Below are 123,223 nucleotides of genomic sequence, written 5' to 3' on the forward strand. Positions count from 1 at the left end.
CTTGAATTAATTACAAATATTTTATTTGTTAACGAACATAAGATGGCAACAGTTAAAAATTTTATATCATTTTTCCGATCATTTCCATACAATTAAATCACGAGAAATACACAGACGACAGTTGATTACTATTCATCTTTCTTATTGTTGCATTAATAAAGCTATTTTTATTCGCCAAAAAAAAAAAAATCTGCACCTCTTGGAGCGGTTGAAAATTGAACCAACGCCTGTTTATATATGGATTCACATTTATTCCAAACTTCATCCAGAACGTAGCATTACTTCTTGAGATATGGCACTCACAATGGAAAAAAAGAACGTTCGATTGCGCCACCCCCTTTTCAGCTGTTGACTAAAATAAAATCAGCTCTTACACCCTCTAAGGACTACTTGTCGATAAATTTTTGTTTGGTTCCGTTCGTTATTTCTTGAGATATAACAGTCACAATTGACGACAAAAAAAGTTCTATAGCTCAACCCCCGTTTGAGCTATTGGCATCAAAATTGAATCAGCACTTGTTCCTGTTTGGGACAACATTCGAACCAAATTTTGTTTGATTCCGCCAGTTACTTCTTGAGTAATAGCAAGCACGCATAACTCGAGACATTCCATTGCTCCACCCCCCTTCGAGGAATTCGCGCCAAAAAATGATGGAACCTTGCATTGTAATCCAAGACAAGTGTTAAAAAAAATAGCACCCTTGGACATCTGGAAGATGGTTTATTCAAAGTTGCAAGATTTGAAAAAATCCGGTCATACAGACAAACAAACAAACATTTTTTTTTTCAGTATATACATGCATGTAAACATGTTTCCAGCATTCCAAACTGAAGGAAAAGGCGAAATTAAAAAGTTACGTACGACGAATGAAGTTAAAGAAAAGCATGTAAAAAGACATCCGACAAAAGTTTTTGGCGGTAATGTGATCACTAATACCGTCGAAAATTTTTGCCTACATTTGCAAATTACTGTAAAAACGCTAATACAATCTGCTAAAAACGTCGAAGTGAAATATTTCACCAAAATAAATTCAGTATTTCACTGGGCAGTGAAGTAGCAATTCCTTCTGCTGCTTTGGAGCCAAAATTAAAACTATTTTCTTTTTATAGCTGTTATACATTCAGTAAAATAAAGGTAATTATACTGCTGAAAAATTCGGAATATGCAGTATTTTTGTATTTGGCAATCAAGAAGTTTGAAGGTATCTACGATTTCACATGATTCGCTACCTCATCATTTATAACAGAAATTTAGTTTTCTATCCATTAAAAAACGAAAAAAAAAAGTTTTCTTCAAAGACCAATCGTTTCAGGGACATTTGTGGTTTTTCAATACGCTAATCAACTTGCGCAAGAAAAAATGGGTGTTATTATTCAAAATTTTTGAAATTCTTATAATGTACAGTGGTGGTAAAAAAAAAATTTCATCACCCTCGAAATCCAAATATTTTTAGCATTTATAAGTAATTATGAAATATTTAACTGTTCTTGCATCATATAACACGAATTGGCATCGGTACATGACGTAAACTATTGCGTAAGATTGCACCATCTTTCTAACTGTATAAAAAAAAAACAGTTGAACGTTAGACGCATTCATTTACGATCTGGACTTAAGAGTTGCAGTATGTCGGAATACGTTCAACTGACACCACAAAAGAAGAGTGTAGTGACGTTCCATAGCAAAAAGAATAAACGCAATCGACTGTTGTTCGACTACTGATTAAGCTAAAGAGCACCGGAAGCACATTAAGAAAGAGTGGCAGTGGTCGTGCACGAATATCCAATGCAGCGCAGGACAGGTATTTGATACGACTCAGTCTTCGGAACAGACAATCATCTTCCACAGACCTTAGAACAGTATAGGAAAACGAATCGAGTGTTCACGCATCCACGTCTACTGTACGAAAACGACTGTGTGGTGCGGATTTGGTGGCACGCCGACCACGAAAGAAGCAATTGTTGACTAAAAAATGAGGAAACAGCGTCTAGACTGGGTAAAACTAACCAAGGGTGGATTGTCGATCAATGGAAATCAGTTGTGTTTTCAGACGAGTCTAGATTTAATCTGCATGGGTCCGACGGACATCACACAGTTAGACACCGCAAAAGAAAGGAATATCATCCCGACTGCATTCAACACACAGTCAAGCATTCCGTATCCCAGATGATTTGGGGATGTATTTCTGATCAAGGAGTTGATGGGCTTCATTTTGTGCAAAGAACATTAAACGTTCAGGTGTATATTGACATTTTGGAGGAAAAATTGCTTCCTATACTATCCGAGATCACTTTACTTCAGTTCCAAACGTCATTTTCCAGGATGAATCTGTTCCGTGCCATAGGGCAAAACTGGTAAGTAACAATTTTTACAACCTTTATCCTGCAGTTTAACAACCTTTATCCTGCCATTACACTTAAATTGGCAAGGGGTTAAGTAATTTTTCTCCCCTAAACTCACATGCAGATTGAGAAATGGAAAAATGAACATGGGGTCAGCAGTTTGCCTTGGCCTGGAAACAGCCCCGATCTAAATCCGATCGAAAATTGTTGAACCTACATATACATGTTCCACTGAGTACTTACAGTCTTCAAATTTTTCTGTCACAAAAAATATTAATAGCGAAGGGGGAAAATTTTTCCAAGGAATCAACATGGTATCAAAAAGTAGTATGGTTTTGTAGAATGCTGCAGATTTATTTTTAAGAATGAGAATGACACAGAAAAAATCTTTACACATGATGTAAAGTGCACTTAAGAAATTATCTTTTTTATGTGTGAAATAAAGTGTTGAATAAAAGTCGCCGTTTTATTTTACAGAGTATATATTTTATTTTATTTATTTATTTATTTATACTAGTGGTACCCGCATGCCTTTGCCTGTAATAGAAAATTAAAAGGTCTTTTGGTTCGCCTGTATATTTACAAACAAATAATATATGGTGAATTTCTCGCCAATTAGCTTGCCCATGTTACGGTTCCACGTCATAATAATTTCGTAATTTACTCCATCTTATGATAATTTTGCTCGGGAAAATGTTCTTAAAATTGGAATTGAAAATGAACAAAATCGAATTTTCGAAAAATCGCTTCGAGGTCCACACCCCCATGCTACAAACTAACTTTGTGCCAAATTTCGTGAAAATCGGCTGAACGGTCTAGGCGCGTCACAGAGATCCAGACAGAGAAACTTTCAGCTTTATTATTAGTAAAGATTTATATATTTTTTTGCAAATCAGTTTTAGTTTTTATCATTCTACGTTACTTATTTCAAAACTGACTTTATGTCCCGCTTATGTGAAGTCGTAGCAGAAAGCAATCGTTACAATTTAAAGCAAATGCAAAGCGGAAAAACCCTAAAAGTAGATATCACATTGTTTAAGTTTCACTTTTAAAAAAAGCCAGTAGCTTTAATGGGTCCATTTGACAGAATGTGAAGAGTTATGTCGTGAAAAAAATAAGGTGAGTGCGCCAAATAATGTCATATAGACACGAAAATAGCCAACTCAACGAAATGGTCGTTTTTTCTGAGTAAGACAGCAAAAATTCGCAAGATCGCGGTTTTATCATCATCACAAAGCATAACTGATGATAAAAGCGTTATCACCAAGCAGTTTGCAATCAACAGACAAACGTGTGACTAAAGTGATTATAAAAGGGCCTTGTCAAAATTGCTTGATCTTATTTCGGAGTAAATTTTGTTTCTTCATGTTTCACTGTTTTTTTTTTTTTTTTTTTTTTTTTTTAAGATGTTATATGTTCTTCCAAATAATTTATGCAGTTGACGAGTTAAAAAAAAAAAAAATGTCGTTGTGTAACATGATATTTTCTTATGATTAAATCCCAGTCTTTATCAATGCCACGAATATGGCGATTGATCTCTCTCCTTTCCATTGAAGTAAAATAGAATTTCAAAAGTGTTTTTGAGTTCATATAATGTGGTTTAATATGTTTTTACATATACGGAGAAAAAAGAATGTTTCAACTTTTTTTAGTTTGATAACACTTTATGGCGTTCTCTCCGAGTTGGCTTAGAGTTCTGAATGAGGTCCAATTCTCTTTCTTTGTTGAAACTGATGAAAAATATAACTGAAACTTAAATTTTCACATGGAATCGCTATTTTCTTAATTTTTATGAGTCATGTGATAAATGTGCAAATTTTGGAGCGAATCTATACTAATAATATAAAGCTGAAGAGTGTTTGTTTGTTTAAACGCGCTAATCTTAAGAACTACTGGTTCAAATTGAAAAATTATTTTTGTGTTGAATAGTCCATTTATTGAGGAGGGCTATAGGCTTTTTTTTTTTTTTTTTTTTTAATCAGCTTGACCGAAATATTTGTAATTGTAAGTTAAATATTTAATTGTTTAGTTCTATGAATTCCAAATAGATGGCGGAATAAGTTAACTCATTCACAGGGTGCTGGTCGACAGTGTCGATAGTTGCGAGGAACCATGCCGCGCGGCTAAGACGCGTGGTCGACTACGCTACTGTGAGACTATTATAGTCAGCAAACTGATTTTTGAATGTGTTTTTTTCCCCGATGTTTAGGTACATGATTTGATTTTGCAAGATTTTTCTGTTGGGTTTGGTTTTTCTTATTTCTTCAACGCTTGTTTTTGTTCCTATAGTTGAAGATATAGTTACTTATCTAAGTGTAAATAATTTGATTTGTCGTATTATTCAATTGTGATTGTTCTTTATAACGTTTTTATTACAGTATTGTTTATTTCGCTAAACATTTTGAATTCCAGAAAAAATACCGATTCACTCGCTAAAGGGCAGGGTTACGGTAGCGTGGTTGCTTGGCCCGTTAAGCGATGAACTATAGCGTTAAAGGATTATTTTGAGTTTTAAAGCTGTTATATGTTTTGGCGAATAGTTTTTAAGGCCAAAGAGACTTTAATAGGTTTTTTGAAAAGGTGTGTACGCATTTTAGTTGAAGAAAAATGATCATTTCACATGAGGGGGGCGCGGCTTTTTTAATTCAACGGACTTCTTTTAAATTCTTACCACTGACATCGCCGTGAAGGTACTGCTAGTGGAATCATAAATGAGCTCGGTACGTGGCCATGAACTTTAGGAAACAACATGCGAAATGCATTTACCTTATTTGGGGTATTTATTTTATAAAAGGGACAATGAAAATTTTCAAAAGGAAGAAAAATGTGGCAGAAGGGAATCATTACTTCAAATGATGAACAGATTGAAAGAAATAAGTTATCTCTCCTTTTTCTGAACTGTTCTTTGAGCTTGAAATTCAAGGTATTGTTCGAAAAATGATTGAGATCTCGTTTCGTATAAAGCAACCGTGCTATGAATAATTTCCATGGATTTTAATGATACAATCTTAGATTAAATAGATAATTGGAAGGAACAATGTCGAACTTAAAATAACTGCAAAGAAATTGATTAATCACGCAACGGACATTGAAGATGTCTGGGTGCATAATACAAGAAAAATCTTTAGATTGAAATTATACCTGTAGAATAACAATGGTCAATTATGAGCTATTTTTCCTCTTTTATGTTATCAAGTTACGGCAACATGTAAATTTTTTAATAAGGAGTAAGAAGCAAATTTAGGCTGTTTCGTTTTATTTTCAGTTTTTCTCTTCAAAAGAACTATCAACCATTTGAAAGCATTATTTTCCATTTTGGATTTCATGATGGCTCTAGCAAGGTATAAGAGATTATTTGGCTTTATAACTCACGTTATGATAACTGGACTAATATTAGAAATAGTAAAATATCGCTCATCAGTTTCAGTGACAAGTATTTTCTCGCAAGCTGTGAATATCTTTATTTTGTTCATCGTCTCGTATTTTACGTACAACTTGGTAGAAAGTTTATATTTTTATGAAACATTGTGTACAAAGAATAAAGCAGTTCTGATCACAGGTGAGTCTTTTTTTAAGTATCATCGCTTTTATTTTTGCATTTGCTGATGCCTTTAAGCACTTATGTTTGTTGTAATATTCATGTGCAATAATTTATTGTTTTATTTTTCTTCTAAACATTATGCCATATATTTGCTTATTTTTTATCACACATGCCTATGCTCCAAAATGAATGAAGGAACACAACGGAAGCAAAGTACGGCGCCACCTACAATACATTCGCTGCGTTAATCGATGTGCATTACTTCAGTGATTTGCGATTGTATGAATTCGGAAATTGTGCGATATGAACAAAAAAACAGCTTTCAGACTTCAAATAGCCTTTTTTTATATCAACCTTTTATAGATTCTATCTCTCTCTCTCCTTTTTTTAAAATGAAATTGAATTTTTTTTTTAAATTGAATTTTTGATAGAGACATGATTAGATATCATACATTTTTTCTAACAGAAAAATGCAATAAAGTAACAGAAATTCTTCTTAAAAGTTAAAATATTTAGCGATTTATGGTTTTTCCTACATCGAGGTACATTTTTAACTAAAACATGTCTAAAAGAACGTGTTGAATAAAATTTTAAAATGCTGCATGTTTTTATTTTGTTCCAATGTTTGTAATGTACATATTATTTTTTGATACTAAGTTATGTCCAAAATTTTGTCTATTTTTTCGTCGCTAGCTAAATGATTTCCTGAATCACTTTTAAAAAGAAATTTTTTGCTACCGTTATTTGTGGAAGTTACTGTCTGACCATCGATTATATGGAAAGGCTAAGGTCCGGTTTATAGGCGGAAATGGACGCATCTATTACCTTTCAGGCGTAGTAGTTTTTCTGATACGGATGTGCGCGTTTGCCTATAAATTATTTCGACTCAGTTTTTTTAAAAATCACAATTTATTCATTGCAAGAATTTTTTTAATCAAAACTATGCTCGATCGATATCTTAACTCAAAAATTAATTGATTTATTTTGTTTACAACATAATTTTAAACTCAAGATTTTGCTTTCAAATTTCCGAACGAAATGAAAATATTTTATTTTCTTTTTGTTGTTCCATAGAAATTCATTTTGTTTCCACTCATTTTCACTTCAATAGAGACAATAAATAAATAAGGCCATAGTGAAATTATGAAACGCATGCATCAAAAACCCATCGCATTTTTCCTTCTCTGCTAGATTCACTCAGATGGAGTCTTCTTAACTTGGCCGATTGTCAAATTACGTACAATCCGTGGTTAGAACCCTTATAACTGGAGAAGCCGACGCATCCGCCATTTTGGAGCAAGCGTACAACAGGGAAAGCTACCTTTATTGGCAATCATTCGCCAAACAGGGAACGAGAGAGTGAAGAGCGAAGGTGAACATTGGCGAAATTTTGGGCAGTTGGCGTCGTTTCCAGGCTGCCAGTCACTTCGCGGGCTATTATTTATCCATTTCTTTTTTCTTTCTGCATCTGCTGGAAATCTGAAGATCTGAAATCCTTTTTTTGGAGCTGTTTACACAATTAACAGCCAAACAACCAACCATTTGACTCAATTAGCACATGCTAAAGAAATGTAAACATCAGCAGCAATGCTATCGCTGCGAAGCAATGGATCAAGTTTGCTCCAAAATGGCGGATGCGTCGGCAACTCCACTACGCAGCCTTTATCCGTGGCCAAACAGTAATTAGGAGATTTTCTAAGCCTATTCAGTGTGTGTCTTTTTTTTCTAATTTGTTTATTTTCATTTAGGATGTGACACTGGATTTGGCCATGCCGCCGCAAAGCGCCTGGATTCCAAAGGGTTTCATGTGTTTGCTAGCTGTCTTTTTCCTGATGGCAAAGGAGCTTGCGACTTGAAGAACAACTGCTCCGAACGATTAAAAATCCTTGAACTGGATGTCAGAAAAGATGATAGTGTGAAAAATGCTCTAGACTTCGTGAAGGAAAACTTGGGAACTTTAGGTACTTGTATTGATTGTATCTCCAGTTCATTATTACGATACACTAATACAACACTACGTCCAGTAAGAAGGCCGTGAGACGGAGGGACACATGATGTCCTGCGCCCCAAACTTCTTTATCAATACCGTAAGCATGGGAGTAACGACGTGAGAACTTTGCGGATTATATAGGTAGTTTTATGACATTGAAAAAGACATCTCTAAGTTAATTACTACCTATTTTTAATAATCAACAACACATGCTTTTCTCGAAGCAGATAAGTTGAAATTTGAATTTTTCAAATTACATTTTCATGGTGATTTGCAATATAATTCTTTAAATAAGTAATAAATGAATATTTTGAGTAAATGAAACACTTTTAATGATATCTTGTCTTGTTAGATTAAAAATTAAGTTAAGTTCTCTCAAATTATGTATAGAATTCCACATTTTTAAAAATGAGAATAGATTATTTTTATTGAATCATCCGCTTATATGAATCAAATCTGTTTAATATAAACATGATTCGAATAATTGATGGTCACTGCACATTTTTTCTCGTTTTAGAATTTTGGGCTATTGTGAATAATGCTGGTATACAAAAGGGGTTTGACGTTGATTTGACAAGCATGGATGATTTCAAAGACACACTGGAAGTAAATACTTTCGGACCAATTCGAGTTACTAAAGCATTCTTGCCTCTTCTGAAGAAAGCGAAGGGAAGAATAGTTAACATTGTGAGCATTTCAGGTAATTATGGGCTTCTTTTCTCGTTTTTCTCTCAGTCATTTGCAATTTTCTTCTTTAGTTTTTCTTCTGCAGAGTACATTCCGGTTTAAAAGTTTTTTGTAGGGGTTTAAACAGGCAAGACATCAAGAGCTCTGACAGGTGTGCAGATTCTCTGTCTGCTGATCTTCTAAGGTTTTTTTTTTTTTTTGTTTTTAAAGGTCGAAAGGGTGTAAATCACTTGGTGCGAGGTCGAGACTGCAAGGAGGGTGGTCCAATACCTTCCACAGCGAAATCCTTGTCACACTTCTTGTTTCGTTAGTGGGACAGGTTTCCTCTTACACAGCCATCTTCCGACTGACATTTTGTCCTGTTAGTAGTAGCCCAGTCAATGAAGGTAAAAAAATTGGCTTTGTCGCAACTAATTTAGGGAAAGCTGAATTTTTGCAGGATGTTAGCAAATAAAGTATACACTAAAAAAATACAAAGTCCCGACCCCCACCCCTCTTGCTTTCTCCCCCACCCCCCTCCGAAACATTGCAAGAGCAGTACTATGATTATACGTTTTTCGTGTCGCAATTTATTAGAGGAAAGCTGAATTTTGGCAGGATGTTAGTACATAAAGTATACACTAAAAAGGCACAAAGTCCCGACCCCTACCCCTTTTGCTCCCCCCCCCTCTGAAACACTTAGACCGTCAAGAGCATTACTATGATTATTCGCTTTTCGCAGCTAATTAAGAGAAAGCTGGATTTTTGCACGGTGTTAGTACATAAAATGCACACTAAAACCTACACAGTCCCGACTTCAACCCCTCTTACTGCTCCCCCCCCCCCTTCCATCCGAAACATTGCACACTGATCAGTTCAGTACTGTGATATACGAGTATAGCTTGAAAATTTATGATGTTACCGGGGTGTTCCTTTTTTTATTTCACTCCTAAAAATATTATAAACTAGTGGTGCCGAACCTAAGGCCCAGGTGCCGTATCTGGCCCGCGAAGCTGATCCGTGTTGCCCGTTGTTTTGTGAAATGTTACAACTCGAAAAGCACGATTAATGACAATGTTACAAATTGTTAGCCAAATCATTAGAAATTGGTTTCTGAAAACATTGTTGGGGACCACTGTTATACACAAATTATGAAACATACACTTTTTATGTAGATAGCTCAGTTTCACCATTTTACCAACTTAATCATATGCGGAAATCTGACAACAAAAATCAAAAAGTAACTTCAACATATTAACTTTTTATCATTACGTCTTGGAAAGGAATGTTTGAACAAAATTTATAGATAATAATATGATAATAGTCATTTTCTTGAAATGGATCAACAATGTAATAAGGGGCCATCTTCTAATATTTCATTGGTTTGGTCTGAAATATTGTTACAGTGCTTTCCACTACAGTGTCCACACACAGGCGTGCAATCGAACGTAGCTTTACGACAGATGCAGTTTGAAACACATAATCTTTTCAATTGCAAGATACTAATTGGAGAAGTTCACTTGAAGCAGAGGTAATCTTCATGAACTTAGGAATCAGTCTGTTGCATGAAGTATAATGCCAACCCCACTCTTCTGGGGGAAGTTTAAAACCTAACCGAGTTTGAGTCTGGTGTTGACCCTAAATACTCTGGTGGAAACCTTAAAAAGATGTTGACGAGTGACGTCTGAAGTTGGTGGAAGTTTTGATAAATCAAAAGTGAACTTTAAGAGCATTTTTGTGATTACTTGCTTTTCACAAACTTTTATTCAAACCTGGTTAGGTTTTAAACTTCCAGCAGAAGAATGGGTTTGGAAATATATTTCAAGCAACAGACTGATTCCTAAGATTATGACAATTACCTCTCTGCTCCAAGTGAAATTCTCCTACTATCTTGCAAACTGTAAAACATTGTGTTGCAAACTGTAGCTGTCGTAAAACTGGGTTCGATTGTGCGTCTGTGTGTGGACACTGTATTGCAATGCATTGTAACAATATTTCAGACCATGTCAACAAACAGTTAAATGACCCCTTACAAAAGAAAAATTGTAGTTATAATAAATTGATGCCTTTTTTTTTCTTTGTGAAAGCAACCTGTTTTTCAGAAACCAGTTGCTACGTAGTCCTTGAGTTGTAACATTTCGCAAAACAACGGCTCACACTGATCAGTTTCATGGGCCGGATGTGACCCCGTGGGAAGTAGGTTGGGCACCACTGGTTTATAATATTTTAAGAAGTAAAATAAAAAAAGGAATACTCCGGTATCATCATTAGTTTTCGAGCTGTAAGCGTATAATCATAATACTGCTATTGCAATGTTTCGGACGGGGCGGGGGAGTGGAAGCAATAGCGGTACTGTCCAACCACGGATTGTATGGAATTTTCAAACGTCCAGATAAGATGAATCTATCTGAATGAGGGGGAAAATTAAAAATTTGATGCTGTTATTCCGCTCATTTGAATGAGACTGCTTCTACAAAAGCTGGCTTCGTTAAAAAATAATAGATTCATTATTTCCGGCTGTAAAACGGATGTTTGTCTAACCATACAATCCGTGGTCAGACAGTAGGGACTGTTTTTTTAGTGTATAAGTATATCAACATCTTGAAGAAAAAATCAGCTTTCCCCTATTTAGTTGGGACAGGAAAAGCGTATAATCATAGTACTGCTCTTGCAATGTTTCTGGGGGGGAGAGGGGTGTGGGTCGGGACTTTGTCTTATTTTAGTGTATACTTTTTGTACTAACATCTTGAAAAACATCCGCTTTCCCCAATTAGTTGCGATACGGAAAGCGCATAATCATAGTACTGCTCTTGCTGTATTTCGGAGAGGGTGCGGGGGAGAAAGAGTGGTGGGGGTCAGGACTTTGTACTTTTAGAAAAAAGAATCCCACCAAAAACATTCTGTAAAAAACTAGCCAAGTCTCGATGGAGCTGCTTCTTTATCTCTAAAAAGTAGTGAAATCTAGACAAAGTCATGACAAGTCTAAGGTTCCTTACTGCGATTTCTTTATTATTATAGTTAATGTTGTGTGACTTGGCCGTTAAACATTCTTTATACGTTAGTGGGTACAAGTCAATTTTGTTTACACGTTTTCCAAGTGGCAATTTCCCATCGTCAAGGAGTAGCGGTTCTGGCGAAAGATTGGTGCAATGGTGTCATGGAGCACCTGGTTTTGTAACCTTGTGTACCCTTTAACGGCCAAGTCACACAACATTAACTATAATAATAAAGAAATCGCAGTAAGGAACCTTAGACTTGTCATGACTTTGTCTAGATTTCACTACTTTTTAGAGATAAAGAAGCAGCTCCATCGAGACTTGGCTAGTTTTTTACAGAATGTTTTTGGTGGGATTTCACTTTTTTTTCTTTTTTTTTTTTTTTTTGTCGAAACATTTAATTTGTGTAATGTTCGAGTAGACTAAAGTTAGGCTAGATTAAATTAGAAGATGTGTCCCACTACGCTGGACTTTAGAAATGACAGTCGATTTTTTTATGTACCAATAGTAGAAGGGGGCATTACCATATCTCTAATACACCTGAGGGTTCTTCATTAGATACTTCAGCTTTCGATTTTTGACATCAAATGAAGCGGCCCGCCAAGTTGAATATTTTTTATAAAGGCGTTATGTCGATCTCTAATAGTTTGGTTGGGCTCTTGTGTTTTCTAATCAGGGTCACTCCAGATCTTCAATTAGCCTAGTTTTTGTACTTTTCCCTTTATGTGGCCATCAAACCCTAACTCTGTACCAAATTTCACCTCTGAGTTTATGGAAAGTACTAGTTCTATTTTGATGATCATGAGTGAGTGAGTGTCATAAATGCGAAACTTTGCTTTCGCTTAACTTCGGAACTAAATGACCTACAGACTTGAAATTTCGGATTTTAAGTATGTGATTATAGCTTACTGGATGACGAAAATTTCTGCGTTCTAGTCTCACCAGAAGGTTCTCAAATAGGGGCCTGAAAATGCGGCGAAATGGTTCCAGTAAAGGATGGTACGGCAGTGTTTGCTTCGCGCTCGACTTGGCGGGGGCACTGCCGTGCCCCCGCCAAGTTTACGTACGTACTAACGATTACGTACTAACATCCTGCCAAAATTCAGCTTTCTCTTAATTAGTTGCGATACGAAAAGCGTACAATCATAGTACTGTTCTTGCAGTGTTTCAGAGGGGGTGAGGGAGGGGGAAGAAAAAGTGGTGGGGGTCGGGACTTTGTACTTTTTTAAAGAATACCTTACATACTAACATCCATCCAAAATTCAGCTTTCCCCTAATTAGTTGCGACACAAAAAGCGTATAATCACAATACCGCTATTGCAATGTTTCGGAGGGGGGTGGGGGGAAAGCAAGAGGGGTTGGGTTCGGGACTTTGTATTTTTTTAGTGCATACTTTATGTACTAACAATCTGCAAAAATTTAGCTTTCCTTAAATTAGTTGCGACACGAAACCTTTATTGACTGGGCTATAGTTAACCAGCTCTATCTACCGGTCCATGCACTGTTTGAAATCTCTGATCATCTTCATTATCACCAGCGTGATTTTCATTCATACCTAGGGTGCCCATATAGGGCGGCAAGTGGGGGCTCAAATCCCCCCCCCCATTAAAAATTGGTACTTCCTTGCTTTTAGTACTTTTTTCTTTGCAAAAATGTAAAAACATTTCTTTTCCAGCCATTAATGAATGGTTATTACAAATGTCAAACTTTAAAAACTCTAATCTGTACTGAAATCAGTTTCTATGGGGAAAATATCCTGTTGAACCATAGAGGAAATATCTGAGCCCCCCCCCCCTCAAAATTTTGCATGTGGGCGCCCATGATTCATACAGAAGATTAACACACCCGTCAGAGCTGTTATTGCCTTAGTTTTTGATGAAACACACTAGTAAATATTTATATGAATAAACATATCAAATCCAACTCCTTTTATTTTCAAGATCTAAAACTATTAGGATTGGTACTTTCAAACTTCCACTTGACTCATTTAAAGTTGCCACCAGGCATCTGACGTTGTCACTAGTCATCTTATTGTTCACATCTAGAGAGATCGAACAAAAACCGCTTACAAATATTGTATGGATGGCTTATTTACATGAAATGAAATATTCAAAGTGCCACCTTTTCGCCATTCAATCGAAGGAGGACTTCTTGACGTGAATTCTATTACGATCGTTAGGGATTGCAATACTGGACCAAAAATTCAATACCGGTATTCGGTATTTTTAAAACGTAACACCTGTCCCCTTCACCCGTCTTCTTCCTAATTTTTTTAAAAAATTCTGTTTTGACCCCCCCCCCCCCTTTTCCCCTTTTCGTCGCCAATTGAAATCGATTCAGGGATGATTAAAATAAAACATTTAGATTTACATTTGAGTGAGAAATTTTTCGGGGAAATAATACTTTGTGCAAGGAAGTTAAAACATCCATATACGATCAACATTTCAAAACTAGAGAGACATTATCAAGAAGCAATCTGCTTCGCTCAAGTTCATTTGAGGCAATGAGAAGCAAAGGGATGCAAGTGCCAAAATTAAAATTTGGAGATAATCAGTACAAATGGTAGGTGAACCCTCCATCTTGGGGCAAGATATAGTTCTAATAGCCCTGGTAGGTACCAGGGTCCGGTACACAGCTTAATTTACAAAAAAAATTCAATGTAAGCCTTCCTAAGATCTGGTCTTTAAACGCGTTTTACTCAAAACTTCAAAATGTCCACTTACATACCTTTGCTTCTCACTGCCTCATTTGTCCTTCATCATTGTCTTTCACGCATATCTAGGTTTGAAAAGGATAAGTGTCTTGTGCAAAGAGGTCGCGGCAGTTAAATTAGATGTAATTGAGGTGTATCGAGAGAAACAACGGATGAAGTACAAGTTCAAGAGAAAAATTAGTGGCAACAGCAACAGCGTTTATTGTTCATCACTTGCTAAAACTTTTTGGCGGGTGCTGTATAATATGAATGATTCTGTGCATCCACATACATAAAGAGTATGGAGCAAAAGACATGTGCATATAACTTTTTCCGAAAGCGGTTCAGTAATGCGCATTTCAAATGTTCCAACGTATTCTACTAACATTATTAGATTTGTTTGCGACTTGTGCAATGAAATTTCTTCAAGAAGACAATCACTGAATATGCTGTTATGTGTTTTCTCTCTTGGTAGTAAATTAATTGTTTAAAGAAAAAGGTCGGAAATCCAACTAAAAGAAATTTTGTTCATTTTTGATGCGAAATGATTTCTTACCTCCATTATTTACTTTTCAGGACGCTTCTCCACTCCTTACTGCACTCCGTATATCATGAGCAAATTTGCAACTTCAGCTTTCACCGAATGCCTGAAACAAGAAATGGAAGTTTGGGGTGTTGAAGTTATTTCTGTGGAGCCAGAAATGTTTTAGTAAGCTGCTAAAGTTGTTTCTAAGCTAGAAAAATTTCTGCAAAAATATTTTACCATATTTTTACCTATACATGTACCTTTTGAACCAGAAGGTAAAAATTACAAAAGTGGTGAAAAATCATAACATTTGCCGACGTAGTTTGAACTAATTTCAAGTTTATGGCTTAAAACTGAGTTAACACATGACCAAACTTGTCCTCCGATTCGTGAGTTCCTTTTTTTCAGCGGTAAATCACTGGGTTACCATGACAAAGGATTGTAGATCAAAACCCGCCTCGAACATGCATCCCTAACCCTGTTTTGTACATTCGTATGCCACAACAGGGTATTGAAGAATAAAATTGCTCAATATCAAGTAGAAAGTTGAAAATTGAAAGAAAGTAATAAAGCAGAAAAACAAAAAGATGAAGACATAACGTCCCTATTTTTAACAGACTTCAAAAAGAAACGGTTATCAGTTCAAACCTTATGTTTTTTTTTTTTTTTTGAACAATTACATTGCTTATTGTTCTCACTTTGTGTTTTGATGTTCCTATGATTTTACTTTCCCCCGCCTCCCTCTGCAGCACCACCGCGCACCGTCGACGGGCCCCTTCCGATGCTGCACCTCTAGCGAAAACAGTCTCCAGGTTGCGTCTATGTCCTACACGCACACGCACCCCCCCCCCCCATGCCTGCACACAGACACAATCACACATGCATACACACACACACATATATCCACATACTCATGCCTGGACAAACACACACACACACTCGTAACGCCGAAAAACATAATTTGAATTCAAAATGTCAAAATTCTTTTTTTTTTGAGCAATCAGGAATTGCTTACTGTTCTCACTGGACCTTTGAATGACGTTCCTATGATTTTATCCCTCCTCCACCGCCTTCCTCTGCAGCACCGCCATCGACCCGCCCCTCCCGATGCTGCTATTCTAGCGAGCAAGGTCACAAGCTAGCGTCTATATCCTACATGCACGCGTACATATACACGCACCTACATACAAACACACATGCGCCTGCACACATGAACGCCTGCACAAACGCACGCCTACACACATGAACGCCTACACACACACGCCTGCATACATATACACACATGCGCGCGTACATACTAGGGGTTTGACATCGATGTCAATGTTTTGGAAACATCGATGTTTTTAACATCGATGTTTTTGGAACATCGATGTTTTGGGTTCGATGTTGATGTTTTTGTATTTTAATTGAAAATTGTAATAAAATTTTTTACAGAGAAGTGACATCGATTGAAAAGCAATGATTTAAAACATCGATCTTCAAAATAAGAAAAAAAAAACCGATGGTATCTGTAAATTGACCCAAAAGCATTGAACTCTCGGAAACATCTACATCACCTAAATTTGAAAAATGTAGGAGCTGAGCTCCTGTCAGTTACCATGCAAAAGAAGCTCAAACAGGGGTGCCAACTGCTCCGCAAAAATTGCGGAACTCCTGAGCTATGCAAATAAGTTATTTTGCTCCGCATTTCCCGGCCGAGCGTTTTCAAGCATGACATAGTGTTTAAAACTGTTTTTTTATGTTTATGCTAGTGCTTAAAATGATTATCAAAGCTCAAAAACAATTTAAGACGAGTGGTTTTCGTTTTTTTAATTGAATTTTATGCAAAATACGGAGCTGCTCCGCCAAATTTTAAAATGCTTCTTAAAACCACCACATATAATAGGCTCCTCAAATTGTTTCTCCAAATTTGGCTCAGAATCCTCATTGCTTGGAAAATAGCATAGAAAAATTCAAAGAAAGTAAATTCGCTGCAGCCGGGGTTAAGATTATCTGAAATGTCCCAAAACTATTTAAGTTTCAACGGAGTATAAAATGAATGCATTCAAAATAAACATGGCATTTTTTTCAATGTTTCATAAGCATAAACGGCAACAGAAAAGCTTCCTCTGATCTGATTTGTTTATTTTTCTGTTGACATGCGAAATGTGGTGTTGTACGTAATTGGTTAGAGAATATATGTAGTACATAATTTACTATTGGCTTTGCTTAGAAATTTATGAAAAGATAGCCATAATTAAATGAATTGACGCAATGCCAAAAAAAGAATTTACCGATCCATTAAGAAATATTTGTTAGAGATTATCATATATTTAAGTCTGTAGTGTTGTACACTCAAAAATGTATGTTATATATTGATAAAAAGATCGATGTTTCGAAACATCGATGTTTGAAAACATCGATGTTTTTTAGTCGATGTAACAATACCATCGATGTTTTTTAGTCGATGTAACAATACCATTGATGTTTTAATTTCGAACATCGATGTTTTGCCATCGATGTCGCACCTCTAGTACATACACACACACAGACGCCTACATACACACATACGTGCGCACGTACATACAGACACTAACGCACGTACATGCACACACACACGTGCGTGCGCACGTACATACACACACACACAGGCCTACACAAACACATACACACTCGTGATTTCAAAAAACATAATTTGAATTCAAGATACCAAAAATTCAATTTTTTTTGTCCACTCACAGTGTTTCACCTAGTGAACCAATTTTGACCAATTTCGATGACTCTTTTTTTTAATGAATAGGGGATTGCTCAAATTAGGTCCCATTACTTTGTTTGACTTTATTTGTTCTATAGAAAAAGAAATTATGGGCGAAAAACAGCACATTTTGTGCACTTTCTCTATTAAATGATTGAATATAAAACCTATTGTTACAAAAGTTTGATGCCATACAACAGTGCTATTAATCTATACATAGTATAAAATGAAGTGTCCAAAAAGCGTCTGTTTGTTTGAACTCGCAAAACTCGAGAACTACCCGGCAGATTTCGCTGAAATTTTCACAATTTGTTCCTTTAAGTCCTGAGAAGGTCTGCAGACCAGTTCGAAAACAATTCGATGGATAGTTCATTTTTTATTCCAATTTAGGCCCAATTTTCACATAAATTCCCGAATATAGGGATGAAAAATTACTCGCAATTAGTAATATTATATATCGTTGGAAAGGGAAGAATTTTCCGCGTTCTACGCAATTGGTTCCAATGCTCTAACTTAATTGCGGCGGGAGTTATTTACGTTTTTAGCTCGAATTTGTTTAGGCTTAGCTGAAATTTAGGCACTTCTTTCTTCATTAAATTTCTCAATAAAAAGTGAAGGAATTGTCCTACAGTTTTCTTTTTGACACCATTTAAAAGAGCTACCTTTTTTACTCCAGATCCAACTCGACCTATGGTCGGAAGTTTAACCCTCTATCTCCATTAGAAAAAAGTTACAAGCGAATTAAATGAAGTTCAAAAATCTGTTCTCTATTCAAGTTTTCAACCATTTTATTTTGCGTTTCCACGGTAACGCTTTTTGAATCCATTATTTCCATCTTTCTCATTTTCAATTCTGAAACTTATTTTATTTTGTGTTTCCATGGTTACGCTTTTTAAATTCATCTTTCTCATTTTATTTAAATTTCTTAAAAGTATTTTAAATATCTGTCGTCATTGTTTGGAGGGGAAATTTTGCATGATGATTTTTTTTTTCTTTTATTTATGCCTGATTGTTGAATATACGTCGCTTGACACAATTTTTGTTTTCAAAATAGACCGGGCAAAGCAGCTAGTAGTAATTATAATGATAATTTTGAATGGAGGCTTCTTTGAAGCAAGTATCACGTTTCTTCAGTGTCACTGCTCCGTAGTGGGGGTTAACCTAACCTGGAAGTGAGGTAAGGCAGTGATTAGGATCTGCTCAGCTTTCTCAATGCTACCAGGATAGGTTTGCCTCAACTACACACACACACACAGTAGTATTTTTATCGTTATCATTCATGCCAATAACAGGTGATCGAGATTAAGTAAGAAGATACAGTTGTATGCTATGAAATGTAAATTAGTTTGGGAAAACATAATTCGCTTAAATTTTAAGGCGTGTTTATAATTTTTTTTTTTTTTTTTAATTTTAGTATGGAGCATCTTTATGGAAAAAATAAGGTGAAGTTTCGCGTTGGTAACTTCTTACTATTTCTGAAATACATTTACACTAAAAAGAATGAAATAAAAAAATTTTGAATAAAAAATAAAACCGACTTCATACAAAATTGCTCTAAAAAGGGAAAAATATTTTTTTTTTTTTTTTTTTGTTAAAAACCAAATTATAATTTTTGAAATTGGCGCAAAAACGATAGATGAAATTATTCTCAGCCATAACTGAACTACAACTATAAATTTAACCAGGTCCAGCTTCTTCACTACCACATACATTACGCATTGGTTACAGCATATTTCAGCGACGATATAAATGTTTCGTTCCTAACCTTGGATGATTTTCTGAAAAAAACTTGAACGAACCATGATTACATTGAATTTTACTTTTTGTTTTTAAGCTAACTTCAAAAATTATGTTTAAAAGTATTATCTATGGTGCTTAAAAAAATAAAAAAAAAATTTCACTTTTTAGAGCAATTTTGTGAAGTCGGTTCTATTTTTTATTCAAATTTTTTTATAAGGAATGAATTTGATATCGCTTTTATATAAACCTATAGTTTCCTTATAAAAGAAATGTTTTGCTTTCATAATGTTATTTTAATTGTTAAAAAGAAATAAATATTTCACAATTTATAGACTAAAAAGCCAATTGAGCATTTTCAGCTTGGAGCATTGCAATGATTTTACTGATGTTACCAAATTGAAACTTTTTGTTTACCTTGAGAGATATTTAATTTGTGGGATTTTATTTGAAGACCAGAAAATCTCCCGTCAAGATATGAGGGGTAAAAACTGCTTCTACATTTAAACGAAGCTATTAATTGCCTGTTTGGTGATATTTTGATACTTGAAATTTTAACCCTAACTCCAGTGGATTAACCCTAAACTCCAGTAGATAGACTTCATTGTTGACCACTTTTTCGTTTCTTCATTTCACTGATATGACACTCTTTTACCAGTAAAACAGTAAAGTTACCGGGTCCAGTTCAGCCAAGTCAAAATAAGGCACTTCCCTGCATGGTCAAACATTACCAAAAAAAATCAAATTATCATGCTATGGCGCGAGTTTCATTGTCGATGACGTCAGGAGCGTTACTCGATCAGTGAATGACTGTTATACATATGAGGCTGAGTTTCCAGGATCCAAATGTTTATTCTATTTTTTTTTCCTGTGTGATGTAAAAAGCCAAAAATTCCTAACTAAGTCCCCATCTTTTATTTATTGCATCAATTTTACTAAAAAGGAATTAAGAGTTTTTTTTTTTTTTTCTTGTAGCACTCAACTGACAGACAGAGATGCTTTCGTCAAGCGAATGGAGGAGTCCCTTAGTTCTTTGGACGCCGACAAGAGACTGGAATATGGCGAAAATTATCTCAATAGCTTCAAAACCTTTGCCGAATTCATCATCAACTTTGCATCCCGGAAAACCTACATCGTCACCGATTGCATAGAAGAAGCTGTCATTACAAGACACCCAAAGACTGTGTACAGACCCTTCAGAAACATTCTTTTTAAAGTAGTGGTTCACATATTAATAAGCACACCAAAACCGGTTCAAGATTTGGTGTCCCGTTTGTATTTAATGATTAATTTCTTCCCAAAACCAAACGCAGCAAGACTACGCTTATGTTGTGAAAACAATATAAATGGGTTTAACAAAGTTAAATAACACAGAAACATTTATCGATAGTTTGAGATTAGATCTTTGAGCATCAATCAGAATGATAGTTTATGCGAGCTTTTTAAAACTAAGATACATGAAATAACATTTGTTCTCAAGATGTAAACAGAAACGAGTGACATTTTGAAGTCATTTAACACATTGTTAATGCATTGAAAAAATATTGCACTTTGAGATAAATTTTTGCTGACCCATCTATGCTGGTGTTCAATACATAAGATAATGTTCACACACGAAAATGAAGAATTCCAATCATTTTCGTGGTAGTTTGCATTTAAACTGTTATGAGACGCTTTGAATTAATCCAAATGCTCCTTTCACTTCTTAATCATGCGTAAAATTGCAATATTTGCTCCAAAGCAGCCTCCGGAGCTTTTATAAATGTGTTTCATATGGCTTTATTCTAAATTTATATGACAGTCCACATCAAGTATCCACATCCAAAGGTACAAAATTCAAAACAGACCAAGCAAATTTTAAAACCAAAAGAACAATAAAATTAATTTATAACACGAGAAAAGGATGTTTTATAACAAGAAGTCCATGATTGTCCTAGCAACCCATGGATGTAAGGGTCTTCCTACCTCCATGCAGCAACCCAATACAATTTGCTAATGTTTGTTTATCTGGGAGCTTTTGGAATATGTTTCGCCTTCGCTGCACTGTGAACTGACGAAGACAAAAATTGCTAGTCATTTAGCATCACACAGGAGGGACGAGTGAGTTAGGATATCAGAGACACTAGATAGCCATGCCTCCCGCTTTTGTATATACAGTGAAACCCCGTTTTTACGTTTCTCGAATCTACGTTTACAAAATATCGTTACAATTCATTGTTACACAGAAATTACTTTTGCTAAGAATTGTTTTCTCATAGCAAAATTAGGACTTACTTATGGAACAGCAATCGTACTTACCTACTTTCTCTCTCGCTCTTCAAATTGCTCCATTTTGTGTTGTTGTTACATATCCCTTTCGCTATAAAGAGCACGAGAAGATTAGTAGTAGTATTCATGGTCAATTGAGCGTCTTCCATCATTTAAAGCGATTAAGGGTGAAAGTCAGACTTCCTCGTAGGCAAGATATGGCAAATGGAAGCACCATCTATCTGAATTTCGATGACTTTGATACAGATCGGAGTCTAGACAAGTCCTGATACAGTACTACCCTCAGAAGTATTGATTTGTGATTAAGAGATTGGAGGGCTTCGAAACCACGGTAGATATGTCTTGCAATAGTTACCACTAGCATATGCAGAGCGCCTTCGGTCTCGAGCTCAGTCCTTAACCTATCATGTTACCTCGGTGAATCCAGTAAACTCACTGAATTACTACTCCTTTAGTATGTTTTCGTCATTTAATTTCATAAAGTTCAAACGCATTTTTCTATTCAGTACTTAATTTCGTGTTTATTTTGTCTACAATATATACAAATTCCGTGTGTGGTATTGTTAGGTTTGTATTATAATTCAAAATACATGTAAATAAACATGTCCAAATTTGACTTGGAATTTTCAATTTTTATCCACTTTTGGAAATTAAGTATATATAATTCATAACTTTAAAATGATACGTGTTACAAGAACTTAATTTGTATATTTGTGCTTAGCAAACCAAACTTGATATGAATCGACCATTTAACTCCATGTTATAAAACAAAAATTAAATTTTGTTACACAGAGTTAATAATAATCGTCCAATGTCCCACCACTTCAAGTTCTTCATGCATGAAAATTGCATGTTTTAATTCTGTATAGTATTTTTGGAATAAATACGTAATATGAAGTATCCAATCAAAGTTCAACTTATGCGCTATGCCAAACTTTTTATTTCTTTTTCACAACCGAACATCCGAAGTTATTAAAAAACGATTCAGCTGTGGTTGATGTCATTGTAATTATCTAATTTCGTTAGCCTAGCTCATATATTCGTTAGCACAGCCATAGCAGTTCAGGGGTGCCCAACTCTCAAAGGGTGATGACTCACCCCTTCTAATGCTACGGAGTACCCCAAAGAACGAGACTCCACTTTCCCCAAATTGGACCAAAAACTCTCTAATATCAACCCCCTCTAAAATCTTCAATGGCCCAGTTTGAGCCAACTAACCACCCTTCGTGAGTGCCACTCCATAGTTAACAAGGACGTTGCGATCGGATTTTGTCTTTAACGTTCAAAAAAAAAAGTATACTTATTCAAAAACTATTACAATCGATTACTTAGTAAGAAGATGTCACGTTTCAATAAAAAATCATTGAAAAAAAAAACTTCTGTGAAATGCGGAATGACACTACACTATCAATTTGTAGTTCAAATACAAATTTCGAAAAGGGTGTTGAAAGAAAGTGAGAAAAAAAGAAAGAGGGAAAAAACTGAATTCTTTACTTTCATTATTTATGGGGTCATAACATTTTTTTTAGAATTTTTTAGGTATAAAATCACGCATTATTTACATTCATATTATACTAACCTTTAACACATTTCCATGTAGTACATACTTAGCATGCTAACACCAAAGCGTATTTGTTGACTTGATGCATCTCTTAATAACGAACCGTAAACCAAATGGATGATTTAAAAAAAAAAACTTGAAATTCCGTTTGAAAAGTACTATACTGTAAACATGTCTCAAAAGCTACAAATTTGCAAAAACTATCGTTGATTTCGGGGAGCGGGGGAGTTACATCTTGGGTCATCGCGAAGTAAAAAACGGGGCGGGGGGGGTTGGAGTCCCCCTTTTCACACGTATATATATATATATATATATATATATATATATATATATATATATATATATATATATATATATATATATATATATATATATATATATATATATATATATATATATATATATTATATATATATATATATATATATATATTAGGGTGGTCCTTATTTATATGGGAAATTTTTTTTCTCGGAACTCAGCAAGTGACGCCCCCTAGTTTTGTGACACTAGAATAAAAAGTAATCGGTGCAAAATTTGAACTCGATCGGTCAATAATAACACGTGCCCCTACACGTTGAACTTTAACACTTTTGATAATTTTCTCACAAATCTTCGCGTTTTTACTTCAGACCCCGTACATCGTTTCTCCTATGTTTGCAAAATATTTTTACAGCGAAGTAAGACTAAAATTAATCTTTTTAACACGCTTTTATTAGCTTCACCTGTATGTATGTATCTTGTAATGGAATCTTGCAGCTCAAATTTCTCCCACTTCCTGCGATTGGGTTCTTTTGAAATTTGGCAGGCGACCTCAGACCCGATGACAATGCAATATTCTATAATCAAATTAATTAATTAACTCTTCTAATTGTTAGTTTCCTCCAATTTTAATCAATATTTTGGCATAAATCCAACAATGTGAAAAAGGAAAAATTTAAAAAATACATTAAAAAATGCTCGCAAAAATTATTTAAAAATATCTACAAACACCTTTAATTTTTCTGCATCAGACAAAATTTGTTCCAATGTTCCAAGGTAATTAGAACATGAAATATAATTGTTTTTAACTAATTTCATGCCAAAATTTAGGTGAGCCTTCAGTTGGAAATTCATTGCTGATTATACCATTGTTGAACAAAACTTTTATTCAAATGCATCTCAAATTTTCAAAGTAATATAAATATGATTTCCGCAAACATACATCGATGACTCACAGTAGCTTCCCATCGGGGTGCCCTTGTCTTAACTTTAAGATAATACCTCGCACTCGTTTTATAAATAATTTCGTGGCCTGATAATTCTCCAAACATAAGACTAAAAAACAGAAAAATAAAAGAATAGTTCAAAAATCTAAAAAAAGCACGCTTTTGTAGCTAAAAAGTGAAAAATAATCTTTGGATGATAGTAGTTGACCAACCACTTAATTTTAATGTAATACAAAAAAGCGTGGGGGCTTCTTCTCAGTTGTCTTGAATTTCTTCCATTTGTTGTCCATGCAAAAATGTAAATATAGACAGCACCCCACGGTTTTTTGTATTACATTAAAATTAAGTGATTGGTCAACTACTATCATCCAAAGATTATTTTTCACTTTTTAGCTACGAAAGCGTGCTTTTTTAGATTTCAAACTATTCTTTTATTAATTACTTCATATCGTCTAAAGATTTTACATTGAATAAGAATGAAATAGTGCTTTAGAAACTTTACCTTAATCGTACGCTTTTCTCAATGTATCTCAATCGTGTGCATTTTTTTCCGATAGTCTTGGACTGTCTTTAAAATACTAAATTGCTTTTGTGACTCATATTTGGTAAATTGTTTGTGAAATTCTTCGATTAATTGTGCTCCTCTTTCAGTTGTATCATTCACAACATTTAGCATTTTAACGAACTCTCTTTTTAAATAGCTTTCTTCATTTTGCAATAAATCAGGATCAAGTAGGAAAGCATCTTTTGATATTTGTAACTTATCAAACAGTTTTATTGACTTGTAATTGATTCTATAAAGAGGAAAATCTTTACTAAGAAAGTATTTCAAATCATCTACTGTTATATGAACTTTTTTATACAATCATCAGACAAGTCTTCCTTATCAGAAAGCATTTTTTGGAGTAGTCTTTTCCTATCTTCAATGTTAATTCCTTCATCCAATACGGACAAAGCTACTAGTTAATACCCTAAATACGAAAAGTGATTTATGAATTTTCCAATCGCTGCTTCTGCTGCATGTTTGTTATCATTTTGTACGATGCTAGTTTTTTTTTTTTTTTTTTTTTTTTTTTTTTCACATTATATTATTTAAAGGAGCTTCGATTGGGTTGCTGAGAAAAACTATATCTTCATACATCATTTAACTGTAAAACAGCATTTAAAGGCTTTCTCCTCATGTAAGGTCAATTTAAATTGTTTCCTAAATATATAAACTTTCAAACAATAAATTCCTTTTGCCTGGCTCAGGGATGAGCTCCAAGTTTCCGAAAACATATCCCTGTAGGACAGTCTTCACCAGGAAATATTATTACGAGTTATGAGAAGTCTCCTTAATTTTAAAGGAAATGTCCTTCTTCAATATCCACTTTTTACGAACAATAATACATCATCGACTTCGTCTTTAAGAATTTAAGTGGTCTGTGTACCCGATTGAAATGTTATAAGTTCTGAATAATGAAGATCTTTCCACAAAATGCTAAATAATGGAATATCGGGTCTAGAACTAAGAAAGGCAAGAACTTCTTTAAAGACACACTCTGCAGTACGATTTCAAATGCATAATGATGGCAATCCAAATGTAATATAGCACCGTCCAGTTTTTGCTCTAAAAAAATGCATGCACAATTTATGCGGCCGGTATTGCAAACCGTTGTATCAAACACTACAGCTTGAACAATTAACAATAAAGAGCAATCATCTAAGATATCATATACAACTGAAGAAATATCTCAGGAATTTCGAGTAGCTGTTCAACAATGGGACCTGAAGCGATCACGGTAAGCCTGTCGGCGTTCTTTTTGCCTGGATGTACCTTTGTATCCCAGTGAATAACTACAAAATCTGAATTTAAATTCATGAAATTTGATTTTTCTTCTAGAAGATTTTCTCTTGCTCTCTTAAGGTATGTACGATTGATCATAAGATCATTTGGATTTAAATTTACTGCATCTACATAGACTGTTAACAAATGAACAGCATTATTATCCCCAATATGGCATTTGTCTAACAGTGATTTAAGGCGAGAAAACATCAATAATTGTCAAGCTTTTTTCGTTGTGGTTGACCAGATGTAGAAAAAAGGTTCAACAGGTTAGAATAAATACTATATACAAGGACTATGTTCTGAATTAGAAGAAAATTAATTTAAAGTATAGAATTTTACGTTAATCCAATCAGGGTTTTTTTTTTTTTTTTTTTTTTTATTTTAGATATAGAAAATATAGTTTCGAGGATTTTTCGAAATTTATATTTTAAAAATAAAAAAATTTATAAACATTTAAGAATATAACTAAAGAACAGAAAATTAAATTATAATTGTCATTTCGTATATTTATAGCATTGAAACCTAGCGACCCTATTTGCCACACCTATTACATACACAGAAAATTTTCTTAATCAGCACCCCCAAAGCCTGGAGGGGGCAATTTGTTGTTGCCAAAGGTCATTCTTTAACGGCCTAAACCATTCTTTAATAGCCTTTAAAATCCCTTGTGTCCATCTTGGTGGAAAGAAATGTTCCCCTGCCGCTTAATTTGAAACGAGCTCAGAAGAGCGGTGTATCTGACCGAAGGCCATTGGTTTACATGTACGCTCTGTAACATGTAAAATTTTACAGAGTGAAAGTGAGAGAATGGTCGGTCTGGAAGTAGCAGCATATATTGCGGTTCAAAATTACTGTAAATTTAAAACGTAAGAATATTTTTACGTAAAAATGAGAAAAATCGCAATTTTTTCTTCGAAACTGAAAAAGGAGGGCCCTAGGGGCACGTGTTAATATTCATGGATTGACTTAAAATTTTTGCAAGGATCATTTATTTGTATAATGGAACAAATTGAGGGGGTGTCGCGTAAAATACCAACAACTTCAAAAATAAGGACCACCCTGATATATATATATATATATATATATATATATATATATATATATATATATATATATATATATATATATATATATATATATATATATATATATATATTAATATATATATATATATATATATATATATATATATATATATATATATATATATATATATATTAATATATATATATATATATATATATATATATATATATATATATATATATATATATATATATATATATATATATATATAAACATATATATATATATATATATATATATATATATATATATATATATATATATATAAACATATATATATATATATATATATATATATATATATAACAAGATAAAATTGAACAAGAAAACTCGAAATTTTGAAAAAACCCCAAAATACCCTGGGGGTTACTCCCCAAGGGTAGGGAAAAAACCACGAGATGTTTCGTGAGTGCTGCTGGCGAAATTGCCTAAAAAAGCAGGACTAGTGCCCCGATATCTCACAAATCAAGCAAGGGGTTACCGAAAGTCCAAAATATAAACATGACAGAAAATAATTAATTTGAACATTTACAAACCAAAATACAAGCATTACAGAAATTAAATTAGAACACCATAACTAATTTGAACTACCAGAAAAAAAATCACAATTGAACTCAATAGCAAGAGAAGTAACATGTAACAAACAAATCCATGGAACGAACAAAATGACCTACCACTTTTCTTCCATAAGGCTTGCAAATGAAATTTTCCGTAAGATGCTCCGGATATTGGTTCTGTGTTAAGGTCGCAGTTAAATTTTGAATCGCTGTCTTTAGATTTGTTTTATTATTGCAGATTTTTTTATGTCTAGGAATTTGTGAGATAATTATATTTCTGAACACTTTTTTACTAATACAACTGTGAAAATGAATTAAAGAATCGACTTTAAAATCAAAATCATTACGTTTATCGTGCAAAGCTACACTGGGATCTTTTTTATTTAGTTGAATGTTGAGATATAGGAAATTAACTGACTCATCCTTATTTGTCTGTTTCAGCAGTAGTTCATTTGGGTAAATTTCTTTATATGAATTGTGAAAATCATTGTTGTTAAAAATTATGATGTCATGTAATCTAAAAGCTTCTATACTATTGTTTATTAAAAAATAGATTCGTAATAATGCAAAAAGATATTGGCAAATGCACTAGAAAAAGGGATACCGTTGATCTGCCTGTAGCAATTTGAACCATTGTATAAGTAATTCTCGAAAATACAAAAATTAACTATTTTTATCCAAGAGTGTTTATCTACATTGATGTATTTTTCATATTTGTCACAAATCCTAACTGAAACATCGATTATGAGATTGTGGGAGATGTTAGTGAAAAGATTTTCAAAATCAAGAGCATTAATACTATGAATATCATACATACCACTGCTTAAGAAATCCAGAACTTTCTGGTTGTTCAAAATTATGGAACTTTTTTCTTCTGCAATTTTGGCTAAGATATGTTTAAGTTTTTCGAAAAAAATGTAACCCGCTTGATTATTGTAGGAGTATGTTATACTAGTTACGAATCTGAGTGTTATAGGACTTTTATGAAACTTAACAGAAAAGGAAAACTGAAATTGATAGCGGCTTTGTTAACTTTTGCTTCTTTTTCGAAATAATTACGAAAGCATTTTGCTTTTTAGGTTTTTGTAACCTTATTACATAGAATGCTTTTACTTTACTTAGAACTTTCACACACTCAACAATCTGGAAAATTTGCGCATCAAAAATTCTGTATTCCGAGCCTTTTTTGGGCAGTTGGAACTTGTGTCGTGCTTCTATTATTTTTGGATCTGTTTAAATATATTAATTGGTCTCTTTTAATTCTATCAGAGCTAGTTTGAGTTTCGTATTGCATACTTATCTGCAATTTTTTCCAGCAATTTTCTAAAAAGAACAAAATCTCTCTCTCTCTCTCTCTCTCTTTTTTTTTTTTTTTTTTTTTTTTTTAATGCCTCCATAACCAGAAACACGTCTTTGTCCGTAATATCTATCTATCGATCTACAGTTCTACACATAAAGAAACACAGGAATTAGCAATATGAAATAATGCTCTCAAAGAAAAGGGGAGGGCCGGGGGTTTTCCTCCTTAATTTTTCCGAAATTATAGCTCTAAAAACGTAGTAGTAATATACAATCTCACAGATATTAGTAGGAGGGGATGTTTGAGGGTCCTCCTCTCAGAAACGATCCCAAAGTTGAAGGCTTTAAAATTCAATCGTTGGTCATTTTTGGTAACGTTTGGGTAAAGAATAGTGTCCAGGGATTCTTTCCAGCAATTTTTCGAAATAGAGTTCCAAAAACGCATTTTAGGAGCTCTTCAACGATGTTAGGGGGCTCGAGATTCTCCTCTGAAATTTTTTCCTTAAAATAGATCTACAAATGCAATTCTAGACGATCTTAGTGATGTTAGGGGAAGGAGAGTTTCATGGACTGTCACCTCGGAAATTTTTTGAAATTAAAATCTCCAAAGCACGATTGTAAACTCTTTTGGAACTATTATAAAAAATTATGGTGTTCAGAGACTCCCCAGAAATTTTTTGAAACACAATTTCGAAAAATTCAAGTTCCAATGATCTTAAAGATGATGTAATGGGGAAAGGGTGCGCGGATTATCCTGAGAAAATATTCTAAATTAGCTCTAAAGCGTAATTCTGGATGGTTTGATGATGTTTGGGGGGAAAGGAGCAGGACTCATTTCAAAATTTTGCTGGAGGGAGAGGGGAGTCAAAGAGTATGTACTCAATAAATTTTATAGGAAAAAGCATCAAAATACATGCAAGTTGCTCAATCACCATACGTTTTTAAATTAAAGGACGGGGTGTCAATTGATCCCCATGATTGCCCAAATGATGGGTCTAGAGTGAAGTTTCAAGGGCCTTTCAGTGGAATTTTTTCTAAATTGAAGTCTTTAAAATGCGGCTGTCGGCCCTGTTTGGTAACATTAGAGAACGAGACGGTGTTCAGAGACTTTCAGAAATTTTTTCACATTCATTACCTAAAACAATATTTATGCGAACTAGGTATCCCCCCCCCATACGCCACTGGTTGATTTAAACAGATCTCTAAAGCCTACTTAATGTTGTGACTATTCGGGGGGGGGGAAGAGCGAAGAAATCTAGTTGAATGAGGGATGAAAGATATGTTGGGGCATGAGGATAAACAAAATGGAGAGGTCCGTAAAAGTCATTTTTGACGAACCCTAAAATTTCTGCGCACGTCCTTGACTGCCTCTGTCGTCTTTCTAGGTACCGTTTAATAGGGTAAAGGATAAACTAATACCTCGCTTATAGAGAAGCAACTTTTCGGAACCGAATGTTTTCCCGTAGACGCAATGTTGTTACAGATCCTGCAAAATCGAATAATGTATCGTATAATCAAATAAAATTGGTTAGCATTCGCAAATATTTTGATTAAATTAAAAATAAATTAAGTGAGAACAATTTCTCACGTAATAATATGAAATGATAATTTCTACCATAAACATTCCATCAAAACATTTCCACTCTTCTATTAAATTTCTTAAATCGTTGCCATTGGAAAAAAAAGAAGATAAATAATAATAACGCTTAATTTAAATAACACAAAGAAAAATAAACATTGCAGATGTTAACTAAATATGCTGATAAATCCTTTCCAATGTTATAAATGGGTAATTCTACTAGTAACTGGGACATTTTTCGAGCCCATCAGTGTGTATTTTGCAACATTCAGCGCAAAATATACGTTGTGCAAACGATCACACACGATGTGCAAACGATGCCCCAGGCTTATTGTATTTTTTAAGCTAAATTTGATGGTTTAATTGAATTCTCGAAATATATTATGGTTGATTTTAAAAATTTGTTAAAAATACGGTAACTGATTGACATTTTAAAAAGTCCCATGTCAGTCACTTACCGTGCTTTTGATAATTTTTTTAAAAATCAACCAAAATATGTTTCGAGAATCCAATTCGCAATTCGAGAGTTCGAATATGCTACCGTGTGGTGGTTAACAATACTACCGAAAAAGGTAAAACATTTCATACCACGTGTTTTCTTCAAGCTTCAGACAGTTTATGGTGTAATGTAATTTCAGAAGAATAGAAAAGAAAGCTTCCCACAAACACAATGAAAAATAACTGTCATTCACCAAGCGTCAAAGTAAGTCATAAGTTACGGCATTTGTTTGTTTTACCTTTTTCATCCGTCATTAGACAGTGGCTGCAGCGCCCGCTATAGTTTATTGGAGTTGCGAATCTAGTTTCTTTTACAGTTGCCATTACCAACACACCTATGCAACAGACAGTCGATAATTAAATTAAAGAACGACGAAATATAAACACTGCAGACGAAAAAAAATTGATAAATATTAATTACGTAAAGCACGGTAATTGAAGTTAGAAAAATATTCTCAAAATACCTTGAGCAAGGAATCCACTATTATGGACTTTCTCCAAAAAATATGAACTGGAAAAAGGTGTCGAAGCAAAGATTTACACATTTATAATTTTCATACGTATTTGGATTATATATCCTACTTAATTATTATACTATTTTGTTGATTACTTAGCTTATTTAAAACTTTTTTTAATCAAAAACATTTTTTCTTCTATTACTTCGATATTGATTTATTATTACGTTTTAAGACAAAAGTTGTCAACCAGGAACGGTAAATAAAGTTTCCCCGCTTAATCCAATACCCCGCTTAATCGAATAATATTTCTTGGAACCGACGGTATTCGTTTAGGGTTGCGTTCGACGAAACTCACTGGTCGACCGGTGAGTAACCAGTTACTAACCGCAGCGTTCTATCATCCACCGGTTACCGCAGCGGTTACTATTTTAAGCTGTTGATTGGTTGATTGAAGCACGTGATCACTAGCTGTCACGTGATCGATCAACCGGTGTCGACCGGTGAGGTTCGTCGAACGCAAGCTACTAAGCGGGGCCGACAGTATTCAGATAAAAAAAGTTCTTTTAAAGGTGAAAATTTGGCATTATTATTTTTTTTATAAGAGCACTGAGTTACATATATATTTTATGTTTCCATAATTTTATATATTTTCTTTTTTTGCTCTGACTCCACCGTCTATCGGGGATGCAAAAAGTGTGCAGGTTTAAGCGCAATTTTATGCCCACTCTAAGTGTTCTTCGACTTCTTTAGTTATCTTTTTTCTCTCTCCCTTTTCATTTAAATACTCTAGCGTTAAAATTTATATACACTATGCATCGCTTCAATGGTACATAATCTATCTCAATAAATCTTAAGTAATCAAGCAAATTAGGTAGTAAATGAAATTTTGGTTGAAATATGCTTTTGGGGCTATTTTGAAACGAAAAAGACTGAAAAATAATGACAATTGAATTAATAAAAAAAGAGCTACTTGGATTTTTTCTCCATGTAATTTTAGAAAACTTTAGTTGGTCTGCCTTGTATATATATGTACCTAATAGTAAAGCTGCATTGATTAAAAAAAAGGAAAAAACAAAAGAAAAACTAGTTAGCAAACTTGCATTACCTTAAAAATTATAAGTTTCTAAATTTATTAAATCTGTAATTCATCTATAAAGCTTTGCTAGTAACTTTGCATCAATTAGATTTTACTCTTTGCAATAATATGTAAAATTTATGAAAACATTTGGGGGAACACGATGAAGATTTTCAAAAAAAAAAAAAACCATTTTTGAAAAAAAACCACATGGTTTTTTAGAAAAAAAAAACCATTTGGTTTAAAAGTGGCTTAAACCATGGTTTAAACCAAATAACCCTGGCGTGAATAAAATCATTGAGAAGAAAAATCTGTTGTCATTTTTTTTTCTCGACTGGAAACAAATAAAATTCTTGCTTTTGCTTTGCAGCTTTTCCCGTATTTTTTTGTACTGCTAGTAGAAGAGCATTTAAGATTTCAGTGTTATTAATGGAAATTTTTGCTATTCACTTTAATCTAATCAGGACACGGGACTTTTACATCTGCTGTTAACTTTGTTTAAGAATGGTTCATGCTGATATGAATTTTGAGAGACTGACGTCGTTATTATAATGGAAATTTTTAGAAAATTTATTCAAAGGAAAATTTTTTGAAGCTACTATTCCAATTCAGATGGGTATTAAAAGAGAGAACGTTTATGTCATTTTGGAATTTTCCTCTGTTTCTGAAAGGGGGTTTCGGTACTATTTTCCTTATTCAGATATTCTTAGAGGGACTGTTGACGTTTATTGAAAACTGTAACCCTTATTCTAACAGGAATACAGTAAAACCTGTCTACAATGATATTGTTGGGACATAAAAAAATATCGTAATAGACAGGTTATCGATAGACAGTTTGATTATTCGTGCTGACACTTTGCTGGGGCGAAAAAAAAAATATTGTTATAGATATGTTATCGTTATAGACAGTATAGTTATACACAGGTTTCACTGTATTTCGAAACAGATGTCCTTGTCATGATAAAGAATTTTAAGGAATGTTTTTCGTTTTCTAACGGAGGAGTTTGGGGGACTAATGGGATTTTTTAAGGACTGTGGTCCTTACTTTGACAGATATCTTTCAGGACTAGTGTCCTTACTCAGTAGAGGATTTTCAGGGACTAATGTCGAGACAATACTGGAAATTTTGGGGAGTGGTTGTCCTTATTTCAAAGAGGTTTCAAAGCGTCTGTTGTCGCTATCGTAGAACTGTTGCCTTTATCTATATATATATATATATATATATAATATATATATATATATATATATATGTATATCTTTATTCATTCGGGTACTCTGATTTTTAGGAGAGTGTAAACTTTATTTACGAAGTTTTCTCATTCACATGGGAATTTTTAGGGACTAAAGTACACATTTTAACGGAATTTTTAGGAATTATCGCCATTTTTCCGACGGGAAATTTTACACTATGCGTTTTTTTTTTTTCTCTCTCTCTTATTTAACACTGAATTTTGAACAGGTGTCACTGGACATAAATTTTATTTTTGAATAGGCCGGGCAACGTGGCTAGCACCTATTAAACGTAAAACATTGCAGACGAAGGGAGAAAAAAGTAAAAAAGTTTCACTCAAAGGCCTTCAGCAAGCAATTCACTATTATGGCCGATTTCAAAAAATAATGTAATGACAGAAGATGCAAAAACAATTATTTCATAACTCAAGTTGTAAGTTACTTTTTTGTAATTTTCATACTTAATTTTTTTAAAAACATTTTTGCTAATAACATTAATAACTTCCCTTATTGATTTATTATTATTACGCTTCAAGAAAAGTTTTGTCAATTTGGATAGCTAAAGAAAATTGCATTGCTTAATCGGATAATATTTCTTTGAACTGACAGTATTCATTTAAGAGCCATTTCACGATACTTCGGACAAATGTATAGAGTCCGTAACATGACAATTTTTTTTCCATATAATTATTTAATTTACACGTTGATTTACAAATTATTGTAATTTGAGTTTGTGTGTAGTACGATAAACTTAAAATAACATTACGGGTTAATGAAATTAATGAAAAAGTTATGGCAAAAAAATCATGTTACGGACTCTACGTAATGGAGTCGTTTCCAAAATTTTAAAAGTATTTTTTTCTGAAAGAGCATGCTTAAAAACATAGGATCTGACCATTTTTTAAATAATTTGTTCAAGTTTAATATTTTTAAAAAATTACTTAAATCGGTGCGCTTCCATTGCTTATGCTTCTGCCGATGACATCACAAATGATGAAATGCCATTCAGTGTTGCCATTCACAGATCAAAATATTTAATTCGTATCTTTATTCACGTGTATTGGCAAAGATATGGTTGATAGCAAGCGTAGAGCGCAATTTTAATTCGTTTCTTGATTATCATAATGTGGAAACGCGGAAGAAAGATGCGCGAAAGAGCATCATTTGTGACGCCTTGTTTGAAAAATCGAACATTTTAAAAAATAATTAAAAAATAACCATTGAGATGAAAGTATTTTCTGCGTCCATGTTATTTTTTTATTTTTATTTTTTTTTATTTTTATTTTTTTTTATTTTTTTTTTATTTATTTATTTTATTTTATTTTATTTTATTTTATTTATTTATTTATTTTTTTTTTTTTTTTGCTATCAATTTCAGTGACAAAAAGTACTACTTTTGACTGAAAGAAACAACCCCATTGTCCAAAATACCGTAAACTGACCCTTAAGCGGGGTATACGGTTCAATGTTTACAATACTATGAGGCTAATAACTAAATGATTACATGATCACTTAAATAGTGTTAAAGAAAAGTCGGAAAGCTCCATAGAGTTTCGTTAGTTATTATTCAATTTATTGAACAGCAAACTACGAGAATAACCACGGAGACTTGTCCGTCTTTCTGATGTTAATCTTCTTTCTCAGCGCTCGAGACAAATGTGCCAACACCCCGCCTCCTCCCTTACCCGGCCATGCATGACCACCGCTAGTGCACCTTCCCAAATGAACTTTTACAAATAATTTTATTTAATATGGAGCAAAAATGTAGTTTCCTCCCTGCTCGAACAATTTTAAAAATACAAAGGAATCAGAAAATGAGGAAAAGTTTACATTAATTCAATGTCTTCAAGACAAGAGAAAGGAACGCACAATAATTTATTTTGTGCAGCAATTTGGCAAGCTTTGTGTTTTTAAATATTTCCTCGTCTCGAAGTTTTCATTGTTCCTTTTCCTGTTATTCTTGCGAAATCATATTTCTTTTGGGGCAACACGAGTGTATTTTCAACATGCAACAGCAGTCAAAAGTGCAGTGAGCGATACCATTAACCTGGTGCTCCTTCATTTCACCTTGAAGCTACGTCACAGATCAGAGCTTTTGGAATGACTTTTCGCCTGTATTTTGCCAACTGAAGGCAAAGGGCGTAAGTTTCGACTTCTGCTATTAAGCGTTCGAACTTTTAATTTTCTTATTTACTTATTTATTTATTTATTTTATTTTATTTTATTTATTTATTTTTTTTTTCGTGCTGCAGACACTGCTTGAAATTTTGAGGGCTGAAGAAAGAGCTAGAATTTGGCTGCGCAATCAGCTGATTTAGTTTAGTTTAGTTTTCCTTTACTTAAATCAGGGGTGCCCCCTCCCAAGAGCATGGACGCACCCCCCTAAAATTCACAACACTCCCCCCAAAAGCAAGAGCCCCCACCCCAAATGAGAAAAATACCCTTCAAAACACCCCCCCCCCCCCCGTAAAAATTTCAAAGGCGCAGTCTGCGCCATGACCCCCCCCCCCCCGGGTTGCACCCCCGTTGCTTAAATGACAAGAATCATTTAGAGGCACAATTCCAGATAAATGTTGCCTCCAGTGCAACACAAAATATTTTTTTTAATTACAAAATCGACGCGGCATTGAATTTCTTTACTCCCCCGCACGCTTTATCTATCTGCACCTTCCTCAAAAGTGCCTCATTTCAGGTAAATTGCTTTGACAAAAACAATAGCAATGGGATGAAGCGATTCTCCATTCATAAAATCCTCTTCGATGTGTATTTGACAATCGAAAAAACAAATCTGATGTTTGACATATTTTCGTGCCTTTTGTAATGAGCTTTTAATAATAAAAAATCGTTCTTGTAATGCGTTCTAAACAAAAAGAATTGTTTTATTAAACCAAAAGTGAAAGTGTCTTTTTTTTTAGGGTAATTGATTTTAGTCCGGTAGTGAAGAGAAACCGGTTTACTGGATGGCTTCAATCCGGCATAAGTATCTCAAGGACGTAAATTTACTATTTTACAAATCGTTGATAGACAGTGATTTGTCGGTAACTATATTCGAAACTTATTTCCAGCTGCGACTCTCTGCGCATAGTAGAATACTGTAATCTGCGATTTATTAATGGAGATGAAAATTCGAGACTTGACTTGATAATTATTTAGTCAGCCGCAAGTTCCACGATTCTTCGAAGAATGTTTGACCTTCCTCCAGTTTTTCTAGTTCATGTATAAATTCTTTCTGTTATTCTCACCTACGAGGTTCATCATAGTGTGGTTTTCGTTGGCCATAAAAATGTTTCAAATCCGTTTTTTGCCAGAAGCTGCTTTTAAAACATTCTTAATGTTCGATCGACGTTTAATTGCTAGTTTGTTGCACATTATCATAGTTGCTTTAGTGTTGGAATTGCTGAAAAACATTTCTCCATATCTCATTACAAGTGTGCATTCTCAATTATCGCAGTTTACCTTTCTGCTGTTCTTGTCTCATTTTACTTATGACTTCGTAAAAAGTGCATACCTGCCTGAAAAGGTGGATCCGGAAAATAAAGCCGTATTCATCACAGGTAAGAACATTTGGATGATTTTATTTAATCATTGTATAGTTAATTAAGCACAGATTGAATTTTTGAGAGACTTGAATCAAACTTGGCAATCTGAAAGTACAAATTATTTTAGAGCAAAATATATTTTTACATGGACAAAAATTTGATTTGTTAGCCGCCTTTCCAACACTCAGTGACAGAGATTCGGGGGGGGGGGGGGGCGACTGCCCCTGCACTTTTTTCATCATCAAAGATTGCCTAAACGTTAAGATTTTAATCAAAAACATTCTGGGTGAGATTACCTGATGATTAACGTCACCAAATGTTGCTTAAAATTTCAGTTTTAAAACTTCAATTTTAAAAATTTTCCGGGAGAAAATGCCCGAACGCACTCTTCTTCCTTTAAATTCAAAGATGACCTAAATTTGCGTTATAAAGACTCCAGTTTGAGAGGGGATCAGGAAGAGACTCCTCCTAGATAGCATAAAACTGCGTTTCTAAGACTCCAATAAAAAAAATAAAAAAAATCCGGAGTTCAAGACAGAGTTCTTAGGATTTCATCAGTTAAAAAAAAAAAATACTGGGAGAACCTCCGAATCCTTTCGTCCTCCCTTAAGTCAATAAAAGAGAAGTCTGAAATAATGTTTTATACGACATTAAAAGACGTTTTTAACTTTGCAAAATTTAAATCCCTCTAAGTTTGCTAAAGATGGCTTTAATTTGCGTCTTTAAGACATCAATTTAAGATTTTTTTCCGAGAAGAGCCTTTCTTACCCTTACTTTACCAAGGACAGTTAAAACTTCTTCATGGTTTTTTTAAATTATTTATTTACTTGTTTTCTTTTAAATTATTACTAATTAGACTTTATTTTTTTTTTTTTTTAATATCTGAGACAACCCTGGAAACTTCTCTTCGTTCCCCGAACGTTGACAAAACTATACTAAAACGGCGTTTTTAAAACTACTATTCCAAAACATTTACGCGGGAGAACATTCGAAGCCCCCCCCCCTCCCCTTTTTGTCACTCAAGATAGCCTAAAATATTCATTAACTTACTGTAAAAAAATTACATCCGCGCTTATAAGTCCCAGTCGCCGCCTCTGCCAACACTGATGAACTTCATCAGTGTTGGATGTGTGTGTCAACTCTTTTTTAAAGCACATTTATAAAAAGATCCACACTCACACACTGAAAAGCGGTTTCCTTAGGTATAGAAGTATATTTTTACAATGCTTGTGCCTTTTTTTTTCTTTTTTTTATTATTAACTAGACTGTAATTGGCATAAAAATAATATAAACCATAATTTATTTAATGATACGTTTATTATCAGTGGTTGAAAATTTTGGACAATAGAATACTCTAAATAAATTGCAATTCAAACAACATTACGTAAAACTAGAAAATCGCCCTTCAAGATATGACGGGGGAAATTGCTTCTACATTTGAACGAAGTCATTGCCTGTTTGGTGATATTTTGATGGTTGAAATTGCAACCTTAACTCCAGTGGATTAACCCTAAACTTCAGTAGATAGCGTTCATTGTTGCTCACTGTTTCGTTTCATCATTTCCTGAAATGACACAATCATACCAGCAAAACAGTTCAGTAACCGGATCCAGTTCAGCCTTGTCACAATAAAGCCTTTCCCTGCATGTTAAATATCACCAAAACATATTATCAAATTATCATGTCGTGGCGCGAGTTTCATTGTTGTTGACGTCCAGAGCGTTACTCGATCATTGGCTCGTATCGATCACTCGATCATATATATATATATATGGATGAAGATAGTGAAATAGATATCTTGTGTAGTTATGATAAAGTTCTAGAAATTTTAACACCCCAGAGCAAGGAAAAACAAATTACCTGGGTCTTATGGGCAGCACAAAAAAAATAAAAGTTCTGACAATCGATGAAGTTTCGCAACATCCTGGTTCAAAATATAATTTCGCGAATTCTTAGCAAGCAGATTCTATTTCAGAGGTACCTCATGTGTTCAAATTAACTTAGAACTCCGTATAAAGCAGCTGTGGAAATGTTTGAGACTCCAAATAGCTAGTTTTCCAACATGAAAAAATAGAATAAGTAAAAAATTAATGGTAGTAAAAATAATAATTTTATAACAAAATATATATATATATATATATATATATATATATATATATATATATATATATATATATATATATATATATATATATATATATATATATATATATATATATATATATATATATATATTTCTTCTGTATGTCGTTTTAGGATGCGATACAGGATTTGGTCATCATTTAGCGCGGAGACTTGATTCTAGAGGTTTCCATGTGTTTGCCAGTTGCCTTTTTCCAGACGGTGAAGGAGCTGAAACACTCAAAGAAAACTGTTCTGACCGCTTACAGATAATAGGACTTGATGTTACAAAAGATGACAGCGTAGCAGAAGCCTTCAAGTTTGTGAAGAAACATTTAGCATCTTGCGGTAACACACTTTATTTAATTATCATAACATGCCTCTTGAAGACAGTAAATTCTAAAATAATAACGGCAAATATTTTAAATGCTACAAGCTATCTCCCTATGCCAGGAGAAAGGCAGAACTGCTAATAAATACCAAACAGCTCGTTATAGCGTCCAGACACTGCAGTTGCAGTTACTTAAGCTAGTCGGTCTGGAACAGCCATAACCAGGGTTGCCCTCCCTCGAAATGCAAGGGTGCGCCCACCCCTAAATACCAGGACCCCTTCCCCCCAAAAGCAAGAGCCCCCCCCCCCCTTCAAAAATGAGAATATTAACCCTCAAAACGCCCCCTCCTCCTAAAAATTTCAAAGGCGCAGTCTGCGCCATAACCCCTCCCCCTCCCCCCGGGGTGGACACCCCTGCCATTCCCGGACAGGGGGGGGGGACCCTGCCATCGTGCCATCCCCATTATCGGACAAAGTGTCCGATAAAGGAACGGGAGTGTATCTTCCCTTTTGAAGCTAAAAATGATTCACGCACACCAGAGGGAGATCCGAGAGCTATGTACGGCTACACTTCGAAATGGTAACTTATACATTTTTACCCTAGCTTCAACCATAACTACTTTTAGAGGGGGAGCTCTACTTACGGACTTCTTACTGATACGCTTAAATATTTTTAGTTATGAGTGTAAAGAAGTACTCAGCTTCTTAATGAGATTTTTTGACTTCAGCTCTGTTCGGGCTATCCCAGACTGCTGAGCTCAAACAAGAACGAAACTGTTATTCCTGAGTGATGTAAACAGCTGTTGGATATTTGCTTGCAGCAGGGATGCTCCCCGCCCCCCTAAGAGAAAAGGCGCACCCCGTCCCCCCTAAAAATCACGAAAACCCCCAAAAGCAAGAGATTCCCCCCCTCCAAATGAGAAAAATATCCCTCAAAACTTCAACGACGCAATTTGCTCCATGACCCCCCCCCCCCCCCCAAGGTGGGAAGCCATGGTGTGCAGTAAATATTTTTTGTAAAAGTAAGGTCAGTTGGGGTAAGTGCGGTCTTGGGGCAAGTGCGGCTTAGGTTAATAATCAGAAAACGGGAATATCTGCAAGGCTGGTTGTCATCTGGGTAGCTTGGTAAACGTTATTGCTTTGCACTGCGTGCGTTAGATCGCGCTACTTGAATGGTAACTCTACTCCCTCCCTCGTTTCCTAACTTTACTCATTCCCACTACAGTGCCATGTTGTTATGGTTCGAGAAATCATCGTTTCTTCTGTTCTCACTTTTTCGTGTTTCCAGAACGTAAGTACAACTATTTCATGTCTACTTTTCGTATTTTTAAAGCTGAGATTTATTATTTTTTACTTTAAAATCAATTAATTTTAGGGCTGCACTTGCCCCAGAAAATTATAGGAATGGGAAATTGCGGCCCGAAAAAAAGGGGAAAGTGCAGCCTCGCATTTCTTGGGACTGCACTTTCCTGAAGCAATGTAATTAATTTTTAATCCCTGCATCTTTGTCTAACTAACAATAAGTGTCACTAGTCTATATTGCTCCAATATAACTGCTTATATATACTGCTCCATTATATAAATTAAATTGTTAATTACTATACTAAGTGTACTTATACAAAAAAATATGTTCAAGTTCGTCAAAGACATGGTTACCTTTTGTCAGTTGCACAGTTACTTTTTGTATTATTAAGTTAATATTTTATAAGTTCGTTGATATTAAAGTTTTAAAGGTTTTTCCTTGATATGCAAGTTTTTTTTTATATAAAGCTTATTAACATAATAAAAGTTATCTTTCATGTTCTTTATTTAATTTAAAATAAAAACTTCAGAATTTTGTTTAATAATCCATTGTTCCTTGAACGTTCTTCATTTTACATTGTCAGGTTTCGTTAGGAAAAATGTAATAACTTCCCAATGAATAGGTGAAAATAAAAATAAAAAAATCGTTTTTATTTAGGAAAAAATACTCTATTGATTGCACTTGCCCCTTATTTTCTCAAACGGTTTTCAAAAAAAATTCAAATAGGTGATGCTCTTGCCCCACTTTTATTGAGAAAGTGCGGCCCTAGAGCACAATAGTTTTTTTTTTAAATTTCAACTTTTTTACCTGCAATGAGTTTAGCAGGCTAATGTCTTGGGAAACACACTAAAACAGGTAGCATACGAAATAAAAATTAAAAAATTTGTATCAAGTCTTGTAATGTCTAGGCCTTAATAAAGTTGAACTGTACAATTTAAGGGCTGCACTTCCCCCAACTCACCTTACTTTAGAAACAAACAAATGAAAAAAAAAGAACCATAAACAAGAAGAAAAGATAAAGGTTCACGAAAAAGCTTTGTGTATTACTGCTTCTTAAAAGCGCTTACACTATAAAATTGCTCCTCATCACACACTTTTGGTAGAATCAGAATATAAAGAATTAGTTTTACCAACTATTAGAAGAAAAATACCACCAACTTTTAACTTATGCATCGCATCAACCAATTACAGTAGTTTATTACCAATGTGTATTAATGTTTGAAGTTCCGTCATCTTCATTTATCGTTTTTCAAAAAAGATATTTTGAGGTTATGCTAAATATTACAATCAATGTCTATTTATAAATAAATAAAAGAAGTTGAAGTTTTAATAAAGAATTTTTAATTGTACCCCTCATACATTTTTACTAAACGGACATGAAACTAGATCACCTTGTAGAACAGTGATTCCTAACATTTCTTGATCCATCTCCGCCTCTCATAGTTGACCTACATCTATCCCCCACCCATCTCTCGCCCTTTTCTTGCTCTCTGAAAAAAACAAAAATTGGTGCAAGTGAGCACCAATGGTACAGAAAATATAAATTTTAATTTGAATTACTATGTAAAAAATAAAGCGATTTTATTTAGTCACTCTCACTTTTTAAAAAGAATGTAACTTTTTTCCCCCGAAACACTTCTGATATCTGGAGGAAAAAGAGAAAATACTAAACTAGGATCACTGACGTACTTTTCGAGAACAGCAACATATTTTTTTTATGAATTTATTTTCATTTTTAAATTGGAGTTTGGAAGAACCGATAACATTGAACATTAAAATTTGAAGCAAAAAAAAAAAAATGAAAATTTGAAAACTCATTTGTTTATTTTTACCGTTATAATACCTATCATACGCTTGATAGATTTCAATTGAAGGATTAGTGTTCATCATCAGATTCAAACGCAAATCTCCTTCGAAGAAAATGTCTAACCTATATCTTGGTTTCGTGAGCAGCTGGAAAAGACAGAACTATATCCTCTTTTAACGAAATATTTTTACTATGAGATGAGGAGTGGTTCAGTGTTTTCCCATAGTGGAATGTCCATCAGAATCAGCTTCACCCAGGCTAGTTTGTAACTGTACTGCTTAAAAACTTTCAACTCACAACAATATTCCGGATCTGGAAGCGCTGTCTGCAAAGAATTGTCAAGCTTGTCCTCAGTCAGCTTCAAAAGAAACTTGATCTAAAATCCAATCTGAAATTTCTTACTTTGGTCTAATCATCAAATCTTGATTCCCTGTCAGTTTTTAACTGGTTCCCTACCCACGGGCCGCGGCTCATAAGTAGGCCGCGGGCAGCGCGGTACTGGGCCGTGGACGTTGCCAATATAAATCTTGGAGTTTATAGTATCAGTTTTTCAGGACAGTTCACAACTGGCGTCACTTAAAATCTCTCCGAAGAAAGTAGTTAATGTGTAAGGCTATAATCACATGGGATAAGATGAAGCTGTCAATTGATGAAAGGACTTTCAACTGTGATCTCAAAAGTTGTGAGTTAGTTAGTAACTCGACAATCAGTCCAACTTGTTGAAAAATGGCAAACATTTTGTAAATATGACCCGGTTTGTTTAAAATGAAGATTTGTTTTTTCTGGTACTAAGGAAGAGCTTCAGTGAGGGTGTGTGGGATTTGTATCGAAATGGTATCCAACAAATGTATAGAACTCTTAAAACCTGAAATGCGTCTATAAACTAAACATCCGGAATGTGTAAGAACTTTATTATTTCTTTCAAATCAAGAAAAGAAATTTTTCCCAAAATGGGAAAAATTTGGAAAAATCTTCAAATCGCGTAGCTAACTTAACAAATAAAATTGTCTCATGAGCTATTTTTGTTAATATCGAAAAAAAAAACGGGTTCCACAGACACCTGCTGAAGAGCTTACTATGCCCGTAGTAAAATTAATAAACAATCAAGTTTCATTATTAAAAAAAATACAACCTTGAAAAGAAGAATTGATGAAATTTTGGAAAAAGCGTAAGAGGTTATCTGTCATTATTTTGCATGAAACAAATTGATTATTTTTTACAGCAACTTTACGAGAGTACAAACATTATTGGTCAGATTAATTTACTAGTTTTTGATAATTTTAAATTGAATGGCAGTATCTTAATATATAAAAATTAATGTCCTGAGATAACATATATATATATATATATATATATATATATATATATATATATATATATATATATATATATATATATATATATATATATATATATATATATATATCAACACACAGCCAAAACCGCTGAAGATTCAGACTTGAAATTTGGCCGGCCTGTCCGCATGATTACGAAAGTAACCACTAAGAAAGGATTTTTTGAAATCTCAATTAGTTCGGGAGAAATTAATTAAAACCTCTTATTTTTTTCTAAATTAAAACCTGTCATTGAATTCAAATCCCTTATTTTCGAAGGCTTTCCTCCATTCAAATCATTATTCAGTACTTCATCTCAACTTTTGGTCGATAGCGAACTATAAATTTGATATTGTTTTTGTTTCTCACGTGGTTCTTCGAGGCTTTTCTCAAGTCAAATCATAATGTTTCTGTCTATTGCTTTCATTTTTTCAAAACTAGAAACGAAGTTTTTAAGAACATCATCACAGGCGGACTATCCTTTTGAATTTAGAAGAGTGCAGTTTCCTGTTAAAGTTTGCTTTGCAATAACCATTAATAAGTCACAAGGACAGACATTAAAAGTAGCAGGGACCGATTTAAGAGAAGACTTTTTTTCACGCGGCCAATGTTATGTAGCTTGCTCCAAAGTCAGTTCATCAAGCAGCTTAATAATTTTAGCACCAGAAAAAAAAACTAAAAATGTTGTATACAAAGAAGTTCTTGCTTAAACATTAATATATCAATAAACTGTGGATGTCCTGTGTTTGCAAAGATAATCAATACTTTAAAAGGATTGTTAAAACCAGTTAAAGATCGGTTAAGGACAAAGGCATATATGTAAGGAGTCCAGGGGCCCCGGGATCCTCCCCAAATTAGAAAAAGTTGTAGGTAATAAGTAATTATTATAGGGGATTTTCGAAACTAGGTGCACCAAGCACTGTTAACCCCTGCTAATTCCATTACCCGAGGAATGCCGGGTACGGGAATGCTAGTTGAATATAAATAGTGTTAAGTTAGTCATGGTTGGCAGAAATAACTGCCGAAGACATTTTCTTGTCTGTTGATGATTTAAGAAAAAAAGAAAGTGAAAGATTGGTCAAAGTGCGAAGGTTTAACTGATTGGGAGCAATTACGTCTGGAATATTGGTTCAGTCCCCAAAATTTGATCAGTGGCTCTCTTCGATAAATTTATCCATTGTAGGGTACATAGAGAGGCACTTATAGTTAAAACAAGTGTAATTGGACTTAAAAAAAAGAAAGAAAACTCTGGAGTAGTGGTAAAAACTGTTAACTGTTAAAGTAAAGTTTCAAGAACTCCAAGACTATACATGGAATACACCGCCAGCTCAGTCATTCCAGCCAAGGACTGCAATTTCGTGCTTATTATCACTCATTAGCCCGGCATAGGAAGTGACTGAGCTGGAAGTGGAAAACATCTTAAGGAAGCCAAGAGTGCCAAATTTCTGCCTTAGCCCTGGCTATAGGCGGTAACTTACTGAAAAACAAACTCCAAGACTGTTTGGTGTTGGATTAAACAGGCAGTCAACGGAAACAATTGCCTCCTTGCAAAGTTTAGTGGCTGTCCAAAGGTAAAGTGTTGACAAGATTTTGATTTCGTTCAGTTTTTCTTATAGAAGGATGTTTAACTTATTATTAGAAAACATACAAACTACTGCAGCTGTAACATTCACCTATTTTTGTCTTACGTATATTTTCAGTGTCTATTTTTACCAGATTTTTACTTGCATAATTAGTACTTAGTGGGCCTCAAAATTTTCTTCACAAAATTGTTTGCCGCAGACCTAAAAGGGTTGGGAACCACTAGATTAAGGTGATCAGCAAAAACTAGGATTTTTCCTCGGGAAATTCGAGATTCTCGTTACCTGTAATTGATTACTTTTTAAGGATTGGAAAGTGGACGACCAGTACTTGCATTGTGAACATCAGATGCATGATGAAATAAAGAGTCAGAGTAGGAGAAGGGCGGGTAGAAGAGCTGTCAGGTCTCGATTTGTTCCGGCATCTAAGATTTCGTCTCTTTTTTTAACCAGATTTTTTTTTTTTTTTTTTTGATACTGATATCTTAACAATAGATTTCGTCAACATTTTCACCTTTGATATTCACTATTTATTATTATAATTATTTTTAAACACACATCGGGCCCCAATCTTCCACTACGAACTTATCGCCCATTTTAGGAGCCAAATCGCCCCCAGGTTACGAACTACTTGTCTATAAGAAGTTAAGTAACATAAAATCATACACATTAGACGTAAGAGAGACGTAAGACTTTGTATCTTCAGTCAAGATCAGTAAGTTTTCATTGATATTACAGTAAGAAATTTCCTTGCCATCAGATTTATATTTTTTGAATGCCTAATTATGAAAAAAAAAAAACAATAAAACAATAAAACTTTAATGTATACCTCTTACTTGTATTCCTCAGACAAATTTGCCAAATCACCGAAAACTAGAGATTTTCTTTGCACTAGAGTGTAGTGTATTGTGCCTAGTTGTAAAACTATGACTGTATTAAACCAAACTGTATTTTTTTTCTTTTTTTTTTGCAACGCTAATTTTTGCTTATTTTCTTATTTTTTTCAACATAAGATCTTGACCCATTTAACTCATTGGAATCAACCAACAAACATTAGGACATTGTTGTACAATAATCACAAACAACGCTAGTAGTATGGTAATTCTTCATGCAATTTTCGAATAATATGACATCAGCTGAGAATTAGTTATCCCTATAATACCTTTATTCATGTCAATAGAATAACAGCGTCTCTTGGAACTTATTACATTCTTCCTTTTTCATGGTTTATCATTATTAGATGATCGCAATATCTTCCTCTCGGGCCAAACCGTAGCCATTAACAAGAGCAATAAAATCTTCCCTTAATCTCTGTTCATAGATGTGTCTCAAAGCAGACTTAACTGACATATATTAGATATGTCTGTAATCTCATCATACATGTATATTATTGAGAAACTGGAAAATCTCCCGTCAAGGTATGACGGGTGAAAATTGCCTCTCTTCTTTATATTGTAACGAAGCAATTGCCTGTTTGGTGATACTTTGATAGTTGAAATTGTAACCCTCACTCCAGTGGATTAACCCTCAACTCCAGTAGATAGCGTTCATAGTTGACCATTTTTTCGTTTCTTCATTCCCCTGAAATGACAGTGTTACCAGTAAAACAGTCAAGTGACCGGGTCGAGTTCAACCTTGTCACAATAAAGCCTTTCCCTGCATGTTAAACATTACCAAAACATGTTATCAAATTATCATGCAGTGGCGCGAGTTTCATTGTTGAAACTCGCGGGTTACTCAATCATTGGCTATCACATATATGAGGATACTGTATTTCCTTGGCAGCCTCTGTGGCTTTGTGGTAGAAGCTTCGCTTCATATGTCGGAGGTCGTGGGCTCGATTCCCAACGGTGTGCCAAGAGCGTTGTTTTAACGCTTTGCGCTGCATATCTTTCTTTTGTAGTCTTTTTTGTGAATAAATATAGATACAGAAGTCCAATCTCTCAAGGCAATGGCGCCCCATCTTTCCGTAGTCTTATTAAATTTTAACCACGGAGAGGTGGCGCTTGAACTCGAAGAGGAAACGCATCACTTCATTTTGTTTTCGGTAGGATCAGCGAAAATGCGAGACTTGACTGCTTGTGCGTTCTCGCCTATCCTTCATTCTACAAAATGAAGAAGTCCGTTTTTCCTTCCAGTTCGCCTCCCCCCCCCCCCTTCTTCAATCTCTCTGATCTCTCTGTAGTCAAGCTTTAACTAGGGACACCTGAACAACAACAACCCATTGTCAAGATGATTGTCTTTCTCTAAAGTAAGCTTTATTCGTAACAGGTATCTTTATTCATTTTACTTTTTACTTATTTGTTTCTTTATTACTATTCAGATTTATTGGCAGTTGTAAACAATGCTGGAATACAGAAAGGATTTGACGCGGAATTCTCTTCAATGACAGACTTCAAAGATACCATGGAAGTAAATGCTTTTGGCGCAGTTCGAGTTACGAAAGCATTTCTCCCGCTATTACAAAACTGCAATGGTCGAATAATTAACGTAACTAGTCTTGCTGGTAAGCTAGCATGTTTCTTTTTTCTATGTAGCTAAACCATAAAATACATTTTTCAATCCTTTTAAGTTATTTTACGAAACAAAAAGTGGAACTAAACATTTTCAATAACTCAACAGAGTTAAAGATAGACTTTTTCAGAAAACTTTTACGGATCTTACTGAAGTTCTCATTAATCAACTAATCCATAAAATGCAATTCTATTATTGTCTTCTTAATAATCATGGCATTAGATTTACAGATAGATAGCTAGATGTGCAGGTTTGCTACTGAGTCTTATTCAACCTAAGTACCATAGGCATAGCAATCTTGATCGCCAGGTAAAAAACAGGGTTCGAAAAATTATAAAGGAATAAAATGTTTGAATACTATGAAATAGAAATAAATTTGTTTGTGTTTATTTCAATTGTCTTTTTCCCATACAGATGCGTACTGTTATATATCGTTATTGTAGGCCATCTTTGATAGCGTTCGAGGAAGAAATGGGGTTCGGAAATCTCTCTTGGACATTCTTTGAAGTTCAAGTTTCAAAAAGACAGCTTTAGACGACTGTTGGTGACTCCTTTCTTCTCTATTTTCGAAATTGGTGTTTGAAAGGGCATAAAATTTCCCTAAATTTTTTTCGAAATTGAAGCTCTGAAAACGAAATTTTAGAATACGTTGGGCAACGCAAGGAATTGAATAGATACGGGATCCTCATCCTCGGAAATATCTCTATATTTTAGCTCTTGGAAATAAAAATGCTGTGGGAGCCCCCTTCCCCTCATGCATGTGTAAATAAGATATGTAATAAGAAAAAATAAAAATTAATCGCCCTTCCCTTGAAAAACTTCTAGGTCGGTCCATGTAGGAATATGTAGTACAGGGGTGGACACAGGATTTCATTTTAGGGGGGGAGGGTCATGCAGTGTTGCCAGATTGGGGGAATTTTCCCCATTTTGGGGAACTCTGGTGCTCTCTGGGGAAATGGGTTTTGAGGAGAATTTTTTGGGGAAAAATTTTTTTCTTGGGGAAAACCTGGGGGGGGGGGGGAAACTCGGGGATTTTTTTTTTTTTTTTTTGTATTTAAATTTGCGTCTTGACATCTGGTAGTTACATTGTTTGTATCGAACAGCGTTGGTTTAGCTTAGAGTCCCTCAACTTTATGGAATTAGTTTAAATGTACATACAGAAGCAGAGTAATAAATCCGAGTAGAAAAAAATATATTGGCTATTTCTTATCTCTCGTCAGGCGCTTGTATTTATGACTAGTGGCACCCGCACGGCTTCGCCCGTAGTAGAAAATTAAAAAGTATTTTGGTTCCCCTGTATATTTACAAATAATGCATGATGAATTTATCGCCAATTGGCTTGCCCACGTTACGGTTCCACATTATGATAACTTGGTAATTTAGTCGTCCATCTTATGATAGTTTTGCTCGGGAAAATGTTCTTAAAATTGGAATAGAAAAAGAACAAAATCGAATTTTCGAATAATCGCTAAAAGGTGCACACCCCCATGCTACAAACTAATTCTTTGCCAAATTTCATGAAAATCGGTCAAACGGTCTAGGTGTTATGCGCGTCACAGAGATCCTGAGAGAGAGAGAGAGAGAGAGAGAAAGATTCTGGACAGAGAGACTTTCAGCTTTATTATTAGTAAAGATTAAAAAAAAGATAAAGATAAAGAAAACCAAAAAAAAAAGCGAAAATGGGAAGAAAAAAAAAGTTGGGGAATTTTATATGAAAATTTGTCTATTTGGGGAAAAAAATTTCTTTTCAAGAGACAAAAATATCAGAGGAAGTCGATTCATTTTATGAAAATATTAGTGGAAAAATAATTTTTGAATTTGGGGAATTTTGATAGAAAACATCGCTTTTTGGGGAAAAGTTGGAAGGGAATTGGGGAAATCTGGATTTGACCATCTGGCAACACTGGGGTCATGCTCAAAAACGTCGTCTTACGAACAAAAATTTTCTTCTACGTACAACACCCCCAAGTAAAACCTCTTATCACCTCTAAAATTTTCAAACAAAAATCATTGAAATCATAAAAGCTCTTTTAATAGCTTACAAAAATCATCGAATTCACTGATAAAAATCATTTAAAAAGTTTTCTTTTAAATAAATTTTCAGTTTTAGAACTTAAGCCGAAAATTTTCTAAAACGACAACTCAAAGTTTTCGGAAATTTCGGATCACAAAACCGCTGGTTGATTAAATATTTGCATAATACTCGACACATATCCATCTTAGATTATAAATTTGCATGATACTCGACATATCCATTTTGTATGCAGAAAAATAACATTACTTAAAATAATAGTAAAAAATGCGGCGAAAATCTAATTAAAAATAAAATATTCCATAAATATAATGCGGATTTGATAAATTACTCCTGATTAATTCCAATTGTAGAAAATCGGAGGACGACGAAAGACGTCGATTGACGAAGACGTCGCAGTCTCTCAGAGTCTGATACAGGAACTCCAGATATCTTTCCATCGATTTTGGGTTCATCAGTTTTTTCAACAGTCCAAAAAAAAAAGAGACTACAATGCTTTGTCACACGAACGCTTCATTGTTTTTGTTGTAGGTCAGGAGTTCCCAAAGTGGGTGCCGCAAAGAGGGGAGAGGGGTGCCGTGAGCTGTCCATAATTTCAATATGCCTGTATAATTGAAATAGATTAGGGTGCCGTGAAAAAATTGTAATTCGTCAAAGGGTGCAGTGAGTCGGGAAAAAAATGGGAACCCCTGTTATATGTAGTTCTTTTCTAACAAACAAGGCTTTTTTCAACTGGGTTTCCGTCTAAAACGGTGGGCTAGAGTTTACGAGAACCTTTGTATAATGTTGTATATGTGTGTTGTATAATGTTATATTTGTTTTGCGCTAACACGACACTCAAATTCAACATTTCTTGCAGGATACTAAATCCAAAACGCTGATTTAAAATAATAAACTATTTACAGCACATTTAAAAATAAACTCAGTACGACTAAAAACGAAACTATCTAAAAATTACAACAGAAAGAAATTATAATCTACAGAGATTTTACACAAAAAAAAAACATTTACACACTCAAATGCTATACCGATTGAAGCGATGCCTGTAGCTTTGGATATGGTTTTACAATAACTATCGTTCATTAAATTTGTTGCATAAAAAGCGATTGGACGTCATACACTTCTTTGTTACTTTTCATTATGCAGTGAAACCCCTCTAAGGCGGACACTAACAGGAGAAATTTTTTTGTCCGCAATAGAGGAGTGTCCACAGGCCAGGGGTTTAATAATTTTATTTGCCTTAGAATCGGGAAATTAAATATTGTCCGCATTTCAGGGATATCCGTTAGGAGGAGTTTTACTGTATACTGGCTCCTGAATCCAGCGCCGCAGACTATCTCAATAAAAGTTATTTTACTGTTACTGTCTACATATTTTAAATACATAAGCTATAATAGAAAAATGACAGTTTATATCCCCCCGAAATAAAGAATTTACTGTTTCTTTTTATGGTTTCGGTCTTGCTTTTCTTTCTTTTTTTTTCAAGCAATCCTCTTCACTACTCAAATGCAATGAACCTTAAAACAGATTATAAAGTATTGTCACAGATTCTGATGGAGGAGTCATGACCCCCATGATTCCCCCGCCCTCTTTGTATCCACTTCTTACGGTTTCGACCAAGTTTTTTTATTTTTTCGAGCAAACATTCAAATACTGTTGCGGGTTTTGATGAGGGGTCATGACCCCCATGACCCCCTCCTTGTATCCGCCACTGAATGTAGTAAGAATTGTAGAGGAATGGTTGTTACCAAAACTACAATTTACTCTGTTTCGAGAAAACTTCAAATCAATGGGGGGGGGGGGGGGTCCGATTTTTGGAGAATCTGAAAATATACAAATGTATCGGTAAAACTAAACACAATGATTTTACTGGCTTTTACTCTAATCTTGGAATTCTGATATGTTAATCAACTAAATATGGTGAACTTACCTTATGATAAAATGATCTTTTTTTCGGACAATCAACTTTGAGAATTCTAAGTAGCACCTGTGAATTGTCTACAGCGGCTACCTAGTTGTAGTATGCTGTGTGGACGGTGGATCTTAACCTTTTTTTTTTTTCAATTAACCATATTTTACCCATTTTGTAGTTACCGTGTTGTACTCCTCCCACGATATACAGGGTGTTCCATTTTAACCTGCAAGACCTTTGTTTTCGCGACCGTTAGTGCTAGATGTATACTTCCAATTGCAAAAATGTTCAAAATTGGATGCAGAATTAACGTACAGAAAGTTGAAGCAAAAATAAAAATGAGTCAAAAAATACAAAATTTAACTTTTTATACGGGCCCTAGGTCCCCTAACTAATATTTAGAGAAATAATCTCCATTGAAAATTATTATTGACACAAAAAACTTGACATTTCTGCCACCTAAACTCAAGGAGATTTTCAAATTCAAAGTTTTAAGGGACCATACAGAAGATGAGATTGGAACTTGTCGCTCTTCAGAAAAATGACAGGTCGTCAAAGTAAACAAGGTGTTGATATTTTTCATTGCTATACAAAAATAAATGCAAATGTTATTTCGGTGAAACGCAAAAACACAATACAAATCCTCGAACAATTTGAAAAACCACACTCTATGCACACTCCATTTTAAACACTTGTTTACAGCTATATTTTCCCCCAAAAGGTGTCATTGACGGCTAGTGAAAGTGGTGTAAGTCACGAAACGCTGTGCTTTATATCTCGGTAAATATTGGTCGTACTAATTTTAAACTTTTGGTGTGGGAATTATTTTTCATTGGAGATTATTTCCCTAAATATAAGTTAGGGGACCTGGGGCCCATATAAAACGTTAACTTCTGTATTTTTTGACTCATTTTTATTCTAGCTTCAAACTTTTAATATCTTAACTCTGCATCTGATTTTGAACATTTTTGCAATTGGAAGTATGCATCTAGGACTAACGGTTGCGAAAGTAAAGGTCTTGCAGTTTGAAACGGAACACCCTGTATATGTGTATACATATACAAAAAAACAGAAAAAAAAATCCTGATCCCTATAATACAATGTCAGACGCAGAGAATGATAAATATTTTGCAATACTTTGTATATTGACATCATTGTAAAAGCATGTAAAATCAGCCCAAAATGGAATTTTTTTGCACAATTCTAAACGAATAGAACAAGAGTACTTTTCCAAAGCCAAGAGAAGCATGGGCGGATTTATGGGGGGGCAGAGGGGGGCAATGCCCCCCCCCCCCCCCAGTTTTGAGAGGACTTTATGTAGTAACAACACATCTTCCAAAAAAATTTTAACATTATTTTTTTCTTTTTTGACTAGTTCAGAAGGGCATGGGTGAATTTATAGAAGGGGGCCATAGGGGCAATGCCCCCCAGTTTTGGGAGGACTTTAAATAGTAACAACACATCTTCCAAAATCTTAAAACAAAAAATCATTATTATTTTTCTTTTTTTGAATAGTTCAATGCAAATGAAGAGGATAGTGAATGTCCTTTTCTGATGGGAGAAAAGAAAAAAAAAGAACATTAAATAAAAATAGTACAGCTGTCACTGGGGTGCTGAAAATATGCCTAAATTCACTATTTCGGACTGAAAACCATTTGGGCAAGTATACAAATGAAAATATAGTCAAAACGAGCTATGCATTCAGCTGCAACACTTACAATAATTGACGATTGTTTTTAAATTAGAACCTAAAACAAAGGGAACCCCCCCCACTCCCCCATTTGCGCTAACAGAACGATCTGCTCGTTATGATTTGTTTTCTTTCTTTTCAGAATGTTTATTTTCAATTTGCGTGATTTCAAAAACTAGATATTTTGTGCTGTTTCAGACGAAAGATTTTGAAGAACCTTCTGGATTCACACGTTCAGATTGGTAAAATTGTAAAAATCCTTTAATCGTAAAAACTGACGAACTTTCGTAAAAATTACAAAAATCTGCAGGTAATAGGGCCAGATTTGCCTATAAGATAAACAAGCTATAGCTTCGGGCCACTGCTTTGAAGTGGGTCCGTTACTTGTAAAAAATTGCATGATTTGTTCCTTGAAAAATGGAAAGTGCTTGAAAAAATTAATTTCATCTTCAAGTGCTTGAAAACCTTGAATATTTGGAAAAGCGTGGCTACAAACCTTAAATTTTAAATTTCTAACAAATGGTAGGGGGAGGAATGCCAAAATATGTCAAATTTAGCTCCTTGCTATATCGTGCATCAAAAGTGTAAAAATCATGGTTCTTACGTATGTAACATATGACTTGAAAAACATTTTTGTGACTCACATGTTTCATATCTTGCTATTTATTTAACCCCGAATGCAGTATTTTGGAAATTCTTTTGTATTGATTGCTTTTATCTTGCTTATACTGCATATTGTTAATCCGTTTAGCCCGGAAAAAATGATACACTACCTCTATTCCTTTTCGTTTTCTGCACTGCTTATAATTAAAAAAAAAAAGGTTGTTGTAATGAGAGAATTCTATAGTTTATTTTTTCTTTTAAACTTAAAATAGCTGGGGTTTTTTTTACAAAGTTTGAATAATACTGTACAACTGTATAATCTAGTGCTTAATTTCAGAGATTGGAAAGTGAAAATGAAGTGCCTTAAATTATTAAATGTTCTAAAATCCTTGAAAAAAATTGGCACAGTATAACCTACTAGGGCTCTTGGACTAAAACATCCAATCGAACCAACCAAACCTTGAAAATAATTAGACAAGTCTTTGAAACTCCTAAGCAAAGTGTGCTTCAATTTTATTTCTTATCAAGTGTATAAATTATGAATTGTTCTAATAATTAGTATGTTACTCTCATGTTACATATTTTCTAATCCTGTACAGCATTTCTTTTAAAGTATTAACTTACATCACAAAGCACATTTAAATCATTAAACTTTAAAAAAAAAAATTGTCTATTTTTTCCCGAGATTTTCGTTTTTCCAATTAACCCTTATTAGGCTTCAAAATGCACAATTTTACATCCATTTTACAAAATGTTCTCCGGGGGAGAAACCCCCGGACCCCCTAAATTTGGAGACATTCTTTATCCCACTTAAAAAGGAGCCCTGCGTCACTCTCTTGATACTAGTCACCTCTCTTAAGGTCAATTCAAAAAGGACAGCAAGAAAACACATACGAATGAAAACGACACACCAAAGAAAAAAAAAGAGTAAAAGCATGACCTTATGCATCGCAGGAAAACAGACCAAAAACATAGGGGGAAGGGGGGGGGGCAATTTAAAGTGTTGCTCAAAAAAAAAATCTTGCCCCCCCCCCCCCCCCCAGGAACTCGGTCCTAAATCCGCCTATGAAGAGAAGTCACTCACAATTTTCGCAAAGCCTTGTGATTTGATGAAATCCTTTATTATTGTAATCTTTATGATGCAATTAATGAACAATGATTTTACAGGCAGAATATCTCATGCAAGAATTTGTCCATACACCATGAGCAAATATGCTGTTACGGGATTCACAGAATGTATCCGACAAGAGATGGAAGTTTGGGGTTTACAATTCATTGCAGTTGAACCTGAACTATTTTTGTAAGTTAAAGTAATATTTGCAGACTTGTTTCTTTGATTATGCTTCGATTCCCATCCTTTGTCACGCAGTCTATATCAGGTAATTTGTTTCAACAGCAGATAATTGTGTATCAAGGTCACTTGAATTTTATATTGATTTAAAGATCAGTTAAAATGGCAATACTTAACTATTAACTTTCAGAACATAATTATTTGTTTTTCTTTGTGTATCTTACGAAACATTATTTAGCACAAGCAATAACTTTTAGTGTATGCATTCATTGTTTAGAAATTAGTAAATCAATTGTTTCACTTAAACAAGCCACATTTGTTTAATAAAATTATTACCAAGTATTTGTGACACCTCAAAATACTTTAGGATACATAATGTAAGTCTCATTCATGTCTAAGTGTTTCTATCGGGGAAATTTAATGTCTACAAAATTCATCAAAATTTCACGAAAAACACGAGTTAAGTTGTTAGACTTACATCTATTTCTACTTATCTCTTTCAATGCTCTCAAAACCAGCCCTAACAAAATTGTGCACTTTTTTTTTTTTTTTTTTCATTTTTTGCTGCTGATAAAAGTCAAATGGTTAAAGTTGTTTTTTCCTTGTCCCCCCCCCCCCCCCCCGCCCACCCATATGCCCCAATCGCCGAAACAGGTTTTAGGGTGCGTTTACAAAAGAAATTCAATGGCTTAATGTCGAGAGTAGGGAATTACGATAAAAATAATTCAAATTGCAACCTACAGCAGACTAATACCACCTCTAAACTAACTCGGCTTCGATCTGCTAAAATATTGGTTTCCATTTTTCCTTAGCATCAGTGCATTTTTATCTCTTCATTATCAGATCATTTTCTCAAATCCGATCGAAAATATCTCCCATGAGTCGGAGGGTCAATGTAAACGGTCTCAAAGAGCTAGTTAACTTTAATTTCCGTTTCTGCAAATAGCCAGTTGACTTAGGTAAACCCAAAACTAGTGACTTTATTAAGTTCTGGTTTACCTAAATCAGCTGACTGTTTGCAGGAACGGAAATTAAAGTTAACTAGCTAAACAATTTTTGCCCTAACTTCTCCCGGAAACTTATAACTCCAGTTCGGACACCTTGCATAAAATTGGGAATACATGATGCTCATAAAAGAAACTCCAGTGTTTTGAAAAATCATATCGAATGAATGGTATAGGTTAGTCGCCCCCCCCCTCCCTAAGAGCAAGGGCACACTCCTGCTGTATTATGCGAAGACCCCCTTCAAAACAAGAGCTCCCCCCAATCGGAAAAAATACCCCTCAAAACAGCCCCCCTGAAGAATTCAATCGTGCAGTCTGCGCCATGACCCCGCCCCCCCCCCAGGGGATCCGCCCATCTGGGTTAGTTCAAGTCAGTTAATTTTGAAGAATTCAGTAGCTCATCGAATTTTATGCACACCAGTTTCAGTTTGCTTTTTCAACACTTAGTAGAGAGGAAGCATTTGATACTTGATCAAGAAGTGGACTGGAAGATCAGTGCCTATTTCTTATTCTCCAAGAAGCCCAGATTTGACTCCGTGAGACTTTTATCTGGATACACGTCAAGAATCATGTTTACGACGAGAAAATTGTAAACACGATGTAAATCATCTCAGGCAAAAAATAATCGCTTGTGTGACACACAATACTCCAGGCATGTTGACCAAGATCTGGGGAGGGGCTGATTACCGTTTGGATTGTTTGCCGAGATATAAACGGACCACACATTGAAATCTACTAAATATTAAAAACTTTGATAAATTAACCTTTAAGTACATATCGCATCCAAAGAGCAGGAATTAAAATGGGGGGAGCAAGTCCGATCATTGGCTTAGCAAAAGCGGACCCAAAGAACCTTAAGTCATGTGACGCAACAACGGCGAATGGTTGGCACGTTTTCCGTGAAAAAAAAGCGAAAGAAACCTGATTTCTTCCAGTGCTTTGCTTTAAAATCTATCATATAACTTGGGGTCTCGGTTCCATGAATGAAAGTTTTCACTCCCTCCATTTTATCTCTTCTCAATGATCGCACCCCGGCAAAGAAAGTGCCAAAACTCAAAATTTGGAAGAAACGTACTTACTATTGATTTAAAATCAATCTCTTTTCTATCCACAAAACAAACGCACAAAGTAAGCCCTCATAACTGGTGCGTGTGCGTGGTGTTGTAGAAACGATATATAATAATGAATAGTGACACATCATTAAAATTTCGTAGTTTAGAAGAAAACTTTTCGAACTTTATCTATGTATGCATTATTTATTTAGACAACAAAAACTAACCAGAAAAAAACGTTACAATAATGTTTTTACTCGTTTTGTAATATTTGAGACGAAATCACTTAAAACTACTACTTCAGAAAACATTGATTTTCTTCATTGCTGTTTTTTTTTTTCTAGTTGTGTCTTTTTTTTTTTTTTTTTCTTTTTTCACCGGGGGTTACCTATATAACATCGACCTAATTTTATGATTGTAAAACTTAGCTCCAAAACCTCGGAGTTCTTTATACGCAGCCTGTAGTAAGGTGATCACTTATCTTTCTTTTCAAAAGGGGACATTTACCAATTTTAGGCATCTGCACGTACATGCTAAAAAAAGTGCTTTTTTATAGTTTGAGGAGGGACAAAAACAGAAATGAACACTTAAAAAAGATGAATTAATGTTATTATTTGATGCATAAATTTTGCTCGAGTACATTTGGTACTGATTTTAAATAAGAAAGAAATTCTTGACAAAATTTTGTACGATTTAGTTTTGAAATCAACATGGCTTCAAGAACAGCGATTTGCCGTGATTTTTCGTTAGTTCTCAAATTAGTCATATCAGCTAAAATATCCTTTCCTTGAGTATATTAGGCTCAGACAAACACAAAATATGTTAAATAATTTTGCATGATTTAATTCATCGCTATAAAATTCTTAAACAGCTCTACCCAGTGACTTGGTTGAAGCATTCAGTGTTCCGTTCTGACACTTCAAAAAACGGGACAGTTCATGTGTGGGCAGGGCCGGTTCTAGTATTTCTGCCGCCCTAGGCAATATTGACAAGTGCCACCCCCCCCCCCCCCGCCCCATTGAATAATAATAACAATAATAATATATTAAAAAACAAAATTAAAATTAAATTAAAGTGAGTTTCTAGTTAAATTCCACTCTGGGTTTTGCATATCCAAGCACTGTACGCATTTTATTATCTTTTTTAACATTAAAGTAGTGCATCTCATGGCATTGAAACAGATATTAATATTTTCAAAAGACTTAAATCACGCAATTTGCCAACTCTAAAAGTAAATTGAATTTCTTGTTAAATTAGGAATTCAAACTATGTTTTGCATATCCAAGCACTGGTACACACAATTACTTTTTTTTAGCATTGAAGCAGTAAATCTTATGGCACTACGGCAGATATTCGTTTAAAAAAATGTTTCAATTTCGAAATTTGCCGCCCCTAAAATTTGCCTCCCTAGGCAGCCGCCTACCCCAGGAGCCGGGCCTGTGTGCGGGGCCAATGAGACAGAATACATGAAAACTGATACGTCATGTCCTTATCAAACGGGACATATGGTCCCATTATATATGTGTGTTATTGTTATTTATTTCATTGTGTTTGATATTTTCTTTCGTCTCTTTTTACTACATATTTATTTCAGAACACCGATTGCAGAAGAAAAATTTGTGATGCAGCGTCTAGAAGCTTCACTATCCAGTTTAGACAACGATATTAAAACAAAATATGGCGATGAGTATTTCCATAAATACAGCAAGTTTATAAAAGAAATGGGGAAATTAGGATGCAGAAATATAGACCCTGTTATCGACGCACTAGAATTGGCAGTCAGTCTAAAATACCCTGATTCTACATACAAGCCAAGACGGAATTGTGGGACAAGGATTTTCTTATACTTTTGTCAAATTATGCCGCAAAAGCTCTTGGATATCATAACATGTTTCATTTTTTATGCAAGTGGTCTTCCAACTCCAAAAGAACGAAAACATTCTTAAAATTACTAGAGAACTATAAATCGAACTTACATTTAAAAATAACAAGAAAATGAATAAGAAGCATTTTTGTATTGTCTTTGCATTTCTCTTATCTGTCTATATATAATAATAATAAAGCGTTGATACTAATTAAAAACTAATTGTCCTTAAAAAAATAAAAAACACATTTCTACTTAAAATAATGTATTTCTAGAAACAAGTTAGATTTTAAATAAAAAATTCTGTATGAGAATGAACCCAATTAATGTCTTGTCATGGTTACCTAATAATGCAGGGTAAACAGCAAATTAATATGGCAAACATGAAATTTTAAAATCAATATCTCTAAGTATCCCCCATTGCTTACTCCTGAGAAGTCAGTTAAATGACATTAAAACACCAAAAGGTGTTAAAAAAGGGAAAAAAACTTTGTCACTTCAAAATTAATGCCTAAAATTATCCCCTTGTGAATTATGAACCAAGGCGGGTGATCACCAGGCTAGCCAAACTTATTGGATTGTAAGGGAAGGTCCCTTATTTCGAAAAAACTGTCCCGTGGAACTTTCATACGGGATGGCTAAAGTCCTGTATTCTAACTACGAGCAATAGAATAAATTGACAGTGAGTCGGACATTATTTTAAGAAAAAAAAATAAATGAAAGAAAAACACAATATGTGAAAAAACGAGTGAAAATAAAAACCATGGGGGGCAGTAAATGTAAATTTTAAAAAAAAAAAACATAATATATTTCTGTTCTGGAGTGTTATGTTAGTGTTCTGTTTAGTTAAAGCAGAACTCATTGTAGCTACCAATTCAACAAATATAAGTTGCAATGAAATTTATCACACCTTGAAGACACAAAACTTCAAAATAATTGTCGCAGCAGTAAAATAAACTATCAATTATATTTTGAAAAAATAGGGTTTTTCAACATTGTATTGAAATAATTATTGAATTACAATAAAAACTGGTCAGTTTCTTATTTACTAAAATCTTAAATTTTAGTGTTTTTTTTTTTTTTTTTTTTTTGTTAACTTCTTTTAATTTCTCCCAATCTTCTAGCTATAAGGTTTAATTATATTTTTGCTTGATTTAAGAGTAAAATCGTTTATTAGTTATGCATGAAAACTATTTTAGTCATTCCGATTTCCTCATTGGCTGGCAAAGCAGTACATATTTTCTTTAAATATTAGTTATCCATAAAAATGACTACTACATTTTCAAAAGTCTGGAAAAAATGGTTCAATATCGGGGAAATACAAATGCTCACTATATTGAGTATTGTGTTAGAGATTTTTTCACTAATATTCAATATCGTGTGAGTCTACAAACTATAAGTACTTTTTAAAGTTAATAAAAAACAAAATAAAAGTTCAAGACTGTTTAAGAACAATAAGAGCTCAAGGCTCCACATTATCTTAATCATTTAATATGTATGAACTGTGAATGAATGCACAAGTCACAAACATTTTTAGCACAAAATGTTTCTGAACTACCTTTTTTTTTTTTGGTGGGTATGACTTTTTCTACAGGCAACACAAATTAAAAAACGTGAAAACAACAAATCACATACCAATTTCAAGAGTTTAACAATAACATTTTATTTGGTGATACAAAGGTAAATTTACATCAAAACATGGCAACAAGTCTACAAAACATGCCTAAAAAGATTTTTATAAAGCAACAGCAAAAATAAGAATCTTTTATAAAATATTTGTGATGTAAACTGTTTACAAAATAGAGAGTTAATATTCTTTTGTACATGAGTAACACTAATTTATAAACTTTATGTAAGAGATTTTGGCTCTATTTTATTTTTTAGAAATATATTAAAAACATTTTTCATCAGTATGATTAGACAACTCTCAAACACAAAAAAAAAAAAAAGTAAATTCCAACAAAACTTTCAATTTTTAAAGAAAAAAAGCGTTTCAATTTGAAGTTTATTTACTTATTTTTTTTTAATGCTATAGAAGTAATAAATACTGCACAGTAGTATAATTTACATAAAAAATAGAAGCTATAACTTAAACCAATTATTGAAGTTCAGTAAGTGTGTACAAAATATACATAAAACAGAATTTCAAAAGAAAACACACAATGCACTGAACAACTTCATTTAAAAATCTAAACAAATTAAAAGTTACAACTTTAATACAGATTTTCCTCAATACAATACTAAATTAAGTTATGTAACAATAAAGAACTCAAACTAATTTCATTGACGAAGCAAGTTTCCATTTTCTACTTAAAAAACATTTGGTAGCTTAGAAATTGTAGAAAATAATATTTGGCGCTTTTTTCCCCCAATGATTTTCTCCTTAACACGATAAAAGTTACAAATTAATTTAGAGATTAGAAAATAAAGTTGTTGTATGTATATGCATAGAAACATGAGTTAAAGTTATTAAAAATGAAAAATGCAGCTGAATAGTAATCTACTTAGCAGATATGATACTTTTCAGAAATTTATTTATTTAAATTTTTTTCACAATTATAAAAAAAAAAAACTTCTTGCAACATAACAGATCAAGTCATCATTCATTAAAATACATTTTTTTTTAATTGTGCTTTTAGTTTCATAAAAACTTTTATAAATACAACTAAAAGTAAAAATCTAAGAGTATTCTGGAAAATTTAGGCATTCAGAGATAAATGTTGAGAAAGAATAATAAATGAATGTTTTTTATCTTTAGCTATATATATAATCTTTCACAGTTAAAAGGGAGCAAGTTAGTGTCTTAAAGATGAATATATATATAACATATATATATATTAACATACTAGGATTGGTGATATGGCTTAAAAACAACGTTCTTATTGGTTTCTCTTCCCTCTTTATATAGTTCAAGAGCGGGGTACTGTATAAGATAGAAATCTACCTTTCCTTAGGTTCTTAAGAACCACTCTTAAGTGAACTTTTTCATGTGAATATTTCTAACAAGAATACTTCTTATGTGTGTATTATGTGACAATATATTAGGAAATAGGTTTTGAGCTGTTCTTGGCAGCATCATATAAAGATCTTTTAGAGAGATGGGCAAAAAAACGCTAAAAACGTGATAAGATTTTCTATTTTTTTAACCATAAATTTTACATAAAAGCTATTAAACAAATTAAGAATGAAAAATATGACTTGAAGATTCTTTCTTTTTGATGATTCTGCATTAGAGGCTTTGTCTTTTGCAGACACTGTGATCCCCCTATATAACATCCATTCTTTTATGTAGTACCACTAGCGGCAGATGCTGGTACCACAAGAATTTTGACACCCAGTTTCCTCACCAGATGGAGGCACCTGGGCTCTCTTCGATGCAAAATTGGAAGAATTTAATTTTTCCAAGGATATTTAAAGCCAAACGAGTACTTGAAGAATTTTTTGAAGATTTGAATATTGAACTTTATTATGTAGTTAAGTTTCTGAGACATTATAAAATTGTATGTGTTTTACCTAAACACAACAACTAACAATCTGATTTTTCTATCAATGATTTCCAAAAATATCATCACATATTCTTCATTATGCATTATAAAAATAATCAAGAAAATACCAATTACATTTAAATGCTTAGTTTCTTAATACTTTTGTACAATATATACATTTGTTATTAGCACCAAAAATAAATTTGTAATTGTCTTGTACTTAAATTTAATTCCTTCGTAACTCTGCAGTCAACTCATGAAAACTCATGACAAACCATTTTGACCCTTGTTTAACTTTTTCACGAACTTGATTTCCTCCAAATCCAATAAAAGCATCCTGAAAAATACAATTTGTTCAAAAAACATTGAACTGTATAAATCTAATATCTTAACCTTTGTATACATTGAAACTTGTAATGATAAACCCATTTAAAAAAAAAAATACTAAATGCAATAATTACAGTTTAATTTTCTTTTTATGTTTTATTTATTCTATTTTTCATTTAACTAGTCCAGTGGTGGCAATATGAGCTTAAAAGGGGGGGGGCGGCAAAAAAAATAAATAACTCAAAGTCATGGGACTTTTAGCAGCAGCAAAAAAATATATAAAAAAAGAAAAGAAAAAAGCACACAATTTTGTTAGGCTGGTTTTGAGAATATTGAAGCAGATAAGTGGAGATTGATGTAAGTCTAACAACTTAACTTGAGCTTTTCTTCGGATTTTGATGAATTTTGTACACAATCACTTTCTCTGAAGAAACACTTGGAAGTAAACTATACTTACATTATCTACTCCGAAGTATTTTGAGGTGTCACAAACAGTTGGTAATAGTTTTATTAAACAAGGATGACTTTCTTTAGTAAAACAATTGGTTTACTAATATCAAAAAAAAAACATAAACTAAAAGTTATTGCTTGTGCTAAATAACGTTTCATTAACAGATATACAAAATAAAACAAATAATTATGTTCTGAAAATTTTGACATTTCTGCTTTTTTTTAATAATTTCTAGTGTTGGTTTCTAAGTTGGAAAATAAAATAAATAAATTAACAATAAAAAGTAGAGGGGGCGGTTGCCCCTCCTCCCAAAACCTCCCAGAATCTGAGCAACAGGTTCTTGCAGTGCTTTTGGGGCACATTAATAACTTAGTTTATCTATCTCCACAACCAAAAGTGTTAGAAGAACTCAAGGATAGCATTCATTCAGCAGTTATGAGCAGTATGTAGGGTAACTTTCCCCACACATAGTAGGGTAAACCTCCCACAATGTAGCGTTGTTCCGGTAATTGTCATCACAACCGCAGCAATGCTATCCTTAAGTTCTTCTAACACTTTTGGTAGTGGGGGTACATGAACAAAGTCATTAATGTGCCCCCAAAGCACTGCAAGAGTTGCAAGAACAGATGAACATCATGCGTATTGTTAAAAAAACTAAAAGTTTTTTTTTTTGTTTTGTTGCCATTTAAAAAAATACTAAACTTGTATTACCACTTCGTTTACTTGATTCCAAATTCTGGTGAGCTTGTGGTTATTTTCATACATTCTTCATTGTTGTATGTGCAATACTTTTGGATATATAGTATTTTGAAAATGAATGAATCATTTGCAGTAACCCTGTATACCATGGATATATATGGATAATATGAGGATACTTATTTAATATCAATATATTTTAAAATTGTTTGCTTTTATTTTTACCTTATTTTACTTCTAATAAAATAATAATTTACTATTCTATAGCAGAAACTTCTTACAACAAAATTACATTTCTTATTAAAATTAATAATATGAAAACAAATATCAAATTACAATAGTACTATTGAAATTTCACCAAGGTTTCCCCCCTCCCCTGAATGAAAGCAATTTATGGATGTAGTAAAAAATTTCTAATATAAAAATTAGTGAATATTTAAGCAGCATACAAAAACTATTAAATTTTTTCGAACAAAAATATTTTCTGGTATTGTCAGATAGGACTTTCATTTCGAAAAAAAAAATAGCTTTTGAATTGCATTTCTTAAAAGTGACTTAAACTACTTCTATCATAGGGACAAGGAAATGAACTGTTAATACAAAGAAAAATATTAAGTTTTTGCTTTTGGTAAAATACACACACAGCTCAATTTCAAAGGAATAAAAATAAGCAGCTTGATGTTACTATGGAGAAATCAAAAAGGTTCCATTGCTATAAAATTTAGACAAACTAAAAAGAAATGCTTGTTATAAAAACTTACAGCTGGGGGACATGCAGCCAAATCTGTTGCACCATCACCAACCATGACCAGTCTTCGATACCCAAACCTATGTTTTAAATAAGCAACGACTTCTGCTTTTCCTTCTTGATGAGAAGTAGGTTCATTTTCCTCAAAACCAGCATAATCTCCTGTAAAGAGAGAAAAAGGAAGATGTTAGATCAGCAGAGTAACACATCTGGTGCATTAAAATGCTTCCAATAAATATTTAAATTACTTTAATTAAAATTTGAATACAGCAAAACTTGATTTTAGTTTTTTTTTTTTTTTTGGTGTAACACATTTATTTATATAAGTAACACAATGAAGAAATAATTGTCAATCAGTGTTGAATTCACTAACAAAATAGCTTGTATACAAATGGGAGAGCTAATTCTATTCCATTTAAAAAACAAGTTTAACATTTCAAACTTCTTAGAACTTTAATTTGAAAATGGAACATATGTACATTAAAAATGTGTAAAAAGACAGCACATTTCTAAACTAAACATTGACGGCAGACGAACATTCGAATAGCCACGATTCAATACAGCAATGCCTTTTTGTTGGAATCTTAGTGTTGTCAACTCAAAATTAGAAAACTATCTGAAATTCGTAATAATCAGCAAGATACTGTAAGAAAAGATTAAACTGCTTAAAATTGTATTACTTTCAGGACAAAAACCAAGTCACATTTTTTATTTCTCAGTATGTGCATACAGAGCTTTGTTCACATTTTTGTTTAATAAAGAATCTTAAAGATTTGAATATTGCAATTTCATTAATTAGACATTATAAATAATTAGATATTTAATATTTCTTGTAGGAAAAAGTTGAACAGTGTATCAGCACAACTATGAACTATAAGCTTTCTTATTAAACTTGGTCATATTGAAAGATTTATAAAAGATTTTATTGTTTTTAAAAGATTTTTGTTACAAAAAAAAAATTCGCATAACTTAGGTTTTAGAAAGAATTGCACCATTTCCCAGATCAATATTAAATTGTAACCATCATTAAAAAAAATAGATACAATCGGAGTTTTTGCAACAGCAAAACTGACTACAGCAAACTCCTTATCTGCAGAATAGAGCAGCACGGTAACCGTGTATAATCCGCAAAATGATTTTTTAAAAAGTTACTAGAGTAAGCAACAGCTTTTAAAAAATCAAATACACTTACTTACGTTTGAACTACAGCTGAAACGATAACAGCGAATGTAAAAATATTCATAGGAATTAAAAAAGGATCTCTCATTATTACAAACAGATTGCACACATACACAAGCAAATCCTGCAAATGGGTTTATTTAAAACAAATTAAGCTAGGTCACACAAAAAATGTATGTAGGACGGGAATTTTTTCGAGTAAGACTGGGTCAGTCACTTGTTTACATGCGTAAGCAGCATAGATTTAAAAATCAGTGAGCATGGTAGTCTAAAGCAGCTAGTAGTGCAGATCTAAAAACCAGGTTTCTACTAGTCAGTAAAGCAACATATCCCATCAACACTCTTGCGCCACAAAAACGTAATAGAACCAATATGCTAGTCAGGTTTTGCTGAGCTTGGAAGGTTTGATGGCATTAGAAGGAAGGGGGAAGTAAGAAATAGTAATGTCTAAAAATAGATTTTATACTTGTTAAAGTAAAATGTTTGCATTTATCTACATACAGTTTAACATCCTTGAAAAAAAAAATCATTTTTGAAAGTGTGAATGGAAGCAGATAATCCGCACCACCCATAATCAGGAGTTGACTGTAATCTCTTTATTCTGCCTGATTTGCAGAGTTTAATTTGATGAAGTTTTCTATCATAGCAAATTCTGATGTTTAAAATGTGTTTTAAGAGGTATCTATTGTATAATTGATGCAGTGAGAAACAAAGGGATGTAAGTGGACATTTTCAAGTCAAACGCGTTTAAAGATAACATCCTAGGTAGGCTTTCATTGAAATTTTCTTCTAAATCATGCTGTATAGTAGTAACTACCAGGGCAACTAGTACAATCTCTTGTCCCAAGACAGAGGAGAGGTTCACCTACCATGTGTACTGGTTATCTCAAATTTTGAATTTTGCCACTTACATCCCTTTGCTTCTCGCAGCCTCAATTTATAACTGAAACGAAACATTCATGCAGGGTTTGGCAGACTTAGATGAAATGAAAAGCTTTCTGCGAACAGTAATAATAACAGGAAAATTTTCTGCAAATAATTCTTTTGCCTAACTTACCCTTGAATAAAGAATTAAATTTATATTCAAATATGAAAGAGACCAAAAAAAAGCCTTAATCATTTTTTATTTATTTATTTATTTTTTGCAATAACATATAGTTTGCTTATTTTTCACCAACTGAAGAAAACTGCCAAAACCATTATTCTTTTCACACATGTGCTTTAAAAGGCTTTTGGAGAAAGGCTTTAACAGAAATAAACTGGAATTTTTTTTTTAAATTCCCTTTTAAAAAAAAAGAAAAAAAAATTCTTTTTTTAAATCAACGTTAGCAGTTTGAAAAAATTTCTGCAGAGCCAAAAAATTTCTGCGAACACCATTAGCTTGTTCGTCTATATTACGCAAGACTGGGGTTTGGCATATCAACCTCCTGTATATGGAGAGCTAACTGTGTTAGTTGTGGTGGGGATACTGTGGCAGAGGGGGTATCAATTGATTGTTGTATATGTGACATCATAAAGGTATAGTGTGGTGAGAATTGTCTTGTGTTGTGAATAGAGATGTAAAATTTCCGGAAATTTTGAAGTGGTGGAAAAAAAAAACGGTTTTTTACCGGGGTTTTTTCAGGAAAAATTGGAAAAAATTGAAAAATTGATTTTTTTATGAATAAAAATAGGGTTTCTTAATAGCTCCATATTTCTTGGAACATATAAAGGGTTAAGCATTAAAAAATATATGCAATCAACATATCTTCTTTTTCTACTTGACAGAAATACACATAAAAGTAAGTTTAACTAGGAAAAAAAAACCTTTTTGTTTTATAACTGAGAGCTTTCTTGATCAAACACGAGAAATAAGTCAAGTTGTCGTTCAAACAATAATATTGAGTAATATGTGTCTAATAATAACAATTATATTTTCTATTCTAGATTGCCTTGGAAACTTGAAATCATAATTATAATTTTTGACTTTCAAACATGATTGATATTGTCTGAAAGAAAAATAAGTATGATTTCCCTTAATTACAATGTAACTTTACTATCTGAAAATAAAAGCTATTGAAGTCAGAACAAACAAACGTTGTTTGTTCTGACTTTACTATTCAGCACAAAGGTATTTATTTATCTTAAAAGCTATTGAGTTTTGATTTTTTCCAATCTAGTTTAAGTCCAAATCAAAACTAAATTGGTTTTTCTTTTCCTTTCCCACAGAAACCCCAAACCAAAACTGTGTAATGGTTTCTAAAGCTGATACAGAACTTAAATGGAGTTTCAGTTTATTCATACAGCCATGCTAAGCACAGTAGTAAAAGTAGTCATACCTACACTTTTGAAAAAAACTGAGTTATTATAACCAAGTTTTTTTCTGTTTCATATTTTATTTAATGAATAAAATGCTTAAGGGTCATCAAATACTATTTTTTTTTATAAATTCTGAAAAAAAAAAGAGAGAAGTGAACCAAATATATGGAAGAGCCAAACTTTAAAACACAATCTCTCTGCTTGAGCTCAACTGCAGATTCCACTTTTGTGCTTGGCACGGCAGCATACAAGGTGCAGCAAAAAAAAAAACTTGGACAAAGATTGCATCATCGATTAGAAATAAAGTAATTTCATTTTAATGAGCGTCTTATTCATTTTTGTCTCTCACTTTATTAGAAAATAATTTACACTGTATCTCCTAGTTCATGTATTGTTTTCTGGTTTTCTTACAATTTTAAGCAAAAGACTTGATATTTTAAAGTTTTTTAAGCAAGTAGAATGACGGTTTGTTTGCTTGTTGTGCCTTGAAAAACAGTATTTGAAGCGGTATGCCGCTTCAAAAGGCTTAGAAATTATAGTCGATGTCCAGAAAATGTACAAAAACGAACAGTGAACATTTTAGTGAAACATCACCAAAATCCGAAGTCAGGCTTTGTCTGTGATGAAATCAGCACAAGCAACAATTTTTTTTTTTTTTTTTTTTTTTTTTTTTTTTTTTTTGTGGATGAGGGTTATAAAATGAATCAAAAAGTATACCAGAAGGACATTTTAGAAGTTGTTTTACTTCTGTCGATTTAAGAGCACTTCAGCACAGCAATGTAGAATGGACATTTCAATTTGACTCCACACCAGTTCATACAGCCAAAAAGACAATAGTTTTGCATAGCGAATTGTTTTAAACATGATATCTTCTTTAGAGTGGACACTCTACTCGCTAGACCTCAATCACTTTTTTTACACTGTATCAGTGGCGGCTTGTCACTATGGGCCCGGTGGGCCAGGCTCACCCAGAAAACTTGTACACAACTAAATAGATCATGTCAAAATAACGTTTAGTATTTCTCTAGAAAATTTAAAAAAACAACAAACAAACAACGAATTGGGGACATGAAACACATTTTAAATCTACACTAACACTCTGCATATCGCTTCTAAAATGTGAAAAGTTTTCCATCTGGTTTGCGCTTGCAAGATCGGAGAATGACCACACCTCCGCTCCGAACCAATCACGACGATTCAACCAGACACCAAAACGGCAAGTCCGTGTCACTCCGATTTCTGCTGTGTGGGCTCCAGCTCCCTAGCCCTCCGAAAGCTTTGCCCAATACGTAGAAGGGCAATAGCAGGTGGGGAAAGATTTGCCACACGTCACTTGTACGAAACAACAGTCGAAAAAGGGCAAAAAACCGCTAGCCCACTGAATGAAAGAAAGTGCTCTTATCGTTTTCCACCGTCCTTCTTTTGTATTTGTCTTTAATCTTAAACGGCTGTCAGTATCTCATGCATATTTTTATTTATTTATTTTTCTGTTTGGAACTAATATGATCGGAATTTCTGAATGAAGAGTTTGTTTTCGAATAATTGGTTTTTGAGTGTGAAAAGTTCTGAATTGATCCAAAACTTTTACAAAAAAACTTCAATTGGGAGAGATCTATTTTATTTTCTTTTTTGTTCTGATATTTGGCGAAAGTAATAAGTATTAATTGTATAATAGGTCTTGTCGATATGTGTTCTCTATTATGTAGTACTCTAAGGCGGAACAAACCTAAATTATTTCAATTCGATCCGGTACATTGCTTTAAGTCCTTAAAGGCGTAGGGCCACATAACCTCAAAAATGACCAAACAATTTACTTTTTTTTATTGTTTATTTTGAAACTTCAGATTGTTTCAAACTTTATGAAGAGAGTTTCAACGCTCTAGTTTAATTATTTCAAAAGTTATTTGCTTTAGGTCACTCACACTAGGTGGGCTTTTTCTCGATTTCGAACTGTAATTGAGCAATTATGAGCCGTTGAATGACGTACGCCTTTGATTTTATTTTTCTATTCTTATACTGTCGGCCACGCTTAAACGAATACCGTCGGTTCCAAGAAATATTCGATTAAGTGGGGAAATTTTATTTATCTTTCTTGGTTGACAACTTTTGCTTAAAATGTAATAATAAATCAATATCTAAGGAATAGAAAAAAAATGTTTTTGATTAAAAAGCGTTTTAAATAAGCTAAATAATCAACAAAATAGTACAATAACTAAGTATATATAATACAAGTACTTATGAAAATTATAAATATGCAACTTACAATTTGAGGTATTAAATCTTTGTTTCGACACCTTTTTTCAGTTCATATTTTTTGGAGAAAGTCCATAATAGTGGATTCCTTGCTCAGGGTATTTTGAGAACACTTTTCTAAATTCAATTGCCGCGTTTTGCGGAATCAATAATAATTAATTAATTATTTTCTGCAGTGTTAATATTTTGTTGTGTTTTTTTAATTTATTTATTGACTGTCTGTTGGTAATGGCATTGGTAACTATAAAAGAAACTAGATAGAATAGTGGAAATGCTTTGATGGAAAATGAATGTTGTTTTTCCCGCCCGTTGTTTGCCGAAAAATGCTATTTTAAGTTTATACGTCAGTAATTGCTCTTATTTAATTTTTTTTAACGTATTAAAAAAAAAATTCAGCAAAAATATATGTGATAGCTGATTACTATTATTTGATTATCCGAAGAAATTATTCGATTAAGCGAGTCTCTCTAACATTATATCTATGGAGGGGGGATCTCTAACATTACATTCATAAATTCGGTTCCGCGAGATTTTACCTGATTAAGCGGGGCTGACAGTAATGCAGGCATCCATGTGCCTTGAATTTGAATTTTTTATTAACGACTTTCAGGATTTTACAGAATCCTTTTTACGCGAAAATAGTCTCAAGCACATAATATCCAGCATCCAGCTCCAGGCATTCATTTGAATTTTGATGTCAGGAATTCAAACTATGTTTGCGATAAAAGCCATTAGTAGAAAAAAGAAACTCCTCCTATCGCAATCCGCAATAGTAAAAACCATATTTTGAATTCATGATCTCAAAATTTAATCTTTTAAAAAATTGAAATATTCTTCAGTGTTTTGACTTTTTTAAAGGGCATGAAAAATAATTATTGGTTAATAAGTAAGCGCATACAGAGATTCCAAAGAATTACATATTTTATTGAAATGTTTTAAAAAATGCTATGAATGTGATGTCTAATTCTAATTTTGATATATGAAGAATATACTAGCGATTGAGGAAACTGCTTCTAGAAACTAATAGTTACCAATTTCGTAATTTGACATAAGGAAGCATGCTAAAACGAAAGTTAATGCTTCTGCGAGATCATGTGCTCCTGTTGGCATCAAGAGTGTAATGTAGTAGTTTAATTAATGCTGTGTGTTGTTTATTACTAGTTGCATGGAGTGGGTGTCTTGTCTTTAAATTTAGGTTGTTTACCTTGAATTTTCAAAATATGCTAAAGTGAATAGTTTTCTAAAACAATTTCAACTTTGAAGTAGAAGAGAAGTTCGAAATGAAGCAACTGCAATAAGGACTATCTTAAATTGTTCAGCAATTACTAACTGCAGTCCTCTCCATTGGATCTGTTTTAATATTATTGAGAAAACTTTATACAGCGAGCCCACCCGCTAAATTATGGCACGAGCCACCACTGCACTGTATGGCCTGTTTTAGAGTCAAAGGTCTACCCTAAACTACACATAAGTTTGGACCCTCTTTACCAATTGCTTTATAGGGAATAGGATTGATTAAAGGACTTGCGGCCCTTGAATGGAAATTTTTCATCAGTTGCACCTCTGTTTTACTTTAAAAGGGGGCTAGTTTGAAACCAAATATATTGCTAAAGGTCTTCTCATATTATTATTATTTGTGCTTTGTTAATTTATTTATTTTTGATAAAGTTACATGCAAAATTGCTTGCCCGTAGTTTTTTTTTTTTTTGCTGCACCCTGTACATTTGGTTCGCACAGTCAGCAGAAATATAGTTCCGTGACTAAAGTTATGCTTGTTTGTTTTATGAAGAAGGAAAAAAAATTCTTCACTAAATATATTGGTTTATTTTTTTTATTTTTTTGCAAAAAGTATTAAATATTTTTTTAATCTATATGCAAATTATATTATCATACAAAAACTTGCATTATCATAGTTAGACAAGTATTTTAACATACAAGGAGGGGGTGGGGGAGGAAATTGCATCAGAATTTAAGTATGAGAAATTTCTAATCACTTTTTGCTGGAAATTTCAATTAAACTTCCTAAAAAGTTAAAAAATAATTTTTTTTTCAATTTTTCTGAAGTGGAAATAAAACTCTTCGGAAAACAGTTTTCTTTCCGATTTTTTTCCGGAAAATTTCCAGTTTTTTTCCCACTGTTTTCATTTCTAGTTGTGAAGGAGTAAATTCATAATGGTGGTTTGTTTATTGTCCAACTCAGCTGTATTCTGCACTGGGTTCACCACAGAAAATGCAAATATGTAAATAATTAAAACTTCAAGTCATTACAAAAAGCATATAGCAGCTGCATTTAGCTCTTCAAACCAAAATAGAATTAGAAAATAAATGAAGATACAAAGTTAAACAAAATTGTGAATTTGCTCACCATTAAAATAGAATTTCAGGCTATTTGCAAAGACATTTTTTGATGGGATGTCTAAACATTTTGCAACATTTTCAATGATTGCTCGAAATCCACCAGACACTAGGTATACTGGAACACCTCGATCATGTAATTCTGTAATTAGTTCCCTGAAAAAATACCATATTGATTTTTTTTTAAACCTTAAAGAACAAGGTACATATTATATCCCAGCAACAAAAGTGATACACCTAAAAAAAAAAATAGCATTGGAAAAATTAAGGTTTATTCAATAATACTTTTAACTGATTTATTCTCCAATACTACAGTATGCACAAAACATTTATGATGTTATGCTTACTGGTTGTTTCTTGTAGTCTAAATTAAAAGTGTCTACTCAAAATTTCAAAATTGTTCTAAATTATGAAATTTAAATCATGTACCACTACTGGGGTATATTGTTTATATGCCACCACACAACAGTATGCAAACTAACATTGTGAGAGTTTTGTGGAAGGAATGAGTGTTAAATTAAAATTTTAAATCAATAATTTGCTATTTTTAAGATATGTCACTTTTGTTGTCAGGGTATGACATATATATATTACAATACAGTTTGCTTTGATGACTTTAACAATTATAGTGAAATACGTTTAACACAAAAAAGCTTAACATGAAAACATGGTTAACACGGAATATCAGTCCAAAGTATACTGTACAACTTAATACAAATTTTTTAACATGAAAATCTTTTATGAAAAAATATGAGAATATTTTCAATATGGCCCATATTCAAAATGTGCATAAAGAAAACATGAATTAACTTAGTCATAGAAAAAAAAGAGCCGGTTATGATATTCTTTTGACAGTAATTAATTATTTTTGGCTGCAGTTCTTTGTGGGGCATTAACGCTTTCTGTGATCACTCGCCTCATTTTCAGGACAGTATATTCCTTCAGTAATAAATCGGAAAAATCTTTTACCTCGTCAAGGAATGGCTACAAATTTTCAATATGAAAGCTTTTGGCTGTGTGTCATTGATGTGGGTACTCTTGTTGGTTTCATTCTCTTTTGTCACTTCTAAAAGCTGTTCATCCAGTAAGTTTCGAAACTACTTCTGGAAGGAGCTCTGGAACCAATCGCAAAAAAATGTTTCCAGTAATACTAATAAGCTTGCTTACTAGTATGACAAAATGCAGTTTATTGGGTGTTACCTGCTATCTCAGGAGTCTGGCTTTTGAAAGAGAGGAAAATTTATCTGTTTGCAATGCTATCTTTGCATAAAATTAAAACTCATCACCGCAAAACAGAATAAAAGTGTCAAATTTCAAATCGGGCATAATCGAACCCATGTAAAGCAGGGTTGGCAAAAACCCGGGGGAGTTTTAAAAAGTCCATGGACCTAGGGTTTTTTTAAATAAAACCCGAAAAACCCCAACTAAAGCTGGGTTTTTTTTTAAATGTTGTTTTTTTTTTGTCTTTTTTTAGGGAAAATGTGGGGTACTTGTAGCATATTGTAGCGTAAGTATATGGACAAAGCACAAAAATTGTCTTGGGGTAAAAAAAGCTGGAAAATTCAGCATTTTCGGTAGAAAGGTATAAAAGACGACAAAACCCAAGAATGATGAAGTTTCAGATTTTTTAGTTTTCATGATTACCAACAATTAAGGCAAAGTTACTTCTCGAGTGATACAATCTATTGTTCGTTTTTAATTACTACATTTTTTTTGCATTTTACTTTATTGTATTTCATTTTGTTATGCGAAACTACTGTAGAACCTCAAGTAGTTTATATACCTTTTTACTGAATTCCAGCTTAATCAACACATTTCTTTAAATTTTATGTTGCACAGAGTAAGAAATATTAAACTTTTTCTTAAGATAATGAAAATACTGTACATCCTATTCTGTTTTCTGTCCGACCGTTTGTAAAACCTCTTAATTTCTAAAAAATATACCTTGCTTATTCGAGATTTGTGACATGTTGGTTTGCAGAAATTCATTCAAATGAAAGCCTTTTAGCTAGAGTAGTTTCCTCTGCATAATCTACAAATATTGAGAAAATCAGACATGACAGGACTTAGTTCAGATAATTTGAGTTATTTATTGACCAGTTAAAGAAAAAAGTTAACTGTATTGATTTAAAATCTTTGAAGTATTTTTTTAATGCCGTTAAGCGTTAAGAAATACTATTAAAGTTGAAAATTCGTTTTTTATGTCCATTGTCTGTGGTGAAGAACAAATAAAAAAGAAGTTTAAATTGTGAAAGTATTTAAGTTAATTATTTTTTAAAAAAACTTCCCAAAAAATTTAAAAAAACTCAAAGTGAGCTAAATCATGAGTTTTTTTTAAATCGGTTTTTTCAAAAAAAACCATTGGGTCTAACCCAATTGGGTTCAATCCAGCCAACCCTGATGTAAAGTGAGGGTATACTGTACTGCCGTGCTAAGCACAAAAGTGGTATCTGCAATTTTCATCAAAATTGAGTTAGAGTCAACAGGTGATTCTCTGTCAAGTATTTTACCTAAATGCAATGTTTTATGGTCATTTGTCAATGGGAAGTATTTTTTTAAAAACTGAAAAAGTTGCATCTGAATCAAATACATGGAGGCGCAAAACTTTGAACAGCAAATTCTCCTTTTGAATTCAGCTACCACTTTAGCACTTAGCACGGCAGTGTACTGCTAACATTGATTCATATTTTTAGACTTTTCAGATGTAGTAAATAATATTAGAGTTATTTAGGCTTAAGACTTTTTTTTTTCACTTAATAATAGAAAATAATGAAAAAACGCTTCATAAAAACAAACTGAAGTTCAATTTTTCACTCAAAAATAACTCAATGCAAAAAATCAAGTAATAATAATAATAATAATTAAAAATATATACACTAGGGTGGAACGAAAAAAACAAAGTTTTTTTTTCGAATCGTAATAGTGTGGAAAAGTTGCGATTGGTGAAGACTTACAAAACAAAACAAAAATTTTAAAAATCGGATAATATCTTCCGATCCCGCAACAAGCCTGAATATTTGAAAAAATGGAAAATTTCGTGTTTTCTTAATGATTTTTCAAAAATTTTGTTTTAATGTTTCTTTTTAAGGCTCTAAGACGGAAAAGTTACGATTGGCAAAGCCTTCAGAAATAAAAAAAAACTTGAAATCGAATAATACCTTCTGATTCAGAAACAAGCCTAAAAAATCGAAAAAGTTGAGAATTTCAGGGTTTTTTTTCCGAATTTTTAACATTTTTGGTTCAATGTACTTTTTCAGGCTACAGAACGGAGAAGTTACGTTTAGTGAAGACTTCAAAACAAAAAAAAAATATCTTTTTGAAATAAAACAATATCTTTCGATCGCGCAACAAACCTACATGTTTGAAAAAATGTAAACTTTAAGTCCTTTTTCAGCCTTTTTTTTACATTTTAGTTTAACGATCCTCGTAAGTTTTGTATGAAATACTAATGGAAGAACGTTTGTTTATAAAACAAATGTGATATTTTAGTATTAGCCTGCCTGTGAAATTGTCCACATGGCCCTCTAATCCCGTGAGACTTATATTTGTTTATGCCGCTCAGTACAGTGTATGCATCTAATACGCCCCATTAGCGCCTCACGATCTTGAATTTATGAGCTTTTTAGTTGGCTTGTGTCTATAGGTATCTTACTTAAATGAATAAAGCAGTCGTGCTGGCATCAGTATTTCTCAATGTTTCTGCTGTGCGTGTGAAGTCGATTTGCTCTGCTAAACGTGTTTCAAACATGAATCCATCGAGAAAGTCCTTTGAGTTCCCAATATTTGGCCACCCGAGAGATTTGCCAACAAATAAGCTCCCTACTTCTGAAAATGTTCTTCAAAGTTGCTTTCAAGAGAGATTTGAGTTAGCTAGAAAAGTCAATAACACGAAAGTAAGTTTTTCCATTGTTAAGGACATAGTGGCGCAAAAAGTTAAATGTATCTTTGATAAGGCCTCGATTCCTACAGTTTCCCTGAAAAGAATTGTTCAGCTAATTGATATCTTCTATAAAAAATGTCTCAATTTCATGAGATCTTACAACCGAGACAAGGAAAAACCAAAGTTTAAAGAAAGGATTGATAAATTTAAAAGTGAAGCAAGGAAACTCTTTGACGTCTCTGCATGTAAGTGCGTAACGAATGTTATTTGCACTTGTAAAAAGACCCTAGACATTTGTGAATGTCCAATTTACATGAAATGTACGCGTGAAAAATCTAAAAAGATACCGATCTCTGAACAAAGATTTCTATATCTTCGGAGGAAACATGGCATAGGGAAAATTGGAACTCTGAACCAAAAGGAAACAAAAAGGTTGAAAAAAAGATTTCAAAGAAAAGCTTATGCCTTAAAACGAAAAGTTACTGAGTGCATTTCAGTCATGAAAGATGAATCTGATCTTTCAAATGAAGAACAACCAAGTTGTTCAGTCAAGAGGGAACCTGATAATGATTACAAGTCAACCGACCCAGAGGAGAAAACCCGGTGGCAGATGAGGATTAAGCTGAAAAGTACGGCACTAAGCAGCGATCGTTACGGCGTATCTGATCGTGCAACTGCTGCCATAGCATCCAGTGTGCTTCAAGACGTTGGCTTAGTGACTGAAACAGATACTTCTAAAGTTGTTGATAGACAAAAAATTAGGAGAGAAAAGAGCCAAAATAGAAAAGATCTGCAAAGTGGCATTAAACAAGACTCCGTTCGGGGTATTTATTTTGACGGAAGAAAAGATGATACTTTATATATAGTAGATAAGATTGAATCAAAGCAATTTCGGCCAACAGTGAAAGAAGAGCATTATTCTATTATTAAAGAACCTGATTCCGTTTATATTGGCCACGTGTCTCCAAACTCTGGATCAGCCAAAGACATAGTGAATAGCATTGTTTCATATCTAAATGAACAAAGGATTCCACTGGATGCCATGGTAGGTTGCGATGGTACTAAAATCAATGCTGGGTGGAAAAGTGGCGCGATTGGTCAATTTGAAATTCATATTGTACGACCATTGCAATGGGCTATTTGTTTATTACATTTCATTGAGTTGCCTTTTCGCCATCTTTTTCGGTATTTGGATGGTGGAACAACTGGCCCAAATTCGTTTTTTGGACCAATAGGAGAACAACTCAGAGGTTGCGAAAAACTGCCAGTAATAGATTTTCAAGTAATTGACTGTACAATTCCAGATGTAAACAGAAAGTGCTTGAGCAAGGATCAAAGATATCTTTTAGATATATCTCAGGCAATAAAGGGTGGCAATTGCCCAAATGATTTGTCAAATCGTGACCCCGGCCCACTCTCACATTCCAGATGGCTCACTTGTGCAAATAGAGTCCTTAGACTGTACGTAAGTGTATCGATCCCATCAGGTGAATTAAAAGACATAGTGACTTTTATTTTGAGATGTTACATGCCGGTCTGGTTTGAAATAAAGAAACGCAAAAATTTCACAGACGGTGCCATTCTGGTTTGCAGAACAATTCAAACCTGTCGATACTTACCTGACAATCTAAAACAAGTTGTTTACCCTGTCATTGAAAGAAACTCTTTCTTTGCGCATCCCGAAAACTTATTAATGGCAATGGTGTTTGATGAAAGGAGGCACATAAGAGAATTAGCGTTTAAAAACGTCTTAAAAGCCAGGAAGTCTGTTTCTAAAGGCAAAAGCATTAGAAACTTTGTCATTCCATCTCTAAGTTTCAAGGCAGAAGATTACACAGAGATTATTAATTGGAACACGACAAAGCTTTCTTCTCCACCTTTTCTTCGAAAAGTTCTAACAAAGACATTGAAAATATTATTGCAACAGGCACTATACCCGATTGGGATATAAAACTATTCCCCTGCCATACGTAAGCTGTCGAAAGATGTGTGAAGCTAGTGACGGAGGCTTCACTCAAAGTGTGTGGATTTAAATCAAGAGATGGCTAAGAGCAACATTGAAATCTAGGTCAATTATGCCCGAATTTTCCAAAAAATCTGATTATAAATTAGCTTTAACAAGTAACACTTAAAACAGTAAGACTTGTATACTGGATTGTAAATTTGGTAAATATTTTATAACTTTCTATTATTTGAAAATGTTTCATTGTTGTAAAGAATGGTAGTTTTGTGTGTTTAGAAGATACCTAAAAAGTCAAGAAATAAATTAATGTTTATGTGTAATATAGGGTTTTTTAAAAGGCTTTTCTCTGTAACACCGGGGAAAAAAACAAGAAGAACAATTTTATTTTTAATCACAATAAGAAAAGATGAAATTCTCCCTTTTCTTTACTTTTCATGCTTGTTCCTGGATCAGAAGGTATTATTTGATTTCAATATGTTTTTTTAAATTTCTGAAGGTTTCAGCAATCGTAACTTTTCCATCTTAGAGTATTAAAAAGAAACGTTGGAGCAAAGTTTTTAAAAATTCACTAAAAACACATGAAATTTTCCATTTTTTCAAATTTTTAGGCTCGTTGCGGGATCGGAAGATATTATCCGATTTTCAAAATTTTTGTTTTGTTTTGTAAGTCTTCACCAATCACAACTTTTCTGCACTATTACAATTCGAAAATAAAAACTTTGTTTTTTTCGTTCCACCCTAATATACACACTTACTCAACTCCTGGCGTCAGTTTTGGGGGATGAGATCTTAGATAGTTATTGAGCATGGAATTGCTTGGCTGAATCATATCCAAACGCTTGGCTAAAGCTTCTCGAAATGTCATTCCACCTCTCATAGCTCTTAAGGTTCTAAATATCAAATATTTTAAAGATTATAACTCAATTTAAAATTAACTTTTTAATTAAAAAAAATTCAATTATCAAACATGAATTCTACAGAATGACTGCAGTAGAATATCAAAGACAAAACTTTGCAACTTTAATGATTTGCAAATTTTGGAAAATTGTTCCATTTGCAGCAATATAAAGAGTAAAGATCATATCTTTTCAAAAACCCAACACAGTTAACTCCTGATAATCTGCATAATGGCAACAGAGGATAAGCAAATTTTGCAGATAATCAGGGAAGTAGGTAAAAAGTACTAAGACTTATTAACATTGCAAATATACACTGTTGGCCTCTGTAAGCTCAACATATTTTGTTGCAGGGGAGCGCAAATTTATAGATCCGGGCTTCGCTTGGAAAAAATCAATCACACTCATACACTAGCTAAAAACAATAAGTGAATATAAAAAATGTATGTAGAAGCTAAAGAGAATGACTTATTTGTAATTATTGAAAATGTGTTACAAACAAGCAAGCAAATTGTGCACATTCAAGTTCAACAAAAACAGATTAAGTTTCGCAGTGGAGCCAAAACATATAAGAGGAGAAAAAAATTTCGGTATAAAACTGGTCTCGTCACTCGTTTACATGCGTAATAAGTGTAGATGTAAAATTCCGGTTTCAAGTCATTAGGTTTCGGTGACTTTGGAATGTGTAATGTCATTGGAAGGAAAGAGAAAGAAAGAAATAGGAACCTCTAAAAATAGATTTTGTACATGTTAAGTTAAAATATGTGTGTTTTGCTAAATTCAACAAACCATTGCCACAAAAGAAAAATTCTTTGAAAGCATGCAAGGCAGTAGATAATCGTGAGCTTACTGTACTGTAAAAGCACTCATTTTGGTGAGCTGTAATTTTAAAACTATGAAGATAATGATGATTTTGTGAGCAAAACATTTTGTTGAGTTTCCTATGAACAAAAAAGAAAGTTGATAATGCATAACATTCAAATATTTCCCCAGGCATAAATTTTCGTGATTATGACATGCTCATGAAAATCACAAAAATTAAAACCTTGTGAAAACAAAGTGCTCTAATAGTAAATGTTGAAAGAAATGTTTGCAGAACATAAGAATTCCCAAGAAAAACCATGAAATTCTAGTTCTGTCACACCCCCCATTTTAACTTACTGTTAGCTAAAAGATACTCAAGTAACCTATGAGCCTCAGCCTCAGCTATAACAAACAAAGTCCTATAAATTATTTACATTCTACAAAGATTAAAATAATAAAGCAATACTGCTTGAGGATTTCAGAAATAATTACATACACAAGTAAAGAACACAGGGAAGAAAGGCAAATTGCAAATCTTTTCTGAATTTGAGACGGTCAGGTTTCAAAGTTAAAAAATGTACAATGAAAAATAAAAATCAAATACATACAAATCTGTAACTTCTTTTTCTTTTCCTGCAAATTTTGCTAATTCATCAATTGCCTCATCCATACAAACAGTGGAGTCAACATCAAAGCAAACTGCATCAGCCGCTCTCCATAGTGCTCTAGTCAAAATTTCTGAATTTGCCATTTTAAAGATATCTGTGTTGAAAGTTCTGTCAAAATCAACTAGAAAATTTCTTCTTTGGCATCGAAAAAAACTATAAAGAAAAATGCAACTTTAGTATAGATTTAAAAAAATAAAAACAATAAAGCATGGCTTCAAAAACCCTTACAAGATTTAACATTTACATTTTTTTTCCCACTTTTTAAAAATAATGTTATAAAAAGTATAAAGGTTCTGCAGACACAGCTGTAAGTTTGTAGAAAAAAACCTTCAGATTCAAACTGAAAACACAATATACTGGCAGTTTGAATAGTTACTAAAACTACCTTTTTTCTGCCAAAAAAAAAAAAAAGTTCTTTAAATGCACAGAATTAAGTATTGCAAACAAATAATTAGGAACCACAACAATATTTAGAAGAAATATCAAGATTCAATTATTTTAAATTAAAATAAAGATATAAAGAACATTTTAAAATGCATAAGTTGGTTCTTTAAAAACTTTCATATTCCTAGATGCACAAAACATTAAAATTTAATTACAAAGCTCAATATTTTGTTAAAGTCTTTTGCACACCAATGAAATCATAGCAAATTTTTGGGACTAAATTGAAACTACTGCTCATAAAAGTATGAAAACAAGAACTCCGCACATATCTCTTTAAAGATCACAATACATTGCCTTTTTAATACTCTAAAACAAATTGTGCTTGAATTGAAACGATATAACATTTAACACATTTCAAGTTTTTCCACTTTCGGTGAAATCCATTAAATTTAACCTTAATAAATGACCTATAAAAAATCCGTGTCGAAAATCTCAAAAGTTCGTAACATAAAGTTTAGGAATCCAAAACGACAATTTTCTCAATAAAAATTCCCGCGGTTCATCAAAAGCAGAATGACGTTGTCCGCATACACCACTTCTGCTCATCTGATACATTGCTAATCAAAGAGAGAAAAGAAGAAATGGACAAATGACGCAATCGTAATCTAACCTTTTGGCAACGCTGGTTGTTTCGTCTCGATAAACAACGTCAAGATAATGAATTCCTTTAGCTGTTTCCTGCTTCCTTTTCTTTTTTTTACTCCCTCTCTCTGCTTTTCATTCGTATAAACAATAAACATATCAAAGTCGTTGCCATATTTTAGTTTAGTAATTCCTTACAACTTAAAATATTTTTTTCAGTGTAGAAAATATCGAGAAAATAAAAATCCAAAAATTGTTTTGAATCTGTGAAGCTATTAATTTAAATATTAATCGAACCAGTTCTCAGAAAAGAATGTTTTAAATCATCAGCTCTGCGTATGATGTCACGTGTAAGAAGGTTGGAGTCCCATTTGTGGCAGCGGTCCCCGTTTTTCGCAAATATATTAACCTTAAAACAAAAGTGGTTTCCAGTATTAACACTATTATAATAGATACTACTATAACCTCTAGTTTGGTGTTGCCTGTGTACCTTTGAAACATGTTTATGCATTATTTTAATAGTTTATTGCTTTCATAACTGCGATTTTATCGGGCGCGTTTATAAACTCTTGATCTTCGGTTGCTCCGTTCTCGACCGGTCGGGGCTCTGACGTCACGGTCGTCAACTGAATCGAAGGAGTTTATAAACAAACGCGCGGTCGTTCCGGTCGATTTCGCTTATTTGCGCAATGGAGTTTACATTTTGAAAGTCAGTGTTAAGTCCTGTGAAACTGAAAGTTCGCTTTTAAAATTCAGGAATAATAATATCCTATTGTTGTTTTCGTGCTAGTCTAAAGAAGAAACATGTAAAAAGTCAATCGGATGAATTTTAAGTATTCTGTGGCTTTCTCTGAATGTTTCTGAGAAGATGACTTAGTTTAATCGTCAATTTATTATACGGAAGCTTTGAAAAAAAAAAAAACAAGGCTGCAAGAGCAGCTTATTCATTTGCTCTTATTTGAATTTGATTGATATTTAGCTCTCATTACTAATTTTGTTGAGTATGCATATAGCCGTAAGAATCAAAGAAGGTTTTTTTCAAAAAGCGTTTTGTTTCAGTCTTTATTTTGTTTTCAATGGAGCATCGTTTTTTTTTTTTAAATATAAAGTTAGTCAATACTACGCTACTGCATCAAACGAGCTTTATTATGGAAATATCGATAACAAAATGGGCAGCAAAAGAGAGTGCTAGTGTACTTTAAAATCTAACATACTCTGTAGCTGACCTTTTTTGTTCTACATGCTTCCTTTTTTGGATTTTGACAGGTAAGTAAGAATAGTTCTTGTCCAATGTTATTTCAATTATGGTGTTTTGATGTTTGTTCTGTCTCATTTGCTTGCACAATGTAATAATCATGATACATTGATAATATTGTTTCGGTAAAAAGCTCAATTAACAAACAAAATTACTTGATTTTTCCCGCATGTTTTGGTGTTTCAAGTTGATAGGATTTCATTGAAATCAAAAATAACAAATTCAAGTACACAATAACCTCAACCAGAATCTTGATAAGATTTAAAACTATCTGTGATTCAAATTATTTCTTAAAAAATTTCTGTAAAAAAAAACACTGTACTTCTCCCGAGTCTCGAGTGCCATATTATGACGACAGCAAAAATGTCCATAGTCGAGTTCCACAATGATACCAGCATATTTTTTCAGTTATTCTTGTTGCTTTTTCAACATTGGGAGTACCTCAAAATTTGTGAACAACCTTTGTTGCTCACCCAGAGCCGGCCATAGGCCATGTCAGGAAATGTTATAAGTTTTATAGGAAGCGGGACACCCATCGACCAAACGGACAAGGGGCTCTCCTTGGCTGTCTGTGGCCCAGAGCTCGCCAAAATATATATCTAATTATACGGAATTGTTTGAAAAAATATAAGAACAGGGGTCGACCCAGACCTGAATTGGGTCCACTTTGCGGCTACTTCACAAAATTTCACATTGTAAATGCAGCTCATTCACAAAAATTTGCATCATGAAATAAAAGTCAAGATCCAGAGTCACCCCTCACCATGGGACACTACAGATTGAAAAAGTGGTGACCTGTAATAAAGACTTTTTGTGATTCTAAAGCTTGGACATTAACAATTTCCTTCTTACACCTAATTGAAAGGTTGCACAAGCATCATTTTGCCACGTTTATAGCTATCAAATTGAAATATAACCTGGCAATTCAAAATGATTTACTTTTCAAAAATAAAGAAAATTCACAAAAATATTTAGCTTTTTCAAAATGGGGTCCCAAAAAATAAAAACTGGATGGACCCCTGAAAAACTTTCTGCAAATTTAGTTAGGTATCAAAATTATTGTTCAAGTAATCTCATTAAGCGGAAACTACCATATGGGTACAGAGTAGAAACTCGAAAATTCAAGGTAATTGAGGGCTCGTATCGATGAAAACTCGGATTATCCGGAAAATTCTTCCAGATTAAATTTGCACCATTTTTAGAGAATGTATGGAGGAGCCTCTTTTCTTAGTGCAAAGAAAAGGAAGTATTGTCTTCATGAAAAATTATCACAGATATTTCAGCATAAATTTTGCTTTTAATTACCTCTGAGCAACTTTTTTCTTCTCACGAGGTCTGTACGCTGTACGTATTTATTTTTAGATCTTAATAAAAATCAATTTTTCAGAACTAAACTGTATAACTGATAATATAAATTAAACACCTCAAATTAAGTGGAACTTCTTACTTTCGAGACTCCATTGTATATATGTATATATATATGCAAACATGTGTCTGGTTTTATGATTAGTAAATGACAAAAATACTATTGAAAAATTTAACTAACAAAATAGTTTTTGAAAATTCGAAGCGTTTCTTACATAGCGTTCTTAGCGTTTCATACAGCCATACATTAACGTATACAGTATGACTCTACAACAACTATCTGAATCGCTTTCAGAATTTGAGCAAAAAATAAAGGCAATTGCACTCGCTGCAATTTGCAAAATTTTTATTCTGTCGGCGCATGCTATTATCCTTCTCTCCGCAGCAGCACTTGTTAGTACACTTAGCATGAAAAGCATTAGCTTTTCTACTTGACCAACTGATAGCTCTTTCTCTTTAAAAATAGTTTTTCTGAATTTCAACATTCATACAGTAAATACCGTCGCCTCTGCTTAATCGCATAACGGATAAACGAATACCCCGCTTAAAAATAAAATATCCCGGAACCGAATATTTACCATGCCGTAGATGCAAAGTTAAAAATCCCCACTTATTCAAATGTTTCGTGGAACTAACAATATTTGTGTAAATGGGACCGACAGTAGATTAAAATGTACTTTCGGAAAAATCTAATAATACGAATAGGGTCTGGTTGATTTGGGTAACTGTAGTTTTACCGTAATTTAGAAGTTTTTTTGCTCTAAATAAAGCATATTCTTGTATTAAACATTTTATGTAATGCGTATTTCTAATTACCAGTAAAGTTTCAAAGAATCAAAATAGAGAAGATCTTTCAAAATGACTCGTTTTCAATTTAATATTGAAAAATGCAAAGGTAGTATAGTTTTACAGTAAAACTTGGTTTATTGTATCTTTCATTTTATGGACATTACACTAAAAAATATTTAAGGGTGCTTAGTGTTCAGTCTCCATCTAAGTGATTTAAATATGGCCAGGGGCAGACTGGCCCGCGAGCCAATTTGCCCTCAAGCCTAAACATCTTTTTTTAAAAAATAAAAAAAAAGGTTTCTTTTAATTAATTTAAAAAAAAAAACATTTAAGTGCAATTTCCTTTTTTTGCGCTCACGAACCTGTGCGACTTCCCTTTTCTGTTTCTTTTAACTCGTAAACCTGTGTACCATTGTTTTTTTTTCCCCTTTCTTTCTTTTTCTCATCTTTTTGTTGCTTTTTTTTTTGTTTGTTTACACCTTCTTTTTTTTTGCGCCCTTTGGAGGCCAAGGTTGACGCCCTCTTGCGGGATCCAATCCGCCCCTGAATATGGTTTTTGAAAATGTCCGAAGATGTAGGCAGGACTACAAAACTTTTGCTAGGGTAATTAAATTATGTGGTAGGAAGACCTTGAACACCCTGAACATTCCCATTACCTGAACCTTTGTGGTTCAGGTAATGGCAAAATGAAAAAAAAAATTTGACCATGAGAATAACTGGGCCAGCTGTCAATATCTGATTTTTTTGCTAAATAAGCACTGTAGGATGCTGGCATATATTCAAGATACTTTCAATCCAGGGCTCGTCTCCTAACTTGCATCTATGTATATACAGTGAAAAAAGTTTAACATGATATATGGTTAACACGCAATGATATAATATATAATAGTCCGGAAAAAGTATCTGTGTAATTTAATTCAATTTTTTAAACTAGAAAAAATTTAGTCCCTTCAGTTTCATGTTAATTTTTTTTTACCGTATTTAAAAATAAAAATTTTCAAGTTAAAATTTTTTATAGTCAAGCACAGCGATTCTCAACCAGTGATCCGGCAGACCAGTACTGGTCAGCAGGAAAAAATCATGAGCAGTCCTCAAACACTTTTTCTTCATTCACGTTTTTAAAAAAATTCCTGTTAAGATTCCTTTATTTATTTATTCATTTATTTTTATTACTCTGCAACAATTTATTTTAAAAACCTTTGCTGTCAACACAATCTTTTACGGAGTTTTATCGTTCCCTGAGTCGGAAGTTTTCTTTTTTTTCTAAAATAAATCCATAAATAGAGGAAAAACCACAGCCTCAAAAAAAAAAAGTGTCGCATGTTTTTAATATAGTCTGCAAATATAAGTTTTTTTTATATATTTTTTAAAGAAATTTAAATGGTCTGCGAACTTTTTTCAACATCTTTTGTCAGTCTGCGGGTCACAAAAGGTTGAAAAGCGCTAGTCTAAAACACTCGAATGCTTTTTATGTCACGGAAAAGTGTAATGCAGTAAACCTTCATTTATCCAGACAACTGATGCCTTCACTCATTTTTCTTTGAATTTGTACATCCACTTAAAAAAAAAAAAAAAAAAAAAAAAAGACATACAGTTTAACCCCGATTTAACAATTGTCAAGGGACTGGAAAAAGATATTAAGTCAAGGATATCGTTAAATCGAGGAGCATAGACATTCAATGCAGTCAAGCCCAGACCAGTGAAATGTATCCTTAAATTCAGAAAATCATTAAGTCGGGTATCGTTAAATCGAAGTTATACTGTAGATTTTTACCCTCTGACAAAAGCTCCGGCTTGCTCCCCCTAGATCTGGCAGTTCTTCAAGTATTTCAGGTGTGTAGTCAAGAGGGCATGATGTTCTCCAACTCTTTAATTTCCCAAACCAGTGTTCATTGAACATACCACTGATTCATCTGTAAGCATTATCCCTCACCTTTTTTTTCCAAGACTACACCAATTAAATGCTGTAACAAAAATCAGAATATGATTTTTTGGAAATTTCATCAAAAGTTTTGTTTTGCACAAATATTAATTTCTTCTTTGATGTGTTAAATGTGAATATTAAGGTATATTACTCAAAAAAATCAACTTTTTCTAAAAATGCTAGTCTGGTCTATTTTAATAAAAGCTAGAACAGGTAATGATACCCCTTTCCCCAATATGGTTGAACATGCAGTGCCCGATCAACCGAAAGTGATGCTCAAGCTCTGGTAAAAAGTGGTGTCCCCATCCATGAGAAAATCCGTATATATTTTCAAAGAAGCTGTTGTGTACTAGAAAAGCATTGGAGCATTCACACTAAATGTTAATCAAATTCAAAAAATGCCACTTTCATCCTACTTGTGCAATCTGCAATATATGTTGTACATGTATCCTGGTACAAATTGAGAACTCATTGTTTTTTGCTATCTTGTATACATAAGTTAACAAAAGCTTAACATGTAAAATTAGTACTAAGTAATATTCAGCTGGCAGTCCACTTTTCTATCAGTACCTTTGTAGAGATTTTTCAAGATATATCCTTTTTTGTGTTTTTTGGCAAATTTAGAGAATATTCAGAAGAGATAACCATTTAAAATTAAAAAATGGAAATTAAAAGTACTATTCTGTAATACAGCTAGAACTATCATATTTTGTCAACATGGAATAAATGCAGCTGCTTTACTTTTAAGAAAGAACTTATTCAGTTGAAGTTTTGAAACTGGAAGTATATTGTAATATTTAATGAAATACTCTTGTTCAGAAAAAAAGAAACAGAATATCCTGTTAATATGTACAAGGAATAGAATTTTAAAAGAATTTAGCTTGAAGCAAATAAAACTGAATTTTGTTTATTAAAACCAACACACTGAAAATACTATATCAAAAGAATCTTAAGTGCAGATCTAAAGTTGCAAATTTTAGGTTGACAAAAATATCAACTGTAACAGCATATTAGGGCCAACAATCATGCATTAAATATGATAACGAAGCATTCAATCATTGTTTCAAGCTAAATACAAAAATTTACCATTATTTCAACTTTAAATTCTACCCTACATATGCATCATTCTAGCGTAAAAATTTAAATTTATTTTCTATTCCCACGTTTAAGGACCGCTGTACGAATGAATTTCTAGCTTCAACATGCAATGTAAATATGTTCCTCTAAAAGAACAGACAAAATAAAAGAGTTGATTCCGCCAAACATTCAGTGGATCAGGTTGTCAATAGTTAAAAAAATTAAAATGATTTAGAATTTTTGACTAAAATGCACTTTTTCTATTTTGTTCTAATGCTCTCAATCTGCGCGGCAGCCAACAAAATGTAAATAAGAGTAGTTTCGCGGCCTATTTGTGCAAAAACAGTATTCGACCGGTCACGTGACGAATTCGCCCGGCGAAAAAGCGCGGTCGCTCTGGTCGCGACCGAAATGACCACGATCGGAGTTTGTAAACACGAGCGGGTTTCGTTCGGAGTCCCCGAAGAGAGTTTATAAACACTCCTGGTCTCGATCGGTCGCTCGGTCGCGACCGGTCTCGAGTTTAGAAACGCGCCCATCGTTTACGAATGGACAGTATTCACCTGCTGACGTCACTGCGGGTAAAAACCCTCACTGCAGTGCATTGTGGGAACTGTAGCAGACGAAAATCCGGCACTACAGCGTATAACACTTGCTTTTGTGTGGCTTATAAACTCTTTTATCTATTTAAAAATGGGAGATTTTTTACGTTTCTAACTAAGAAATGCTGTAAAAGAATGATGAACGATTCATTTGATACGAAATACTTTCTTTATTATCGTATTTTCATGGGTTTAAGCCTCTTTGGTTCCTTATCACAAACATGGTGAAAACTCGAATTCTCTTTTTATTTTCTCCGTTTCTCGACATTTTCCATGCATTCCTAAGTCTTTTTAAGCTCTAAACATGTTCATTATGCGCATGAAGTCCAGTAATCCTTAAATAAAACGAGTTTTTTTAGCACTACTGACACTGCGTGATTGGTCAAAATACCCGCAGACGGACAGCTGATGGGACCGTTGCCAAACCGTGAATAAGGTCCATTATTGAAGTTCAAGTATAAATTTTCCTTGTTTTTTCATGAAGTTTTTTCTTACAATAAATTGGTCCAAGCATAAATCTGTTTCCTAGTCAGCTATAAATATTAAATGACGGGGTTACCTAGTAGATATGACGTCGAGGGACTCTAGAGTGCTCTGGCTACGGAGCCCGACGTTGGTGCACCGATATTACACGCGGAGTAAGAGCTCAGTTGACTCCGTGAATCCGAAATTTCTGTGATCAGTTGTAAGAGTGCAAGCGACATAGTTGCAAAGTTCCTGAATAGTTCCTGCTTTCTATCTAGAACTATGCTTAAATTCAGGGCTTGATTACTGAATAGGCCAACTTAGGCGTCCACTATTTTTTTAACAGCCGTGGCCTATAGCCCCCGATTTTGAGTTGTCTCCAGATGGTTGAAAACGCTTTAGCTAGTGGCTAAAACTGTAAGGTTTGACTAAAGGGGTGGGCACGAAAGTATTTGGCCTAAGGCCCCTTGAGCCTTGCTATAGTGCCTAGAAGGCACTATAGCCTTGCCGAAATTGACGGCGGTGCTGCCATCTATCGAGACCAAGAAAAACTCCTCCTCAACCGGTGACCTTACATGAGGGAGTCGCTCCCTTCTGACATAATTTTTACTTCGCCCAGATACAGTGAAAGGAGCTTGGATATCCGAAGTGGGCGTTTGCAGCAACAACAACAAAAATATTAAGATATCTTTTTCTCCATTATAGCTTCGTCTTTCCTAATATTGAATTAATTTCATCCAAAGAGTTCTATAATAGAGTTCTTAGGTTTCATCATTGACTGAAGAAATTGTTTTTTGACCGTTGGGAATAATTACGTATTCATGATTATGACTGACGTGTCTGTTCTATGTCTTCATTTTTCTCGAAACACAAAATTTAAGGAGCCTCCAAAGTTTTCAAGGAGAAAGTATCATGACATGAGATCTTCGCTTTTGTCCTGTGACATTTTTGAAGGGGACTTGTGTATGCTTCCTAAACCAAGAATGTGACAATCGCTTTATGCGAAGGGAAGCTAGAATAAGCTTTAAGCGATAGAACTTAAGCTTATTCTAGATTCCCTTCTCCAAAAATTTTAAGCATCCACTATTTTTTTAACAACTCACCTTACACATCTTTTTTGCAATGTTCATACCTAATGAGGATTTAAGACAAGTGAAGATGCATTGAAAATTTACATGGAATTCTCCTTTGAATTCTTTCATACTCAGAAGTCTAAGACGTAATAGGTGCAACATTTAGGTCTAAGGCCCCTATATATACGAGCCGAGCTTAAGGTCAGCCATTTTGGATCAGAGCGCGAGTTTGAGTGGTTGCCTTTTCTGGCGAGTTATCGCGTTTGGTGATTCTTCACTGTGAGCAGTTATTAGCGGCACGTGAATTGTTTATCAAATAAAACATTATTTTCGGCAAATTTGGTGAAATCCGAAACTTTGCTATGGTAACCCTAACATTGCAACAATGAAAAATCCGATCCAAAATGGCTAAACTTAAGCTGATGCGTCGGTCTATCTATATAGCGGCTCTATTTAGGTCCATTGTGAACCTACAAGGACCACTTTATTCAAATGGGGACCCGGGCCCAAGTAGTAACTCTCCTAACAAACCTAAACCGACAATTTGCATTGAAAGTAATGTTTGTTAACCATGTTTCAAAGGTCAAAATATTAAACTCCGTTAAAGAGTTTATTTTGACACAGCTTTTTAAAATTCTAGGAGTTTTATGTCCTTTACTCCTAAAATAGTTTCTTTTTTTTTTTTTTTTTTCTACTTTTCTTTGCGGGGGGGAGGGGGGCATTTTTTCTACTTCCTGAAAATTGTTTGACGCAGTATAGTAGCCTATTCAGGCTCTTGTGTCGAAAAAACCAATGGAACCAAACAAAAAAGGGCACCGAAACCATATTCTTAAAGGTGCGGTTTTGTTTTGTTTTTCTTTCCAAGACTTAACTCCTCGTCAAGATCACTATTTGTTGACTTAGAATTAAATACAATATTCGAGTTGAAAAATGCCTTTCAATCAACAAATATTATCCGTTTTAGTAAAACACTTACTGCCCCTTTTAATGCTAAATATTTATTCCATTCAATTAAAATACAGTGAAACCTGTGTAAGTTGACCACTTGCGGTGCAGTACTTTGGTGGTCAACTTAGACAGGTGGTCAACTTATAAAGGGGGTAATTTTTTTTTTTTTTTTTTGTCATTTCTTGACTCTTCTTTCTTGACTCTGATGTATTCATTTTTTGACTAATTGACACTTACTCTTTCCATTCAACTCACTTTCATTGTTTAACATTACTTTGAAACAATAATTTAAAATGTTATTCAATATTTTTAGAGTTTATTTTCTCAGAATGACGTATAATGTGTCATGTAAATTTAAAATTTCAGTAAATTGATCAAAAAAAAAAAAAAAGTCATTGTTTATAAAAAAAATTATTTGATATTAATAGTTCCTAAAAATTCATAGCTAATCAAAAATAACAAATTTTTCGCTTATTTTTTTTTCTCATATACATTTAATACATTTATAACCATGATGATCTACTTTTCAACATAATAACTCCTTATTGAAGTTTGGCGCACTTATTAGACACTAGTTTTGGAAATTCCATATGTGTCAGCTAATTTTCTCTGGATTTCTCCCTTTTCAATTAATTTTGATACAGTAGAGAACCAATTATCCGGGAAGTTCGGAACCATCGCTATCCCGGATATCTGAATTTCCCGGTTTTCTGGATCGGTGAAAAGCGCTATTGACAGATTGTTTATGAAGCTTAAATTACTATAATAAATAGTAACGTATATTCGAGTAAGAAGAAAACTGTTCAGAAATTCTTATAAATATCGAAATATTAAAAACTACTAATGAGAGTAAAATATAAACACCAAAACTCTTAAGTTATTCATAAGACTTGAGACCCCTCACAATCAGTTTGAAAAAGGGGGGGGGGAAAACACTTTTTGATATTTTAAAATGAAAGAAAATGAAGGGAAGGTCAAGAAACAAGTTTTTGAAGGTAAATGTTCGGTTTTTTCTAGTGTATGAAAGAATTTGTATTCATGAACTCATTTTTTTAAAAAAAATGTTTTATAAAGATTTTGAGTTTGCGATTATGATAGTTATTGATGACTGTTGCTTTTGCATTAAGTTAATATCAATAAAAATTTGATTTATGAGTTTTTGCAGCCTTATTGCAGTCTTGCGTTTAACGATTTCTAGATTCCACGATCATCCGGAAAATTCGCGAATCTGGTTTTCGGCTTTCCCGCACTTTCTCGACGTCACTTACGCTCAAAACGGCTTTAATTAAAGACCATTCAATAAAATATCGCATTAGAATGCGACAATGTTCATTTCTTTAGATTTCAATTGGAATAAAAATCGAAAGCTTTAGACTTCGACTGTACTTTTTAATTCAAGAAAATATTTCGGAAATTTCGCCAGGCGTAAGGGATAACCCTTTAAAGTTCCTTTTTGTAAACACTTTCCTGAGTTATACGTGAGTAATATGGTATCTATTAAGAAACCGTTCATATTCTTTTAGGTATTTCAAAAAAATGCTTAGTTTTTCAAAAATTGCCGAAAATGTGTATTTTTTAAAAATAGTTGGAAAATCGGCAAAAAATTGCCGGTTTTCTGGTTTTCCGGTTTTCTGGTTCCCGGATAAAAGGTTCTGCACTGTATTTCATACTTTTTAATCAATCTCAAGTTCAACTAACTTTCTTTTTGAAGCCATTTTTTGTAAAACTATAACACAAAGAGCTACAAGCTGGACTCTCATAGTTCTAAAAGGCAGTTGAAAATGAAAATGTCCTATTTCTTAATCCCTTGCACCAGAAATACTGCAATGCAAGTAACTTTTACTCTAGCACAATTCCAGTGTTGCCACAAAATATTGCAACTGGAAAAAAATACTTTGCACTTTTCTACTGACACATGTTTTCATTGAACAGAGAGTACAAAAGGCAATCTCATATAGAACAACAAAAGAAAAACACGTTTGGAGAAGGAAAGGATTCTTAGTAGTTTTTCAATGTGGTTTAACTTATAAGGAGGTTTAGTTATGCTGCTCTTTTATTTAGTTGGTAAAATGCTGGTCTGGCATCAAAAATATTCTTGGAAAGCTATTGAAAACATAATAAAATAAAATAATTTGAAAAGTTTTTAAATTATATTTTATAATTTATGAAAAGTTACTCATTTTATATTAATAGTTCCTAAAAATTTATAGCTAATCAAAAATGACAAATTTTTTGCTTAACAACAAAAGAAAAACAAGTTTGGAGAATAAAAGGGTTCCTAGTAGTTTTCCCATGTGGTTAAACTCAAAAGGAGATTTAGTTATGCTGCTGTTTCATTTAGTTGGTAAAATGCTAGTCTGGCATCAAAAATATTCTTGGAAAGTTATAAAAAAAAATAATTTGCTAAATAAAATTTAAAAAAATAAACCAAGTGGTCAACTTACAAAGAGTTTTTTTTACAATACTCCAAACCAAATTTGGGGTACATTAGTGGTCAAGATAGACAGGTGGTCAAGATAGAGAGGTGGTCAAGTTACAGAGGTTTTCCTTCATTATACAAGATAGGACTAATTCCGTTCCTGACAAAAGCGGTCAACTTAGACAGATGGTCAACTTACAAAGGTGGTCAACTTTACAGGTTTTACTGTAATAGCTTTATAATGCAACCATAATGACATTAATAACCACAAAAGGAAATCAAATCTAAGGGCGCCTCAATGAGAGGTTTACGAGAGTTCTCTGTGAACTCCCAAAAACCTCCTTATTCGGCAAATTTTACCTGAAGATTCTGCAAACTCGGAAACAATATTGTAATTTTGTATTTTTCAAAAATTTTCCCTTTTGATGCATGTGTAAGGACATGTTCTTGTTTCATCATTCGGTAAATTTCGAAGTTTCATTCGGCAAATTGAGAATTTTCACCCTCCTTAAAATTAAAAGACGAGGCTCCACTGATTCCAAATGTCATATGATTTTCTACTTGTACCGGCTACAAATTGTAAATGACTGGTAACACAAGCTTAGCCAGAATTTTCTCCAGGTGGAAGGGGAGGGGGAATAAAACCAGCCAGCATTAACTCGTGGGGTAGGTTTCATATCATAACAGACTTTATATGTTCATGTTTTACCATCTAAAATTTGTAATTAGGCAAGAAATCAAGTTTTTGCCAGGGTTTGACCCCCTACCCGCTCTTTTCGCTATTCCCGACTGGTAAGGCCACTGAAAGTTTCAAAAAGAGAACAAATTATCTATTTTTACTTCCTTTTACAAAAAAAGGAAGTATTGTATTCGCGAAAAAATGTTCACTCAAAAATCGACCTTAATTTCCATTTTGCTCACCCCCGAATGAATGTTAAGTTTTTTTTTTCGACTCGACCACACGTGGATAAGTGTCTAAGAACGTATAGACACGTGAAATATCCATTTTGACGATTCGTACATAAGTACATACAGACGTCACGAGTTTTCTCGTGATGTCTGCATGTGCGTATGTATGTCGCATAACTCAAGAACGATATGTCCTAGAAAGTTGAAATTTGGTACGTAGACTCCTAGTGAGATTTAGTTGCGTACCTCCCCTTTTGGTTGCATTCAGGTGTTTCTAAAGGGGTATTTTGCCCCTTTTTGGAAGGAAATGAATGTTAATTTCGATGTAAACTCAAGTGGTGCTATAATTTGGCGGACACTTGGCGATATATCGCCAGTGTTTTGACCGCCAAGATTTTGTCACCAACTTGGCGACAAATTTAGAGGTGGTTTTTTTTTTTTTTTTAAATCTGGTTTCAATTTGGCCTCTATTGGTGATATTTAGAGAGTAAACTGTTGAATCATATTAAAATTGCCAAAAATGGGAAAATGACATTAAATTGGAGTAAAAGGAAGTCATGTGATGCACACACACATCAGCTCGTTCATCTATAATCAGTAATTCTCAACCGTTTCCCTGCTGAGGATCACCCCTTCTGAATCCTAAGTGGGCAATATTATAGAAGTAACATTTTCACTACAATTGTATTAGGTGAAACTAGAAAATCGACCGTCAAGGTATGACAGGTGAAAATAGCTTCTAATACATTTGAACGAAGCTATTGCCTGTTTGATGATATTTTGATAGTTGAAATTTTAACCCTAACTCCAGAGGATTAACACTTAAATCCAGAAGATAACGTTCACTGATGAACTCTTTTTCGTTTCTTCATTCTCCTGAAAGGACAGTCTTACCAGTAAAACTGTTTAGCCTTGCCAAAACAAAGCATTTCCCTGCATGTCAAGACATTACCAAAAACATATTATCAAATTATCATGTCGTGGCTCGAGTTTCATTGTTGATGACGTCAGGAGCATTACTCGATCATTTGCTATTATATATATGAGGATGAGATGTCTCAAAAAGTTTTCTTCAATACATTAATTACTATACAAAAGATAATTTTTTTCCAACTGTTCGCGGATCACAAAAATTGCTAGCAAACCTGAAGTCGAAAACCACTAATCCATTTCATCCGATTACAAAACCGAATTACAAACAAATTCTTATTAGATTGGCGATTTTCTTCAAGAAAAATAAAGTATAGGTGAATGTCCCGGTAAAGATGTGAAAATTATATTATTCCGTATCACTCAAGCTTCATCTGTGTACAGAATCTGCTTATGTTTTGTTATTTACAGAAAGCAGGTGAGCTTCAGCTGCTGAGCAGGTGACCAAGCTGTCTGACCGCCTCTTATTGTGAAGAATTAAGTTCTCAGCATCTACATGGAATAAACACAGCTGACGCTACGAATGATTCAATTTCACTGCTGCACATGTTAATCGCAGTTGAGTTAACACTGTGGGCAATGGTTTCTCAATTCTGCCTTTGTTTCATTTTATAGGAAAAAACAAATTGTGCCTTTACCTCGCTGCGCTACTGACCACGGCCTGATTACTGAATAGGCCAACTAGGCCCTGACCCCCAAATGGTTTTAGGGGCCCCCAAATAGCTGAAATTTAGTGTATAGCTAAAGTTGTTTCAGCCAACGGCTAAAGTTATAAAGTGTGAATACAAGGGACCCCAAAAAGGTGTTTGACCTAGTGCCCCTCGACATCTTACTCGAGCCATGTCGCTGACATTTAGCCGAACAATAGCAAATAACTACCACAATGTATTAACAATTTTAACAACGGAACACTTCTTATCCTTTTTCGAATAAACGTAGAATGAAAAGTAAAAAAATTCTCTAGTTTCCGCAATTAAATGCTAATTTCATTCTGTAAGTTGTAAAAGCATCCTTGAAAATGTGAACAAAAAGCTATAAATCAGTATCAGTTAACAAGAAGACCAAAGATATAGATGCGATAAGATGGCCTATTTAAGTTGCTGTGCGACCTTCAAATACTGCTAATTATATGAACCAGCTGATGGCAACAAATCTGACCAGTTTTACTGCTCGACAAAACGTGTATTTCATATTTAAAACGAAGCTTTAGAGAACAGAATAGTAGCTACTTTATGTCACAAGTGAAAATTCAAGAAATATTTCTGAAATTTTTTCTAGAGTAATTTGCTGTTAATATACTGAAATAAGTTCGAATTCTAAAATCAAAATTATCTGTAAAAGGTGAATGCCTAGATTAAAATTTAAAAAAAAAATCATTATTAGAAACTGATTGTAATCTGCATGCAATATTTTGCTATCTCGGGAAACGTGGCAATGCTTTGCAGGCAGATGGCGTTTTGTAATTGGTTCTTTTATCAATTTTCACTCCAGGTTGGTCCCCCATACCTACCACTATTTGTTGTTTAACCACTTGGATGGGAACCTGACGATAGCTCTCGTTTTTTGATCCAGACCAGGAACCGAGCAATCCCTGATCCAGCTTCCCCAGAAGTATCATTTCACTTGGAGAACTTTGACGACGAGCATATTCAACGTCCTCCAGTCACCATTAATGAAGACGGTGGATCTATGACTGGCTAGAATCGTCTCTGTGAGTTAATCAAAGTTTGTCGAAAATCATCCACTTTTATGTTGTCACTAGACCTAAAAATTTACATCTTTGCAAGATGCGCCGGCAATTTTCGTCACTCGCTCTCGTTCCAACGCTATTTGTGGGTTTTCAATACGCTGATCAATTGCACGAGAAAAATAGGTGTAGCCATTTGAAACTTTCGAAATTCGTTCACTGTAACCATAACCATGAGCACTGCATTGTATAAAATCATCACAATCTCCAACGCATACTTACAGATAATCACATCCAAAATTTTTATTCGTTTGGTTCAGCGGATAGGCCGCAAGCGTTTCGTATGAAGGGGAAGTTACTCGTACTTTTTGGACCACCCTGGATAGTGATGCAGTCTTTGGATGCTGTAACGAGCTGTTCAATATTTACTTGCAATTCTGCCTTAGCTCCGTCTATGCGGCGATAACTTATAGTTTTATTACATAAAAATAATAGACAAATGCTCTTTCTTTTTTTAGTTCGGATAAAATGCTTATTAATTTTCCAATTTTTTAAACTTTCAAAAAAGAAAAAAGAAAGTTTAATACATGGAAAAATAAGTTGCTGCATGAGTAAATAATATCGCATCAAAAACAATCCTGTTGTAAAAATTCTCCCGGCAAGAAAATCTTTACCTCTTTCCTGCAAAAAAGAAGGCCTTCATCCTAAACCCAAAAAACCCTCAGACTTAAAAAGTTATGATATCTAGTTTTCCCGCCAAGTATCTGCCAGACTACCATCCTCCCTGTTTTCCTCTTTCTTCACAACTATTTTTTGCTAGAACCTGCCCCCATAACCAATTCCTTACGAGTGAGGCTCGATCCTTTAAATTGTTACAAAAAATCATTAACAAAGACCCCCGGGAGGCTGTTACAGGCCCCCGGGAGGGTACGATTTTGGGTGATAGAAACGATTTGGAATGGGGAAGGGGGTCAAATGGCACAAAAGGCACATCAATAGGGCACAAGGAATGTGTGAACGAGCGAAATTTCAGCTCGATCCCTCTTTTCGTCTGGGCTGTAGCCCTGTCAAAGAACACGAAAAGGTTTTTGAATAGTGATTTTCTAACTTAAATTCCTCCTCCCCCGATGGTCCTGGGGATTGTATTTTGATATACTTCGTCAGGGGCCACAAGAGATTGAGTATACCAAAACTCAGCTCCGGGTGTCTTTATGGGGGTTGAGATACAGAGGGGTGAAACCCCCAACTTGTTCTGTCGTGTAAACTGTCCTTAGTCGAGTGTTTAATTTCTTTCGTCTTTCTTGGCGGTGGACATTTGGGTTTGTTGACGGCTGACATTTGGTTTTCTCGGCGGTAGGCATTTGGTTTTCTTGGCGGTCGTAATATCATTAATACTAGAATAAAAATTGCAATTTTGCCAAAAAAAAAAAAAAACATCATTGTCGTGTTATTAAAAGCAGAAATGGAATGTTTCATCTCTTTCCTTGGCGCGATGATAAACCGAGGAAAGAGATACTACTCGTGGGCATTTTGAGAAACGTCAAAGTATCTTAGGGGACCGCAAAAAAAATTGAACCCCCCCCCCCGTCTCAAAGTGTTACACTTCACCTAGCTCCGTCCCCTTGTCACATGTCACACTGTTTTTCAAAGCATGTTGTTGCAAACAATATGTGACGTCACTTTTCATTAGCCCCTCCCTCCTACAAATCACAATTTCACGAATCGGGTGACATCATTTATGAACGGCGTCTTATTACATGCCGTCTCTCAATTCCTTTTAGTTGGAAAATTCACGAAAATACTTACCCGGAACGTAACAGTTCATCGACATGTTATCTTCGGAAAAGTGCCACAGTCGTTTTCGCATCACTATCGGTTGCGTAATAATGCTCACGGTCAGGACCCAATTTACAGAAATGGAAGCACAACCCTTAAACGGGGCCCCCACAACCTGCAGGAAAACTAAAATAATGCTCGCGGATTGGATATTACAGCAACATATAGATGATGATTTGATTAGTGGTGACCTCATAATCACTGATGGTGAAACAATCAATTATCGGCAGTGTAAATAGTCTGATATTTATAAGTCTGGAAATAGTTTTTATTTTTGGTGAGGGGATGGTCTTAAAGTGAGAGATAGGTGCGTGTCTCGTACGACCCGTCCAAAATCAGCCCTGTTCACGTGTGTAGCTTGAATTAAAAATATTAATTTCTAAATTTCATAATTTTTTTAAGAATTTGTGATACTAGTTTTGTTTACAGTAGAATCTCAGTAATCCAGACTTAAAATGCAAATATTTCGTAATTTAATTGCAACTAGTCCATTAATTCTCGATTAAACTGGATTGAAAAACCTTTGGGAAGAGTGAAGGACCTCTGGAGCGCGATTTCTGTGAACCATTGCAGAAATTTTGGTAATGGTTTAAAATTTGGCTCTATGGGGAACTCAACAGTTATCCCCAAACAAACACTGGATTTGTCACAGGAATCTTATTGGTTTATTTTTAAAATTTTCGTTTTTTTAATTCTTTTTAAATATTTCCTCACGCAATTATGAAATCCGAAGGTTGGTAGTTGTCTCATTGACCTCTTATGTACCCTTTCGAAAATATGTCAAATTTATGCACATTTTCTTGAATCGATGAAAATAATTTACTGTAGCAATTTGAAAAAGGATAATCGTTTTTAGAGAATAGAAGATAAATTTTTATCCAGCGCTTTTTACTTTCTTCTATATCTAATATATAGAAGAAAGTATTGGAATCGTGCAAATTTTCGAATTTCGAATTTTGACGGATACGAACGTTTTGAGGTGTGCTGAGTCCATTTCGACTATTTTTGGAAAATGTCTGTCTGTCTGTGTGTGTGTATGTGTGTATGTGTGTCACGTCTGTGTGTGACCAGTTTTTTGTGGCCGCTCTACAGCAAAAACTACCGCATGAAATTGAACGAAATTTGGTACACATATGTGCCCCTATGTGAACTTGTGCCCATTGGTTTTTGGCGCGAATTCCTCCAAGGGGGGTGGAGCAATGGGACGTTTTTTTAGTTACGCGTGCTTGCTATTCCTCAGGAAGTAAATCGCGGAATCAAACAAAATTTGGTCCATATGTTGCCCCTAACAGGAGCAGGTGCTGATTCAATTTTGGTGTCAATAGCTCAAACGGGGGTTGAGTTTTAGAACGTTTTTTGTCGTCAATTGTGACTGCTGTATCTCAAGAAATAACGAACGGAATCAAACAAAAAATTTTTGACAAGTAGCCCTTAGTGGGTATAAGAGCTGATTTTATTTTGGTGTCAACAGCTAAAAAGGGGGTTGCGCAATCGCCCGTTCTTTTTTTCCATTGTGAGTGCCCTATCTCAAGAAGTAATGCTACGTTCTGGTTGAAATTTGGAATATATGTGAATCCATACTTAAACAGGCTTTGGTTCAATTTTGACTCCAATCGCTTCAAGAGGTGTTGATTTTTTTTTTTTTCGAATAAATATAGTTTTTTTAATGCAACAATAAGAAAGATAAATCGCAATAGATTGTCATCTGCGTATTTCACGTGATTTTAATTGTATGGAAATGACCGGAAATATTATCTCAATGATTTAAAATTTTTAACTGTTGCCATCTTATGTTTGTTAATCAATAAAATATTTGTAATTAATTCAAGTAAGGCTTTTAAAGTAACTTTCAATTTTCGCTCTTTGTTTTATTTTTACAATAATTCAGACATTGGGATGGTCGTCAAGTTTTTGCATGTGTAATTTTGTTTTTGTCAGGAATATTGCTTCCTCGTCAAGCATGGGGAGGGATCAGAAAAAGGAAAAATATAGAAGAAAGTTTCGTGATGGCCACAACATACTAGTTAAAATATGTTATTAATTTCTTCTAATTGTGTATCCATATGAAAACATTGTTATTTGAAAACTTATTTCTTAACTATTTTCAACAAATGTAAAGCAGTTCAAATTTGTTACTATTACGTTGGGTAAGTCTGATTTTAGAAATTATTACGACGAAATAGGGTACAAATAATGGATAAGATATTATCATGCATTGTTTATTTCTTTTGCAGCAACAAGTTGTTTCCTTTTTCTTTCAATCAGCTGACATTTAAAATTACATTTTTTTTCTTTATTAAAGAATATTTTAACAAACAACATTTTCAACAACATATACTACAGCAGCCTTTTTCGGTACCCTCAAAAGACAGAAAATTGGGACATACCGCTCTTACAACCTTTTCCTGGGGTAGCATTCCATACTCCTTTAAAATTTCTACAAAACGAGTCAGTGACTCGGTGCAAAAAATATATATAGTTAGGCTTACCAGATTTCTGAAATGTGAAACCGAGACACAGGGATGCCCCGCCCCCTCGCAGTCACTAGTATTCGAAAGGGTACACACCTGTGGCTAATTTTTGGAGTGTTTTATAGGGCAGTTTATTCTTAATGTTATGAATAAATGGTTACTAATTATGAACCTTAACAGGGGTAATAAATATCACATAAGCAGATAAAATTTGAACATTTTACTTCTTGGATGTAAATATTCAAAAATTTATTTTTATTAGAAAAATACACTTAAAATGAGAAATAAAAAATTGAACTATACTTTTCCTTTTATGGGAATTTTTTGGTTTTAAGCTTATTGTAAAAATTCTTACAAACTAATCCGGTAATAATTTTACAGGTCAATGTTACAAATGATAAAATATTTATCCTAAACTTACAGGACCCGACAGACGTTGTTCTGTTCAAACTTTGTAAATTGAAAAGTTGAAAATTTTCATTATACTATCAAGTGTTTGAACCTTTCTGTTGAAAAAAAAAAATAGTAAGAAGAAAATGTTTTAAGCTGTTTGGTGTCAGAATGCGTATATTTATTACAACTTGATTTATCTAATGCCTACTGAGCAGTTGTTTTATTAAATATTTTTTCTCGCGTACTTGAAAGACCTTCATAGATTGTATTATTTGTTCCTGCCACCATACTCAAAGTATAAAAAAAGGTAAAAACAGTTCTCTGAATAAGCGAAAATCACTCATCTCCCTTCCTCCTCCCCCCTCCCCGATGTAAAATAAACATCTTTCAACTAAAATGACTAAACACTGTTAAAAAAACCAACAATAATTCCCTGCAATTTAAAATATTTTGCCAAATAAACAAAAAATACAATAAATTACGTTAACAGTAACTTTAAAATACAAACAAATAATCCTGCAACTCTATTGTTAATTATTTTCAGACTTGTTTGGTCATTTGTAATCAAATTTTTCTTTTTCCGGGACGTGAAGTAAACCGGTCGGGACACCGGGATTTTGTCTGAAAACCAGAACTGTCCCGGTCAAACCGGGACGTCTGGCAAGCCTATATATAGTGCCAAAGAGAGAGACAGAGAGAGAGAGAGAAATGTTTAAATAACAAATACAAAGGATTCAGAAAGTATTTTAAATCGAATTTAAAATGAAAGAAATAAAACAGAATATTTTGTATGCCAGAAAACAACTGTATTTGAAATTAGAAGGAAACTTACACTGCAGCAGAACTTTGGCGAAGCGACCACTTCACGCAAGTTTTCAGGTAAGAGAAAGCTGTAACAAAATTCGCTCCCAAGACTGCGCGACATTGACCTTGATACACGTGACCAATGATAAATGGTTGAAGGCCATACGTCAAGTAACGTCATGATTATAAAAACGACTCTCGGATGTCAGTTGTGATGAATATTGAAGTACGGATGACGGTATCTGCATTATTATTCAGAAGTACACAACTTTTCCTGACAAACATATATGCTCCTACATCAACATTTCCGTCGTGATGTCAACAAAATGCGTCAAATAGTGAATGAAATGTTCAGCTTGTTCATGTTGCTATGCAGACTTTCCGCATCAGCAATGTACATGTACATCCTCTGGTAATCTTCTGCCAATACTTGCCCCTTAACTAAGGGTCACTTCTTTCGTGTATCATATCATACTTACCTAGCAGAATACAATGGGATTGTTTCCATCAGTCAAAAGTACTATACTTTTAGTCACTGAAGTTGATAGAATAAGCAAAAAAAAAAAGCAATAATAATAATAATAATAACAACATGGAGCGAAGAAAAAGTTTTATTTTCAAAACGTTTTACTTTTTGATTATTTTTTTTAAATGTCCGATTTTTCAAATAAGGAGTGGTTTTTATGACGTCACAAGTGATGAACTTTGGCACGCTGCTCCACTGGCGTGCTGAATGCTTACGCTTGCTGTCTACCGCGCTTCCAGATTATGATAATTAATAAGTGAAATACTGCTCTCTACACATGCTATAAACCATATCGTTGCCAGTACATGTGAGTAGGAAGTGAGTTAAATATTTCGCTCTGCGCTAATGGCATCAGTCAATGGCATTTTATCACTTGAAATGTCCTGTGCAGAAGCGTAAAAAAAGAAATTGAGTCTGCGCACCGATTAAAATAATTGTTAAAAGTTATTCAACTTTGTTTAATTATTTAAGAAATGGTTAAATCTTATGTTTTCAAGCATGCTCTTTCGAAAAAAAATACTTTTAAAATTTCGGAAACGACCCCATTGTCTTCAATTGTAGAAACCTTAAATGATCGTGCATTTTAGAACCAACAAATATTATAAGGTGACAAACGTAAATATCATTCTGTAATTTTGCTGCCTCTACTATTATTCTGGACTGCGAGTCGCCTAGTAAATAAGATATTGAACTCGGAATCGGAGTGTTGAGGGTTTTGGAGCTCGATATCGATATATGCCCATTGAGTTCACTTAGAGTAAGTGATCGTTAAACTAATGGGCTCAAAACTTCTGTGGTCGGTTGCTGGCAGTTACCATGGGTGCAGAGTTGTTGGAGGCTTTTCCTCCCTTTCAGAATTATGCCAGAGACTCCCTTCCCTCTCAGATCTGTTAAAAAATTGGAGATGTGGTGCTGCCATCTATCGAGGTTAAAGTAATGTTCCTCTCCTTTTGGTGAGCTCATTTCTACGGGAGCCGCTCCCTTCTCTTTCAAACCCATACCCTCTAAGCGAATGGAGTTTGTGTCTCCTATATGGCACTAATAAGAGTAATAAGTTTTATTTCAAGTATTTAGGGTGAAGGGGGAAGTTATTTTCTCCTTTTAATATGCCGAATAAATCAGGATTGTCTATAATAAGCGTCAAACACGTCAGATCAGGAGATAATGCAGCACTAATTCTTTTCACCTCACAACTAAGATATTGCATGAAAATAAAAATTAGTGTGCATGAAATTGCTAAAACAAAAATAAATATAGTTGAATTGCTTCATAAAAGCTCAACATTAATAGAATAATTACAACTAATTTTTGTTATATGGTAAGTTTTTTTTTTTTTTTAAGTCATATAGAGATTACAGTAGTTATTGTTTTGTGAAACTCCCCCCCCCCTCCCTCCCCCCGAAAAACAGTTAAAGCTTTTTTTTTTTTTTTTTTGAGAAAAGATTTCAAAATCTTAAGATATAACTGTAATAAACTGTTTACTCAGGGGGGAGGGGGATCTTTTTTAATAACTTAGCAAAATCGATTTTGTTGCATTCCTACGATAAACTGAACGTGTTTGGCAACGTGTGCATATTTTTCAATTGAGTCTTTCCTAACAAAGTTTCAAAATTTTATCGCAACTTCAGAAAGATAAAGAATTGAGATATGCGTAGAAAAGGAGAACTAGAAAATATCAAGTGCCGATAATCCTTATGAAATAGATTTTTGATAAGATATTCATATCATTTTTTCTAATAATCAGTCTCAGTTTGTTGCAAAAAAGAAGGCGCTGATAAAGTAGTCATGTCTACAGACGGTATTTTCTCTAAACACGCTTTGTCAGATCATGCCGATACCGGTTGGCTAGATCGTTCGATGGATTTTTGGATGACACACATCCCCACTTCCGCTTTTTTATTTAAAATATCACATCATTGCTCAATATATATTCAATTTATCCACACACGTTACTATGTTTCTTCATGAAACAAATTTACCATTTGAGTAGAATTTTGCCATGCTGTCAATGATATTTTGACTAGGAAAAAAATTACCACAATAACTTGTCAAATTTGTCTTGTACCCTGTTGTTAGATTGTTCCTGCACGCTCGTATTTTATCACTCGATGTATGTGGAATTTCATTAATATAGGACAACTGAGAGTTTTCCCCTTAGCGAAAACTTGAGTTCAGGACGCGCCTGCTCGAATCCGATGCCCTATCCACTAGGCTACTTACAACTAATCGACCAGTACATATTACAACAGCGACTGAAACTGAGCTGGATAAGCAAAAATCTGAAATGTAACCAGTTCCGTATTTTTTGTTTTTATTCAAAGTAAGTTAACGTTGATTTTCAATTCATAAAATTCAATTTTGTAGATTATATAAAGTTATAGGAAAATCCTGTTCATTTTTAAAATCTTTTCCTAAGCTCATCGTTACATTTTCCTCAGTATTTTAAAATTGATGCGAATTTCTTTTAATACCTGACTGAAGAGGTTCTACCACAACTCAGGAAGTAATTGAATTTAAAGAAACACCTAGTAGAACCAAAGATACAGCGAAGATTATTTTTTAAGGCGTGAAAATATTCCCTTTAGAAAAGGAAAATTTCCTTTTGAAAAGTGACATTATACGAAAATAGAGATAGGGAAGATCCTAATAGAAATCAATTTCACAAAAAAACACTTTCTAAGAATTAAATGGAAGATTGTGGGGGAAAAGCAGATATGTACCAGAGTCCCCCCCCCCTTTGAAATTAGATCTTCCTTGCTTTTAACTTCCTTGCTTTTTTTTTTTTTTTGCAAAAATGTGAAAGCATTTATTCTTCAGTCATTAATGAATAAGTTATTACAATTGAAATATTTTAATGAATCTAATCTGTCCTGAAATCGGTTTCTATTGAGAAAACATCCTCCTAACCCATGGGGAAAATATCCGAGCTCCCCCCCCCCCTTACAATTTTGCAAATGGGCGCCCTTGATATGTACTATAATTTGATATTTATCATTTAGAATGTTCCACTTTTTAAATTAAAGGTACAGAATATTCAAATGCAATATTTTCAAAATTCCAATCTCTTCCCCTCAAAACGTAATGGTATAGTTTAATCTCGTTACAACCAGTGCCAATACAACGAAATATCCAATTCAACGAAATAAATTTTCAATTCAGATCTAATTTCCATTACATTATTAGAATTCAATTACAATGAAATTCCCGTTGCAACGGGGGGGGGGGGATGCAAACCCTTCACGTTCGTTGCAGTGGGATTTCACTGTACTTCTATTTTAATAATTAATAGTTTGTTTTTAATACACGCAGGGGCTCCCCGAATTTAAATTTTTTGGGAAGGCAGTAATTCTCTATTTGCCGAATGAAACTCCAAATTTTTCTGAAAAATCCGAAATTTACTGAATGATGAAAATTTTGCCGCATGGTGATAATGTTGTCGAATAAAGAAAGTTTGGTGAGGTCTCGTAACCTCCAATTTGGGCGTTTTGAATACAAAGAGCGAGCATACGCTTGACTAAATTGTTGAGGACAATTTCAGATTTTTCAGTGGGGTCGTTTCCGAAATTTTAAAAGTATTTTTTCTGAAAGAACACTCTTAAAAACGTAGGATTTAACCATTTCTTAAATATTTTGACAAAGTTTAATATTTTTTAACAATTATTTTAAACTGTTGAATTTCATTGTTTACGCTTCTGCACATGACATCACGAATGATGAAATGCCATTCACTGATGCCATTAGCACACAGTGCAATATTTAATTCGCTACTGAATCATCATGAGCTGGAAACGTGGTAGACAGCAAGCGTAAGCAATCAGCGTGCTAGTGGAGACGCGACAAAGTACATCCCTTGTGACGTCATAAAGACCACGCCTTATTTTCGAAATCGGACATTTAAAAAATTTTATTAAAAATTAGGCGTTGGGAAATAAAAAGTTTCTTCTCGCTCCATGTTTTTTATTTATTATTTTATTTTTATTTATTTATTTATTTATTTTTTAATTCTATCAATTTCAGTGAATAAAAGTAGTACTTTTGACTAAAGTAAACAATCCCACTCAGCAGAAGTATTAAAATGTTAAAAACATTTTTGATTAGACTATATAAAAATTGCTTTATGCTTAATTTTAGCAAAGAACGAATAAGTTAAAAGTGCATGAAAATTGCCACAGCATATGTATCTACAAATCAAGTGCCATATAGCAAAAAAAAAAAAAAAAATGCAGTTAATCTGTAGAGAAGTATTTTACATTGTAATAATGGAAAATAGAGAAATAGTTATTAAATAAAATCAGAACTCACCTTTCAACACTTGAGCTCCAGTACAGTATTCTTCGTTACAAAATTTTACCAAACAATCATCGATAAAAAACCATCTTGAAATTTGTTCGCTTGCTTATATAACTTTTGAGAGATGTCATAATATATAAGCACCGTTGTTTAAACAAAACTTTCAACAAAATTCCAGTCTAGAGATTGCATAAGAGACTTGTTTTCAGCTATAACACTGTTGATGTTTTCGTCGCCTTTGCTGATGATATACGCTTTATTTGTTCAAGCGCTCTCTAATTAGATTCAGATGTTTTTGGAATTGTGTTTCAAGCACTACTCCGTCTAATTCTTACTTTTTATTCTGGTTCAAAATAATGCAAGTGCTATATTTGAGCTAAAGTACGGAAGAATCTTTCATTTTCTTGATGCCAAAGCTAGATATAGTTACGATAAATGTGTTTTTCAAAGATTTCTTAAAATATAGTAACTGATTTATATCAGTGATAAGGGGAGAAAGAAGAGTTGCTCGAATAACAATAATACTTTTGCACCAAAACATTGAGTTATTTTTATTGACGCAGATGTTCAAAACATCATTCTGCGTTGTTGCTATGTGCTTTTGACTAGAACTTAGTGATTTTGGTTAGAAAAGTTTTATACTCGTTCCTCTATGCTCCAGAGAACTAGTTGAAAAGCTAAAAATATTTAACAGTGAATTTAAAATTCTGATTAAAAATACATCGTTGTAAATTTCAACTAAATTTAAAAGGTGTTTTAATCATATTACAATCTCTTTTGCCAATCGAAAAAAGATTTTTTTTTTTTTTTTGGGCCTTTTTAAAGAAAAATAAAAAACAAAAAAAGAAAGAAAATAATTTTTTTTTAGATTTCTAGAGCTTGAAAATACCACAACACGGTGATTAAAAAAAAAATAACCAAAGGAGTCAAACATTTCAATTTCACGCGGATGAGACAGATGCCTTATTGGACAGGTCATATCCTACGTATGCGTCAGTTTCACCTCCGTCTAGAATCCCTTAAAAAGGACGAGCTGACTTATCCGACATTTTGAGTCCAAGCACTAGCGCAGTCAGAAATCCCTTCTAGAGAGAGATTTTTATCAAAAATCCCATCTGGAGGGCTTTTTTTAAAATCAAATATGCCTTTAGGAGGGGTTTTTTGATCAAAAAACCTTCTGGAGATTTTTTTTTTTTTTTGATGAAATATAGCTGACAAAAGGGATTTTTTGATCAAAAATACCTTCTGAAGGATTTTTTTTTAAGTCAAAACAGCCCTTTCATATGCATAAACTACTGTATAAGAATTTGCATTTATGTTAAAACCAATGACTAACCCCCCTTCCCCCCCCCCCCCCCCCCTTCACTGCACCACTGGTTCCAAGACAGCTTTGGATCCAACCTTGCTTCTAGTATTTGTATTCTAGTATTCGTAATGCTACTCCCTGATTGCTGTCGCAAAAAAAAAAAAAAAAAAAAAAATGATGATGAGTTGAGTAAAATGTCACTGAAGGTAAATCTAGAAAGATAAATTAGTTCACAAATTCAAAAAAAATGTATTGAGAAATATTTACTGCAATTAACCTTATTTTCACGACTTAATTGCTTTTAGTTTGCATTAATTAAATTTTCTTTATTTGCAGAATAAAATAATCGGAAATAAATCATGTAACACATCTAAAGCTTGGCGACCTGTTTTCTGCAATGAGGCTTTTGTACAAATGCTACTTTTCCTTCCGATCATTTCGGAACCTTAATGTTGGATGAGTCAGCTCCCCTTATAGAGTGGCCTTACCTCCGTCAACCGCAACGTTTTCACATTTGCATAAATTTACGATTTTTATCCTTTGTTTAACTTTATTAATTTGTGTAAAAACATGTGTTTTTAAACTTCCTACCATATAAAAAGCCCCCCAAGATGCTTTTGACGAGCATTCTTGCAACTTTTTAATCTCCCTTTATGCTTTATTAGTACAGTTTACCTTCGCAAAATCTTTTTAGTTAGATTCATTTGGCATGTGATTGAGTTTTGTACATTTTAATTGTAAAATTCATACAAGAAAAAGTAATTCAGAAATTAATTAGTGCTAGACACCAGGGCGGCAAGATTAGCCGCCTTCGGGTGTTGCATCGGTCTCACCGCCGACGGTGGCTCGTGCATCTCATCCGTAGCGCGTTGGTGTACACCGCCGAAGGCGCCGGGGCCACAGTAACCGCTAGAGTACTAGAAAATCGCCCCTCAAGATATGACGTGTGAAAATTGCTTCTACATTTGAACGAAGCAACTGCCTGTTTGTTGATAGTTTGAGAGTCAAAATTTTAACCCTAACTAAAGTGGATAAACCCTAAACTCCAGTAGATAGCATTCATTGTTGACCACTTTTTCGTTTCTTCATTCTCTTGAAATGACAGTCTTACCAGTAAAACAGTTTAGTTACTGGATCTAGTTCAGCCTTGTCACAATAAAGCCTTTCCCTGCATTTTAAACATTACCGAAACATAATATCAAATTATCATGTCGTGACTCGAGTTTCCTTGTTGGTGACGTCAGGGACGTTACTCGATCATTGGCTAGTATATATGTGAGGATATAATCCTTGTACATCAAAAAAAAAGTGCTTTACTTACACCACTCGCGAAATATTCATCCCCTACTTGACCTTCCTGTCTGCGAGTCACTTTCGCTTTGGCCGTTTTCCAGCAACAGAACGAAATTTTGAATGAAGAACCGTGGGGTAAAAAAGACGATTTAATTAATATATCCTCTTTTGCAAAATTTATTATCCAACCTATCCAAACACATTATCTGAAAAATTACGAATCTATCAATACCAGGTTCGATGCTCAGTTTTCTCTCGTTCACCAGGAGTAGCGATGACATAATAGATGGATAGAAAGATGCATACCACGATTTTTAATATTTTTCATTTCACGTCTTCAATGAATGCGTGATTATAGTCATTAGTAGTAGGTATATTTAGATCGGGTTTTCTCAACCGGGAACCATATGGCCACTTGGGGGCCACGGAAAAAATGAAGGGGGGCACAGGAAAAAAAATTCAAAATAGGGGAATCTTGCGAAGGGGGTTACGGCTAAACTAATTTAAACTGGCCAAATCTTTTAGAAGAGGGTGAAAATTTTCCCCTAATTTTGATTAAATCATTAATGCATGTATAAATGACATATATATATATATATATATATATATATATATACATACATACATACATACATACAGTGGCGTAGCTATAGTGTTTGCCGCCCTTTTCATTTTGAAATAGATAATACATTAAACTGTCAAGGGTGTTTAACTTAAAACTAAAAATACAAAAGACAAAAAAGACGTAGTTAATTTTTACATACTTGCAAAAGAAAAAAAAAGAAGGGGGGAGGGCACATTTATAGAAAATTGCTACGTTTACGTAAAAAATCGCAATTTTTTAGTAAAGTGAAGGAAAAGGGCGGATTGGGTTGCTTCCGATTTTTTTTTTAAATCTAAAGTCTCTTTTAGTGTTTCTTTGTTGACGTTAGGGGATCGGTGGGCACTGCAAGGAAATGTTCTGAAAACAAAGGTTTAAAATGCAGCATAGGCTACTTTGTGGAGAGGTTAAGAAAATCGGAAATGGTCTGAAACTCAATTCGAAAATTTTCGGCTCTGAAATATGCAATTTTAGGCTATCTTTGGCAACGCATCTGCATGTGTATTCTAACGAAGTTGTAGGCATTATAGGGGAGAGAGGGACGCTGAGGTTTCTTACTGAAATATTTTTTGAATTGAAATCAATTTTAATGGATACTATGGTGATTTACTACTGGAATAGAAAGGTTCGGCTCCTTTTTTTTTTTTTTTTTTGAAAATTGTTCTGCACCAAAGTCTCAAAAGTGCAATTCTAGACTATGTTTGTCGGCGTTAAAGGGTTCCATATCACTTAATGGCAATAAAAATGTTGTGCAGCCAGGCAGCTCTCGCATGGAAAAATTCCGTAATTGACGCCCGACTTAAGGCTTCCCTTGATATTGATAATGTTTGAAGCAAAAGGGGGCAGAGGGAGGTTTCCCTTCCAAAATCTTTCTTCAAGCTGAAGTTCATTTTAGGCTATCGTTGAGAAGAAAGGATTTGTGAGTTCTCCCACCCACGCAAATTTCTATGAACGAAATCTTTAAGGCTATCTTTGGGGACGTTAGGAGAACGTCTGAGGAGTTATCGGCTTTCCTTCCTCGAAAAGTTTTTAAGATTGAAGTTTCCGAAAGGCAGTTTTAATCGAGAGAGACGTTAAATGTGGGGGAGGGGGGGGGGGGGTGATTAAGGTATCTCTCTCGAAAAAATTCCGAAACTGAAGTCCTAAAAACTTAGTTTAAGCTATCTTTGATCACGTTTGGAGATCAAGGATAGTCAAGGTTCAAATGCTGTTTTAACAAAATGACATTGAACTATCGAAGTTTTAAAAACGTAATTTTAGGCTATATGTTGAGACCTTAGAAGAGAGAGTTTTCTCCAGGAAAAGTTTAAGAATTTAAAGGCCTAAATGTGTACTTTTTGGCTGCGTTTGCTACGTTAGAGGAAAAGACAGGTTTCGGGGGTTCTACACAGAAATTTTTAAAGACTGATGTCTAAAACTGTATTTCTAAGCTATATCTTTGGGGATATCAGGAAAAGAGATGAAAAATTCGAGAGCTCACCCTCGAAAAACATTTTGAAGCTGTCTTTCACGCTATTAGACTGGTGGTAGAGGGGAGGTTCCCAAACGGAATTATTTGAAACTGAATACGCTAAAAAACAATTTTTGTCTATGTTTGGCCAATAAGTTGAGGGATCAAATCAAATGTTGAAAAAAAGGAATTCGCTTACCTCCCATAAGGAATAGACTAACATGTGATCCAACGTTGTCGGGTAGATATTCTACTCTCAGAACAGAGAAAATAGAAATAACTTTTACTTCTTTTGAAATAGACAACTCTTGTAATGAATGAAAAATAAAAGTAAACTCTGCAACATGTAAAGCCACCCCTGTGATGAGCAATAAATTGTTTCGTGTACCATTTTTCTCCCCCCCCCCCCCTTCCTTTCTCACTCTTGTCACCATTTGCCTGAAGTTAAATATACATATATTTCACTAGTGTAGGTTTTTAAAAAACTCTCTTAGAATCCAGTGTTAACTCTTTCTTATAACGAAAATTGGAAAACTTCATCGTTTTCTTCCGTCTGGAGTCACCTTCTAAAGTCTAAAAAAGCATTGGTCCCATGAACTGTCAGCCGCCATCCCTCAGAAAAAAACAAGAAATTGTACTAATATGCTATCAAAAAAGATTTTTGAAAGTTTTTGAAAGAAAGCAGAAATTTTTGCATAAAAGTAATTTTAATCTGGTAGTGACACAAAAGTCTTACTATTCGAAGATTTTCTTTTTGCCTGCAGTAACAGATTATAACCATTATTATCTTATTTTAAAAAGACCGTTTATTTTTTTCCCATCAAAATGGTTAATTTGCCGCCCCTCGGAAAGTGCCGCCCGGGGCGGACCGCCCCTCCGCCCCTCCCTAGCTACGCCACTGTATATATATATATATATATATATATATATATATATATATATATATATATATATATATATATATATATATATATATATATATATATATATATATATATATATATATATATATATATATATATATTGAGATCCTTATTCTTTTTCCTAAAAATTCAACTCATCGTTTTTGTGTTTTTACTTTCTGTTTGTGCAATGACCGGAAAATTTCTCCAGTTTTTCGTTCCATTGTTACATGAATTCGTTAAGTATGGCGTATGTAAACTGTTACATTTAACAGTATTTTGCTGTACAAAAACCTTTTAACGCTGTACTCCTTTTGCAATAGCATTCACTTAAAATCAGCCAATTTCATTTGAATATATGAAACCAGAAGATTCTTCAACATCTTTAGTCTATGGCAACCCAAAATATCTAGCGTTTTAAATCACGCAAAATACAAATGAACATTCTGAAAAGAAAGAAAAAAATCTCAACGAGTTGGCGAGTTCCCCCCATTATCTTAGCCGATGATTTGATTGAGACATGAGCTCTAGTTTAGTCATGTGACTAACAAACTACACCCTTTTTTTCTTCTTCGCATCTCGTGTCGGCTTTGCTGCTGTTCCTTAAAAGGTGTCTTTTTTTTATGTTTTAACGATGGCAACAATCTGCTTTTGCGGTGATTTTAAATGACGGTCTTTTTCTTCTAATTTTTCTAAAGCAGAAATCAAGATTGTAATTTGATTTTGAAATGATAAATAACAAGCGAAAAATTGGTAAAAATGTTATTTTTTGTCATTTGGTCATATTCTTGTTATTTTTTTCCCTTGTAATTTATAAACTTGTGTGAGACAAAATATTAGAGAAAATCGATGTAGTCATCCTTTGTTGATATTTGATTGATACAGCAGTAGTTCTGGAGATGTTATTTCAAGACATAGTTTATATAAATATTATATCATAATTGTGTTTTAATAACTTTTGCTTTCTTTCCTTTGTCTCATATTTAATGTATAATAACTGACACAAGATGTCATTAAAAATTTAGTACACAACAATATCAGACTGGGTGCACTAGTAGATTTTATAGATACATTTGTAAACTGTATTGCTTTAAAAAACATCGAATCAAAAACTTAACATCCAACAAAAATATGATTTTCTGTGACCAATCCCTTTGCCATAAAAATATTTGGTTAAACTTGAGTAAAATTATAATAAAAATATTAGAATGACTTAAAACTTGTTTCAGGGCTTTTTCATTTTTTTGAGTTGAATTTGGTAATGCTGAAGTCATTCTATAGATACACAATTTTTTAGAACATTTTATGAAACAACACCACTAGCACTGAATATTGAATCAAAATACCAGTAGGTGAAAAGTCAAAGGGATCATTACCAAACCATGAATACAGTCCATTGTGCTTTTGATGTATATCAATTTACCAAGCATAAAATCATTAATTTGGGAGCGACACAGCTTTTCTTAAATCCTTCTTCAACATTTACCTGCTCTATCTGCCTGTAGCACATTTCAAGAGTTCAATTGATCAAAGTCAATTTTACCCCTGTGTTTGAATGTTTTTATTCTAAAGCTGTCCTAATGTTTAGTTATGCAAGCATCATGGATTGCTCTTTCTTCCTTTCAGGAGAGGAAGAAGGAAAAATCTATGTGAATTGCTATCCTAATTTGTCTTGAGAATGAATTATAATTTAGGTTTCTTTTGTTATTGCCATATTTAATTTTTGTTTTATTTTTAGCAACAATGGAAACTGATCAAAATGAAAATGGAAATTTGGTTCCAGGTGCTCCCATCGATGTGTATTGCAAATTAATAAATGGGGAAAAATCAAATCAATCGAACATAAAAATACAAGATAAAAAGACTCTTGTTTTGACTCCTGTTGATTCTTTTTACAATGACAATATGACCAAAAAGGTGAATATGTTTTAATATATTTTGAAATGATTCGAATGTTTCCCCCTTCTTCAGTTTTTGATGACTTGAAAGATCCAAACATGAATTTGTAACTTGCAATCTAATGTTCACATTAATACTGCAACTGAACAAATATTGTTATAACTTTAAGAGTAAGATGTAGTAGCAGAGGCACAACCAGAATATTTTTTGGAGAAGATTTTAAATAGATTTTGTATCATCCAATAATTCATGAAATATAAATGCAATTACATTTTTAAAAAAAAATTCAATTGCTTAGTTTTTGATTTTTTTTTTTTTTTAAAGGGAAAAGTGCCTGTCTAAAATTTTATTGTACAATCGTTAAAATATAGGTAGTTAAAGTGTTATGAAGTTGCCTGGAATTTGAACTGAAATGAACATTTCAATTTCAGTACAACTCGGTGGTGGCTCGTTAGTCATTTAAATGGAGGTTCACAAGACAAATTTCAAAATTTAAATATGCAAATATAACACTACATGCTGTATTTTTTTAAATTTTAAATATTTTTATTTGTTTTTGAGGTTAATAAATTAATTACATTTTCATTGAATTCAAATATTTTATTTCTCATGAAAAAGTAAAAAATTCAAGATTGGCTTTTAATTTCTATTTTATTTTGACTTTAAATGGTGGAAGAGTAGTTGTGAACTATATTCTTGTTTACTTATTATACTTTTTCCTTTTAATTTTCTAGTAATAGAAGAGCAAATAATGAGCCCTCTTGTAGTACAAAGTTGTTTTCAAACTGAAGTGTTCTTTGCTATCATCTTTTTACTTTTGGTCTCTCAATATCTATATATATTTTTAATTCTATACATTTTTAGACAAATGTCATACATAGGAAGGAAAAGAAAGTAAATGATTGGCCGTAAAATGTTTTTTCTACCATTGAATTTTCAAATGCACTATTTATTTCACTTATGTTTGCCTTCATTTTTTTCAGGGTTATTATGTCTTTAAGCGTGTTTTTCACAAACAAACTTCTTTAAAGAAAGTTTTTGATTGTGTCGCCCTTCCACTTGTTCAAGATGTTTTGCTGGGGAAAAATGGTAAGTAAAAAGGAGAGATTTATTTCATCACTGAAAATTTATTTCGTCAGTTTTAGAAGTAAATGCTTACCATTTCTTATGATTTTCTTAAAACTTAAGCAGTAATTTTGTTAACTATAAAGTTTTAATTTCCTTAATTTTAAAGAGCATTTTTTTTTTTTAAATTTATGCTTGAAACAGGACTGATATATATTAATGGAGCTTTACGAGAAAGAAATCAAGTGCTTTTGGGAACTTTAGAAGATATAGGAATATTATTCAGAATTACAGATGTGATATTCAATAGCATAAATTATTACCATGCTACTAAATTTGTAAGTATTTCTTTTAAAAAAGTATCAAATTAGTACGTACATTTAAATATATTTCAATCATCTTTTCACATAGTATAACAGTAAAATTCACTGAACAACAGACAGGCAAGATTCAAAAACTAAAAGAAAAGATTTTGAGTATGACGTATGAAGCGACTGGTGAATCAGAAACTTCTGGGGGGGGGGGGGGGGGAACACACATAATCAGTGCAGGAGAGCTCATTTAGAGAAAAATTCTTTATTACTTAATAGTTTATCATTAATGTCCTCTTTTCAAAGATATTTCCAACCAAACAATGAAGATTATTACGAACGTAGGCAGCTTGTTTTGGGGGCAAGACCTCCAAAACCAGGTGCAACCGCCCCTCACTTTCAAATGCAATTAAGGCTTTGCCCCTCCCCTTTTCTAAGTTCAAAATTAACAATTGATCAAAAAATGATAAAATTATCAGTGGAGGTAGTGAGAAGCAAAGAGATACAAATACAAATACAAAAGTGACGACCAGCAACAGGCTCTGGGCCCAGCTAGACTGGTCCTAGTCAATTTACAATCCCCAGTGAAGATCAATGGCTCTCTTAAAACTATCTACTCCCTTGCTCATCACCACCTCTTCCGGTAAGCTGATCCAAGGTTCCACTACCCTGCTAAAATAATAATTTTTCCTAATATCCATGTTAGCCTGAGATTTAAATAGCTTAAAACAATGACCCTTTGTCCTGTTTTCAGTGCTAAACTTCAGCCCCGTAACATCTTTCGTTTTAATAAATTTAAACAGCTGAATCATGTCCTCTCGGTCTCTTCTTTGCTCAAGACTGTACATTTTAAGCCTTCTGAGCCTGGAATCATAATCTAAGTGGGAAAGTACTTATTAGCCTTGTAGCCCGCCTTTGAACCCTTTCCAATACATTAATATCTTTTTTAAGATAAGGAGACCAAAACTGAACAGCATACTCCAAATGGGGTTTTACCAAACTTCTATATAAGGGCAGAAGAACTTCTTTAGATTTGTTTGAAATAGATCTATTGATAAACCCAAGCATCTTATTGGCTTTGTTGCTAGCAATGTTGCACTGTTGGCTAAACTTTAAATCCTGACTTATTAAGACCCCCAGATCAGTAACTTTGTCTGCCTGACTAATGACTGAACCTTGCAAATAATAACTTGTACACTTATTTCCATGCCCTAAATGTAGCACTTGACATTTCCCAACATTAACAGCCATACCCCATTTATCAGCCCACTCCGTAATATGATCTAGATCCTCTTGCAGCTGATTTGCTTGTTCTTCATTATCTACAGTCCCCATAACTTTGACATCATCAGCAAAAGAATTCATGTTCCCAGAAATATTTTTCCCAGAAACATCGTTCATAAAAACAATGAACAAAACAGGCCCTAATACTGATCCTTGAGGAACCCCGCTTAAAACCTCACTCCAATTAAAGTAATTTCCCCTTACAACTACTCTTTGTTTCCTTCCGGTCAGCCAGTTTTTTACCCAAATGAAAGTTTTCTCTCCTATTCCTATATCAGCTAATTTGCTAAGTAGAGCAACATGCGGTACCTTATCGAAAGCTTTTTGAAAATCAATGTAAACAACATCTACAGGCTTCTTATTGTCCAAAGCCATGGTAACTTTGTCATAGAAATGTAATAAATTAGTTGCACAAGATTTACCTTTCCTGAAACCGTACTGAAAACTAGTTAATAGATTATTAGTCTCTAGAAAATTTACTATCTTAATTTTCATCAATGTTTCAAAAATTTTGCAAACCACCGAAGTTAGACTCACACGTCTATAATTTCCCGCACTCCCTTTAGACCCTTTCTTGAAGAGCGGTGTAATGTTAGCCAGCTTCCAGTCCTCTGGCACTGTCCCCGAATTATAAGAAGCATTAAAAATGTTTGCGATTACATCTGCTAATTCCTCTGCACATTCAACTAAAATTTTTGGATAAATATTATCTGGTCCCGGAGCCTTAGTCTCTTTAATTTTTTTCAAATGAAGTAAAACGTCATCTTTGGAAAATGTAAGTGAACATTTTCAAGTTTTGAGTAATACGTGTTTAAAGATAACATCCTAGGTAGGCTTTCATTGAGTTTTTTTTCTAAATCTTGCTGTAGGGCAGCACCTACCAGTGCTACTAGTACTATCTCTTGCCCCAAGACTGAGGAGATGTTCCCCTACCGTTTATACTGGTTACCTCCAAATTGTTAATTTTACCACTTACTTCCTGTGTTTCTCACTGCTTTAAATCACATGTTTAAAGTAAGAAGAATTGACTTACTCAGTGGGTTTTATATTTTTCTCATTATTATTTCACAAAAAGTAAAATGAAGCTTAAAATTGGAATAAAGGAGTAAACTGTTGATATTAATCTTGATTTTTGAGATCATGTCCCGGATTTTTTAGAAGTTATTAAATCGATTATTACGCTAGATTTTATTTCATAAAAAAGCTGTAGCACCACCCCCTCCCTCTGTGCACCTTCTTTGACACTCCACCTTTTTGGTGCACCAGCAGCCTATGGTTACTAGCCGCCTATGGTTAGTACATACAAAAATGAGAATGGTTTAAATGTTATCAAATTTGAATCAGTTGAATATGTTTCTCTGGCTGTATATTATTGATTAAGGCAGTGGAGACTGTAGCTGTTTAAAATCAAAAACAAATAAAATTCAAAAAAGAAAAATAATAATAATAAAATAATGAATTTGAGTATAGATCTGTTGCACTGAATAATAAAAATCATGCAATTTTATTAATGTACTGAAGTGTTGACTGCTAGGGATTAGATAAGTTGATGGAATGCTTAGCAGTGTCTCCCAAATCTATCCATTGAGTCCATATTCTTGTGCTTAAATCATTCAATAACACAGTATGCTTTTTAGAGCTTTTGATTTTTCAACTTTTTTCATAATAATTAATGACAAATAAAATATATACCCTATAATTTATTAGTTTTAACTGCAAACAGACAGTTTTCTTTCTTTTTTTACAATAAACTTTATTAGGTACTAGCAGTGCCTGCACGGCTTTGCTCATAGTAGAAAATTGAAAAGTCATTTGGTTCGCCTGTATATTTGCAAATAATGGATGATGAATCTTTCGCCAATTTACTATGTTAATTTGCTCACGCATGTTATGGTAGTTTCCACACTATGGTAATTTGCTTGGACACGTTATGATATTTTGCTAGTCCATGTTATGATAATTTTCTCTGTAAAATGTTCTTAAAATTGAATTAGAAAAAGAACAAAATCGAATTTTCAAAAAATCGCTTCAAGGTGCACACTTTCATGCTACAAACTAATTTTGTGCCAAATTTCATGAAAATCACCCGACCAGTCTAGGCGCTATGCTCGTCACAGGCATCTCGACAGAGATCCAAACATTCAGCTTTATCTTAATATATAAAAATCTTCTGTGCGGACGTTTGTCACCATAAGACTTTTAAACGGCTGGACCGATTTTGATCAATTGTTTTGTGTGTAATTAAGTTGTGGTAAGCATGGTTTCGAAGCATGATGGATCGAATCGGAAAAGTTTTCGTTAATTAATTAATTTAAACATTGGATGGTTATATCTCCCAAATGATTAATATTTATTTTAACCTATTGTTGAGCGAGAATTGAAATAAATACTTTGCCCGTTTCCAAAGGACAGTAAGAAAGCCAGCTCTGCTTTTTGTAATGAAATTTTCTATTGTGATATGTCAATTGAGAATAGATAAAACGTAAAGAAAGAGAGTGAAGCCTTAATTTCTTGAAAGCAACAATTTTAGGTCCTGTGATATATTTTAAAATAAAGTACTGGAAGGTTCACGCAAAACATGTGTTCTGTCGTCGTAGTTGAATGGTTGAACCATATGACCGGATCAGTGCTTTAGGTTTTCCTAACCCCAAATGATCAGAAAGTACCGTACGTAGCAACATTTGTTTCTCGGCTGAAATCCATCTGAGTTTTGGCTCCAATGTCAAGAATACTTTAAGGATTATCTAACTAATCAGTACATTATTAAATGAAAAGATGATGGAATGTAAAGACGAAAATTTTTTTATTTTCATCCGGATAAGTTACAACAGGGTAGTTCTGAACACAAAAGATCAGTGCAGTGGAAGATCTTTATCTGTGGTGGAAAGAACAAATTAGGCAACATATAAAGTTTAAAAAGTTTTCATTCAAAATATCGGACTGCTAATCAGTAGGAGTTGGTTTCGCTCACTGATCTGGGATCGCTTTATTGCAGTAACGTGATGGGGCTTGGCGACTTTGACTCTAAACTATAGAGTTTGCGTGATCATTTGTTTACATTTTAAAGCTACTGTTAATGTAATTTATTGTATTTTTTGTTTATTTGGCAAAATATTTCAAATTGCAAAGAATTGTTTTTTTGTTTTTAAAGAGTTTTTAGTCATTTTAGTTGAAGAATGTGTTTATTTTACATCAAGAGGGAGGGGGATGAGTGATTTGCGTTTATTCAGAGATTGTGTTTTTACCTTTATCATTTTTTTAAACAATATCTTTTTGATTGTTTTATTCTTTTTCATATGGGGGTTGTTGCAGCAGGATTTCCCATTTGTTCTAGATGCGCTGTTAGATTTTTACACTTAATATCAGAGGATGCTTTTTATTCTTTGAGTATGGCTGAAGGAACGAACCATTAAGTACGGGAGAAAAAATAATTAATAAAACAACTGCTCAGTAGATAAATCAAGTTGTAATAAATGTACGCATTCTGACACCAAGCAGCTTAAAAAATTTTATTTATATTTTTTTTTCAACAGAACAGTTCAAACACTTGATAGTTTATTGAAAGTTTTTAACTTTTCAATTTACAAAGTTTGAATAGAACAACGTCTGTCGGATAATCTAGTTATTAGTAAAGATTAAACAATTACATAACATATTTGTGAGACTTTTATAGTGATTTAACTACAGTAATGTTCAAATGCAAATAAACCAATTTCTGATTATCCTGCTCCGAATTTGCAACAATCATTCTTAATAACCAATGAAGATGGTTGGTTATTTTGGAAGTTTCCAGAGCATAGTTTTCAATTACTGACATTGAACATACGAATGGATCACATGAGTCATCCTCATTCTCCATATAGCCGGGGTACCATAGATTAGGCACCACTGATTTAGGTCATGAGCATGCATTCACATTTGAGGATATGATTAAATTATGACCCGAAAAGGGTGAGAAATTAACTATTATTCGTAATGGCTAGATTAAATATTGTTTGAACTTTGTTTATTTACTAAACTAACCTTAAAAGTAGTAACCAAAAATTGCTACAAGCTGTTATTTTTTCGTCGTACTATTCACAGCACTAATTTTTTGAAAAAGTAGCCTGTTAAGATTATAAGCTACGAAAAATGTAACAACTGCAATAATTTTGCTGCTTGTAGCAAGCAACGTCCCACCCCTGCTGTAATCAAATTATTCAAAGATTTCGAGTGTTCTATTTCGCAATAGCTATAAAATTCTTAAAGTAATAAATTAGAGAATGTTGTGTTTTAATTTCAGAATAAAATATTTTTTCTTTCTTAGCTTTTTAAACCTAATGGATTCAACAACTTTGAGGTGCAATCTGTGCCTGAAGCTCTTCAGGAACAACAGAAAAGGCTTAGCATTTTCAACATAAAGCCAAAATACATTATGTAAGAAGTGGTTTGATTTTCTGTTTCATATTTTGATTAAAAGCAAGACGTATTTGAG

At 33.6% G+C, this 123,223-nt stretch overlaps 3 protein-coding genes across 4 annotated transcripts; 2 read left to right on the plus strand and 1 right to left on the minus strand.

Moving 5' to 3' along the window:
- The first annotated feature begins 5,637 nt into the window (after positions 1 to 5,637).
- Positions 5,638 to 22,368, plus strand: LOC129225899 (retinol dehydrogenase 16-like). The gene is made up of 5 exons (XM_054860431.1): positions 5,638 to 5,902; positions 7,633 to 7,845; positions 8,392 to 8,574; positions 14,805 to 14,937; positions 20,201 to 22,368. The coding sequence occupies exons 1-5, from the start codon at positions 5,668 to 5,670 to the stop codon at positions 20,592 to 20,594; spliced, it is 1,158 nt and encodes a 385-aa protein (XP_054716406.1). The 5' UTR covers positions 5,638 to 5,667; the 3' UTR covers positions 20,595 to 22,368.
- Positions 22,369 to 36,853: 14,485 nt separating this feature from the next.
- LOC129226384 (17-beta-hydroxysteroid dehydrogenase type 6-like) lies at positions 36,854 to 60,077 on the plus strand. The gene is made up of 5 exons (XM_054860986.1): positions 36,854 to 37,423; positions 39,665 to 39,877; positions 48,208 to 48,390; positions 55,803 to 55,935; positions 59,577 to 60,077. Exons 1-5 carry the CDS (start codon positions 37,084 to 37,086, stop codon positions 59,926 to 59,928), a joined length of 1,221 nt encoding a protein of 406 aa, XP_054716961.1. The 5' UTR covers positions 36,854 to 37,083; the 3' UTR covers positions 59,929 to 60,077.
- Positions 60,078 to 61,484: 1,407 nt separating this feature from the next.
- On the minus strand, positions 61,485 to 109,049 carry LOC129227015 (phosphoserine phosphatase-like). 2 transcript variants are annotated; one of them, XM_054861646.1, is made up of 6 exons: positions 108,651 to 109,049; positions 81,790 to 82,002; positions 80,237 to 80,371; positions 73,649 to 73,794; positions 65,567 to 65,715; positions 61,485 to 63,668 (listed from the first exon to the last, which is right to left on the minus strand). In XM_054861646.1, exons 2-6 carry the CDS (start codon positions 81,930 to 81,932, stop codon positions 63,558 to 63,560), a joined length of 684 nt encoding a protein of 227 aa, XP_054717621.1. In that variant the 5' UTR covers positions 81,933 to 82,002; positions 108,651 to 109,049; the 3' UTR covers positions 61,485 to 63,557. The 2 variants fall into 2 exon arrangements, with proteins under 2 accessions (XP_054717621.1, XP_054717620.1); XM_054861645.1 differs by lacking the exon at positions 108,651 to 109,049 and adding an exon at positions 103,851 to 103,913.
- Between the last annotated feature and the right edge of the window lie 14,174 nt (positions 109,050 to 123,223).

Source organism: Uloborus diversus, chromosome 7 (assembly GCF_026930045.1).
Source record: "Uloborus diversus isolate 005 chromosome 7, Udiv.v.3.1, whole genome shotgun sequence".
In the NCBI taxonomy this organism is placed as follows: domain Eukaryota; kingdom Metazoa; phylum Arthropoda; class Arachnida; order Araneae; family Uloboridae; genus Uloborus; species Uloborus diversus.

Bases quoted from the DNA above. Each gene is read 5' to 3' on its own strand.
- LOC129225899 (XM_054860431.1), top strand. From the start codon at position 5,668: ATGATGGCTCTAGCAAGGTATAAGAGATTATTTGGCTTTATAACTCAC. The intron at 5,903-7,632 runs GTGAGTCTTTTT...ATTTTCATTTAG, and splicing joins TAAAGCAGTTCTGATCACAG to GATGTGACACTGGATTTGGC. The intron at 8,575-14,804 runs GTAATTATGGGC...TTTACTTTTCAG, and splicing joins TAACATTGTGAGCATTTCAG to GACGCTTCTCCACTCCTTAC.
- LOC129226384 (XM_054860986.1), top strand. From the start codon at position 37,084: ATGTATAAATTCTTTCTGTTATTCTCACCTACGAGGTTCATCATAGTG. The intron at 37,424-39,664 runs GTAAGAACATTT...ATGTCGTTTTAG, and splicing joins TAAAGCCGTATTCATCACAG to GATGCGATACAGGATTTGGT. The intron at 55,936-59,576 runs GTAAGTTAAAGT...TATTTATTTCAG, and splicing joins GTTGAACCTGAACTATTTTT to AACACCGATTGCAGAAGAAA.
- LOC129227015 (XM_054861646.1), bottom strand. From the start codon at position 81,932: ATGGCAAATTCAGAAATTTTGACTAGAGCACTATGGAGAGCGGCTGAT. The intron at 73,795-80,236 runs GTAAGTGTGTAT...GTATTTTTTCAG, and splicing joins AAACTGACGCCAGGAGTTGA to GGAACTAATTACAGAATTAC. The intron at 63,669-65,566 runs GTAAGTTTTTAT...TGTATTTTTCAG, and splicing joins TGGCTGCATGTCCCCCAGCT to GATGCTTTTATTGGATTTGG.